This window comes from Schistocerca americana, chromosome 1, assembly GCF_021461395.2.
Source record: "Schistocerca americana isolate TAMUIC-IGC-003095 chromosome 1, iqSchAmer2.1, whole genome shotgun sequence".
NCBI lineage: Eukaryota > Metazoa > Arthropoda > Insecta > Orthoptera > Acrididae > Schistocerca > Schistocerca americana.
This window is the reverse complement of record NC_060119.1, coordinates 1,147,772,598-1,147,892,683: the sequence shown is the minus strand read 5'-3', so window position 1 is coordinate 1,147,892,683 and position 120,086 is coordinate 1,147,772,598. Positions and strand designations below refer to the sequence as shown.

The 120,086-nt window shown below is 41.1% G+C and overlaps 2 protein-coding genes and 1 long non-coding RNA gene across 3 annotated transcripts; 1 reads left to right on the top strand and 2 right to left on the bottom strand.

The window, feature by feature from the left end:
• Nucleotides 1-36,567: 36,567 nt before the first annotated feature.
• LOC124619309 (mitochondrial import inner membrane translocase subunit Tim13) lies at nt 36,568-45,837 on the bottom strand. Its single transcript, XM_047145618.1, has 3 exons — nt 45,600-45,837; nt 45,441-45,509; nt 36,568-36,864 (listed from the first exon to the last, which is right to left on the bottom strand). The coding sequence occupies exons 1-3, from the start codon at nt 45,702-45,704 to the stop codon at nt 36,766-36,768; spliced, it is 273 nt and encodes a 90-aa protein (XP_047001574.1). The 5' UTR covers nt 45,705-45,837; the 3' UTR covers nt 36,568-36,765.
• Nucleotides 45,838-46,126: 289 nt separating this feature from the next.
• LOC124619305 (RWD domain-containing protein 1) lies at nt 46,127-96,248 on the top strand. Its single transcript, XM_047145604.1, has 5 exons — nt 46,127-46,328; nt 47,327-47,532; nt 79,337-79,480; nt 89,360-89,546; nt 96,004-96,248. The coding sequence occupies exons 1-5, from the start codon at nt 46,259-46,261 to the stop codon at nt 96,099-96,101; spliced, it is 705 nt and encodes a 234-aa protein (XP_047001560.1). The 5' UTR covers nt 46,127-46,258; the 3' UTR covers nt 96,102-96,248.
• A 7,945-nt stretch (nt 96,249-104,193) lies between these two features.
• Nucleotides 104,194-108,576, bottom strand: LOC124619316. Its single transcript, XR_006980069.1, has 3 exons — nt 108,438-108,576; nt 104,786-104,974; nt 104,194-104,673 (listed from the first exon to the last, which is right to left on the bottom strand). It is a non-coding gene; the product is annotated as an uncharacterized LOC124619316 (long non-coding RNA).
• Between the last annotated feature and the right edge of the window lie 11,510 nt (nt 108,577-120,086).

Sequence of the window (120,086 nt, the reverse complement as noted above, 5' to 3'; positions counted from 1 at the left end):
AAAGGTCCACTTGGTTACATGAAGTTGACCTTTGCGTCTCTATTTTCTTCACTGATCTCACAGAATTTTTCTAAGCCACTGTCGGTTATCACAGGTAGAGGCCTTCTTTTGAAGCCCAAGATGAACATGTATGGCTTTGAATAGAGGATAATGATGATGATGATGACACTTTCTCAGCAACCTGCTTTTATACAGTAGTTTGAAAAAATGATTAACTCATGTTCCAGGAAATACCACTTTCGTATTAGTTTTGTAACATAGTTGCGAATTTTGGTACCTCTTCTCCCGTAACATAAAATGTTTTTATTCCTGGAACATGAATTTTGCAAATATGCATATAAAAAAAAACATCTTATGGACTTGAAATGTCACTGTCATAAGGATGCTATAAACTTGAAAATGCTCAGTAATATCACTAATTCGATTTCATGCATTTTTGTCCTGAATAGTGGCAAAAAAATTCCATTGTGCAGTTACCAACCTAGCCACACACATTTCATGAGCCCTGCAGAACCCTATTCTCTTGGATGCTGTACTGGGGGTACTGTGGGCAGCACCAACTTGCAACTGGAACGTACGGTGCGATAAGTTCTGGATAAAATCAGGAGTGGACCCTGGAGATATTACTTGTGTAAGGTACCGAGGATGTGGTGTCGTAACCCTTTTGCAGGTCAAAGAAGACGACTATAATGTGTTGATGTTAGGCAGAAGCTGTTCGGATGACAAACTCCAGGTAAACAAGATTAACAGTAGTGGAATGGCATTGGCTAAAACCACCCTCTTATGGAGCTGTAAGACCCTGAGACTTGAGGAGCCAACACAGTGACTGGCTCACTGTGCATTCAAGCAGCTTACAGAAAACATTGGTGATACTAATAGGACAATAACTGTCCACTATGAGAGGGTGCTTACCTTGTTTCAGTACTGGGACAATGATGCTTTCTCGCCAGGGCACAAAGGTGGAGCACACACCACATTGGGTGACCTTTCCCATGTGACCCGCACTTCTGGAACTTTTGAAAATTGGTGGCAGGTCAAACCCAACAATGGGTACAATGTGTTTATTTAATGAAAAGTTTTAGAAACTGCCAGAAGTGGAAACACGAGTCCCAAATCATAAACCAGGTCCAAGCAGATCTACGCCAAGAAAACCATCTGATGGGGAGGCAGAGGGGGAAAGGCATTGTAGAAGTATAAGCATGCAGCATGGAAAGAAAGTAATTCTGCAAAGGCTGGGGCCCCATGGTATCCAAGCACATCCTCAAAAAGGTGTTGAGCCCCCTTCTTAGCTTCTACCAGCATATTAATTGACCAAACAGCTAATTTGTGTATGGTCAGTTCACAGTGCCCAGAAAGCGCAATATTTCTGACCTCCTGCAGGTGCTTTAGACTGAGTCTTGTTTCCCATTCCTTGCCAAGACTGCTTCACTCACAGTTCCGCTTGATAACTTTGTGTCTGGTGTGTGTTTTTATTACCTCTCTATTGACACTGTCCTGGTATTTCTCCAGGTACGTTTGTGCTAAAATGCTGGTGCATTTCTATTCCATTGCATGAGTCTCAGACAGAAGTGCTGTGCAACTGCAGACTTACTAGGGCACAGTAGATAGGATGCTGCTGGTGTTCTTGGCAGCTATCTTTGATGGTTTTTCCAATATACAACTTACCACACTGGCACGGAATCTGGTATACCATGGCCTTCTGTAAACTGAGGTCACCTTTGATCCTCTTCAGTAATGTCCATGTTTCATTGTGTGCATAGAAGACAGTTTTTACTTGGTGCTTTTTCAGGATGTCCTTGCTTTTTCCTAATTGCATGCCAGTGTGTGACTGTATAAAGACTGTGGCTACCTATTTCTTCATAACTTCTTCCGTATCCAAAGGCTGTACTGTAGTTGTAGGGCACAGAGTGCGCCTGACATGCCATTCTGAGTAACACTTTTTTTGGAACACTGTTCTGAGACAGGGGAGAGACACTGCATCTTAGATGAAGTGCGCTATGTGTACCATCATCTCTGGCATTTGCAAAACTGCATACAGTAAATGTAACAAATTTACATCAGGCAGGCTACTAGGAACTTTGACACACATTTTAATACCCAAGTATCAGTCTGCCTTTTGGTGTAAACGTACAAGTATTACTGATTGTATTCATCATCATTTTTAAATTTTATACAGGGCTCCTAAAAGTTAACCTTTGCATACTGTCAAGGAATTTGGGATAAAAAGTTACTACAGGTGACAACTTAATGTATTTAACTGAAAAAGTGGGTTTAATCAGAACTCTTCAACTGATGAGTACCTGTCCTCATTTGTGTATTTCATGTTGTGTTGATCTCAAATCATGAGCATGTCAATTGTGGTGTAGAAGGAGTCGAATACAAATATGTTTATAAAACAATAATTTTTTACATTATATTTTTTAAAATACAACCACACACTAAATAAAGTACATATACCTGATACCTGTAGCTCTCCTTAAATATTAAAAAAATGTAGCAAACTTGTACATTATTGTACTTTAACACAAATGACTAGATAACGTACATGTAATGGCACACTTCTTTGATTATTTATGAAAACAAATAACAGGACTGCAATTCTATGGTTTATAATTTGGAAAACAGCAAAATACATATCCACAGTGTACAGAAGTTCCTTATAAGGTAAATGTAGTTCATCATAAAGAGTATAGGTATTTCACATCCATAAAAGACAACCATCTGATAAGAAATAAGATAATTCATGTATTACAATTCAATAATTTATCACAGACAATTATGGTTTCTGTTGTTGTTGTTGTTGTTGTTGTTGTTGTGGGCTTCAGTCCGGAGACTGCTTTGATGCAGCTCTACATGCTACTCTATTCTGTGCAAGCCTCTTCATCTCCGAGTAACGAGATGTAACCACTACAACCTACATCCTTCTGAAACTGCTTAGTGTATTCATCTCTTGATCTACCTCTACAATTTTTACCCTCCATGATTCCCTCCAATACCAAATAGGTGATCCCCTGATGCCTCAGAACGTGTCCCACCAACCGGTCCCTTCTTTTAGTCAGGTTGTGCCACAATTTCCTCTTCTCCCCAATTCTATTCAGTACCTCCTCATTAGTTACATGATCTATCCATATAATCTTCAGCATTCTTCTGTAGCACCACATTTCGAAAGCTTCTATTCTCTTCTTGTCTAAACTATTTATTGCCCATGTTTCACTTCCATTTATGGCTACACTCCATAAAAATACTTTCAGAAAAAGACTTCTGTGACACTTAAATCTGCACTCGATGTTAACAAATTTATCTTCTTCAGAAACGATTTCCTTGCCATAGCCAGTCTACATTTTATATGCCCTCTACTTAGACCATGATCAGTTATTTTGCTTCCCAAATAGAAAAACTCTTCTACCACTTTGTCTCATTTCTTAATCTAATTCCATCAGCATCACCTGATTTAATTCGACTACTTTCCGTTATCCTCGTTTTGCTTTTGTTGATGTTCATCTTATATTCTCCTTTCAAGACACTGTCCATTCCATTCAACTGCTCTTCTAGATACTTTGCTGTCTGACAGAATTACAATGTCATAGGCAAACCTCAGAGTTCTTATTTCTTCTCCAGGGATTTTAATTCCTACTCCAAATTTTTCTTTTGTTTCCTTTACTGCTTGGTCAATATACAGATTGAATAACGTCGGGGACACGCTACAACCCTGTCGCACTCCGATCTCAATCACTGTTTCCCCTTTCATGCCCCTTGACTCCCATCACTGCCATCCATTTGTTTTCTCTACATATTGTAAATAGCCTTTTGCTCCCTGTATTTGACCCCTATCACCTTCAGAATTTGAAAGAGAGTATTCCAGTCAACATTGTCAAAAGCTTTCTTCAACTCTACAAATGTTAAGAAACATAGGTTTGCTTTTCTTTTATCTGTCTTCTAAGACAAGTCATAGGGTCAGTATTGCCTCGTGTGTTTCAACATTTCTACAGAATCCAAACTGCTCTTCCCCAAGGTCAGCTTCTGCCAGTTTTTCCATTAGTCTGTAAAGAATTCGCGTTAGTATTTTGCAGCCATGACTTATTAAACTGATAGTTCGGGATTGGAATTACTGCATTCTTCTTGAAGTCTGAGGGTATTTTGCCATCTCTTACATCTTGCTCAGCAGATGGAAGAGTTTTGTCATGGCTGGTTCTCCCAAGGCTGTCAGTAGTTGTAATGGAATGTTGTCTATCCCCAGGGCCTTGTATCAGTGCTCTGTCAAACTCTTCATGCAGTATCGTATCTCCCATTTCACTTTCATCTACGTCCTCTTCCATTTCCACAATATTGCCCTCAAGTACATTGCCCTTGTATAGACCCTCTACATACTCCTTCCATCTTTCTGCTTTCCCTTCTTTGCTTAGGTCGCGTTTTCCATTTGAGTTCTTGATATTCATACAAGTGGTTCTCTTTTCTCCAAAGGTCTCTTTAATTTTCCTGTAGGCAGTATCTATCTTCCCCTAGTGATATATCCTCTGCATCCTTACATTTGCCCTCTAGCCATCTGTGCTTAGCCATTTTGCACTTTGTGTTGATCTCTTTTTTTGAGATTTGTATTTGTTTTTGCCTGCGAATTCTCTCAAAAGACAATTTCGTAATACCTAATGTAGTGAAAATATCCAAAGTATGTGGACTTTATATTTTGTTTAAGTCTCCAATGCAAGAGATCATTTTGATTGCATATGTAGGCTTGCACACAATGGTAGATGATTTATGCAGATCAAAAACAACAGTAACACTCAGTGTGTATGCTTGGGGACCTTATTCAACATGTTGAAAAGGCTATTCAGTAGCCATAGAGGGAACAGAGTGCAACCAACTGCAGATTGTGGTGCATGTTGGAACAAATGATGCCTTTTGTCTGGGCTCCCAGGTCATTCATGGCAGACAAGGTTTAGGAGACCAGCCTAGTGCATCGAGTTTCAATGAAGTTCAAGATTTTCTGCACTGTCCCCAGAACTGATATGACCCTTTGGTTCTTAGTCGAGTGGAAGGACTGAACCAGAGACTTTGAAAGCTTTGTGACAAGCTAGGCTGCGACTTCCTGGACTTGCGCCATAGGACTGAGAACTGTAGGGCCCCCCTAAATAGGTCAGATGTGCACTACACATCAGAGGCTGTTACTCAGGAAGCTGAGTGTGTGTGGGATGCTCACAAGGGGTTTTTCAATTAGGAGGCTCACCGTCTTATCCAGATAACGATAGCTGTAGGAAACCCAGAAGTTCAAATGTGTGTGAATTCCTGAGGGACCAAACTGCTGAGGTCATTGGTCCCTAAACTTACACACTATATAAACTAACTTATGCTAAGAACAACACATACACACACATCCATTCCCGAGGGGGGACTCGAACCTCCAGCAGGAGGGGACACGCAATCTGTGACTTTGTGCCTCAAAGTGCCAGAGTTTGAAGCACTCATCAAAAGCAGTGAAGCTCACATAATATTGGGCAAAGAAAGCTGGTTGAAACCTGAAACTGATGTCATGAGATTTTTGGGGAAAACATTGCTTTATATCGAAAGGATAGGCAAATGGGAAATGGAGATCATGTATTTGTCGCAGTAGGCAAGAAAATCATATCAGCCTTGGTAGAAATTGAAGCTGCATGTGAGACTGTTTGGGCAAGACTCAGTAGCAGGGGTGGACATAAAATGATAATTGGATCCTTCTATCACACACCAGATTCATCTCCCGATGTAATCGAAAACTTCAGAGAAAACCTCAGTTCAGTTGTATGTAGGTTCCCCCATATTGTAATCACCGGTGGAGATGTAAATCATCCAATAATTAATTGGGAAAATTACAATTTTGTTACTGGTGGGTATGATCACACCCCCCAAGACACCCTTACCTTCACTGAAAACTACCTCGGAACATATAGTTAGGAACCCCACTCCTGATGGAAAGATATTGGATCTAATGGCAACAAATAGACCTGACTACTTTGAGGATGGTTACATCAAAACCAGTATCAGTAACAATGACATGATTGTGGCAACAATGATTACCAAAGAACAAAGTACAAACTAAAACAGCAGAAAGATATATATGTTAATTAAACTACATAAAAAAATCAGTAATGTCATATCTCAATGAGAAACTTGAAACTTTCAGCACAGGTGAGGAGCATGAAGAGGAACTCTGGTTCAAGTTTAAAAGAATAGTTGACCATGCACTGGATAAGCATCCAGTAGAACAGTTCATAATGGGAGAGAACCTAAATGGTATGCGGTCACTGAAAAGAAACAGAGATTAGTGCGTAACAGGTGTAAGACAAAGTGTATGGCTACAGGTAGATCAAAACAAATTGCAAAACAATTTAGAAAAGATATCTGTACAGTGCAAAAATTGGCAATTGACCCTAAATACTGAAAAGTGCGAGGTCATCCACATGAGTGCTAAATGAAATTCATTAAACTTTGGTTACATGATAAATCATTCAAATCTAAAGGCTGTAAATTCAACTAAATACCTAGGAATTACAATTCAGAAAATGTTGTTGGGAAGGCTAACCAAAGACTGCGTTTTATTGTCAGGACACTTATAAAATGTAGCAGATCTGCTAAGGAGACTGTCTACACTATGCTTGTCCGTCCTCTTTCAGAATAGCTACTGTGTGGTGTGGGATCCTTCCCAGATAGGACTGATGGAATTCAAAGAAGGGCAGCATGTTTGTTATTATAGCGAAATAGGGAAGAGTGTGTCACTGAAATGGTATGGGATTTGGGATGGACATATTTAAAACAAAGGCATTTTTCATTGCAGAGCGACCTGCTCACGAAATTCCAGTCACCAACTTTCTCCTCCGAATGCGAAAATATTTTATTGTCCAACCTACATAGGGAGAAATGATCACCACGGAAAAATAAAGGAAATCAGAGCTTGTACAGAAAGATGTCCGTTCTTGCCATGTGCTACACGAGATTGAAACAATGGAGTGTGGTTTCAGCTGACTGAGACCGCAGATGTGTGTGCAATTTGCCATTGCTTGAGTATGTGTGTGTATGTGTGTCTATTGCTGACAAAAGCCTTAATGGCTGAAAGGTATAATTGTGTGAATCTTTTTGTTGTGCCTATCGTGACCTAGCATCTCTGCTATATGGTGAGTAGCAACTTTCCTTCTCTAATATTGCTACTAACAAACAACAGTACTTACATTTTGACAGTTCCCACCCTCACAGCCTTGTCATTCGAGGCAAATGTATTTATTTGGATGCAGACTCTTTACGGCAATACATCATAACTCTCACTTCCGCCTTCACTGGACATATCTATCCCAACAGCCTGGTTCACAAACAAATCATATCCAATCCTGGTACCGAGCGAGGTGGCGCAGTGGTAGGACACTGGACTCGCATTCGGGAGGACGACGGTTCAATCCCGCGTCCGGCCATCCTGATTTAGGTTTTCCGTGATTTCCCTAGATCACTCCAGGCAAATGCCGGGATGGTTCCTTTGAAAGGGCACGGCCGACTTCCTTCCCCATCCTTCCCTAATCCGAGCTTGTGCTCCGTCTCTAATGACCTCGTTGTCGACGGGACGTTAAACACCAATATCATCCTCCTCCTCCTCCTCCTCCAATCCTGGTACTGCTGATCCCTCCAAAAAGCAACTTTGGAGCACACCATTTGTCACCCAATATTATCCTGGTCTTGAATGTATCAGTCAGCTACTTTGACAAGGCCATGACTTCCTAAAATCGTTCCCTGAAGAGAGATCCGTCTGAGATTCTGCCCACCACACCTAGAATAGCTTCCTGTCGCCCTCCCAGTTCCGCAATATCCTTGTAGACCCTGCACCCATCTCCCTACCTTATGACTTCTACCCTGTGACCATTCCCGCTGCAAGACTTGCCCTATGCACCCTCCTACCGCCACCTATTCCAAACCTGTTAATGGCAAAACCTGTGAAATGACACGTCATATACTAGCTATTACGTAAACACTGTTCGGCCTTTTATATCAGCATGACAACCATCCAATTATCAGTCAGGATGAATGGCCATAGGCAGAGGGTGTATACAGGCAACACCCAATATCCTGTTGTAGAGCATGCTCTACAACGTGACAGTTGTGACCTCGGTGCCTGTTTCACCATATGCTCCATCTGGATTTTTCCTCCAGACAGCAATTGCTCTGAACTCTGCAGGTGGGAACTAGCAATACATGTCCATGGTTCTCGCCACCCACCTGGCCTTGTGTTTCAGCATTTATTTACAGTAACTACTACTTTTTTCACTCCAGTTCAGTTTTCTACATCTTTCGTTTCCTGACTTATCTACTTTTTGCCATCCCCCTCCCGTCTGTTACATACAATGCTCGTAGCTTTTTGCTCTTATTAACTCGGGCACATATTTTAGTAGTAATCTCTGTCTTGCATATTACCTTGTTTTACACCTTTGAGCTCTCAGGTTTTCAAATCTCGTCCAGTACAGTACCCAACATTCAGTCTTTCCTTCTCATACTGTCCAGTAAATCTCCACTGACCCAGGGTTCTGGGTGACTTTTCTGAACTGTACCCCTTTCCCTTAACCTCTTCAGTCCTTTTCCTTCATCCCCTCTTCGTTGCCCTTCAGCTCTTCTGCCAGAAGGAGCCACTTGCTCCGAAAGCTTATAAAAGTTAAATCCTTTGTGTGTGTGTGTGTGTGTGTGTGTGTGTGTGTGTGTGTGTGTTTTTTCCCTGCTGCAGCTTACCATTTCCTGCATTTAGAACCATTCGTCATACAAACTAGAAAATTTAAAAAAACACGTGACCCTTGTTATGAATACCGTTGTTTGTGATATGCACTCTATATAGTACCATCATTATAAAACAGTCATTCCATCTGTTAGATGATAAGTTCATTCACTGTAATTACTACCTACAAATGTAGTATATACAGTATACACAGTTCCGTACAGTAAATGGCACATCTTCAGTAATAAATATAGACTTTGAACAGAAGTCTGTAGCTAAGGTAGAATTTTCAAAATTTTTAGGTGTGTCCATTGATGAGAGGTTAAACTGGAAGCAACACATTGATGGTCTGCTGAAACGTCTGAGTTCAGCTATGTATGCTATTAGGGTTATTGCGACTTTTGGTGATAAGAATCTCAGTAAATTAGCTTACTATGCCTACTTTCATTCACTGCTTTCGTATGGCATCATATTCTGGGGTAATTCATCGTTGAGTAGAAAAGTATTCATTGCTCAAAAACGTGTAATCAGAATAATTGCTGGGGCCCACCCACGGTCATCCTGCAGACATCTATTTAAGGATCTAGGGATCCTCACAGTATATATATTCACTTATGAAATTTGTTGTTAATAATCCAACCCAGTTCAAAAGTAATAGCAGTGTGCCTAGCTATAACACCAGGAGAAAGGATGATCTTCACTATGCAGGGTTAAATCTGACTTTGGCACTGAAAAGGGTAAATTATGCTGCAACAAAAGTCTTTGGTCACCTACCAAACAGCATCAGAAGCCTGACAGATAGCCAACTACATTTAAAACATTTAAAAATAAATTAAAACAATTTGTAGATGACAACTCCTTCTACTCATTGGCTGAATTTTTAGATATAAATTAAGGGAAAAAAACTTAAACATTAGTGTCGTCCAATATTTTGTGTAATGTAATATCTTGTACAGACATCTTTTATTAACCTGACACGTTCCACATCATTACAAAGAGTCGTATTCATGATCTATGGAACAAGTATTAATCTAATCTAATCTGTCTTTTATATAATATTATGCCAAAAACTGTTTACCTTACAAGTCGTCCTCTCAAAACCTACAAATAATTAATTTATTTATTAAACATCGGTTTCATCAAATCTTTGATACAGGATATAGATTATTTTGTAAGTTAATACACGGTACACCACAGCAAAACTGATTCAGTAATAAACAATTTTAACTGTTGTTGTTGTTGTGGTCTTCAGTCCTGAGACTGGTTTGATGCAGCTCTCCATGCTACTCTATCCTGTGCAAGCTTCTTCATCTCCCAGTACCTACTGCAACCTACATCCTTCTGAATCTGCTTAGTGTATTCATATCTTGGTCTCCTTCTACGATTTTTACCCTCCACGGTGCTCTCCCTTGATGCCTCAAAACATGTCCTACCAACCGATCCCTTCTTCTAGTCAAGTTGTGCCACAAACTTCTCTTCTCCCCAATCCTACTCAATACCTCCTCATTAGTTACGTGATCTACCCACCTTATCTTGAGCATTCTTCTGTAGCACCACATTTCGAAAGCTTCTATTCTCTTCTTGTCCAAACTAGTTATCGTCCATGTTTCACTTCCATACATGGCTACACTCCATACAAATACTTTCAGAAATGACTTCCTGACACTTAAATCTATACTTGATGTTAACAAATTTCTCTTCTTGAGAAACGCTTTCCTTTCCATTGCCAGTCTACATTTTATATCCTCCCTACTTCGACCATCATCAGTTATTTTACTCCTTAAATAGCAAAACTGCTTTACTACTTTAAGTGTCTCATTTCCTAATCTAATTCCCTCAGCATCACCCGACTTAATTTGACTACATTCCGTTATCCTCGTTTTGCTTTTGTTGATGTTCACCTTATATCCTCCTTTCAAGACACTGTCCATTCCGTTCAACTGCTCTTCCAAGTCCTTTGCTGTCTCTGACAGAATTATAATGTCATCGGCGAACCTCAAAGTTTTTACTTCTTCATGAATTTTAATACCTACTCCGAATTTTTCTTTTGTTTCCTTTACTGCTTGCTCAGTATACAGATTGAATAACATCGGGGAGAGGCTACAACCCTGTCTCACTCCTTTCCCAATCACTGCTTCCCTTTCATGCCCCTCGACTCTTATAACTGCCATCTGGTTTCTGTACAAATTGTAAATAGCCTTTCGCTCCCTGTATTTTACCCCTGCCACCTTCAGAATTTGAAAGAGAGTATTCCAGTTAACATTGTCAAAAGCTTTCTCTAAGTCTACAAATGCTAGAAACGTAGGTTTGCCTTTTCTTAATCTTTCTTCTAAGATAAGTCGTAAGGTTGGTATTGCCTCAAGTGTTCCCACATTTCTACGGAATCCAAATTGATCTTCCCCGAGGTCCGCTTCTACCAGTTTTTCCATTCGTCTGTAAAGAATTCGCGTTAGTATTTTGCAGCTGTGACTTATTAAACTGATAGTTCGGTAATTTTCACATCTGTCAACACCTGCTTTCTTTGGGATTGGAATTATTATATTCTTCTTGAAGTCTGAGGGTATTTCGCCTGTCTCATACATCGTGCTCACCAGATGGTAGTGTTTTGTCATGACTGGCTCTCCCGAGGCCATCAGTAGTTCTAATGGAATGTTGTCTACTCCCGGGGCCTTGTTTCGACTCAGGTCTTTCAGTGCTCTGTCAAACTCTTCACGCAGTATCTTATCTCCCATTTCGTCTTCATCTACATCCTCTTCCATTTCCATAATATTGTCCTCAAGTACATCGCCCTTGTATAAACCCTCTATATACTCCTTCCACCTTTCTGCCTTCCCTTCTTTGCTTAGAATTGGGTTACCATCTGAGCTCTTGATATTCATAAAAGTGGTTCTCTTCTCTCCAAAGGTCTCTTTAATTTTCCTGTAGGCAGTATCTATCTTACCCCTAGTGAGACAAGCCTCTACATCCTTACATTTGTCCTCTAGCCATCCCTGCTTAGCCATTTTGCACTTCCTGTCGATATCATTTTTGAGGTATTCCTTTTTGCCTGCTTCATTTACTGCATTTTTATATTTTCTCCTTTCATCAATTAAATTCAATATTTCTTCTGTTACCCAAGGATTTCTATTAGCCCTCGTCTTTTTACCTACTTGATCGTCTGCTGCCTTCACTACTTCATCCCTCAGAGCTACCCATTCTTCTTCTACTGTATTTCTTTCCCCCATTCCTGTCAATAGTTCCCTTATGCTCTCCCTGAAACTCTCTACAACCTCTGATACTTTCAGTTTATCCAGGTCCCATCTCCTTAAATTCCCACCTTTTTGCAGTTTATTCAGTTTCAATCTTCAGTTCTTATCCAATAGATTGTGGTCAGAATCCACATCTGCCCCAGGAAATGTCTTACAATTTAAAACCTGGTTCCTAAATCTCTGTCTTACCATTATATAATCTATCTGATACCGTTTAGTATCTCCAGGATTCTTCCAGGTATACAACCTTCTTTTATGATTCTTGAACCAAGTGTTAGCTATGATTAAGTTATGCTCTGTGCAAAATTCTACAAGGTGGCTTCCTCTTTCATTCCTTCCCCCCAATCCATATTCAGCTACTATGTTTCCTTCTCTCCCTTTTCCTACTGACGAATTCCAGTCACCCATGACTATTAAATTTTCATCTCCCTTCACTATTTGAATAATTTCTTTTATTTCATCATACATTTCTTCAATTTCTTCATCATCTGCAGAGCTAGTTGGCATATAAACTTGTACTACTGTAGTAGGCATGGCTTTGTGTCTATCTTGGCCACAATAATGCGTTCACTATGCTGTTTGCAGTAGCTAACCCGCACTCCTATTTTTTTATTCATTATTAAACCTACTTCTGCACTACCCCTATTTGATTTTGTATTTATAACCCTGTAATCACCTGACCAAAAGTCTTGTTCCTCCTGCCACCAAACTTCACTAATTCCCACTATATCTAACTTTAACCTTCCATTTCCCTTTCTGACATTCCACGCTCCGATCCGTAGAACACCAGTTTTCTTTCTCCTGATAACGACGTCCTCCTGAGTAGTCCCCACCCGGAGATCCGAATGGGGGACTATTTTACCTCCGGAATATTTTACCCAAGAGGACGCCATCATCATTTAATCATACAGTAAAGCTGGATGTCCTCGGGAAAAATTACGGCTGTAGTTTCCCCTTGCTTTCAGCCGTTCGCAGTACCAGCACAGCAAGGCCGTTTTGGTTAATGTTACAAGGCCAGATCAGTCAATCATCCAGACTGTTGCCCCTGCAACTAGTGAAAAGGCTGCTGCCCCTCTTCAGGAACCACATGTTTGTCTGGCCTCTCAACAGATACCCCTCCGTTGTGGTTGCACCTACGGTACGGCCATCTGTAGCGCTGAGGCACGCAAGCCTCCCCACCAATGGCAAGGTTCATGGTTAATGGGGGGTTTTAACTGTTAATACATTAAAATAGTACAATCTAAAATACAGTATAATACACAAATAAAAGCAGTTGTAAGTACATTATAGAAAATAAGAAAACTAAATTTATGTCAACAGGTATTCATTTACAATGTTATAGAACATATCTTTCAAATGTGTTTTAGAGCAACTTTGAATTTTTGTATTTTTTAAATTAAGATACAGAGGAATGACAGCAATTGGCTGTGAATGGGTATTGATTTAAAACAATGGAGAAAGTTGAAAATTTGTGCCAGACAGGGATTTGAACCAAGGCCTCCTACGTACTAGGCATATGCGCTGATCACTGCGCCCTCTGAACACAGTGATCTAGCAACTTCCCGGACTACCCTAGCACGCTTCCCGTCAGAACGAAATTCTTAGTTTATCCACTCACTAATAATGTAGTGCCCCTTGCTCATTATCCTCATTACTCATGGCACTTGACCAAGCTTGAACTTTAACAGGAATCGACAAAATACCGTGAGTAATGGGGAATTTGAGTCCGGGTCTGATGGGAGGTGTGCTAGGATAGCCCCTGCAGTTTTGATGACCATTGTGTCCGGATGGCAGAAGACCATGGCTCGAATCCCAGTCCAGCACATATTTTCAACTTTCCCCATTGATTTAAATCAGAGCCCACACACAGCCAATGTCTGCAATTCATTTGTGTCTTAATTGACAGAGGCTGCTAGACCAGCCTGGTGTCTGTTCTTTTGGGCATGTCTCAAGGAACAGACACCACATACACACACTGAAGAGCCAAAGAAACTGGTACACCTGCCTAATATAGTGTGTGGGGTGCTGCATTGTCCTGCTGGAATTGCCCAAGTACATTGGAATGCACAATGGACATGACAGGATGCAGGAGATGAAACAGGATGCTTACATACACGTCATGTGTCAGAGTCGTATCTAGAATTACACTATGCGATCAAAAGTATCTGGACACCTGCCTGAAAATAACTTATAAGTTCGTGACGCCCCCATCAGTAATGCTGGAATTCAATATGGTGTTGGCCCACCCTTAGTCTCCATGACAGCTTCCATTCTCACAGGCATACATTCAGTCAGGTTGTGACATTCGCCTGCTTTATTTCTTCGTTTGTTGTCCTCGGTGTCGACATAGTGCATTGCTACACTGGCTGAAAAATAGTGTTTGGAAGTTCAATACTGACTACTCTAAATGATGTAGCCAACAGGTGCACATTTGTATTTCACAGTTCTTTACTTTCACTGTTCACAACCCCCAAATATTACACAGTTATATGGCCAGTTAACTATTGTTTAACTTTCAGTAAGCATCATTAATAGGTTGCAGACAAACATCCGCATACAGCTACAATAGTTTACTGTTGAACATTCATGAGCAGTAAAAATGGAACCACACATTTCACAGTCTTTCAAATAAATTGGACAGACATTGTCATTTCTTGAACACACTTCCTATTGATGTAAAACTTATTTCACAGTTAAGGTGATGCATTGTTGTTGTTCTAACCAATACAGGTTCCGTGTCTGAAACTCGTACGTGGACCGACTGTCTCGGGACCAAAAATTGGGCCCTTATACATCCTTACAATAATAGGCACGGAAACTACACATTGTTTGATCTTTAATTTACAGAAATTACAGTTAAAACTTAACTCCTTCAATTAACTGCAGACATCAAAAAATTGCATCTTATTAACAGTTTCTTCCACTAAAGGAGTTAGGTCGAATTATTTAAATGATGAAATTAACAGATATCGTTACACAAACAATACTTCTGACAACACTGGTAATTACTCTGGAATTAATTAAGGGCTGGCTTTGCTAACATATTTTCTAATAGAGCCAAATAGATCCTTTAAGAATGCTATTAGTTGTTCCTCCAAATGTTTACAATTAGTACAGAATTTATACTTGTTTATAAGTCAACAATAGAACTTAAGTTACAAAACAGTTACTGATTTCACCCTATAACAAAAGATACAAACTAGAAATAGTCAAAATAAATTAGAAAACCAATTACATACATAAAACTAAGTACAAAATTAGATCTGGTGTTATATTCTTTAAAACTGAGGGCCAATCTTTCTCTTTTATGTAAATGCAGATTATATTCACATATGTTAATGGTAATTAGTCAAAAATTAATTTTAAGGAGGCGGATCGCAAAACAAGAGGGGACGTAAAAAATATCCCAGCTTGCTATGTCACAACGTGTTTGAAGGTTTCTTGGGGAATGGCAGCCCCTTCTTCCAGAGTGCTGCACTACGAGAGGTATCAATGTCAGTTGGTGAGGCCTGGCACGAAGATGGTGTTACACAACATCCCAAACATTTTCTATAGGAGTCAGGTCAGGATTCTGTACAGGCCAGTCCATTACAGGGATGTTATGGTTGTGTAACCACTCCACCACAGGCCATGCATCATGAACTGCTGCTCAATCTTGTTGAAAGATGCAATCGCCATCCCCGAATTGCTCTTCGACAGTGGGAAGCAAGAAGGTGCTTAAAACATCAATGTATGCCTGTGCTGTGATAGTTCAACACAAAACAAGGGGTGCAAGCCCCTCTCCATGAAAAGCACGACTACACCATAACACCACCGCCTCCAAATTTCACCATTGGCACTACACACGCTGGCAGATGACGTTCACCGGGCATTCACCATACCGACACCCTGCCATCAGATCGCCACATTGTGTACCATGATTCGTCACTCCACACAATGTTTTTCCACTGTTCAGTCTTCCAATGTTTACACTCCTTACACAAAGCGAGGCATCATTTGGCATCTACTGACATGATGTGTGGCTTATGAGCAGCTGTTCAACCACGAAATCCAAGTTTTCTCAGCTCCTGCCTAACTGTAATAATACTTGCAGTGGATCCTGAAGCAATTTGTAATTCGTGTGTGATGGTCTGGATAGATGTCTGCCAATTACACATTAAGACCCTCTTCAACTGTCTGCAGTCTCCCTCTGTCAACAGACGAGGTCGGCCTGTACACCTTTGTGCTGCATGTGTCCCTTCACGTTTCCACTTCACTGTCACATCAGAAACAGTAGATCTAGGGATGTTTAGGAATGTGGAAATCTCGCGTACAGACGTATGACACAAGTGACACCCAGTCACCTGACCACATTCGAAGTCCGCGAGTTCTGCAGAGCACCCCATTCTGCTCGCTTACGATGTCTAATGACTACTGAGGTCACTGATATGGAGTACCTGGCAACAGGTGGCAGCACAATGCACCTAATATGAAAAACGTATGTTTCTGGGGGTGTCTGGATGCTTTTGATCACATAGTGTATCACGGGTCCCACATCACTCCAACTGCACACACCCCACACCATTAGAAAGCCTCCTCCAGCTTGAACAGTCCCCTGCTGATATGCAGGGTCCATGGATTCATGAAGTTGTCTCGATACCCGCACACGTCCATCTTCTCGATACAGTGTGGAATGAGATTTGTCCGACTAGGCAACATGTTTCCAGTTATCAACAGTCCAATGTCGGTGTCAACGGGCCCAGGTGAGGTGAAAGGCTTTGTGTCATGCAGTTACCAAAGGTACACGAGTGGACCTTCGGCTCCAAAAGCCCATATCGATGATTGAATGGTTTGCATGCTGACACTTGATGTCCCCAGCATTAAAATCTGCAGCAAGTTGCAGAAAGGTTGCACTGCTTTCACATTGAACGATTCACTTAATTCATTGGTTCTCTTCTTACAGGATCTTTTTTCAGCCACAGTGATGTTGGAGATTTGATGTTTTACCGGTTTCCTGGTATTCATGGCACACTCATGAAATGGTCATATGGCAAAATCCCTACTTCATCGCTACCTCGCAGATGCTGTGTCTCATCTATCATGTGCTGACTATAACACCACATTCAAACTCACTTAAATCTTGATAAACTGTGACTGTAGCAACAGTAACCGATCTAACAACTGTGCCAGACACTTGTCTTTTATGGGCATTGCTGATCGCAACGCCATATTCTGCATATTTACATATCTCTGTATTTGAATACACTTGCCTATACCAATTTCTTTGGTGCTTCAGTGTGCATATTTCTTTTATTGTCTTGAGCTGGTGCAGAAATTTATTGTAAAGTCATGTGCCAGTTCGCAGTGGTCCATTTAGTAAAAATTTAATGTTTGTACAATGCAGTGTCATCTGGGCTAGTTCTCCTCATGCTGTACTCAATACAGTTTGTTTAGTGACCATAACATTGAACTACTCTTATATTATTTGTACTCTGACTTACTCCATTGACTAAATTATAGTTCTGTGTACAGTTTAATCTTTGGATACTATACTCTCCAGTGACCTTCAGTCATATCTCTTATGACTTTTATCTGTAAACTGTCGGCAGTCTTCATGCAACCTGTTATATATTTGATTCTATCTAGTTGTGTGGTTCATGAGGTTAACTAAATTATGTGTATTTGATATACCACTCTGGATCATCGTTGTATTTGGCCTTCTGGTAAGTCGTTTATGAGAAGTATGCATTTTTTAGTCATCTGGCGTACTGCTTTGTATGTACTGACTATGATTTTGATGTACAGAAGTATAATAGATACAAACAACTTTCTGTGGAGGGCAACCACAGCTAAGAGACATTGTGAATAACAAAAACACTCAAGAATAAATAACCATTAAAATTTTCATAAAAATTACAGCAATTAAGTCAAGAATGACAAGGTGTTTCCAAAAGAAGCCACATAGCTGAATGAAGGTGTTTTATTGGTAGAAGGATTTGTGGGTAAAGTACACGAGTTGACAAAGGTCAGAGGTAGGTTGGTGTGTGTGTGTGTGTGTGGGGGGGGGGGGGGGGGGGGGGGAGTGTTTGCGGGAATGTAGGATATATTGCAGGGACAATTCCCACCTGCGCAATTCACAAAAACTGGTGTTGGTACAAAGGATCCAGATGGTGAAGGCTGTGAAGTGTAGATCATTGTGGGGCAAAGTCAGGACATGCGGGGACCAAGCAGCAATCGGTATTGTAATTGTAAACTGTCGAAGCTGCATTGGTAAAGTACCGGAACTTCAAGCGCTGATAGAAAGCACCAAAGCTGAAATCGTTATAGGTACAGAAAGCTGGCTGAAGCCAGAGATAAATTCTGCCGAAATTTTTACAAAGGCACAGACGGTGTTTAGAAAGGATAGATTGCATGCAACTGGTGGTGGCGTGTTTGTCGCTGTTAGTAGTAGTTTATCCTGTAGTGAAGTAGAAGTGGATAGTTCCTGTGAATTATTATGGTTGGAGGTTACAGTCAACAACCGAGCGAGGTTAATAGTTGGCTCCTTTTACCGACCTCCCGACTCAGCAGCATTAGTGGCAGAACAACTGAGAGAAAATTTGGAATACATTTCACATAAATTTTCTCAGCATGTTATAGTCTTAGGTGGAGATTTCAATTTACCAGATATAGACTGGGACACCGAGATGTTTAGGACGGGCGGTAGAGACAGAGCATCGAGTGACATTATACTGAGTGCACTATCCGAAAATTACCTCGAGCAATTAAACAGAGAACCGACTCGTGGAGATAACATCTTGGACCTACTGATAACAAACAGACCTGAACTTTTCGACTTGGTAAGTGCAGAACAGGGAATCAGTGATCATAGGGCCGTTGCAGCATCCCTGAATATGGAAGTTAATAGGAATATAAAAAAAGGGAGGAAGGTTTATCTGTTTAGCAAGAGTAATAGAAGGCAGATTTCAGACTACCTAACAGATCTGTTCCGACACTGACAATGCGTTTTAGACAGGTACGTGGTGAGTAAAACTGTGAGGGACGGGAAAAACCCACCGTGGTTCAACAACAAAGTTAGGAAACTACTGCGAAAGCAAAGAGAGCTTCACTCCAAGTGTAAACGCAGCCAAAACCTCTGAGACAAACAGAAATGAAATGAAATGAAATGTCGTGTGGCTAAGGCCTCCCGTCGGGTAGACCGTTCGCCTGGTGCAGGTCTTTCGATTTGACGCCACTTCGGCGACCTGCGCGTCGGCTAAACGATGTCAAAGTTAGCGTAAGGAGGGCTATGCGTGAAGCGTTCAGTGAATTCGAAAGTAAAATTCTATGTACCGTCTTGACAGAAAATCCTAGGAAGTTCTGGTCTTACGTTAAATCAGTAAGTGGCTCGAAACAGCATATCCAGACACTCCGGGATGATGATGACATTGAAACAGAGGATGACACGCGTAAAGCTGAAATACTAAACACCTTTTTCCAAAGCTGTTTCACAGAGGAAGACCGCACTGCAGTTCCTTCTCTAAATCCTTGCACAAACGAAAGAATGGCTGACATCGAAATAAGTGTCCAAGGAATAGAAAAGCAACTGGAATCACTCAACAGAGGAAAGTCCACTGGACCTGACGGGATACCAATTCGATTCTACACAGAGCACGCGAAAGAACTTGACCCCCTTCTAACAGCCCTGTACCGCAAGTCTCTAGAGGAACGGAAGGTTCCAAATGATTGGAAAAGAGCACAGGTAGTCCCAGTCTTCAAGAAGGGTCGTCGAGCAGATGCGCAAAACTATTGACCTATATCTCTGACGTAGATCTGTTGTAGAATTTTAGAACGTGTTTTTTGCTCGAGTATCATGTCGTTTTTGGAAAGCCAGAGTCTACTCTGTAGGAATCAACACGGATTCCGGAAACAGCAATCGTGTGAGACCCAACTCGCTTTATTTGTTCATGAGACCCAGAAAATATTAGATACAGGCTCCCAGGTAGATGCTATTTTCCTTCATGTCCGGAAGGCATTCGATACAGTTCCGCACTGTCGCCGGATAAACAAAGTAAGAGCCTACGGAATATCAGACCAGCTGTGTGGCTGGATTGAAGAGTTTTTAGCAAACAGAACACAGCATGTTGTTATCAATGGAGAGATGTCTACAGACGTTAAAGTAACCTCTGGCGTGCCACACGGGAGTGTTATGGGACCATTGCTTTTCACAATATATATAAATGACCTAGTAGATAGTGTCGGAAGTTTCATGCGGCTTTTCGTGGATGATGCTGTAGTATACAGAGAAGTTTGCAGCATTAGAAAATTGTAGCGAAATGCAGGAAGATCTGCAACGGATAGGCACTTGGTGCAGATAGCGGCAACTGACCCTTAACATAGACAAATGTAATGTATTGCGAATACATAGAAAGAAGGATCCTTTATTGTATGATTATATGATAGCGGAACAAACACTGGTAGCAGTTACTTCTGTAAAATATCTGGGAGTATGCGTGCGGAACGATTTGAAGGGGAATGATCATATAAAATTAATTATTGGTAAGGCGGGTACCAGGTTGAGATTCCTTGGGAGAGTCCTTAGAAAATGTAGTCCATCAACAAAGGAGGTGGCTTACAAAACACTCGTTCGACCTATACTTGAGTATTGGTCATCAGTGTGGGATCTGTATCAGATCGGGTTGACGGAGGAGATAGAGAAGACCCAAAGAAGAGCAGCGCGTTTCGTCACAGGGTTATTTGGTAACCGTAATAGCGTTACGGAGATCTTTAGCAAACTCATGTGGCAGACTCTGCAGAGAGGCGCTCTGCATCGCGGTGTAGCTTGCTCGCCAGGTTTCTAGAGGGTGCGTTTCTGGATGAGGTATCGAATATATTGCTTCCCCCTACTTATACCTCCCGAGGAGATCACGAATGTAAAATTAGAGAGATTCGAGCGCGCATGGAGGCTTTCAGACAGTCGCTCTTCCAGCGAACCATACGCGACTGGAACGGAAAAGGGAGGTAATGACAGTGGCACGTAAAGTGCCCTCCGCCACACACCGTTGGGTGGCTTGCGGAGTATAAATGTAGATGTAGATGTAGATTGTGCTGGGCAGCATCACATCCAGCAACCGGGTGGTCCAGCTGTCTCTCGGTCACAGTTTGTTGGTGGCCATTCATGCAGACAGACAGCTTGTTGGTTGATGCCCCTAGCCTCAATCTTACTTATTCCTCGTACTTCTTGTTTTCGGTTTAGGGTGCAAAACCAGCTAGGTCCATATGCACCTACGTCAGAACTATAGAACATGAAGACAAAAAAGGAGTTAAAATGACTACATGTTAGTCCCAATCGATGGAAGGAAAGACAGCTAAAAACGGGGACGCGGAGAAAGGTCCACACAATACGCCATAGACAAACGGAGGTCCTGGACCAAAGATTAAATATCCTTCGTCATGCTGCTACAACAGATAAAAAGTAAAACGTGCAACAGCCCGCACATCATTTGCTGAAATGGCCCATAATTCAGATGGCAAACATAAATGAGAACGTAAGTGGTTAAAAAAAAGGGCACTACGTCAGGAAATGATAAACTGTCAGAGGTTGAGGGCAATACGCAATCTACCTAAAGTGATCTCCTTGCAGTGAGAGGGCCGAGAGGAGCTCATTCAAGCCGCTGGGTGAGGTTCATTACTCAGAGCTTGTTCCCGTGAAGGCAAGACTAGTGGTGATGCCAAAGTGACACCACCTGTTCTGTTCAGAACAGAAACCAAAACATTGCATTAAAACAAGCGTTCATTGCATAGTGCTGTGGAATGTCGAAAAAAATGCAAATTGGCGATCATAAAAAGAACAACAACATCAAAAATGCAACAGAAGCGTAATATGTAAGAAATTGTCCACGAAACCTGCCACTGATGATGCCTTGCAGAAAATAAAGGCGAAACGCGTATGGCACTAAAATTGTGTTTTATTCAGTTGCTGTCAGACGGTCCATAAGTAAAAATTATCAATATAGTTGTTTTGCTGTACCTGTATTTCCCCAGAAGATCACACCATATCTAAGCAAACTGTTCATGTAAGCCTAATAGGCATACAGCAATGATTCAGAGTTGCAGAATTCCTGAAGCATCCTTAGCATATAGCAGCATTTACTTAATTTTTTACTCAAAACTTCTAGGTGCTTTTCCCATCTCAAGTGCTCATCCACTCATATACTGAGGAATTTTGTGTATGGAGCTTGTGCAATAACATAGTTCCCTAACTCAGCCTTTACCCTTTTTCTAGCTTTACTTTTAATATTACTGAAATTCATCAATACCGTTTTATCCTTATTTATGATCAAAGCATTATCACTGAACCATTTTCCTGTCTCATTTATTGTCCTACAGACACTCTGCTGTAGATCATCCTCAGTGTATCTTCTTCTTCATCTTGGACAGTTTCCAGCCACTGGCTGGGTCTGTCGGGAACACAAGCCTCTCCATCGTGTTCTGTCTTTCCACCATTCCCCCTCTTCCACCTTCATCCAGTTCTCTCTACTTCTCGTCACACATTCCTTCACTCCCTTCACCCATCTATCTCTTGGTCTTCCTCTGGGCCTCTTCCCCTCCAGTTGCAGATCAAACATCCTCTTTGGAATTCTTCCCTCATCCATTCTCTTCATGTGTCCATACCACTGCAGTCTTGATTTTTCTATCCTGTCCTGTACTGGTTCCTCCTTTAGTCTTTCCCTCACATACACATTTCGCAATCTGTCTCGTCTTGTTACACTCAACCTGCTCCTCTGGAACTTCATTTCACTAGCCTGTATTCTACTTTTGTCGCTTTTGTGCATTACCCATGTCTCACTTCCGTATGCCAATATGGGGACAAATTAGGTTCGGTATATAATTTCCTTCTTTTTTTTTTTTAATCAACTGCTTTTAAAAAGGGAACATGCCTCAGTGTATCCTTTTATAAAAATGCTAGTGTCATCAGCTAACATCACCGTTTCTGCAACTGTCTGATGGTTTGGCAAATCGTTTATTTACACCAATAAAATGCTACTCTATTTACTCTGCATAAATGGGTTACTGGCTAAAGATGGCATGCCATATGCACTAATAACATGGTGCTCAGTAAAATATAATATCTGAGCATTATTTAAGTTAAATTATTGTTATTTATGTTAATTACAAGTTCTCAATACATATCATATTCACTCCGTCTTCAGGCCATGAATGGCCTACCGGGACCATCCGACCATCGTGTCATCCTCAGAGGGAATGAAAAAGTAAATTACACATTGTTGTGGGGCATGTGTCGAACCCGGGACTCCAGATGGCCGCACTGAAGCCAGGACCCATGGTGCCGTATTTCGTCAGGAGGCCGAGCAAGTTAAAGAGTGTCAAGGGGCAGTGCAGTGATACAGCGGTATTAGGTAGCATTTCTTTATTCAGCTAATTCACAGTATTTGATTCGAGTGCAGCGTAATGTTGGCGTGCCGCCTGCAGCGCTGTTCCGTGAGTCCAGCTGACTCAGCAACTCCTGGTATACCTACGCTGCTGCTGCTGTCATCAAGGCTGCTCAGCCGGAAGTCGGCCGCACTCTCCCCAGTCGCTGCCCGCCGATGCGTCGCGTCACCGTGTTGCTGCCCGCGATTCTGGAGACTGCTACAGTCCCTGGTCCTCGCTGCCCTCCGCCCCACTTGGTCTACTCTGTACGAGCACGGGACAGAGGTGGATGTACTGGTCACCTGTGGCCCTTGGGCTGCCACTGCTCCCAGGACAGGACCGGACTCGAACCAGCATCCTCCTGGATGTGGTGCCGCAACTTGCCGCTAGTGGTGCTTACTGGATGGCAAGGACCAATGTCCCTAGCACTGCTGCACCTTCCGCAGCGTACACCTCGCCCAGATCCCGGTATGCCAGGTGGGAAGCGAACGTGACCATAGACTGGAGTGGAACCCAGCCCCTCCTGGATCCGCTGCAGACTGCTGTCACGGCCCTCTTTCAGGCAGAATGTGTGATCTCCAAGTTCCAGGCTGCCATTCTGTCCCGCCCATGTGTTGTGTCCCCGGAGGCAAAATATAGTCTGAACAAGTACATAGAAACAAAGTACAAGTTTATGTAGAATACTTACAACTTTGCTGCCAGACTGGCCCCTGTAAGCGTAGACGAGCACAGGTCCATCCTGACACTCGACTGACCTGGCAAACACTCTGTCTCAAGCTAAAATTGCCCCTCTGTTTATATCGGTTTCTCCCTCACTTCTCACGTAGTGTCAGAAAGAGAGAAACTGTTGTAGGGATAAATTCCCACCCATCAGCCACCAGCTGTCGTCTGTTACCACACTCTGCCAGCGGCCCCAGATTTCGTCGCCCAACCAATCCTTCATTGTATATTGATAAAATTTCCCTTTCCCTCGACTAGGACTGACACTAGCACAGCACACCTCCCTCCTTTCAACAAGATTCGTCCCGAATCGAGATAAAACAGATGTGGTCTGTGGCTGCGTAAACATACCTTGTTCACAAAACTTGCATTCTACAGACTAAAACTAACGAGAACATCAAAACATTAAACATGGTGTATAAGTGGACAAGGAAAAAAAATTCCCGGATTATTCCTGGATATCCCATTTAAAAAATATATTTTTCCCAGGCGAAAATACACCTTTTCCTTGCTAAGTGACAGTAGGTTTTCTGTAGATTTTTCCTTTAGAACTGTAAAACTTATCACTCCTTCGAATGGTTAACGTTTTATACACTAGCGTTGAACGTTCTGGGGGGGGGGGGGGGGGGGGAAGAACGTGGGAGAGAAGTTTTGAAAAGTCCTTTGATTTGCAGCAACATATGCGCTGCATATTTTCGTATTATGAATATATAAATTCGAATTGCACCAAACACAGGAAGTTAGTTTCCGGAGTGTTGGAATTGGGATTGTGATGTTCTTTAGTAAGCCAGTCATATCTCATGCCACGTGATCTCGCCATCTGATGACAGCAGATATTCAGAGCATAGGGCACAGGTTATAGTCAGCCAATACAAAGATCACTCTTACATAGCGCGAACACACAAAGAGGAAAAGTCAATGGTTTACATTAATATACATAGTATAGCTACAAGAAAAGCTAAGCTTTCACATATAACATTCGTCTCCAAGATTAAGATACATCACACAAATGTGCCAGTAAATTTAAAATAATGACAAATGTCTGGTCCTCTGGGCTCGAAATAATGTTAAGTGGCTGGCCCTCAAAGCATTCAGTTTTAAATGCTCTTTGATTATAGAAATTCATCCCACTTTCTCACATGTAACATAATTCATCTTCCATCAAAAGAAATTTACTTTGAAAGTAACGCTTTTCGAAACACCGTTCGCAATACTATCCCGAGACTGTTAGAAACAGACTCGATTTAGCAGTTGCCAGAGAACGCTAGAAAACAGGCACTATTGTGCATGCACAGCTGCAGTGGTGTAGGAAGCCCGCATGTTTGTATGTATAAAGCACTAAGAGAGCTTACATTACGCCATAAAAGAAACAGGGCATCAGAGGATACTCCAAAAGCATTGGAATTTCATGAACGATACTAAAATGGATAATTCGGCTTGAAGTACACATTCGTTTTTTCCAGATTCGCAATGAAGTAGGTCCCATCTGATATCAAGCTTCTCAATGTGGTTTTTGGGATGTAAATTTTCTTGGAGTACCACTACTGTATTATCTCAAATTTGATTCTTTATTATGGCATAATGCCATACATGGCAGATGAAGAAAACATGCACGTGACATTCAGCAAACAGTTGGAACTAGCCAATATTGTGGAACTTCGTTTCAAATAAATTGATTGCCTTAGCGGAAAGATTAATAAAGCCAAATTTCTTTAGCAAACTGACAAAAATAACTTGACCATTCTGCAAGGCGATGAATGCTTGACTGCTAATAATTTGGAAATAAAATAAAATCAGAAAACTGAAACTAATACATTTTTGGCCCCTGTAATTACGTGACTTTATTATAACTCACTTGATAGCTCCCGCCTACAGAAATCCGCTTTGTTTTCATTTGACTTGGGAGCTGTAAACAAAGAGGAAACAGCGAAGTCACTTTACGCAAACACGGGTCACGTGGAGACTAACCTCCCTCCCCACTACAACTCAGACAACTCTGTGCATGCGAGAATCTGGCAGGTAGGTCGTGCGAGAAATTGAGAAAATTTTCTCTTTAGCATCTGGCTGCTTGCCTGCTTACTGACTTTACAACTAACAGCCACCCTTCAAGTAGTGGGAAGCGGGAGAAGGTACTGCTCGTACGTGAGTCAACTGCGCATATGCATGAGCCCGCTGGCAACTGGTCAAACGAACCTAATGTAAACAGTTGTGACGTCACGCTCATAGAAAACAGTTTATTGTTACTAAATATTACACAGTCTGAGCCCTAATGCCTTTGACATTTTTGGTGTTTGCAGACAATTGTGCGTGCGTGGTGTTTTGTTGTGGCGCATTACCTTTGCCACTAAGATTTTATTTTATTTTTTTCCTCTCATTTATATTTTATTGCTGCAGTATCATTCTCCAGTAGTAGGATATGGTGACATTGTTTGCTAGAGAATCAATTCTTACCAGTCAAAATTACAAAAACTTAATGAACGCTAAAACAATGAAAAATTCCCGGGTTTTCCCCGGATCGTATACACCCTGTTAACTCTACACCTATACACTGGTTACCCATGCCGTAGGCAACTGATGTGTTGGCACCTCTTCCACTGGTGCACGTTTCCACATTCTCCACAAAGCTATACTCAAGAAAATTCACCCTGTGGCTGAAATGCTTACTGTCATTGTCCTGTTGCTCCGATGCTGTTGTCACGTTAGAACGTGTTCCAATACTTTATTAACCGTGATAGTTCATCCCTGTGCATTAATAAAGGAATGCAACGTTCCAAAAACTCTGGGTTTAACATGAGTTCAAATATGTCAGATTCTGCACTGGTAATATCTCCAGAATCCCTTCCGGATAATACACCTTTCCCTGTGACAAACTTAACACTGTTCCACCCGTCTGTGATGCTGGAAGACGGAATCCTCCCACACAATCTCACACACTGTACCATTTATAATTATTCCACTCTCCCGCAGTTGCAACCTCCTTATTTTATTCGCTCTCTGATTTGTATAACAAGTGACCATCACCCATATCGGCATAAATACTGAATATAACCAATGCCTCCCTACCTTCTGGAAGTAGGAATGTGTCGATAACAGCTCTTTTTTACAATCAGCCATTCGTAACCTCCAGGAAGAATCCAACTTCGCATGTACTACTATCCAAAAAAACTGGTCGATTAGGGCAAATCATCACTCGTCCCTCCACAGAAAAGGAATGAAACATGCCTGTACCACCCCTTTCCACTACAAGTTACAACAACATCGTACGACATCCTCAAAAATTCCCGATAGTTCACTCTGGCCCTATCGAATTCTCTGAAGAAAAAAAATAAAAAAAAGGTCTCCCCCATACAATGACAAAACTAAAACAACAAACAAGAAAAACGCAACTATTATCAGACACACCAAAATGCGAGAAAGAGAGAGGAAAACGTGTACACGTACGTACACACACAAATTATCCCTTGATACAAAATGTAAAAATGCCATACAATATGATACATACAAAAATTTACTCTCTCCGTGACCGTGACACGTACGGAACGTTATACGTCTGCTGTTGTATTTCCCCCGAGACCACCTCCTTCCGCTTGCTTTGCCTAGCTCCTGCAATCGGGTCACTTCCTTGTACTTGAGGTAATCCCTTCACCATTCCTTTAAAAGGCTTTATTCTACTCACGTGGAAATGGATGTTTTTGTTGGCAGTTGCACTTTAATATTCACAGGTGAAGTCATCTCCACGACCTGGTATGGTCCGTGGTACTTCGTCAATAATTTTTTCGTCTTTCCCTTAGGTGTATGTGGCTTCGTGATAAGTACCGATTGACCTACCCTGTACTGTGGTAAAGGTTCCAACCGCTTATTATGTTCTTCCTGCGTTTCCAAGGCTTTCGTATTGGCCTTCTGTACCCTCTTCCAGACTTCCCGTATTGCCCATGCAAATTTCCTTACTGTGTCCCCTTTAGCTCCCGATTTCGGACATAGAACGTCAAACGGTGTTGGTATCTTTTACCATAGACCACCTCGAATGGTGACATTCCGACCCCCGAATGTATTTTGGTGTTATAACTCGATACCACGTACGGAAGATAAACGTCCCAGTTATCATGGTTTCCATTCACATAATAACTTAGCATTTTCGAAATTGTCCAATGTACTCTCTCCAATTCGCCTACAGATGAAATGGACTGGTCCGTAATTTTTTAATTCTCAATAAACGACCCAACTGTGACATTAAATCGGACATGAAGTTCGTTCCCTGGTCCGTAATTATGGTATCAGGCACCCCAAACTTCAATAACCCGTTATTGACTAAAGCTTGTGCTACCGTACTTGCCTGTTGGTCTGGTATTGCGACCATGGCTAGAAACTGCGAAAGTGATCAATTGTAGTTAAAACGTAAAGATTCCCTGCCAGTGTCTTGTTGTATAGCCCACAAATTTCTAGCCCAATAAACTCGAATGGTTTTGAAGCCTCTGGTAACCGTTGCAATGGAATTCTTGCACGCATAACATCAGCTCGTTGCACACACGGCACACAACTTGCTACGTATTGTTCCACATTCCTTCTCTGAGTGCGCCACCAAAATCATTCTGCTACTCGTCTTCCCGTTGCTCGACGACCATCATGCCCCGAGAGCACATGAGTATGGGCTTGCTTTGACACTTCCTCTCTCGAACTCTTTGGTACCACTACCCGTGGTCTGCACCTGGTAACTCTATACAACTACACATAGTAACATCTCTACCTGCTCACTAAAATTAATTCCTGCGATCACGAATTGAAGTGCTGTCGTACCCAATGACTCCACTTTATCATCTCCCACCCCTCATAACCTATAACGTGGTGCCTCAAGCCTTCTCCTGCTAACCAGGTCTACGCTAATAAGACACACTTGTACCCCGTGTCAACCAGAAACCTTTGTTCCCATCTGTTCACCAAGCCTAATAAGCAGCATTCCGTCTTTGCACCTCTAAGCGCATTACCTGATTTCACTGGGACTGCTCTCTGACGGTTGAAGCAATCCCGTTATCGTTTAGCGCCTGCTGCCGCCGAGGTTTCTCCCTACTTTTACTCCTGCAGTTCGCTGTTCGGCGACCCATTTTCCCACATGAGTAACACCACAACTGACGCTGACATCGCCTCATACTGTGCCCTACTTGGCCACAACCAAAACAATTTCCGCTGCCATGATTCTATGCTTCCCCCTTTGCTTCTTCGCATAATCTACCTCCTCTAAGTATGTGGCACTCCTTAGAGCAGCCGCAAGATCACTGGTATTATCCATTCTCACCTGACGTCACGTCTCTGGCAGTACTCCCCGCAAAAACACATCTAACGCCCTGTTCTCGGCCTCTTGTAACAACACTCTATTAGTCTCCCCCATCCTGTGACAGTTCGAACGTTTGTGCATTCAGTTTTCGAATCCTGCCTGAGAAACCTCCACAGTCTCATTTCTCTTCATAATTAACGCACTTAATTTTTCACGAAAAAACCTGGTACTATTCTGTTTTTGGTACCTCTGGCGTAACCCAGTCTCAAGCTCTGAGAACGTCCCCACATTGTTCAATGTTTTATGGTACAATATGTACGACTTGGCATCCCCTATAAAGCATAACTTCGCCACTGTCAACATTACAACATCCGACCACCCATTGGCCTCATTCATTAAGGAATACCGACACATCCTCCATCGCTTTACCCGAAAAGCGGTTCATCAATGCTGCGATTGCTGGGTCAAACTGTCTATGACACTCCATGACCTGTAATTTACTTTCACCCGACGTCCCTTCCCCTATTCGCAATGCCTCAGATCTCCCTGCTAATTCTTCATATTTTTCGTCACTTATCCTTGCCTCTGACAATACCCGAATTTGCTCTGTTAGAGCTGCTACAGCTTCCGCTGTAGTCACTGCCACAGCCTCCGCTGCTTGCTGTGTTTCCACCATTCATGCTTATGGCTCCACTGTTGCCATTAATTGCACTCTGCTACTCCTTAAACTTAGTTCTTGCGGCAAATTATCGCCCATCTACATTCTGAACAATTGCGCTCCAAATGACCAAATCTCTTACAAATAAAACAATTCTTTGGCACCCACTTTGTACGCAGTAGTCCGTGACCTGACAGGTTACAAAAATTACATCGCTTAGGCGCTATGTTATCATGTCCCCAATTTCCCTTGAATCCAGATAAATCGACAGGCTCCTCCTGCCTCACAAAAGACATCTCTAAAAAATCCATCCTAATTAACAAAAGAATGACACACAAACCATGAATCAAACGTCACTCACCCCTCCACATCACGCTCGTGTGCAGGTGAACAGTCCTGCTTTTCTCCTTATACTGGTATGGACGAACGCCGCCTGAACGACAAGATGTAACAAGAAGGGCACAACCACCCATCACGAACGCAACCAAACACCTCAACTACCCCTCTACACAGGCACACCTCAACAGATGTGGGAGTAGAAATCTGGTACCAGCGTCGTAACAGGCACCACTTGTGACACCTCTGTTGCTGGTTCGGGGGGGGGGGGGGGGGTGTTTCGGTCGAACCCAGCAAGTTCAAGAGCGTCAAGGGGCAGTGCAGAGTGATACAGCGGTACTTGGTAGCATTTCCTTATTAAGCTAATTTACAGTATTCGATGATTGCAGTGCTGCGCAGTGTCGGCGCACCACCCACAGTGCTGTCCCGTGAGTCCAGCCGGCTCAGCAACTCCTGGTATGACGCTGCTGCTGTCACCAAAGCCGCTCAGCTGGAAGTCGGCCATGCTCTCCTGGTCGCTGCCTGCCGATGTGTCGCGTCTTGCGCCACATTGCTGCCAGTGATTCCGAAGACTGCTACAGTCCCTGGTCCTCGCTGCCCTCCACCCCATTTGGCCTGCTCTGTCCGACCACAGGACAAAGGTGGATGTACTGGTCACCCGTATCCATTGGGCTGCCGCTGCTCCCAGGACAGGACCGGACCAGACTCAAACCCGCACCCTCCTGGATGCGGTGCCACAACTTGCCGCTAGTGGTGCTTGCCGGATGGTAACACCTGTCGCCGTCCCTGGTGCTGCTGCGCCTCCCACAGCATACGCCTGGCCTGGACCCCAGTACGCCAGGTGGGAAGCGAATGTGGCTCGCAGACTGGAGTGGAACCAAGACCTTCCTGGACCCGCTGCAGACCACTGGCACTGCCCTCTTTCAGGCAGACTGTGTGATCTCCAAGTTCCAGGCTGCCGTTCCGTCCCACCCCGGTGTTGTGTCCCCGTACGTGGAATATAGCCCGAACAAGTACACAGAAATGAAGTACAAGTTTATGTAGAATACTTATCACATTGCTGCGAGACTGGCCCATCCCGATGCTCGACTGACCTTGCACTCTCTCTGTCTCAAGCTAAAATTGCCCATTTATTTATATTGGTTTCTCCCTCACTTCTGACGTAGTGTCAGAGAGAGACAGAAACTACGGCAGGGATAAATTCCCACCTGTTAGCCACTTACAAATTGCCTTCCTGGCTCTGGCCTAGTGCCCCACCTCATACATCGCAATAACTTCAAGCAATGCTGCAGTTTCCTGCCTCGTTGTTGCTCCACTCAAAACAAATCATGCGTGCAATACCACTTTCGCAGCTCCGTGCCTCTGATTGCCATGTTTACCTTGCCTGACCTGCTGACTGTCGTCTGTTCACACACAGCCAGCAGCCCCAGATTTCATCGGCCAGCCACGTCTTCATTGAATTTTGATAAAATTTCCGTTTACCTCGACTAGGACTGACACTAGCGCAGCAACATTACTGTGGCAACCTATTAACTTGCAGCACTGCACCTCAAAGTAATAGATACATGATACTACTTTTTAACAGACACCAAGTCTCTCAACAACAGTCGTTACATTCTGTCAATCTTTCAATTCCTAAACAATGGAAATCAGCTCCTTAGTCACTGAGCCAGTCAAAAACCACTTTGTGAACATCCTCATAACACAAAAACCCTTCCCCCAGATAATCTTTCAACTTGCCAAAGAGACTACCTGGACATTGTCATCTGTGGTTGATGTCAGTGGCCTCTCTTCCCAATCATCCATGTCTGTGTGGTCTTGGTAAATTTGGTGGCACCATTTAACTACAGTTGGATGTGACACTGCCTTTGGTACATATAACGCAAGAATTTCATGGTGAATCTCTGTGCTATTTAGACTTTTGACCACAAGATTTACACAGAATTCTCTGCAGCAAACCCAGAACATGAACTGTCTTCCAACAATGCACTCTTGTTGCGCTGTGGTCTTTGCGAGGGACAACATGCGTAATGTATTTTCTGAAGTCCCTACGGACTTTCATGCCCAGTGGCATCCAGCACTATGATGGACAACTGAGGCTCATGGAGTCCATCAAATATGAGTGATGATGCCTCTCAGATGGATCCATAACAACTCAAAGACAATGCCTACATCCTTCAGCAGCAAATTCACAAACTGCATGATCAAATGGTTCAAATGGCTCTGAGCATTATGGGCCTTAACTTCCGAGGTCATCAGTCCCCTAGAACTACTTAAACCTTACTAACCTACGGACATCACAAACATCCATGCCCGAGGCAGGATTCGAACCTGCGACCGTAGCGGTTGCACGGTTCCAGACTGAAGCGCCTAGAACTGCACGGCCACACCGGCCAGCAAGGGATCAACAATTTAGTATTGGAGGGCAGCGTGGAGGGTAAAAATTGTAGAGGGAGACCAAGACGTGAATACACTAAACAGATTCAGAAGGATGTAGGTTGCAATACGTATTGGGAGATGATGAAGCTTGCACAGGATAGAGTAGCATGGAGAGCTGGACCGAAGACCACAACAACAACATCTATCTTTATGAGAGATGTTTCACAACTAACCAATAATATGAAATGGGTACATAGATTCCTACTCACCACATAGAGGAGGCACTGAATTGCAGACAGGTACTATGGAAAGACCGGTAAACATTTAAACTTTCAGAAAGAAAGCCTGCCCCCCCCCCCCCCCCCCCCCCCACACACACACACACACACACCTACGGTCTCCAGCCGGTGTGGCCCAACTGTGGACTGTGTCCGACATGAGTAGCCAGGGTTGCCGAAATTATCCCAAATGAAATTCCCTAATTTCCAGATAAGTTTCAGCATTTTTCCCTGACAAATTCTGAGATCTCAAGGGTAAGTAAAGACGTAAGTTGAAGAAGAAGAAGAAGAAGAAGAAGAAGAAGAAGAAGAAGAAAAATGTAGGGACTTCTGTATTTCTAAACATGTGAGCAAAAAATCTTAAGTACTAACATCACCATCTTCTGTAATGAACTGTTTTTGGATGGAGAAAGCAAGCCAAATGGTATATATGTTTCATTAAGACCACTGATATTTTATTTAAATAAAACAAAACACATCTGATGACTAAAATATGCATTTCCTTGTTGTCACAACACACATTTAAAATACCTTCGTTGATTTCAGACAATCTCAGAAAAAAGTAAGCCTCTCGAAAGAAATGTAGAAGGTGGGGGAAGAGTTGTGTAAACCAACACTTTAGGTGACCACTAATAAAATTTTGGTTCTACTATGTTTGTTACTGTTGGTTATTACTCACTGTGTTATGTCAATTATTTTACAGGTATTGCGTGATTTTTCTTTCAAGAAATACACGATTACACGGCTACAAATTGACAGCGACTGCCACAGCTTTCTTCTTCTTCTTATCGCCCATACTTTCTAATATATAATCTACTTTCAAAGTGCCAAAATGTACTAGAATGAATAAAATGTCTATAATATGCTGCACTGTACGACGTACTTGTGGTGAGACAATCTCAATTCCTAAAGTCCATTGCCCGTGACCTCTGGCCTGCCGAGATGCACCACAGTCCTGGGCCCATGGATAAACCACGAAAATCCACAACATTATGCCACACATGAACAGGCCCAGCCTGCGGGCAGATCGATGAAACTGGATCAACAGGCAGGGCCTACACATTAGTGAGAAACGATCAGGTTCAGATTGGCTGGCCCAATCCGTTAGAGGTACCCACACAAATGGCCAGGAGTTTTGGCCCATCAATGAAGTCCACCTGATTGGCCAGCTATTCACACACCATGTTGTGGAAGTGAGACTGCGGTGATCAATTCGTGCAACAAATAACTTGTGCGAATACTCTAAGAATCAATACTAATGAGAACAGGTAGGAACTCCCCGTAAAGATGATTGCTGAGCCACAGACAGGCATATAGAAAAGACAACCACACTCTCACAACTAAATCTTTGGCCATAGCCTTTGTCAGAAAATGAGAACACACACACATTCACTCATACACAACTCACGCACACTTGACTGCCATCTCTGGCCACTGCATCTACAGTTCCTGAGAATCAGATCCAAACAAACCCCTCCTCACATCTCCCTGCCTCTTGTTACCAGCTGCTAGGCTAGGGGCAAGAAGTGGTGGCAGCACTGACTGCAATTAGAGGGGGGGTGGTAAGAAGGGGAAAAGCAGCAGATATGAGGGAGTAGGGAAGCGGCACGTGTACTCAGCTGTGTCCAGCCAGTGACAATGTATGGCATTTCAGTAAAAAACCATTTCATCTACGGAGACAAAAACGAGATTTTTCCAGTTTTTCTTCCCAAGTTTCCCTGACGCGTTTGAAATTCCCTGATTTCCAGAACTTGTGGAACCCTAGCAGAAATCTGGGGTGGGTGGCGGGAGCCCGGAGGTGGCATGGGGTGGGGAGAGGGAGGGAGAACAGGGGAGGACAGGGGCGAGAGGGGGGGGGGGAGGTATGTTACCTGTGAGAGCTTGCTGTAAAGTGGTGGGGACAGGATAGGGCCACTAGGTGCAGACTCGGGAGCTGTTCTGGAGGGAGATGGAGCCATCTTTGTTACATTCTTAATTCACATGATTGTATGTTTCTTTGTTTGCTGATTGACCCCCTTTCCTCCCCATTTTGAACAGGTAAAGGATCATGCTTTTTGAAGAATCTAACTTATTCACATCTGGCATCCTCTAGATGTACGTGCTTTGGTGTAAGGCTGTTGATAAAACACATATAGGTGATATTTTTTTCTCCTGATTATCAGTATCAAAATGGCAATATCAAGTGCCAATATTTTTATTTTATAGTTTTTCACAATTTTCAGTAAATATTTGAAGTTGTTCTTTTGAAACTGCAGTAGAATATAAGTTTTCTGTCACTATGTGAAGGGGTCTTACTACTTGTTGAGCTTTCATAATGTTCAATCTTCATCTCTGAATGGGTGAAGCAAGTATAGGTGGCACTACAGTAGTCCGACTGTACAGGGGTGAGGGGTGAGATGGTGTGAATGGAACACAAGATTTCTGCTGTGAAGAAACAGCACTTCAGTTGCATTGAAGAACAGTCTTCAACGCAACTAATGTGCTATTTCTACACATCAGCATACTTTGAAAACAGTTGCTGAAAATGATGAACAAAAATCTGAGTGACAAGATCGGTCATTGCGATGGGCAGAGATGTGCGAGAGGAAATGCTGACGTAATTAGTGCTACCAACAGAAACTGCAACATTTAGCTCAACCATGCAATTTTGACACAACTGCTAGGTCACTGGTGTTCGCAGAAATGTGAAACAGGGAAGTTGACATTAAGTGTTACACACAAATCCGATAAGTGACAAAACTGAATGAGGGACTCATTGGACACCTTTTATTGTGACACTTACCTGCATTTACCATTGTCAGCAAACTGGTTATCGCCAAGGGTGAATGTGCATATTTTTCTGTTAAATTCTTGATCTAAGGGGGGATAAGCAGACTGCTAGCTTATTGATGTATATTATATCTAATAATAAATTAACTATACAGCTATAAATCCAGCAGTATATTTACAATGTGCAGCCAATATTTTTATAAGCCGGTACATCGATATCTCCCCCCCCCCCCCCTCCATATATCAAGAGTGATAATGATATTTTTTTAAATATTGATATATCGGATTTCTGATATTTTTAAAAATATCATCAGACATACTTTGCAGCTGTAAAATAATTGGTAAATTGCAGGTTTAGATGTTAACCTTCATTCTGTATGCCAGAGTTTTGCATCTCAATGTATTTCATAGATGGAAAAAAATATCTTCCTTCTTGTGGAATCTCATTACATCAAATAATTGTGCAGTGATCCAAGCTCTAAGGTGTATGAATTACTCTACTGCTTTTGAACTTAAACCCACCTTTACATAGTGGTGTTGCTCTTGCACCACCAACAATGTCAGCATTTTCTCATCTTTCATCGATCAACAGAAACCACCTTCATAGCGTGCAGCCATGTTTTTCAACTGTCCTCTACTTTGGTTCATGATCACAGTGTCAACTCCATACGTTTGTAATTTTATTTTTATTCAGTACTACATAATTCTACTAACATTTGCATGGCCAATGACTCATTCCAAATCTAGAGTGAGAGATCTAATCTTCCCACAAACATAAAATCCGAATATCAAAACTTGGTGTGCACTGGGTTGCAATAATTAGTCATTTATTTTATAAACAGCACTAATAACATGTATACAAAGACAATTAAAATTATCTGTGGATCATTTTTAAGCAAAAAAATATTTTATACACACATATGAAATATGTTTCTTTTAAATATGTTGGTTTTGTACATCGATCGTTTTCACCTAAAATTATCTAACATGTTGCTTTATATTTATAGCCTATGCCTTTCTTTCTGTATTCTGCTACCATACACCTTAGACACCAAATTCCATGAGTCCATATAGCGGTCCATACACATGGCAATGCATTTCTGTGGAACAAGAAAGAACAAATTGTAAAATGCCGTACTATGACTACATAGTAGCAAAAGTTAAAAAAAGAGGTGGGGGGAGAGCAGCTGAGTAATTTAATAATTTATATTTTATTTTTGAATCAGCTGATTCAGGACTGTGACTCCTAACAAATGGCAACTTTTCTCTGATGCTAAAATACTTTATGAACAAAGCAAGTACCACGAAATTTTAAGCTACACAAGCTACAGTTATTAGTTAGCAGCACATAAAAAGGTACCACAGTTTACATTAGTAGTGTTCAGGCACGTTCGTAATATCAAAAATATTCTGTATATTCATGGAATAAAATCCTTTTGAGCATTAGGCTGAGTAATTTTGTAAAATCAAACAATAATAAAACAAAGCAGGCCTCCGTGGGTTAACAAATTGGTCATTTTTTCAATTTATTTTTAATCACTTCCACTGTATAAGGTAACCTGATAACCAAAAGGATTTTGTTCAAACTGACAATGGCCCCACAAGCCTAGACGCACTTCATTTATAAACCAACAAATCTCAATCTACTTACCTAGTACACTGCTGAGAAAACCTATGCACTGTGAAAGAGGCAGCCCTGTGCAAAACCTAACAAAGTATGCTTCAGGCCAAATCACAAATTAACAACTTATCTACATCTACATTATGTTATCAAAGCATCCAGACTCCCCCAAAAACATACATTTTTCATATTAGGTGCATTGTGCTGCCACCTACTCCACATCAGCAACCTCAGTAGTCATTAGACACTGAACGAGCAGAATGGGAACTCACGGACTTTGAACGTGGTCAGGTGATTGGGTGTCACTTCTGTCATATGTCTGTACAAGAGATTTCCACACTCCTAACCATCCTCAGGTCCACTGTTTCCAATGTGATAGTGAAGTGGAAACGGGACACGTACAGCACAAAAGCGTACGGGAACTATCACTGCACAGGCGTAGATTGATGTTTTAAATCCTTCTTGTTTCCCACTGTTTAAGAGTAGTTCGGGGATGGCGACTGCATCTTTCAACACAATAGAGCACCTGTTCATAATGCACGGCCTGTGGCGGAGTCGTTACATGACAATAACATCCCTGTAATGGACTGGCCTGCAGAGAGTACTGAGCTGAGTCCCATAGAACACATCTGGAATGTTTTGGAACCCTGACTTCGTGCCAGGCCTCACGACCGACATCAATACCTCTACTCAGTGCAGCACTCCATGAAGAATAGACTGCCATTCCCCAAGAAACCTTCCAGCATGTGATTGAACGTATGCCTGTGAGAGTGGAAGCTGTCATCAAGGCTAAGGGTGGGCCAACACCATACTGAATTCCAGCATTACCGATGGAGGGTGCCACTAACACTTCACACACGACCAGAATTTCTTTGGGGTTTGTGAAATATCATTTGACAATATTCTGCTATGGTAGTTACTTAAGCCACAGTTCCTTGCGCCCTATGCTGAAAGTTTTAGGTTCCTCATTGAGATATGACACTGCTGAGTTTTTATCTAGTTTACTAAACATATATACCCTTCTGCTAGTTTTAGTTGTCCTTTGCACTTTGTTAATTATTGTTGCCACAACCATACTATGGCCACTGATATCAGTTTCGATGTGAACATCCTCAAAGGGGTCAGGTCTACTTATTGCCATTACATATTTTCATTATGAGTGGGGGTTCTTAACATCTGTTCTAGGTAGTTTTCAGAGAAGGCATTTAACAATGTTTCACGGGATGTCTAATCACGCCCACCACTAACAAAACTGCAAATTTCCCAATACTGTAAGATGATTTAAGTCTCCACTGATGATTGGGGAAGTTATGTACAAGTGAACTGAGGTTCTCTCTAAAGTTTCCGGTTATGTCAGGAGATGAGTCTGGTGGGCGATAACAGAAGGATCCAATTATCATTTTACGTTGTTTAAACACATCCCTTTTTACTAATATGCTACAAAATTGCTTATACTGATAAACACTGTAGTGTGGGATCAGCTTTATATATTCTATTGCAAAAATTTTCAGCTGACTGCAAGTACTAGGTCATAGATTTGTACACAATAGTCATTATGTAAGGACAAATATCATTAAAACTAAAAGCTGCACTGAAGTTTCAGCAACAACTCTTAGCTTTTCTTACATGACATACTGAAAGCCATGGATCAAGATAGTCAAACAATGGAAAGTCCAGGTCGGAATATCAACAATATTATGAAAAGGGTAGATGGCTATTCACCGTAAAGGTGACATGCACACATGACTGCTATGTTGGGCAGTCTGGCAAGAGAAGTCATGTGTACGTGATGTGTGCCTGCCTGTGTTTTCCTTCTTCTGAAGAAGGCTTTGGCTGAAAGATTAGTGTGTGCCTGTCTGCGACTCAATGTGTCACGTTTACAGCGTGTAGCGATCTATCCCTTTCAAAACTGTTAATCAAGACAGACAGGTAGATGTGATTTTTCTTGTTTTCTGAAAACCATTTGATTTAGTATTGCTGTTGTAGTTGTGGTCTTCAGTTCAGAGACTGGTTTGTTGCAGCTCTCCATGCTACTCTATCGTGTGCAAGCTTCTTCATCTCTGAGTAACTATTACAACTTACATCCTTCTGATCTGTATAATGTATTCATGCCTTAGTCTTCCTCTACAATTTTTACCTCTGCGCTTCCCTCCAATACTAAAGTGATGATTGATCCTTTGATGCCTCAGAATATGTCCTAGCAACCTATCCCTTCTTCGAGTCAAATTGTGCCACAAATTCCTCTTCTCCCCAATTCTATTCAGTACCTCCACATTAGTTTCATGATCTATCCACCTAATCTTCAGTACTCTTCTGTAGCACCATGTTTCTAAAGCTTCTATTCTCTTCTTGTCTAACCTATGTTGTCCATGTTTCACTTCCATATATGGCTACACTCCATACAAATACTTGCAGAAAAGACTTCCTGGCACTTAAATCTATACTCGATGTTAACAAATTTCTCTTCTTCAGAAACACTTTTCTTGTCATGGCCAGTCTATATTTTATATCCTCTCTACTTCGACCATCATCAGTTATTTTGCTTCACAAATAACAAAACTCTACTACTACTTTAAGTGTCCCATTTACTAATCTAATTCCTTAGCATTATCTGATTTATTTCATCTACATTCCATTATCCTTGTTTCGATTTTATTTGTGTTCATCTTATATCCTCCCTTCAGAATATTGTCCATTCCGTTCAACTGCTCTTCCAAGTCCTTTGCTGTCTTTGACAGAATTACAATGTCATCGACAAACCTGAAAGTTTTTATTTCTCGTCTATGGATTTTAATTCCTACTCCAAATTTTTCTTCTATTTCCTTCACTGCTTGTTCAATATACATATTGAATAACATTGTGGATAGGCTACAACCTTGTCTCACTCCCTTCTCAACCACTGCTTCCCTTTCGTGCCCCTCGACTCTTACAACTGCTGGTTGGTTGGTTGGTTTGGGGAAGGAGACCAGACAGCGTGGTCATCGGTCTCATCGGATTAGGGAAGGATTGGGAAGGAAGTCGGCCGTGCCCTTTCAGAGGAACCATCCCGGCATTTGCCTGGAATGATTTAGGGAAATCACGGAAAACCTAAATCAGGATGGCCGGACGCGGGATTGAACCGTCGTCCTCCCGAATGCGAGTCCAGTGTCTAACCACTGCGCCACCCCGCTCGGTCTTACAACTGCCACCTGGTTTCTGTACAAATACTAAATAGCCTTTCGTGCTCTGTATTTGACCCCTACCACCTTCAGAATTTGAAAGAGAGTATTCCAGTCAACATTGTCAAAAGCTTTCTCTAAGCCTACAAATGCTAGAAATGTAGGTTTGTCTTTCCTTAATCTATCTTCTAAGGTAAGTCATAGGGCCAGTATTGCCTCACGTTTTTCCAACACTTCTATGGAATACAAACTGATCTTCCCCAAGATCAGCTTCTAAAAGTTTTTCGATTCTTGTACAAAGAATTCGTGTTAGTATTAAACTGATAGTTCGGTAATTTTCACACCTGTCAACACTTGTTTTCTTAGGGATTGGAATTATTATATTGTTCTTGAAGTCTGAGGGTATTTCGCCTGTCCCAAACATCTTGCTCACCAAATGGAAGAGTTTTGTAATAGCTGGCTCTCCCAATGCTGGCAGTTGCTCTGACAATGTCGTCAACTCCCGCGGTCATGTTTCTACTTGCGTCTTTCAGTGCTCTGTCACACTATTTACGCAGTACCATATTTCCCATCTCATCTTCATGTACGTGCTCCTCCATTTCAATAATATTGCCCTCAAGTACATCGCCCTTGTATAGACCCTCTATATACTCCTTCCACCTTTCTGCCTTCCCTGCTTTGTTTAGAACTGGTTTTCCTCTGAGCTCTTGATACTCATACAAGTGGCCCTCTTTTCTCCAAAGGTCTCTCTAATTTTCCTGTACGCAGTACCTATCTTATCCCTAGTGATATACGCCTCTACATCCTTACTTTTATCCTCTAGTCATCCCTGCTTAGCCATTTTGCACTTCGTATCGATATCATTTTTTGAGATGTATGTATTCCTTTTTGCCTACTCAATTTACTGCCTTTTTATATTTTCTATATTTCTGCATTATTATATTTCATCAATTAAATTCAATGTCTCTTCTGTTCCCCAAGGATTTCTAATAGCCCTTGTCTTTTTACCTACTTGATCTGCTGCCTTCACTGTTTCATCTCTCGAACCTACCCATTCTTCTTCTATTGTATTTCTTTCCCCTGTATTTGTCAATCGTTCCCTAATGGTCTCTCTGAAACTATCTACGACTTCTGGTTCTTTCAGTTTATCCAGGTTCCATCTCCTTAAATTCCTACCTTTTTTCAGTTTTAATCTACAGTTCATAACCAATAGATTGTGGTCGGAGTCCAAATCTGCCCCTGGAAATGTCTGACCATTTAAAACTTGGTTCCTATATCTCTGTCTTACCATTATATAATCTATACGAAACCTTCCAGTGTCTCCAGGCCTCTACAACCTCCTTTCACGATTCTTAACCCAACTGTTAGCTGTGATTAAGTTATGATTTGTGCAAAAGTCTACCACGCAGTGTCCTCTTTCATTCCTTACCCCCATTTCACATTCACCTACTACTTTTCATTCTCTTCGTTCTACCGAATTCCAGTCCCCCATGACTATCAAATTTTTGTCTCCCTTCACTATCTGAATAATTTCTTTTATCTCATCATACATTTTTCAATCTCTTTGTCATCTGCGGGGCTAGTTGGCATATAAACTTGTACTACTGTGGTAGGCCTGGGCTTCGTGTCTATCTTTGCTACAACAATGCATTCACTATGCTGTTTGTAGTAGCTTACCCATACTCATTTTTTTATTTGTTATTAAACCTATTCCTGCGTTACCCCTACTTGACTTTGTATTTATATCCTGTATTCATCTGACCAGAAGTCTTGTTTTTCCTGCCACCGAACTTCACTAATTCCCACTATATCTAGATTTAACCCATCCATTTCCTTTTCGGGGACTATTTTACCTCCGGAATATTTCGCCCAAGAAGACGACATCATCATTTAACCATACAGTAAAGCTGCATGCCCTCGGGAAAAATTACGCCTGTAGGCCTAATTTCCTCTTGCTTTCAGCCATTCGCAGTACCAGCACAGCAAGTCCATTTAGGTTAATGTTACAAGGCCAGATCAGTCAATCATCCAGACTGTTGCCCCTGCAACTACTGAAAAGGCTGCTGCCCCTCTTCAGGAACCACATGTTTGTCTGGCCTCTCAACAGATACCCCTCCATTGTGGTTGCACCTCCGGTACGGCTATCTGTATCGCTCCGGCACGCAAGCCTCCCTACCAATGGTCCACGAATATGATATCTTGGATGGAGAGGCATCAACAGATGTAGGTTTAACTTCGGGTGTGCCCCAGGAAAGTGTGTTGGGATGCCTGCTACTCATGCTGCATATTAATGACCTTGTGGACAATATTGTGACAATTTTTCGCAGATGACGCAGTTATCTATAATGAAATACAGTCCAAAAGAAGCTGCACAAATATTGCCAGTTCTTAATAATATTCCACAGTGGTGAAAGGCTGGCAACTTGTTTTAAATGTTCAGAAACAGAAAACTGCACTTCACAAAATGGAAAAAAGTTGTCTCCTCTGACCATAATATCTGTGAGTCATAATTAGAATCTGAACTTACAAGTATCTGGGTGCAACACAATAAAATTGGCTCAGTCATCGGTAAAGGAAAAAACATATTTCAAATTACTGGTAGAATACTTGGGAAATAGAGTCAGTCTACAAGGGAAATTGTTTATGTATCACTTGTGTGACCCATCCTACAATATTGCTGAAGTGTATGGGACTCATACCAGACAGGAATCAGGGTATATTGTAACATAGAGAAGGACAGCACACATGATCACAAGCTTTTTTGACCTGCAGCAGTGTGTGTCACAGACATTGAAAGAACTGAACTGGCATATCCTTGAAGACAGAGACAAACTATCACACGAAAGCCTACTTGTAAAGTTTTACGAACCGGTTTTGAATGACGACTCTTAGGAATATACTATAACCCCAGACATACCACACCCACAGGGAGTGTGAGAACAAGGTCTGACTATTAACAGCATGCATAGAGGTTTTTAAACAATCATTCTTCTCCTGCTCCATACATGAATGTCACAGAAAAAATCCCTAATAACTGGTACAATGGGATGTACCTCAGTCAAGAGAAATGTTAGATATGAGTTATCAGCTTTGGCCAGAGACAAATTGTTAATGGGTGCTTTCACATCACCTTTTGGTGCATATATTCACATTTTTATTGTTACCTGGTGAAGCCAACAAACTTGAGAATAAAAACTGGTGATAGTGACACATTGCTACGTAGCTTAGAGCAAGGTATAGGCAAGGCTGGAAGGTAACAATCTGAATGCGAGTTGGTGAGGCCAACTAAGCAGATACTAAAACAAACTGCTTGTGGTGATGGCTGTGGCAACAGACTGATCCGTAGCCTACATCACATTGTAATGGCCACACTGTTTATGGTGTTTCCTGCCTGTTTCCTATGTTACAGATCAAAGTCAATGACTTATCATGCATTCCTCTATATCCAACGTACCCTTACCCTTTGCCAAAAACTTCAATGTTTCACAGAGTAAAGATGTAGATGTAGTTAGGACACTTGACAATGGGGGACTGATGACCTTTGCTGTTTAGTCCCTCTTAAACATCCCAATAACCAACCAACCAACCCACCCTTGATGGTCCACATCCTTGCACACCTTGGAAACATGACAATGAATTTGTTTTGCCATCACATACAGCATGTTCAAAGAACTTACCATCCCATAAATCTCAAATGTTTACACTGTTATAATTCTGCCAACCTATATTAACATGTCACTATACTTCCAGAGCTCAGAGACAAAGGCAAATGGCCTGTAACTAAAACTGTCTTTCACCGGAAATACGGAAGCGTCCGATCCCGCCCGTCTGCTTTGACCCATGACGTCACAAATATGGCGGAAACAAAAACACACACACACACACACACACACACACACACACACACACACACACACACACACACACACGCACACACACACACTCTTTCCACAAGAAGCCTAATGGCACTAACGGGACAAGCGCGGGAAATGGGGTGTTTTGGGTGGGGGGCAAACGAAATATAAACAAATTTAGACGCCTTGCGTAGCTACAACGTGTAAGTGAAGACAGCCATGCATGAATACCCACCCACCTCCCCAGGGGTCGTAACCCCTGCAACCCATAGAAGATAAAGATGCTTCAGTAGCTGATTAGTGTTTTTTGTCTTTTAAAAAAAAAAATCTCACGGATAGAACGAACAGATCAGAAAGATAAATATAATAAACTAAAACAGAAATTGGAGGAAACAGATAATTAAAATAAGTAATATGTGTTTTTAAATTTAAAAAATCTCACGAGATAGAACGACAGATCAGAAAAGTAAATAAAATAAGATAAAACAGAACTGGAGACAGCCACACTCAAACCAAACTCCGCGCCGTCATGACGTCACACACAACACCCTTACGTCACGGGTCAAAGCCGACGCGTGGGATCGGACGCTTCTGTCGACCCATAGGTGGGGCTTACAGTGAACATTATGAAGGCTAAATGGACAAAGATTCATGTTGATAATGTCCTCTACTTTGACTTTGTTTTATAACTCTTCAGTGTACAGATACTAAATAGTAATTATTGAGGAAAAAGATGATGTACACAAACTATATATTCTTTATAGAGGAGGCAAATGTTACGTGCAGAGTTCGTATTAATAGGCTGAGAAAGTTTTATAACTAAGGGTAACAATCGAGACGCGGTTAAGCGCAATAATGCGGTATTATAAATCATTTGTATGTAATGGAGTATCGTCTGTAAACACGTCTTGTGTTGCATCAGAATTTCGAAGTACCTATTTCAGTTTTGAAGTGATCTGGTAAATGAGTATGTAAATATAGCACAAGCAGGCACCATTCTGTAATAAAAAAGACAAAATTTATCACAAAACACATAATGTTACCTGTTCTGAACTGTCTAGCGAGGTACCCGGTTTGTTGATACATTTCTTAAAGCACTTTTCTGTCATTTTCTGAAATAATTAAAGGCGAAATTACTATACTGTCAGAAAAATGTAACGATTGTTATGTAAATACTTTACATCCTCTCTCGCTAAACGTACCGTCAGGAGCTCCTGAGCGTTTGCAACAGCAATTTGCTGTTTCACTTGGTCCATCAATTCATCTTTCTGCGCCCCGGTTAGGGACCCAGTCTGCAAGCTGTCCATTTAAATGTTTTCTTTAGTCTTCAACAGCAAATCCACAGCATTAAGCCGCTCTCCACTTTCACACGGCGTGTGTGAAGATATTGTTGGCCAAAGATGTGTTACCTTGCCTTTCCCCATGCTTCATACCAACAGACGAGGGGCTGTAATTCTTCCTATACGTGGCACCATAAAAAAATGATTGTAATTCTTGATTACTAAGCTCTTTAGATTTCGTTTCATTAGAGTGTGGCATATACTTGTTATTTATGAAAAAAAAACAGTCGTAAAATACAGTCACTGAAAAATTAATGGATTTGATGCATGCCTTCACCTACTAAAGCTTACAGTGCGGATGTGCATCTGGAGTGCTCAGTTTATTTGCTGTTGGTCAAGTTTTGATTCCCTTAGTCTCAGCGCTGTGAGATTGTTCGTGGATTGTTCACCTGTATTTGATGCAAATCGGTGCTTAACCCCAGAGATGATCATGTAACGTCACCCTGCATGAGCGGTATGGTTGTTTGGTGTAGTCGCGAATTTCAATGGATATTTTTATATTGGTCTTGACTTAAAAAACAATGGATTACAAAGAAGAACAGAACAACGAAATAGAAGCCCTGGATTCAATTTACTGTGGTGAACTTGAAAGTAAGCGCGCAAGCTTTCTATTTTTTCAATTTCGAAACGTGATGTTTTTACCAATATAAGTAAGATTACAGTAAACTCCAGTTGTGGTTAACTGTGTAAATGGCACAGAAAATGATTGGTGTAGATATCTTTAAATGTCGAAATCTAAGATTTTATCAAGTGAAAAAGTATCTACTTGATGATCAGCATGTTCAAGAATGACGTTTCTCGTCATATATTTCCCGGTGTATGAAGCTGGAGCTCTTATATTTTGCAAAGTGTAGATTACAGTTGTTATTCTGGAGTAAGATGAAAGTGCTGCAACAAGTACAAGCCTTTTCCAATGTTTTTTTGAAAGCGTTGCAGTTGGTGTTGACACTTCTACCCAATGTAGACTTCTTGGAGGATGAAAGTGTAGTTTGTAGATCACCCTGTGATTCAATACACTGTACTGTCTCAGGGTACAAATCAATTGAGCGGAGAAGTATACGTGCCACTAGAACTTCTAGTTCACATTTCGTGGTTTTAAGCCAAACAAATCCCTATAACAGAAATCCATATTGTAACATCGCAAACATCGGCTGTATGTAACGTAAAGCTCGGGGATATTACCTTGTTTAAAGATATACACCTCTTAACTATATTACGCTGCTGTACAACATTAAAACTCGAGGCGGCTTTGTATTTCTGTAAATGCATGCTTAGCAGGAGTTGTATTTGCAGTTGTGTTTACGTCACTTAATAATTTTCTACTGATTCTTTTATGCTTATTGTGTTACTTTCAGAAATTTTGCAAGTGACACACATTTCATATCCAAACTTACAGTGAGTGAGAGCTGTTTTGGATAAAGATTCTGTACAATCTTGATTTAGTATAGCAATTGACAAGCATTTGAAAGAAGTGAGAAATGATTTTCATTGAAATTTGCTTACAACAATTTTTTTAAGTTTACAGCAGTACAGTGGAATAATTCATTGTTAATCAAGATTGTTTATTTTATTTCCCAACTGTTTTTCAGTTTTAACAACAGAGCCATATCACAGATTTTTAATACCTATAAAGTCTGAAGAATATGAACCAGACACTGAAAATGGAATGTCATGCAAGTTAAAATTTAGTTACACTGACAAATATCCAGATGAACCTCCAGAAGTTGAAGTTACAGAAACCAGTAACCTTGAAGATGTAGATACAGACCTGCTGACACAGCATATATTGAAGGAGGTTGGTAATATTACAGTGATTTGAGTTTTGAAGCCTTGCTTCCAGTATTTTAAGCATTGACTATAATGAGAAGGTCTTTGACAAAATTGCCCAGGAATGCTAATTTTCAAAGTTCTATAATGATAAATTTTTGTGTCTGAAGTTTGGATTATCTGTACTGAAAAATTGGATTCGTGATGCCAACAAACTGTCGTAAATGATTCATTATTCTGCATATTATTATAATACACTGTCAATTTCACAGGATGGCTGCCAGAATGTTAAGCATATTGGATGATGTATGTAGACTCTGTGTACTTACCAGTGCTGAAAAGTATACATTTTAGCACTCTTTTAGACTGTGGTATTACATCTAGCCATCCAAGATATCTACAAAATGAAAATATCTCTTATTCAGATTAAACTGTAGTAGGCTGTTACCTTGTTCCATTGTGTGTCTTTCCTGCTATATGACTATTTTCTTCAGGAGGTTCACAACTCTTTTGCGAGATGTTCTTGGGAAACTTGGTGTCCTGTGCCGTTATGACAGTTCCTCTCTTCCTGTGCCACACTATTGTTCTACTTTGACTTAACCTCCAATGAATGCCCCATTCACCATTGACTAGGCTCTAACTGCAGTTGCTACTTTTGTTTACTCACTTTTGCCTTAAATGAGGAAGGATAGGAACACAACAATCACACTCCAACTGATTTTTTGTTATCGTTCTGCCTATACACCTGTATAATCGTATGATGGCATGTACTGGTGCGAGTTTTTTTGGATAGTAACTCAGTCAAATGCACTGAAGATAGCTGTCTGTAACTGAAATCTGGATATGCAGGACAAATAAAAAAAAAACCATTGGGATTATGACTGGTTGCTGACTTTCCTATCCTTCCTTAATTAATATACAGTCACTGTTTACATTGGTTCCTTATGGAATCAGAGATGGTCAACTTTACCTTTTTGCTACATCTTTAACCCCTTTGAGGTTATTTAGAAGTGACCCCATTACCAGGTTTTACCTCCACATTATTTTCAAAATTTCTCAATTGTGTGGGGAAAGGTTGCCAAACACCCAGTGTGGTAACGACTGTACAGGGATCCCATGGTTGGCGTCCTTGATTTTCCTTCCCCAGGAGTATGTGTGTATCTCGTTTGGGGCACATGGACTCGGGGCAGTGGCCACTGTGCCAAGTGACTGTTGCATAGGCCCTGTGAAGCCCTTGGGGAGAGCTCCAGGTTGAAGTGGATCTCAGTGTGGCGGACCATTTGCAATGCAGAAATTAAAGTTGAACCATGCTGTTGGCTGTATGATCCATAAGTCATTAAGTCTCATTATTTCAGTTGACTTACTTAAATACAAGGTCACAGTTCATAATAATTGATGAAAAGTTGTCAAGTAAAACAGGGTGTTCCCCAAAGAAGTGTTATAAGCCCTCTGTTGTTCCTTATCTATGTAAACGATTTAAAGACAATCTGTGTAGTCCTCTTAGACTGTTTGCAGATAATGCTGTCATTTATTGTCATGTAATTTCATCAGATGAGCAAAGCGAATTGCAAAATGATTTAGACAAGAAGTGGCAATTTACTCTAAATCATGAAAAGTGTGAATTCTTCCACATGAGCACGAAAAAGCATCCGCTAAATTTCAGTTGTATGACAAACACTCAAATCTAAAGGTTGTAACCTCAATGAAATACTTAGGGAGTACAATTACAAATAATTTAAATTGGAATGATCACATAGATAATGTTGTGGGGAAAGCAAACCAAAGACTGTGATTTACTGACAGAACACTTAGAAAATGTTATAGGTTTACTAGAGAGACTGCTTAAACTATGATTGTCTGCCCTACTCTTGAGTACTGCTGTGCAGTGTGGGATCCACATGAGATAGGATTGGTGGAGGACATTGAAAAAGTTCAAAGAAGGGCAGCTTGTTTCGTGTTATCGAGAAATAGGAGAGAGTGTGCCACAAATATGATACACGAATTGGGGTGGCAGTCATTAAATAAAGGTGCAGGACCTTCTCGTGAAATTTCAATCTTGAACTTTCTCCACAGAGTGTGAAAATATTTCATTGGCATCCACATATGTAGGATGATCATTGTAATAAAATAAGAAAAATCAGAACTTGCATGGAAAGATTTAAATGTTCATTTTTCCTGCACACGGTTAGAGTGTGGAACGATAGAGAAGTAGTTTAAAGGTGATTCAATGAACCCTCTGCCAGGTACTAATTTGTGAATTGCTGAGTAATCATGTAGATGTAAATATAAGACACGTCTACATCTATATGACTATGCAATTCACACTTAAGTGTCTGGCAGAGGGTTCATTGAACCATTATCACGCATTTTCTATACTGTTCCACTCTCAAATAGTGCCTGGGAAAATGAACTTTCAAATCTCTCCATGTGCCAATGGCCTAGCTGCAGTGTTAACACCTGTTCCCATCAGATCACTCAAGTTAAGCACTGTCGGGCTGGGCCAGCACTTGGACGGTTGACCATCCGGTCTACCGAGTGCTGTTGGCAAGTGGGGTGCTCTCAGCCCTTGAGGCTGAGGAGCTACTTGATTGAGAAGTAGCAGCTCTGGTCTCGTAAACTGGCATACGGCCGGGAGAGCATTGTGCTAACCACACGCCCCTCCAGATCCGCATCCAGTGACGTCTCTGGGCTGAGGATGACATGGCGGTACCATTGGGCCATAATGGCCTATTCGGGAGGAGTTTAGTTTAGTTTTAAATCTTTCCAAGCAGTAATTTCTGTTATTTTATTGTGATGATTATATCTCTGAATGTAAGTTTGTGTCAACAAAATATTTTCGCATTTGGTGGAGAAAGATGGTGATTGAAATTTCGTGAAAAGCTATCACAATGATGGAGTTCACCTTTATTTTAATGACTGGTGCCCCAACTTGTGTATCATATCCATGGCACTGTCTCCACTGTTTTGTAATAACACAAAATGAACTGCTTTTTTTAAAACTTGTTTGATGTCTTCTGTCAGTCCTATCTGGTTAGGGTCCCATACTGCACAGTAGTACTCTAGTATAGGACAGACGGGTGTAGTGTAGGTAGACTTTCTAGTGGATCTGTTGCATCTTCTGTGTGTTCTGCCAATAAAATGCAGTCTTCGGTTCACCTCCCCCACAACACCATTTCATTTCTCTCACTAGCTGCTAACTGACATGAAAACTGACCTGTCAAGCAAGGAGAGGGAGGGAGGGGGAGAGAGAGAGAGAGAGAGAGAGAGAGAGAGAGAGAGAGAGAGAGATATGCATCAATTCTTTCTGATAGTGATCATTACCTGATTGTTTTCTCATTTCACAATGTCAATCAGCTGGCTGCCTCCTATGTTGCCATTCTTGATCCACACCCCTCCCTACCTTCCCCCTTCTCAAAAGGCAAAACACTAGCAGTGTGTATCACTTAGTATGTTGTGGCAATGCCTGTCTGTGCAGGCTTTACAGCCCGTGGGTGGGGCATGGGGGGCGTGGTAGCTGAAATCCCACTGCTGGAGCCAGTGGCATGGTGCAAAACCTCAGTGCACCTCAGTGGTAAGCTAAATTACCTTGTGCTGTGGCCTGATGTTGTACTGCCTTGGTACCCTACTTCACTAAATGTTGGGCCCAGTGATAATATTCCTGTCAGACCTGATGCTCCTTCTGCACCCATCGCCCCACACCATGGCTCCTACCCCTGTGACCGTCCCTGCTGCAAGACTTGCCCTACGCACCCTCCTACAACCACCTATAATAGCCCTGTAACTGGCAAAACATATACTATCAAAGGGAGAGCCACCTGCAAAACAACATGTCATGTTGTTGTTGTCTTCAGTCCTGAGACTGGTTTGATGCAGCTCTCCATGCTACTCTATCCTGTGCAAGGTTCTTCATCTCCCAGTACCTACTGCAACCGACATCCTTCTGAATCTGCTTAGTGTATTCATCTCTTGGCCTCCCTCTACGATTTTTACCCTCCACGGTGCCCTCCAATACTAAATTGGTGATCCCTTGATGCCTCAGAACATGTCCTACTAACCGATCCCTTCTTCTGGTCAAGTTGTGCCACAAACTTCTCTTCTCCCCAATCCTATTCCATACTTCCTCATTAGTTATGTGATCTACCCACCTAATCTTCAGCATTCTTCTGTAGCATCACATTTCAAAAGCTTCTTTTCTCTTCTTGTCCAAACTATTTATCGTCCATGTTTCACTTCCATACGTGGCTACACTCCATACAAATACTTTCAGAAGAGACTTCCTGACATTTAAATCTATACTCGATGTTAACAAATTTCTCTTCTTCAGAAACGCTTTCCTTGCCATTGCCAGTCTATATTTTATATCCTCTCTACTTCGATCATCATCAGTTATTTTGCTCCCCAAATAGCAAAACTCCTTTACTACTTTAAGTGTCTCATTTCCTAATCTAATTCCCTCAGCATCACCTGACTTAATTCTACCACATTCCATTATCCTTGTTTTGCTTTTGTTGATGTTCATCTTATATCCTCCTCTCAAGACACTGTCCATTCCGTTCAACTGCTCTTCCAAGTCCTTTGCTGTCTCTGACAGAATTACAATGTCATCGGCGAACCTCAAAGTTTTTATTTCTTCTCCATGGATTTTAATACCTACTCTGAACTTCTCTTTTGTTTCCTTTACTGCTTGCTCAATATACAGATTGAATAACATCGGGGAGAGGCTACAACCCTGTCTTACTCCCTTCCCAACCACTGCTTCCCTTTCATGCCCCTCGACTCTTATAACTGCTATCTTGTTTCTGTACAAAATGTAAATAGCCTTTTGCTCCCTGTATTTTACCCCTGCCACCTTTAGAATTTGAAAGAGAGTATTCCAGACAACATTGTCAAAAGCTTTCTCTAAGTCTACAAATGCTAGAAACGTAGGTTTGCCTTTCCTTAATCTTTCTTCTAAGATAAGTCGTAAGGTCAGTATTGCCTCATGTGTTCCAGTATTTCTACGAAATCCAAACTGCTCTTCCCCGAGGTCGGCTTCTACTAGTTTTTCCATTCGTCTGTAAAGAATTCGTGTTAGTATTTTGCAGCTGTGGCTTATTAAACTGATAGTTCAGTAATTTTCACATCTGTCAACACCTGTATTCTTTGGGATTGGAATTATTATATTCCTCTTGAAGTCAGAGGGTATTTCACCTGTTTCATACATCTTCCTCACCAGATGGTAGAGTTTTGTCAGGACTGGCTCTCCCAAGGCCGTCAGTAGTTCCAATGGAATGTTGTCTACTCCCGGGGCCTTGTTTCGACTCAGGTCTTTCAGTGCTCTGTCAAACTCTTCACGCAGTATCGTATCTCCCATTTCATCTTCATCTACATCCTCTTCCATTTCCATAATATTGTCCTCAAGTACATCGCCCATGTATAGATCCTCTATATACTCCTTCCACCTTTCTGCTTTCCCTTCCTTGCTTAGAACTGGGTTTCCATCTGAGCTCTTGATGTTCATACAAGTGGTTCTCTTCTCTCCAAAGGTCTCTTTAATTTTCCTGTAGGCGGTATCTATCTTACCCCTAGTGAGATAAGCCTCTACATCCTTACATTTGTCCTCTAGCCATCCTCCTTAGCCATTTTGCAGTTCCTGTCGATATCATTTTTGAGACGTTTGTATTCCTTTTTGCCTGCTTCATTTATTGCATTTTTATATTTTCTCCTTTCATCAATTAAATTCAATATTTCTTGTGTTACCCAGGGATTTCTACTAGCCCTTGTCTTTTTACCTACTTGGTCCTCTGCTGCCTTCACTACTTCATCCCTCAAAGCTACCCATTCTTCTTCTGCTGTATTTCTTTCCCCCATTCCTGTCAATTGTTCCCTTATGCTCTCCCTGAAACTCTGTACACCCTCTGGTTCTTTCAGTTTATCCAGGTCCCATCTCCTTAAATTCCCACCCTTTTGCAGTTTCTTCAGTTTTAATCTACAGGTCATAACCAATAGATTGTGGTCAGAGTCCACATCTGCCCCAGGAAATGTCTTACAATTTAAAACCTGGTTCCTAAATCTCTGTCTTACCATTATATAATCTATCTGATACCTTTTAGTATCTCCAGGATTCCTCCATGTATACAACCTTCTTTCATGATTCTGAAACCAAGTGTTAGCTATGATTAAGTTGTGCTCTGTGCAAAATTCTACCAGGCAGCTTCCTCTTTCATTTCTTAGCCCCAATCCATATCCACCTACTACGTTTCCTTCTCTCCCTTTTCCTACACTCTAATTCCAGTCACCCATGACTATTAAATTTTCATCTCCCTTCACTATTTGAATAATTTCTTTTATTTCATCATACATTTCTTCAATTTCTTCATCATCTGCAGAGCTAATTGGCATATAAACTTGTACTACTGTAGTAGGTGTGGGCTTCATATCTATCTTGGCCACAATAATGCGTTCACTATGCTGTTTGTAGTAGCTTACCCGCATTCCTATTTTCCTATTCATTATTAAACCTACTCCTGCATTACCCCTATTTGATTTTGTGTTTATAACCGTGTAGTCACCTGACCAGAAGTCTTGTTCCTCCTGCCACCGAACTTCACTAATTCCCACTATATCTAACTTTAACCTATCCATTTCCCTTTTTAAATTTTCTAACCTACCTGCCCGATTAAGGGATCTGACATTCCACACTCCGATCCGTAGAACGCCAGTTTTCTTTCTCCTGATAACGACATCCTCTTGAGTAGTCCCCGCCCGGAGATCCGAATGGGGGGACTATTTTACCTCCGGAATATTTTACCCAAGAGGACGCCATCATCATTTAATCATACAGTAAAGCTGCATGCCCTCGGGAAAAATTACGGCCGTAGTTTCCCCTTGCTTTGAGCCGTTCGCAGTACCAGCACAGCAAGGCCGTTTTGGTTATTGTTACAAGGCCAGATCAGTCAATCATCCAGACTGTTGCCCTTGCAACTACTGAAAAGGCTGCTGCCCCTCTTCAGGAACCATATGTTTGTCTGGCCTCTCAACAGATACCCCTCTGTTGTGGTTGTACCTACGGTACGGCTATCTGTATCGCTGAGGCACGCAAGCCTCCCCACCAACGGCAAGGTCCATGGTTCATGGGGGGGGGGGGGGGACATGTAATATACCAGCTATTATGTAAACGCTGTTCAGCCTTCTACATTGGCATGACTACCCCCAAATTATCAATTAGGATGAGTGGACATAAGCATAGGGCAACTCACAGTATCCCGTTGCAGAGCATGCTCTACAACGTGACATTCGTGACCTCAACACCTGTTTCACCATACGTGCCAACTGGATTCTTCTCCCATGTACCAGTTTCTCAGAACTCTGCATGTGGGAACTAGTGCTACAATGTGTCCTTGGTTCCTGCCACTCATCTGGCTTTAATTTACATTAATTTCTTCCATCTCAGCTTTTTGTCACTGTAACTACTTTTTGTGTCACGCATTTAAATTTCCTACAACTTCCATTGTCTTTCCTGTCTATTTTTCGCCACCCCCTCCCACCTCTGTTAAGTACAATGCACTTAGCTTCTCACTCTTATTAACTCGTGCACAATGTTTTAGTAGTAATCTCTGTCTCGCATATTACCCTATCTTCCACTTTTAAGCTCTCAGGTTTTCAAATTGATCTGATGCAGTCCCTAAAAATCAGACTTCCCTTCTCATCCCATATGGTAAATCTCCCCTGACCTGTGGTTCTGGGTGACTTTCCCAAAATCTACCCCTTTTTCTAGTCTTCTCCAGTCCTTTTCCTTCGTCCTTCTCCTTCAACCCTTCTGCCTGAAGGAGCCACTGGCTCCGAAAGCTTGCCGATCACAACAGTCTTTTATATGAGTGTGTTCTGCCACCGCTTGGTGTGTAGATTTTTCATGTATAAAATTAAAGAAATAAATAGTTAGTAGATAATATATTATTATCAAAGGAAATGTTATTCGCATGGCCTGCTTTAGCTTTTCATATAACAGGCTATAATTATGAAGAATAAATAAATAAAAATGACCAGTATTATTCACTGTAAACACACTTGTTGAAAACAATAACGGGAAGAGCATGTCTGGTAGCTGTGTAATCTCTCCGCTACGGGTGTGGAGGCACTTGCGCACTGCAGTGCGGGGTGCGCAATCATTGGGTAAGCATGCCCGCAGCTGTGGTCACGTGTATTTGATTAGCTGGCACGAGGAGATATGGCAACATGGCACAGGCCCACCTCAATTGCTCGGAAGCCAGGCCGTGGCACTACTGAACGGCTTAATAAGTTGCACAGAGACTCAGTTGTGCTAACCCTAATACTTGGTGTGCTCACCTACCGAATCTATTGGCAGGGAAACTGAACGATACAGAACACGGTTACAGGAGAGTGCCAAAACTGCAGCAGGATGGAGCAGTTTGTCGTAGGGTGTATTGGTGTATCAGATTGGTGTAACTAGTATGGAGGTGGCAGAGGATTGTGGGTTGACGACAGAGTGGTCAAAGGGAAGACTGCCACACAGTCCTAGATTCTTTCATAATCCGTAACTGTTTGGTTACAGTTTTGACACTCCATTATCTGTTCTCTAATGGGGTTGACAATGCGCACCCCGATTAATTACTTGGCTGGTCCTCTCTTAACCCAGGATGGTGTGTGCAGAAAGATGAGTTGCATAATACTAGCAACTCAGTGGCCGTGAACTGGTAGAGCTCACTTGGAAAAAATTCTTTATTCAGTGAGACGCTCGTACAGTGGTTGAAGTTGGCGGCTGTGTGCTGTGCGTTGATCCACAGGCAGCAATGGCTACCTCAGCAAAGCACAAGGTGGTGTGTTTGGCTGCAGCAGTGCTTGGTTGCCGGGCAGGAAAGCTGGTTCAGCAAAGTGACAGCATCAGTATGGGGTGTAGGACTGACATCAGACGTTTGGCAGGGAGTAGGCATGTGTGTGCTGGACAGCCAGCTGTCCTGGCAGACAGCCAAGCACCTAGTTCACTGGCTCTGAAACCAAGACCCCTTGCAGGCATCCAGAGATCGGATGAAGTCATCGTGGAGGTTGCTCTCACTTGGTGGCTCCAGCTCGACCTCAGAATCACCACGTCTTGCAGCAGTTTGTACACCAGCAGTTGGCAGATGAAGTGGCTAGCTGTTAACAAGACTAACTGGCCCACATGGGACCATTGACTGGTACCGAGTATGTCTCAGTGTTGGTAGTAGTCGAAGACAAGATACTGCTGCATTTGATCACCGAGTGTTTATAGTGGCTCTGCCCAGCTCAGTTACGACCGGGCCCAACTTTTGGTCACATCATCAGGCCACAGCACAAGATTATTTAGCTCACCACTGATATGCACTGGGGTGTTGCACCATGCCACCTCAGCAATACTCGGGCTCCAGCTGTAGGATTTCAACTACCTTGTCCCCCCCCCCCCCCCCCTCCATCCCCTCCCCCCTCAGCCACGGGTTGTTAAGTCTGCACAGATGGGTGATGCCACAATAGTTCCATGCTGCTAAGAGCCAGTGATACAATGTCGTCAGACCCCATTATCTTTATGTCCTGAGCATTGTCCTGGTAGCCTCTGCAGTCCGTGGGTCCACTAGTTCATTCCCCGGGATCCCAACACAACTGGGGAACCAGAAGAATACTACTGTCTTTCCACTGTCATGGAGGTCTAAGAGGAGATCTTGAATATACATTAGCTTTAGAGGAGATTGGGAGAGCGACGGAAAGCTATTCTAGGTGTGGTGTGCAAAATTTCAGACAGAATGGACTCATTTCACAGCATGTTTTTTGGGAAGTCATGGCCCTGTCAAAGTAGCTGATCAACACATTCTAGACCAGGATAATACTGAGTCACCAATGGGGTGCTCTGAAGTTGTTTTGTGGAGGGATCAGCAGTACAGGATTGGATGTGATGGCCTGGGAAATCTGCTTTTTAATTAGGATGGTGGTGTAATTACGTGCAGTGAAGGCTGAGGTGAGAATGGTGGTGTATTGCTGTAAAGAATCTGCATCCGAACAAATATGTTTGCCTCAGATGCCAAGGCTGTAAGGAGGAAATGTTTGGCATGGAAAGGATGCCAACTGTTGAATTGTAAGTACTGTTGTTTGTTTGGTTGGTTGGTTTAATGTGGACAGAAGTGTGTATCTGGCCTTCGGTGAGGACGAGATCAACATCAATGAAAGTGGCATGGGATTCGGGATAGGACCATGTGAAATTTAATTGGGAGAAGGTATTCAGAGATTCCAGGAATTTTAGCAGGTCAGCCTCACCATGAGTCCATATGGTAAAGATGTCATCAATGTATCTAAACCAAGCTAGAAGCTGAAGACTTAGGGATCCCAGGAAAGCCCCTTCCAAGCGACCCACGGAAAGGTTGACATAGGAAGGAGCCATCCTGGTTCCCATGGCCGTATTCCTGATCTGTTTGTATGTCTTCCCCTCAAAGGTGAGGTTGTTGTTGGTAAGTAAAAAGTTGACTAAGGTGAGTAGGAAGGCTGTAATAAGTTTGAAATCAGTTGGACGCTGACTGAGGAAATGTTCACCAGCAGACCGACCATGTTCGTGGGGGATGTTGGTATAGATGGAGGTGGCATCAATGGTGACAAGCAAGGTGGAGGTGGGACGGGTACGGATTTCAGACGATCTAGGAAATGGTTGTTGGTATCTTTGATGTAGGAGGGGAGTTGTTGTACTATGGGTTGCAGGTGTTGATCAACTAAGGCAGGTATACGTTTGGTGGGACCTTTGAAGCTAGCAACTATAGGACAGCCGGGTTGACTGGGTTTGTGGATCTTAGGAAGCAGGTAAAAGGTTCGGGGGGGGGGGGGGGGTGGGTTTGGGTGGGTGGGAGTGTTAGTCCTTGTGAGGGGCTTGAGAGGTTTTAAGGAGGGACTGCAGGTCAGTTTGAATCGCAGTGATGGGATCTTGATGGCAGATGCCGTGTGTAGAGGTATCAGGATAGGAAGGGAATGCCACTGTTCAGGTAGTTTAGGAGAAGGTGGGATAGCTTTTTGAGGTGAAGTCTGGCACGTTGTTTGAAGTTGGCTTGGTGGATGGTGCCATTCAAGGAAACAAGAGGGGCAGATAACTGCAGGATTTTATAGGAGAGAAGTCTGGTAGAGTGGAAATTTGCTGATGAGACATATAGGTCACAGATTAGCTGGGTAAGAGGAAGAGATTGCTGTATTTGAAACTGTAAAAGAGCCTGGTGTAGGGTAGGACTGCATCCAGAAATGGGTGCTTTTAATGTTAGGTCTTTTGGAGTAACTCCAAGGGACAAGCAGGTTTCAAGAAACATAATGTGGGACCTTAGTTTTGATAGTGCAGAGGCATATTTTCGAAAGGAACGGATGTAATATGAGATGGGATTCATCACGGCAAGAGAGGACAGTTTGAAGAGTTACAAATCGAGAGAATGGCAAAAAATTACATAAGCAGAGGGTGGAAAGGATAGAAAAGTGGAAGAAATGCAACAAAAAAGTGATACTTAAAACAAAAAAAACAACAACCTACATCTACTATTACAAAACTACAATGAAACTCTTAACCAGTCACCCAGTTACTAACCTCCTACAACCACAAGTGTTAGTCATATAAGACATCAGTGGAATTGGCGGAAGAAAATGAGAAGGTTAGTATGTTCACATCCCAGTGACTCTAAAATGGCTTCATGTATTGCCCAATGACACCACGTAAGAATGAGCGTCTAAAGTTCCCATAAAGTAGCTTTTAATGTAAGCAAGCACTGTTCCTCTGAATGTGCTACAACATATATAATACCTTCGCATAATAAGAAATCTATCTGCTCATGTCTCAGCTAAGGGGAAACCAGTCATCAAAACTGCAGGCGCTTTGCGAGCCCTTAGAACTTTTTTATGCAAAGAGACATCTGTAGCTCTTTGATTGGTTCTAATGGACGGCTGCAAATCCTCAGCCAAGTTATGGGCTGCCTCCTTGCTCAGTCTGTACCTCGCCAAAAAATTGCCCTCAGGTGTTTGTCTTATCCTGCAGATTACATTGCCAAATTGCGTGGTGCTGGATATCATTTAGCCGCCTTTGTCACCCTTGCCTTCTTCTTAACAGTATGATGTGCACTTTCATGATTCTTGGATGACATGCATGCATAACAACACTTATGAACTCACTTTTCACTATGATGCATCCTGGTGATTCTTCAATAAAATCTAATCACTAAATCCAAAACTAAAAATCTTACTGTCATCTCACCATCTCTCGGTACAGTTGATGAACAATAGGCAGGCGGACCATTCGATAACAGGCCTCAGTAGTGTACAGAATAGCAACCTTGGCTACTGAACTGAAAGTGATGTTACTGCCAAGGATAACTTACGGAACAGGACGTTATGGACGATATAGACTTGGGCAGCTGACAGTCACTCATAACCCCCACCTTTAGTGCTACATGGTGAGGAACTGCCTGAAATCCTTGCTGATAATGTGTAGGTGATAAATCAGGCTTTAAATTTTATCTCATTAGAATTTATTTTATACTTGTATCTTAAGCCTTCATTGTTGTGGTTCTGCTGGCTACCGCAAGGGGGCAGAGCTTGTCTCCCACTTTTTTATAAAAATCCTCAAGGGATCTCCCAACTCTTAATACGTTCTTATTAACATCTTGTATGCAGTGTTTTTAAACTGAATGTGGTTTTTTTTTCTGACATACTCAGCTTTGAGGGACTGATGACTATAGTAGTTTGGTTCCTTGAAACGCTGTAATCCATTTAGCCATCTATTGGCTGTTCCTCTTCCATCATCATTTGGTTTTAGCCATCTTCGTTTTGTTTGTCTGGATGTACTGGGAATCACTTTTGACACACATGCAATCCTTGTGTGAGTCCATACCAGTTATGCTGCTGACATCCAGGGAACAACTGCACATTTACTAGTCATTTTATTTGCTTTGAGTCTTTAATGAAGTGTTAACAGTTTTTGTGATCTTTCATCAGAAACCCAGTGACTAAACCTGGGCAAAAGAGGGTGGCACAATTTATAGAGGAAGTAAGATATATATTGCTACACATCTTGCAGATGAATCAAAAGCAAGAACAGACATCATAGAATACAGAAGGAGACATAATTGGTAGACAGCAACAAAGATAAAGGTGTGCAATACTTTGTAGACCTGTTACGCCTTCCATGCTCCCACAATGTCTCGTTCTCCATATAGTAGAATTCAGGCACACACGCAATACAGTTGTCAATTTCTTTAAACCGACAGATGTTTCAATACTCTCCAAAGGGCTCTTTTTTATTTGTTTATTTATTTACATGTCAAGTTCCGTAGGACCAAATTGAGGAGCAAATCTCAAAGGTCATGGAACGTGTCAGTACATGAACTTACAACATAAAAATAATAACAGATAAAAATAAATGTTCCTGAACCTGAAAGAAAATCAGTCCACAAGTTTAAGCAAACGCTATCAGCAATACAATGAGAATCAGCTTAATTTTTCAAGGAACTCCTCGACAGGATAGAAGGAGTGATCCATGAGGAAACTCTTCAGTTTTGATTTGAAAGTGCGTGGATTACTGCTAAGATTTTTGAATTCGAGTGGCAGCTTATTGAAAATGGATGCAGCAGTATACTGCACATCTTTTTGCACAAGAGTTAAGGAAGTCCGATCCAAATGGTGGTTTGATTTCTGCCGAGTATTAACCGCGTGAAAGCTGCTTATTGTTGGAATTAAACTAATATTGGTAACAAGAAACAACAATAAGGAATATACATATTGAGAGGCCAATGTCAAAATACCCAGACTCGTGAACAGAGGTCGACAAGAGGTTCGTGAACTCACACCACTTATTGCCCGAACCGCCCGTTTCTGAGCCAAAAATATCCTTCTAGAATGGAAAGAGTTACCCCAAAACATAATACCATACGACATAAGTGACTGAAAATAAGCAAAGTAGACTAATTTATGTGTCGAAGTATCACTCACTTTCGATACCGTTCGAATAGTGAAAATGGCAGTATTAAGTCTTTGAACAAGATCCTGAACGTGGGCTTTCCACGAAAGCTTACTATCTATCTGTACACCTAGGAATTAGAACTGTTCAGTTTCACTAATCATATGCCCGTTCTGTGAGATTAAAATGTCAGGTTTTGTTGAATTGTGTGTTAGAAACTGTAAAAACTGAGTCTTCTGTTTCCGAAGATTCATAAGACCAACTGCCCAAGATGTGCTGTTGCTGCTGATTACTGTCTCCTCACTTAAAGGATCTCTGCCCCTGTGGACCAACATCTGCTGCCCATTATGTACAACTTCCGCTATTGGGTCTACAGTTTCTGTCCCTTTACAATCTGGTGCTGGTTTGTGTGTGTTGACAGCACCTTTTTTTACGTCAGTATTCCTAAGGCACATGGTCTTGACACAGTGAATGCTGCTTCTACCTAGCCTGACGTACTCAGAAATTGCCATCTCATTTCTAGTAATTCATGTCCTCACCTATAACGGTCACCCATTTAATATGTGAAATATTCTTCTTCTTCTTCTTCTCCTCCTCTCTCTCCCCCCCCCCCCCCCCCTCTCTCTCTCTCTCTCTCTCTCTCTCTCTCTCTCTCTCTCTCTCTCTCTCTCTCTCTCTCTACACTGACCTACTCCCAACACCTTGGCCCATAAGTCATGTTCCTGTGAGTAATTCAGGTATGAGAACTTCCCCATACGTCCATCCATAATGTAGTGTTATAACCTTGTCATTGACATTTGTAATTCCACCAGTGGAGTGGTTAACTGTCAAAACATTTTCGAAGTTTGCTGGAACCACTGAACAGTTAATTTTTGTGTCTGATGTACTGGCATTGTACACCTTGGCGGTAAGAACGGACCAACCCTTTCTGTATCTTTGTGGTACTCAATTTTGGAAGACTGATAATTACATTGTTCGCAGTGATCCAGTTAGAAGCCTCTTCAGCTATTACATTCACTAATGAATGGTATAGTTGACTTTTGGCATTTTATTAGTTGTCTCTTCCCATAAGATACAGCAATAGTTTTTTAAATTCTAGTAAGCTTCTGTGGTAAATCACTAAAGAGAGTACCAAGGATTGAATGTTGGCGCACAAAGCATTTAATGATAACAATTTCAAAGTCTCAAGAGTTAGATAGTAGCGAAAAGACCATGTACCACCTGTTTTGACAACTTTAATTATTATGATACACCTGACTTTGTGTTTTCAGTTACTGGTGCAATACTAATGAGGCTCAGGTTTGTCTGTCCTTGTGAGACCTGAGTTTCTCCTGGCATATACAACTTTCAAATATCTTCCGGGAATTCAGCCAGGTAGCACTTTCAGCAACCGCCGATATTTCGGCGGGAGAAAACACACACACACACACACACACACACACACACACACACACACTGAACACTAGTGCCACCAAAGATGACCAAAGTCAGAGCTATCGATAGTGAGACTATGAATTCGCAGGTAAGGCAGCATTGACTCTGTTCCTCTGTTTCTTGACAGGGAAGAGAGCCGGATTCCAAACAGAGTTTAAACAGAAACCTCCATCCCTGTTAACGGGGTTGCTCGCTAATTTAATCTCAACTGCCTCCCTAATGACACTGTCCCAATAGCTGGACGTGCATGCCAGTATCTCGGTGTTATTATATAACATGGGGTGACCAGTATCCAAGCAATGTTCGGCAATAGCAGATCTATTTGGTTGCTGTAATCGTGTGTGCCGTTTATGCTCAGTACATTTGTCCTCTGCGGTCTTGATAGTTTGACCAATATATGCCATGCCGCAGCTACAAGGAATACGATATACACCCGCCTTACGCAGTCCAAGATCATCCTTAACGGAACTCAAAAGTGCTCTGATTTTAGATGGAGGTCGGAAAACACATTTCACATCGTATTTCCGTAAAATACGACCGATCTTATTGGACGTGTTTCCTACGTAAGGCAAAAAGGCAGTAGACTTAGGTGTTGACTCAGAATTATCATCAATCACCCGATGTACAGTTGGTCGATAGCGCAACGCACGTTCAATCTGTCTATCACTGTAACCATTTTGACGAAATGTAACTTCAAGATGGGACAGCTCAGCTGGCAAAGTCTCAGCGTCAGAAACGACATGTGCTCTGTGTACCAAGGTACGAAGTACCCCTTCACGCTGAGCCGAATGGTGACAACTATTAGCTTGTAAGTACAAGGCGGTGTGAGTACGTTTCCTGTAGACTCCATGTCCCAATGATCCATCATCCTTCCTCCTAACCAACACGTCGAGAAAGGGAAGGCAACCATCCCAGTATTGTTATTTTACCTGCTGCGATGGAGGTGGAAGAGGATGGTTGCCTTCCCTTTCTCGACGTGTTGGTTAGGAGGAAGGATGATGGATCATTGGGACATGCAGTCTACAGGAAACGTACTCACACCGCCTTGTACTTACAAGCTAATAGTTGTCACCATTCGGCTCAGCGTGAAGGGGTACTTCGTACCTTGGTACACAGGGCACATGTCGTTTCTGATGCTGAGACTTTGCCAGCTGAGCTGTCCCATCTTGAAGTTACATTTCGTCAAAATGGTTATAGTGATAGACAGATTGAACGTGCGTTGCGCTATCGACCAACTGTACATCGGGTGATTGATGATAATTCTGAGTCAACACCTAAGTCTACTGCCTTTTTGCCTTACATAGGAAACACGTCCAATAAGATCGGTCGTATTTTACGGAAATACGATGTGAAATGTGTTTTCCGACCTCCATCTAAAATCAGAGCACTTTTGAGTTCCATTAAAGATGATCTTGGACTGTGTAAGGCGGGTGTATATCGTATTCCTTGTAGCTGCGGCATGGCATATATTGGTCGAACTATCAGGACCGCGAAAGACAGATGTACTGAGCATAAACGGCACACACGATTACAGCAGCCAAATAGATCTCCTATTGCCGAACATTGCTTGGATACTGGTCACCCCATGTTATATAATAACACAGAGATATTGGCATGCACGTCCAGCTATTGGGACAGTGTCATTAGGGAGGCAGTTGAGATTAAATTAGCGAGCAACCTCGTTAACAGGGACGGAGGTTTCTGTTTAAACTCTGTTTGGAATCCGGCTCTCTCCCTTGCCAAGAAACAGAGGAACAGAGTCAATGCTGCCTCACCTGCGAATTCATAGTCTCACTATCGATAGCTCTGACTTTGGTCATCTTTGGTGGCACTAGTGTTCAGTGTGTGTGTGTGTGTGTGTGTGTGTGTGTGTGTGTGTGTTATCTTTCCTGCTTCTGTCGGATAACCGAAGTATTAAATTTGCATGTACGCCGTCTGTCCGTTGCAGTTTGCCTTGAAAATGGCGGGGTGTTCTCCCGTCGAAATATAGGCGGTCGCTGAAAGTGTTACCTGGCTGAATTCCCGGAAGTTATTTGAAAGTTGTCTGTCCTTGGTAAATGCAGTAACACTACATCAAGCCGTTTCCCAATCAGTATTGTTTTTTATGTAGAGATTGGATGTAGCCTATCGGCATACCAATTGAAGGACAAAGAGGCTATCCTGTGTTGAGAAGTTGAGCTCTTCTTCAAGAGTCTTTATCTGTTCAGGTTCCATTGTAAGCCTTATAATTAGTGATGGTGGTATTTCTTTCTGATTTTCCTAGTCTCGGTGTGAAGAACCTATTGTGAGTGGAGTAGTGTATACAGCACTTTTAGGCCGGCCGGTGTGGCCGTGCGGTTCTAAGCGCGTCAGTTTGGAACCGCGTGACCGCAGGTTCGAGTCCTGCCTCGGGCATGGATGTGTGTGATGTCCTTAGGTTAGTTAGGTTTAAGCAGTTCTAAGTTCTAGGGGACTGATGACCTCAGCAGTTAAGTCCCATAGTGCTCAGAGCCATTTTGAACAGCACTTTTAGATTAGTCTTGATAAATAAAGTCATCAGTTCCACTGATGTCTACCAAACTGCCGTGACCATCAGCTGTCGGTGCTTTACTATCATTTTGTCTGCATGTTTTAACGCCTGTTTTTGTACCTTTTTTAAGTACAGTTCTCTATTAGTCACAACAATCATTTATGAGTGCAGGTCGATAATGCATCTATAAAGTACTGTAATAAACACAGGTCTTGTCGTATCTACTGAAGTAGTTCATTAAGATACTGAGTGATACACAGATGTTAATTAAAACAGTTCTGCCGGTGGACTATCATGCATTTCACTACATAATGAGCTCTGAGTGGCCACAAACTCTCACAGGTAAATTAGCATGCAGATTGCTGACCTCAAACATTGATACTCTTTCCAAAATACAAGCTGTGAAGTTTCATTGAGATGTTATCTGGGTGGCTACTTGTACGGTGGAATCATGATGGGCTTTTTAACAGTTTGTAACCTGCTCGTGTAATTGTTCCCACTTCTGTAATACCCCCGTTGCCAGGTGACGATGCCATAACTACACTCCTGGAAATGGAAAAAAGAACACATTGACACCGGTGTGTCAGACCCACCATACTTGCTCCGGACACTGCGAGAGGGCTGTACAAGCAATGATCACACGCACGGCACAGCGGACACACCAGGAACCGCGGTGTTGGCCGTCGAATGGCGCTAGCTGCGCAGCATTTGTGCACCGGCGCCGTCAGTGTCAGCCAGTTTGCCGTGGCATACGGAGCTCCATCGCAGTCTTTAACACTGGTAGCATGCCGCGACAGCGTGGACGTGAACCGTATGTGCAGTTGACGGACTTTGAGCGAGGGCGTATAGTGGGCATGCGGGAGGCCGGGTGGACGTACCGCCGAATTGCTCAACACGTGGGGCGTGAGGTCTCCACAGTACATCGATGTTGTCGCCAGTGGTCGGCGGAAGGTGCACATGCCCGTCGACCTGGGACCGGACCGCAGCGACGCACGGATGCACGCCAAGACTGTAGGATCCTACGCAGTGCCGTAGGGGACCGCACCGCCACTTCCCAGCAAATTAGGGACACTGTTGCTCCTGGGGTATCGGCGAGGACCATTCGCAACCGTCTCCATGAAGCTGGGCTACGGTCCCGCACACCGTTAGGCCGTCTTCCGCTCACGCCCCCAACATCGTGCAGCCCGCCTCCAGTGGTGTCGCGACAGGTGTGAATGGAGGGACGAATGGAGACGTGTCGTCTTCAGCGATGAGAGTCGCTTCTGCCTTGGTGCCAATGATGGTCGTATGCGTGTTTGGCGCCGTGCAGGTGAGCGCCACAATCAGGACTGCATACGACCGAGGCACACAGGGCCAACACCCGGCATCATGGTGTGGGGAGCGATCTCCTACACTGGCCGTACACCACTGGTGATCGTCGAGGGGACACTGAATAGTGCACGGTACATCCAAACCGTCATCGAACCTATCGTTCTACCATTCCTAGACCGGCAAGGGAACTTGCTGTTCCAACAGGACAATGCACGTCCGCATGTATCCCGTGCCACCCAACGTGCTCTAGAAGGTGTAAGTCAACTACCCTGGCCAGCAAAATCTCCGGATCTGTCCCCCATTGAGCATGTTTGGGACTGGATGAAGCGTCGTCTCACGCGGTCTGCACGTCCAGCACGAACGCTGATCCAACTGAGGCGCCAGGTGGAAATGGCATGGCAAGCTGTTCCACAGGACTACATCCAGCATCTCTACGATCGTCTCCATGGGAGAATAGCAGCCTGCATTGCTGCGAAAGGTGGATATACACTGTACTAGTGCCGACATTGTGCATGCTCTGTTGCCTGTGTCTATGTGCCTGTGGTTCTGTCAGTGTGATCATGTGATGTATCTGACCCCAGGAATGTGTCAATAAAGTTTCCCCTTCCTGGGACAATGAATTCACGGTGTTCTTATTTCAATTTCCAGGAGTGTATATACTGTTTACACTCTATGTTATGGAAGTCGTTGCATAATTAGATCATTATGTAGCGATTTCATTTTAGATTTTCATACTATTCTTTGCCCCCCTACCCCAGTAATATAAAATAGCTGTATAATTGTATTGCCAGTTACCATGATGTACTGTCATCAGCAACCCTCAGTTTCTGAATTGAGTCTGAAAGTGACTCTCTTAAACAAGAACCTTTCCTCTCAAGAACATAAGTATTCAGTATCCTTGTGTACACATCAATTATCTCTTCTGATTATTGAGCAAATTTAATTAAAATCTGGCCAAAACCTAAGAAATTCAGTATAAAACTATCAGATCATTGAGTACTTCACTGTCTTATGGAAAATCCAATGTTATGGGCACTGACATTTCTGAGAAGGAAGAAAGAGACTTCGCTCAGCCTAGTGAACTGACACTTTACAGCCAATTGGCTAGGTTTTAATATAGAGTTGGTATTCAAGAATGAGTGGGTCACATTATAAGTGTGATCCAACATGCTACGAATATGGGTTTATGTAGACAAAAAATTGGTTAATAATTAAGGAGAGTAGGAAAATGTAACAGCAGGAGTTTCTGAATTATCTTCATCATTCTACATCAGCCACAGAATTGTGCATGTTGATCAGGAGGCTCTTTGGTAAAGGCAGCTCAACATTTAATTCCAGCTTACGGGGGGATTTCGATGAAAAACACACGCTGTTTAACAGATGCACGAAATCCTCAATTTTGAAGACACTGCAATGAGACTTTGTATTTTGCTTTACATGAAACTAACACATTTATCATTAAATTTCTGAGATTATATATACTTAACTTTTTTATAGAATTTAAAAATTTTATTTTCAAAAAATAGTTTATGTACCCTTTTCTCAGAAACTATTCAAGAGATTTCTACCAAAGTTTCTCTGTTTAATCTCTTTGTATATAGTAAACTTCTCTGTTGAGTTTTTTTGAATACAGTGTATCAAAAAAGAGAATTTTAATAAATTTTTAATTATAATTTGTTAAATATGTTAAAAAATTGAAGCAAAATTCCAAGCACTTTACACCAATCTCAGCTTATATTCAGAATTTCAAAATTCACTCTCGAGATAATATTTATTGGGTGTATTGAAATAAGTGTGCGTAATTTCACAATTCTAGTCTTTATAGATTCTGACAGAAAGGTACATAAACTTTAAAAAACACAACTTTCAGGATATGCAATTTGAAGTTTAATCTAACATTTTTTTCTCATATCGCATCTTCCAAAGGCCCCAGATTTGTACTTAATCCTCTTTCCCTTCTACGTTTCTCTTCTGGTTTCTTGTTTTCTGCCTTTTTTTCTTTACCAGATCTTCAACTGACTTTCCAGCTGTGGAGAGGCACTGTAAATCTATTTTCTCAAGATGTCTTGAGCGAAATTTCCTATCTTAAAGCCCATCCTCTCTAATCCCTTCATCCTCCATATGTCCCCCTAATTAAACACAAGAACTACATCATAAGGCACAATTCTGACAACTGCAGCAGTTTCAGGGCATTGTTTCCATATGATTGACTTAGGGACTCATTTGGATTCTGAGTATTCTCATGAACACATGTGTTTATAAGTTCAGCCCTTTTTGCACAGAGCAAAAACTTTGGCTCTATGGACAGTAATCGGACAACTGCCCACTTACTAACATTGAACCTTTCAAGGGCACAAGTACGAGGGTAATCCCAAAAGTAAGGTCTCCTATTTTTTTATAAGTACAGAGCTCTGTTTGTGTGGCAATTGGTCACACTGTTATGAAGAATGCTTCACGCGCTGTGTGTAAACACGTGCACGTCGCGCTGAGGCTCTGTCTTGGCTTGGCAGCCGTTGAGAATGGAGCTCCCATTGGATGTTAGTGCCAAGTGTGAATTGCACGCAGTTATTCAGGTTTTGAACGCAAAGGGCACTGCACCAATTGAAATCCGATTGACGGAAGTGTATGATGAGTCGTGCATGGATGACAAAGATGTTCCTAAGTGGTGTAGAGAGTTTGCAGCTGGTCGGACCGAAATTCACGATGAACAAAGGAGCGGGAGACCATCAATTTCTGAGGAGACAGTGATGAAGGTTGAGCAAAGTATGTGTGAAGATCGGCGGATCACCCTGGATGATCTCTGCACGTTGGTTCCTGAGGTTCCCGAAGCACCGCTCACAGAATTTTAATGGAAACATTGAACTACCAGAAGGTGTGCGCAAGATGGGTGCCACGCATGCTGACTGAGGACCACATGCGGCAACGAGTTGATGCTTCCCGTGCATTTCTTCACCGCCTTGCAGCCGAACAAGACAACTTTCTGGTCACAATTGTCAAAGGTGACAAAACCTGGGCATACCACTTTACACCTGAGACCAAGCAACAATCACGCCAGAGGCGGCATCCTTCTATGCAACATGGCAGCGAGCTGGTATGACATGGGCATACAAAAACTGCCACAGCATCTACAAAAATGCATCGACAGAAATGGTGATTATGTCGAAAAATAGCTAAATGTTCAAGCTGTAAAATGATGTAAACCATTGTAGAAATAAACAGGTCTATGTACTTACAAAAAATAGGAGACCTTACTTTTGGAATTACCCTCGTATGTGCATTCTATCTACAGAACAGAGGAGCTTGTCATGAGGTGCATAGTATTGTCAGGAGCCCTATTACAGCGTTGTTAAGCTCCAAAGTACCTGAGAGTAACACTTAACAGAACTCATACATTCAAGAGCCATTGTAATAATAATAATAATAATAATAATAATAATAATAATATATAGAATACAAAGACACAAATACAGACATCAGACCATTCTTGCATAGACCACCAAATAACCCACAAGTCAATACAACAATAACAACTATCAACACAATCATACACAACAAAATAAATGAAAATACAACTATGGAAGAGTTACAACTACTGGTTTATATAGGAGCGCTCACTACACTAAAGATACACACTAGGCAGAGATTAGAACAAACCAACATACAGAAGAAACCCACAAAACCAGCATGGCAACACAGGCTACAGATCAGAATAGAAAAACTGAGAAAAGAGATCGGACAGCTAACACAGTTTATAAGAAATGAAATATCAGGCAAAAAACGAAAAAGGTTAGGTAAAATCTCACAACAAGAAGCGATAGAGCAATTAGATGAAAAGAAGCAGAAATCACAAGCATTGGCCAAATGACTTAGAAGATACAAAAAAGTGAAAATCGAAGGAAACAAAACCAAACATTCAACACAAACCAAAAGTAATTTTATCAGACAATAGATAACACACACATTAACATAGACAACCCACCAAATATAACAGACATGGAACACTTCTGGAGCAACATATGGTCAAACCCAGTACAACATAACAGACATGCACGGTTGATACAAGCAGAAACTGACTCACCAAGATGATACCACAAATGCCTGAAGTGATAATTTTGCAACATGAAGTCACCCGAGCAATTAATTCTACGCACAATTGGAAAGCCCCTGAAAATGATAAAATAGCAAATTTCTGGCTAAAGTAGTTCACCTCAACACATTCACATCTAACTAAATTATTTAACAATTACATTGCAGACCCATACACATTCCCTGATACACTTACACATGGAATAACTTATCTGAAACCTAAAGATCCAGCAGACACAGGAAACCCAGCAAAATATCGCCCCATAACATGCCTACCAACAATATACAAAATATTAACTTCAGTCATTACACAGAAATTAATGACACATACAACACAGAACAAAATTATAAATGGAGAACAAAAAGGCTGCTGCAAAGGAGCACGAGGATGTAAAGAGCAACTGATAATAGATACAGAGGTGACATATCAAGCTAAAACTAAACAAAGGTCGCTGCACTACGCATACATTGATTACCAAAAAGCTTTTGATAGTGTACCCCACTCATAGTTACTACAGATATTGGAAATATACAAAGTAGATCCTAAATTAATACAGTTCCTAAACATAGTAATGAAAAATCAGAAAACCACACTTAATATCCAAACAAATTCAAATAATCACATCACAGCCAATACAGATTAAGCGTGGAATATACCAAGGAGACTCATTAAGTCCTTTCTGGTTCTGCCTTGCTCTGAACCCACTTTCCAACATGCTAAGTAATACAAACTATGGATATATATTTAAAAACAAAGATGATGTGACTTACCATACGAAAGCGCTGGCAGGTCAATAGAAACACAGACACATACATACACACAAAATTCAAGCTTTCGCAACAAACTGTTGCCTCATCAGGAAAGAGGGAAGGAGAGGGAAAGATGAAAGGAAGTGGGTTTTAAGGGAGAGGGTAAGGAGTCATTCCAATCCCGGGAGCGGAAAGACTTACCTTAGGGGGAAAAAAGGACGGGTATACACTCGTGCGCGCGCGCGCGCACACACACACACACACACACACACACACACACACACACACACACACACACATCCATCCACACATATACAGACTATGGATATAATATTGCTGGAACATACCCACACAAAATAACACATTTGCTATACATGGATGATCTAAAACTACTGGCAGCAACAAATCAACAACTCAACCAATTACTAAAGATAACAGAAGTATTCAGCAATGATATATAAATATGGCTTTTGGAACAGACAAATGTAAGAAAAATAGCATAGTCAAGGGAAAACACACTAAACAGGAAGATTGCATATTGGATAACCACAGCGACTGCATAGAAGCCATGGAAAAAAGATGCCTATAAATATCTAGGATACAGACAAAAAATAGGAATAGATAATACAAATATTAAAGAACTAAAAGAAAAATATAGACAAAGACTAACAAAAATACTGAAAACAGAATTGACAGCAAGAAACAAGACAAAAGCTATAAATACTTATGCTATACCAATATTGACCTACTCGTTTGGAGTAGTGAAATGGAGTAACACAGACCTAGAAGCACTCAATACACTTACACGATCACAATGCCACAAATACAGAATACATCACATACATTCAGCAACAGAAAGATTCACATTAAGCAGAAAGGAAGGAGGAAGGGGATTTATCGACATAAAAAACCTACATTATGGACAGGTTGACAATTTAAGAAAATTCTTTCTAGAACGAGCAGAAACTAGCAAAATACACAAAGCAATCGCTCATATAAATACATCGCCAACACCATAGCAATTTCATAACCACTTCTACAACCCTATAGATCACATAACATCAACAGATATGAAGAAAGTAAATTGGAAAAAGAAAACACTACATGGCAAGCACCCGTATCATCTAACACAGCCACATATCGATCAAGATGCATCCAACACATGGCTAAGAAAAGGCAATATATACAGTGAGATGGAAGGATTCATGATTGCAATACAGGATCAAACAATAAACACCAGATATTACAGCAGGCATATTATTAAAGATCCCAATACCACAACAGATAAATGCAGACTTTGCAAACAACAAATAGAAACAGTAGATCACATCACAAGCGAATGTACAATACTAGTAAATACAGAATACCCCAGAAGACATGACAATGTAGCAAAAATAATACATCAACAACTTGCCATACAACATAAACTAATAAAACAACACATTCCCACATACAAGTATGCACCACAAAATGTGCTGGAGAATGATGAATACAAATTATACTGGAACAGAACCATTATAACAGACAAAACAACACCACATAACAAACCTGACATCATACTCACCAATAAAAAGAAGAAATTAACACAACTAATCGAAATATCCATACCCAATACAACAAATATACAGAAGAAAACAGGAGAAAAAATTGAAAAATACATCCAACTGGCTGAGGAAGTCAACGACATGTGGCATCAGGATAAAGTTGACATTATACCAATTATACTATCAACTACAGGAGTTACGACACAATATCCACCAGTACATCAACGCAATACAGCTACATCCAAACGTATATATACAACTACAGAAATCTGTAATTATTGATACATGTTCAATTACCTGAAAGTTCCTAAATGCAATGTAACATATACCGTACAGTTAAAAGGAAGTCACGCTTGATCAAGATCCGCGTCACTTTCCATTTTTAACCAGACACAATGTCTGAGAAAGGAAAGAAATAATAATAATAATAATAATAACAACAACAACCAACAACAACAACAACAACATGAAAATCTCAACGAGAAACAATCTGATCCGCAAATGGGACTCCCATCCTTCAACAATCCCTGCATCATCAATGACACTGTGATTTTCTGGTGTGGAATGTGGATCTAAAGTCTGGTAAAGATCATTACGGACAGACAGACACAGCCTCAGTGAAACAGATAGGCTGATTACAGGTTGCCCATTCCCACAGTCCAGCTTCATTTCCTAGCCAGAATAGTGTCATCCTCCTTAACACAAATAAGTAGTTGCTGGTAAGGAGAGACTTGGGTAGAACAGCTTTTATCAAATTACATGGACACACTCTCCTCTGCAACAGCAGACATTCAGGGAGAACTTTCTACACTCATCTAAGAAAGTTTACTGTACTTCATGAGAAGCCAAGGCTGGGGCAGTCAGAATGAGAGAACACTTCATCTCCACAGGTGGATGACAGCAGCTGGTATTGGTATGGTTGGTATGGAAGTTGCCAGAAAGATTGCAACCCAGAATGTGAAACTCCAAGGGAAGTATGAAGGAATGGTACTTCAAGGTTGAGATGTACACTGTGGTGATAAAAGTCATGGGATAACAATATGCACTATGGCAATAGTACTGTGTACACAAGCTATAAAGGGGCAGTGCATTGGAGGAGCTGTCATTTGTACTCCCATGATTCGTGTGAATAGGTTTCGGATGTGATTATGGTCACACAACAGGAATTAACAGACTTTGAAAGCAGAATGGTATTTGGAGCTGGATGCATATGACATTACATTTTGGAAGTTGTTTGGGAATTCAGCATTTGCAAATAGAGTTGTCGGTGCTAACAGGCAAGCATCACTGCATGAAGTTACCACAGAAATCAGTGTGGAATATACGACAAACATTTCAGTTAAGTTTGTGCCGCGAATTTTGGAATTATGGGCTATGGCAGCAGACAACTGACACAAGTGCTTTTGCTAACGACACATATCACTTGCAGCGCCTCTACTGGGCTCATGATCATTTCAGTTGGAAACTGGAAAACCATGGTCTGGTCAGATGAGTCCTGATTTCAGTTGATAAGAGGAGATGGTATGGTTAGAGTGTGGCACAGACCCCACGAAGTCATGCACCCAAGTTATCAGCAAGGCGTTGTGCAAGCTGTTGGTGGCTCCCTAATGGTGTGGGCTGTTTTAGCATGGAATGGACTGGGTCCTCTGGTTCAACTGAACTGATCATTGACCAGAAATAGTTATGTTCGGCTATGGTCATCATGTTCCCAAACAACGATGGAATTTTTATGGGTGACAATGTGCCATGTCAGTGGGCCACAGTTGTTCGCGATCGGTTTGAAGAACATTCTGGACAATTTGAGCAAATGACTTGGTCATGCATTTCGCCCAACATTAATTCCACTGAAAGTTTATTGGACACGATTGAGAGGTCAGTTCATGCACAAAATCCTGCGCTGGCACACTTTCACAATTGTGGATAGCTATAGAAGCAGCATTGCACAATATTTCTGCAAGGAACTTCCAGTGGCTTATTGAGACCATTCCATGTGAAGTTTCTGCACTGCACCAGGCAAAAGGACGTCCGGGGTGATATTAGGAGGAATCCCATGATTTTTGTCACCACATTGTATACATGTGAATGTGGACAAGAGCAAATCACAAGCCACATACTTCTGTGGTATCTGTGCCCAACATTTTCCATAGAGGACAATATCATTCATGGAGTTTGCAAAGTTCTTGGCACATGTGATATGGAGATAAGAGTTCACCATATATTTTATAGTTTCTGTTTCCTAATTTGATTGTAAGTCTTTGTATTTGTGTGTTCCTAACATGAGAATAAATTAGAGCACCCCTTCTAAAACCACAGGAGGATAGTATGTTTTTTTATGAATGCGTGTTGTCTGTCCCTCCAAAAGAACAGACACCACGCAGATCCCATAGCTGTGAAACACTGTTTGTAAATGGAAGGGAGTCACTTCTGTCAACTGCAGCGGGACATTAAGCGGAATCAGAGGTGATGAGTGAAAATGTGTACCAGACAAGGATTCGAACCCGCCATCTCCTGCTTACTAGACAGGGCGGTAACCACTGCGCCATCCGGGATACAGTGTCATCGTAGCTGAATGGACTATCTCGATATGCCACATGGCCGATCCGGGTAGGTGGCGTACGATGAGAGTGTGGATTGCCTGTGGGGCGTACCGAGATAGTCCGTGCGCTTGCGATAACACTGTGTCCCAGATGGTGCAGAGGTTGCCGCACCTGCCTAGTAAGCAGGAGAGCCCAGTTCAAATTCCGGTCCGGCACACATTTTCACTCATCGTCGCTGATTCCACTTAATGTTCCACTGCAGTTGACAGCAGTGATCCCCATTCCATTTACAAATAGTTAACATAGTGTCGACCAAATAAGTGCCATAGGAAGGATCCTTGATTGATGGTGAATTGCACATACTGTGGGTGCTAGAGTCAGAGAGGAAGCAACTCATAAGCTGCTCCCTGTGGGTTCAGAAAATATTGTTCTAACTTGTGTAACCTGACCCATTTGGAGGCACATTCACAGGAAGCTATCTTAAACGGGTCAACGAGACATGGTACTATGTGGAGTTAATATCAAAACTGAGACTTGGGAGGTATGTTTTATTGAAAGTTTCCTTTACACAGTGGTCATTCTGCTACTGGGTTAGAGGCACTGTCTCAGGCAGTGCTATACAATAGAATGGTGTGTGTGTCCCCCAAGTGAGCTCCTTCAGAAACTTCAGGAGTCGGTACAAAGACAGATTTTATGTTGTTAACAGAGAGAACAATATGCTTCCATTTTAACTGTTAAGTGAGTTTGTATCTTTTAAAGGATGGTTACAACACTTGCATAATCACAAAGAAAGGTCATTAAAGTCTCTAACAAAATTTAATATATCTCAGTGGAAAGGTCTGGGGTGTAGCCAGGTCCTTGTGACACCCACTTATCATTCCAAATACATTGAACCTGTCTACAACTACTATGCAGAGCATTGGTCTCGCCCTGTCTAGGGCAGGGTGCACGATTTATGGGCTAGCCAGAGTGTCATTGTACCGAAAGTTGTTGGACTTAGTACACCAAGTGCAGATTACACTGGGAATGGAGGCTTGTATGACAAGCTGTACTTCTAGCCTCTAACAGTAACAAGTAAGTGAACAAGCACTTAATTTCTGACAGTGGTTTCTGACCATGCAACACAATATTAAAACTAAACTGACCGAAGAGTGTCCCTGTATCCATCATTGTTGCTCATCCACTAGCAGGCCAACTATTTTTGAATTACCCCCAAGTCACAAAGGCATTAGGGACTTTTGTAAAATTACTCACAGTTGAGGATAGTGTAGGTTCTCTTGTAGCTTTGCTACCTGTACGCAGTTGCTTTGACTGATAGGGACTCTGAATAATTTTTAATTTCTGTTGTACAACAAGTACAGGAAATTTTATCTGCCCTCATTTTAGTGGAGCACAGAACATTGCAATGATTTACACAGTTCGTTCCAAGTGAATGAACTTAGTTGGCTGTTATGTTTGCAGCCTGAGGATTCACTGACCATCAAAATTCAGAACATTTGACAAAATTCAGCATATTTGATGTCAAATTCTATGCAGTAATCATGTCTTTCAAACAGGTGAAACATGCCTGTACAAAGATTTTCATAAACTACTGCAATGCATACAGTGCTCTTCAGTGTTTACATATAATGTGTGCAGCAGAGAATTGTGTCTGTGACATTTAGGCATCTCTCTGTAGAACTATAGTAAAGAGAAATCACTGCTGGCTCTTGGGGCACATGTGACTCTGCAGCAATGAGATCGAACAGGTAGATGCAGCAGTCAAATTGGCTCTTTGAGAAGAGAGAGTGTGTGATCAAAAAGTCAGTATAAATTAGAAAACTGAATAAATCACGGAATAATGTAGATAGAGAGGTACAAATTGACACACATGCTTGGAATGACATGGGGTTTTATAGAACCAAAAAGATACAAAAGTTCAAAAAATGTCCGACAGATGGCACTTCATCTGATCAGAATAGCAATAATTAGCATAACAAAGTAAGACAAAGCAAAGATGATCTTTACAGGAAATGCTCAATATGTCCACCATCATTCCTCAACAATAGCTGTAGTCGAGGAATAATGTTGTGAACAGCACTGTAAAGCATGCCCGGAGCTATGGTGAGGCATTGGTGTCGGATGTTGTCTTTCAGCATCCCTAGAGATGTCGGTTGATCACGATACACTTGCGACTTCAGGTAACCCCAAAGCTAATAATGGCACAGACTGAGGTCAAGGGACCTGGGAGGCCAAGCATGACGAAAGTGGCAGCTGAGCACACGATCATCACCAAACGACGTGCGCAAGAGATCTGTCGGACATTTTGTGAACTTCGTGTTTTTTTGGTCTAATAAAACCCCATGTCATTCCAAGCATGTGTGTCAATTTTTACCTCTCTATCTACATTATTCCGTGGTTTATTCAATTTTCAAATTTATACTGACTTTTTGATCACCTGATTTTTTTTTTATATATATATATATATATATATATATATATATATATATATATATATATATATATATATATCATCCCTTTGTGGTCTGTAATGTTGTAGGGTACGTGGCTTTCATTGCTGTAAATATTCACTTTTTGGACAAGAATTTTTCTCTGTCCCAAAATAATTGTGGATTCTGTTAAGTAATGTATTGTATTTTGTTCATTATTGATGTATATACTGTTCACACACTGATCTTTCTACAGAATTACTGACTGCCTCCTAGCTCCACTACTATACCTTGTCACAGCACAGCTGGCAATTAAATAACTTGTAGTACAAAATGATTCATTAGTGTATTTTATGATATGTAACTTATAATCTTATATATGTAGTCTACCTGATATTATGTTTACAAGAAAACAAAAGATTTGTCATTTAACCAATATTTAATATTAAACTTTCTTACAAATTTCATTTTTATAATTAAATTTGAGGACTGTCTGATCCATGATGGAACCTTTCATTTACACTCCATGAAAATATTGAAGTATTAAAAATGACAATATGATGTTTCAAGTTACTCCAAAATAATTATAACAACTTAAAAAAATCTTCGAACAGTATTTTCCAAAATGAATCTTCTTTCACATTGTTCAACAAGAATCAATATTACAACATAGCTGTCATTTCTTTAATAATATGTAATTTTGATTCTGCAAATAATTTGATAATGCAATTGTATGAGGATACACTCTACATGGTGAACTGTCATCTCCAGTTATTCTATTATTTGTTTGCCATTCACTGTTCTCAATGTTCAGTCGAAAAGGATCCTAATTTGAATTGATTATGTTGTGAAGAATGAAAACAAGGAAAATGACACACATTTATGACCTGTGTGGCATCCCAAGATTCCTAAACTTTGAGTAAAATTTGCATTATCATCATTTTGATGTTTACTGCCTACAGCCGCAATATAAACAGTAGCTGTGTGTGTGTGTGTGTGTGTGTGTGTGTGTGTGTGTGTGTGTGTGTTTGTGCGTGTGTGAGAGAGTGAGGAGGAGGACTTTTTTGTTTGATAGCTAAAAGTTTAGCAGTCTTTTCATTGTGTGTCCACAACTCAGTGCCTCCTCTATGTGGTGAGTAGCAGTCTTTTCTTTTCCTATTGCTGTTATTCCATACTGAAGATTCCATCGATTAGTGGTGGTGGTGGTGGTGGTGGTGGTGGTTATTTGCCGAGCCAGTTTTACTAATGTTTTTGCTTTGCTCTAGTCTACGAAAATTTTCATTCTTATAGCTGTAACCTCTTTTTTTTTTTTAGGCTGAAGACAATTTAGGAACTGTCATGATATTTACCTTAGTTTCATCAGCTCAGGAATGGCTAAACATGCGGTGGGATGAAGTCCGGAATGCCAGAGAAGAGGCTGAAAGGAGAAAAGAAATAGAGGCAGAAGAAGCCGAAAGGGTAAGCAATTTTTATTACTTGTGACTGTAAAACAAAAGCTTCAGAATTCAATGCAGCAAGGTGGAAGTGGCAGAATTACAGTATTTGTAGTTTCAGTTTTGAAGCTCTTAGCAGAAAGTTAACAGCTAACATGACAATTTTGTTGGCACTGGTGCCTAGTAATACACACAATTGAAATGGAGAGATCTATACACGAATGTGTGCTACACAAGAGACTTAAAGCATTGGTTGGTCCTGAGTGTTGCTGATCCAATTGCTGCCTACAGCTCTTGGACCTACATCTGTGCACACTCTCCCTTGATATGTCCCATATGGGCTAAATAAGACTCAGGGCAGATGAACTAGGATACACAGCAGTACCCTCATATCCAAGGCATAACTTTAACAAAGTTCAGGGGCAATGGGATAAAGCATTGTAATGATGAAGGTACAGGTTGCCTGCAGGACATTGTGAATAAATTGGTTGACATATCAATAAGTTTCCACATTGTTTGGTGATGGAAATCAGTGGCAGTTATATCGGGCAACCCCCCCCCCCCCCCCCAGTTTGAAAATACCTCCACATTTGCCTGGAGCATGTTATGTTAAGTGGTTGTCCCCCCCCCCCCCCCATGTTGACAAGTGGTTGTTCTCCTCCCCCCCCCCCCCCTCCCCCAATTAGTACTTCCAGAATGTTACCAGCCTGGACCTACATGTTTAAGTTAGTGTCCTTGTTCCCACAGTTTGGTTAGCTTCTGGATCCCACAGTGTAGTGTGGGGTGCTCATAGATGTTATTCAGCTCTGAATTTGTGAGTGATTTGCTGCTCTGTGATCTGTCTATGTATGATTAAAGGCTATGATAGCCAACAGTGACCCCATTGTTAACACACACCTGAAAATGATGGCAGTTCTCCAAATCAAGGTATGCATGGTACTCCCATGATACAGCAGCATATGAGAAGACTCTGTCCTGCACTACCTGGGTGATGGAGAAACAGTGTTTGTCAGGCACACATGATTAAAGGTGCTGATATAGTGGCCTTTGCAGAAGATTAGTCGCACTTGTAACATGACCCTATTTACCCAGTAGTTGCACCTCTGTCGAATCTGGCTGAAAAGTAATTAGTGAAAGTGGGCTACACATCAGGTTTACAGTCCAAAACACTTTAATTGCACTTTGATATTAAGTAACATACTGTTTATGGGCAGATCAAGTCTCATTTACTGTAATTTATGCACAGATATAGGGTAAGCCACATACTACACACTATTGATGTCCTGTAACGATTGTTCGAATGCAGTAGTTTTAACACCAAAGTGACCCAAAAGTTTACATGTGGCAAGTACGTCATTAAGACAATCCCTAATTATATTGTCCTTGAAGTGTAACAGCCATATCAATCAATAAAAAAAAAAAAAAGATGATGTGCACGGTAAGTTTAATTTAGAAATAACACAGTTCACAGTCCAATAATACTGTCACAGTTGGTAGAATGCATTATTGAAAAATTAACACAGCTCATAAAATTAGGAGTTCACAGTCAATCACTGAAAAACAGTCACTGTGTAAACTCTTGAACACAGAATTTGGATTCTATTTGGCACTTTTTATGTCTTATGATTTGTGCTAATTTGTCTGTGTACATTACGCAGTAATTTCAGGTACAGATCATGCTCATATCATAAATCTCCGCAGACTGACTGAAATGGCTCCCAGCAGCCTCTCTGTTATACGATTATGATAATTAGCAATAAATTCAGCTATTGTTCTTTGCTCCCCCATGAACCATGGACTTTGCCGTCGGTGGGGTGGCTTGTGTGCCTCAATGATACAGATAGCCGTACCTTAGGTACAACCACGGTGGAAGGTTATCTGTTGATAGGCCAGACAAACATGTGGTTCCTAAAAAGGGGCAACAGCCTTTTCAGTAGTTGCGGGGGCAACACTCTGGATAAATGATTGATTTGACCTTGTGACATCAATCAAAACAGCCTTACTGTGCAGGTACTGTGAATGGCTGAAAGCAGGGAAAAATTCAGCCGTAATTTTTTCCCGAAGATGTGCAGCTCTACTGTTAAATGATGATGGCACTTTCTTGGGTAAAATATAGTGAACGCATTGTCGTAGCCAAGGTAGACATGAAGCCCATGCCTACCACAGTTGTAAAGTTTACATGCCGACTAGCTCCACAGATGATGAAGAGATAGAAGAAATGTATGATGAGATAAAAGAAATTGTTGAGATAGTTAAAGGAGGCAGAAATTTAATCGTGATGGGGGACTGGAATTCGATAGTAGGAAAAGGAAGAGAAGAAAAAATACGTGAATATGGACTGGAGGAAAGGATTGAAAGAGGAAGCCACCTGGTAGAATTTTGCAGAAATTTTGGAACCAGTTTGTAACTTGTAACACATATCTAGACGCAGATGTGAACTCTGACCACAATTTATTGGTTGTAAATTGAAGAAATTGCAAAGAGATAAGAATTTAAGGAGATGGGACCTAGTTAAGTTGAATGAACCAGGGATTGCTGAGAGCTTCAGAGGGAGCATTGGGCAATGGTTGACTAGAACAGGGGAAGGGAATACCATAGAAGAGGAATGGGTAGCTTTAAGAGGTGAAATAATGAGGGCAACAGAGGATCAAATAGGTGAAAAGTCAAGGCCTAGTTCTAGACTTAGAACTACTTAAATCTAACTAACCTAAGGTTATCACACACATACACGCCTGAGGCAGGATTTGAACCTGCGTCCGTAGCAGTAGCGCGGTTGCAGACTGAAGCACCTAGAACCACTCGGCCACAGCGGCTGGCCGCAGACAAAAGGAAAGCAATATTATAGCAAGGAAAGTGTACATAAATGGAGATTGGGGGGGGGGGGGGGGGGACAATACTGTGAGAAGGATTTGACAAAGCTCTGAAAGATCTACGTCGAAACAAAGCCCTGGGACCAGACAATATTCCATCAGAACTATTGATAGCCATGGAAGAGCCAGCCATGACAAAACTCTTCCCTCTGGTGTGCTAGATGTATGAGACAGGCAAATACCCCCAGACTTCAAGAAGAATATAGTAATTCCAATTCCAAAGAAAGCAGTTGCAGACAGGTGCGAAAATTACCGAACTGTCAGTGTAATAAGTCATGGTTGCAAAATACTAACACGAATTCTCTGCAGAAGAATGGAAAAACTGGTAGAAGCAGACCTCAGGAGAGATCAGTTTGGATTCAGGAGAAATGTAGGAATATGCGAGGCAATAATGACCCTATGACTTCTCGTAGAAAATAGGTTGAGGAAAGGCAAACCTACATTTATAGCGTTTAGAAAGCTTTTGGCTATGTTTATTGGAATACTCTCTTTCAAAGTCTGAAGGTAGCAAGGGTAACATACAGCTTGTGCAGAAACCAGACAGTTGTCATAATAGTCCAGGGGCATGAAAGGTAGGCAGTGGTCGAGAAGGGAGAGAGATCAGTTTGTAGCTTATCCCTGATGTTATTCAATATGCACACTGAACAAGCAGTAAAGGAAACCAAAGTAAAATTTGGAGTAGGAATTAAAGTCCAGGGGTAGAAATAAAAACTTTGAGATTTGCCAATGACATTGTAAATCTGTCAGAGACAGCAAATAACTTGGAAGAGCCGTTGAATGGAATGGACACTGTCTTCAAAGGAGGATCAACAACAGCTAAATAAGGATAAAGGAATGTAGTTGATGCTAAGGAAATTAAATTAGGAAACGAGACACTTAAAGTAATAGACGAGTTTTGCTATTTTGGCAGCAAAATAACTAATGATGGATGAAGTAGAAAGGATGTAAAATGTAGACTGGGAATGGCACGAAGAGCATTTCTGAAGAAGAGAAAGTTGTTAACACTGAATGTAGATTTAAGTGTTGGGAAGTCTTTTCTGGAGGTATTTATCTGGAGCGTAGCCATGTGTGGAAGTGAAACATGGACGATAAACTGTTTAGACGAGAAGAGAATAGAAGCTTTTGAAATGTGATGCTACAGAAGAATGCTGAATATCAGATGGGTCAATCATGTAACTAATGAGGAAGGTGCTGAATACAATTGGGGAGACAAGAAATTTGTGGCACAATTTGACCAAAAGAAGAGATTGATAGGACACATTCTGAGACATCAAGGGATCACCAATGTAGTACTGGAGGGAAATGTGGGACGTAAAAATCGTAAAGGGAGCCCAAGAGATGAATACACTAAGCAGATTCAGAAAGATGTAGCTTGCAGTAGTTATTTGGAGATGAAGAGGCTCGCACAGGATGTATTAGCATGGAGAGCTGCATCAAACCAATCATCGGGCTGAAAATCACAACTACTACTTTGCTGTCTTTTTACAAATTACAAGTAAAGGTTTCTCTTTTGAACAGCTGAGTAGAAGAATAAGATTTGTTTGACTGAGGACCTTTAGATAAATCAAAAATTGCTACTGGATATATGGGATTCTACTTTAATAACGACATTGTAGATAAGAATGCTGTTTACTCTGAAACTAAATGAGTTCAAGATTTGCTAACATATTTCCAGCGTGAACTGTCTAGATTCTTATTTATATATACTTTTCATCTACTTTATCTGAAAGTGAGTAATTGAATGTATGTTTACATATGAAAAATAACAAAGCTTGAAATTACTGCTATTTTGCTATTAGCACAGTTCCCAGGTAATCTATTTGTACTTACAAGTCCCAATTAACTAAAAGACTGTAATGGATAATAAAGTCAAGTTGGCCAAGCCATGAGTTAATATTTGAGATTTTTGGTATTATGCACATGCCATAAAAGTAACAGTATTGAAACTATTTGCCAGATTTTTTTTTTGGGGGGGGGGGGGATGAGAAAAACATACGTTTGAAAAAATCCGCCTGGTTTGACGCACACTGATAGCCAGTACTAGGTGTGATGATGTCCCAATCATCTGACATGTTGAATTATTCCATAGTAATAATAATAATAATAATAATAATAATAATGGTAATGTGAGATCCAGTGCTCTTGCCTGTCCTGGTCTGTTGTTTCACCTTGTACTTGGTTGTCACATGCATAGTTTTCTTTGCTTTGATAGTCGCTAGAGAGAGAGAGAGAGAGAGAGAGAGAGAGAGACAGAGAGAGAGAGAGAGCTTCGACAACAAAGCCAAGCAAGGCTTTGCATTTAGGGGATGGTGGGCTAGAGGCCCATACGGCCATTGGGCAAATGCCTGGCAATTCTTTGTTTTTGAAAATGATACATCCAGTTTCCTTGTACTAATCCTTATGCTTGGTCTTTAATGACTCATTGTTAATGGGATGTGAAACCCTAATATTTCTTTCATCACACAATGGTCTTAGATACATAATATGTATAGACACCAGTATTGCTAAGTCTTAAATTTTATAACTTCAGTTTCAGGTGGACTGTAATATTTTACGCAGGTTAACTTTGTATAATTCTCACTCCTAATTTTATTCTTTAAAAGTACAGTTTTCACTACAATTGAAGTCATGGTATGGTTACATGTTTATAAAATTTTACTTGTGTGTTAGTCATATACTGATTCAAAATTTGTTTTTGCACATTTGTGGAAAGCTACCAAATTTCCTTTTCAATTGTCCATGGCAATTGCTTATGGTGTCACATTCAAATTATTTTAGTACAGTACTTCTCTAAGATAACATAGTCCATTTTGGATCATTATAATATTTTTATGTAGATTACAGACAGTTCTGTTTTTGCTTATGATAAACCTCAATTACAGTGTATTACGAGCATACTGATTGGGTGAATAGCTGTATGTAGGCCTTTTACTTACACACACACACACACACACACACACACACAGAGAGAGAGAGAGAGAGAGAGAGAGAGAGAGAGAGAGAGAGAGAGAGAGAGAGTGTGCTAGTGCGCGTCCTCCTCGTGGACTTAATATATTTTTGAGCCACATTAAGACATCACTTGTCTTTATTTTAGTCCTTCTGCATATTAATGTTTCTGATTCTTTGTTGACATATTTAGTTTATTGTTGGCTCTCATAAAAATTAATTTTGAACACATTGTTATAGTTGACAGTGCCTTGCTTGCTAATGTTGTAACCTAGAAAGAGGGGATGGGTAGAAATGTACCTTGTGGTATGAGAACTGTTAGGCATGTATTGTACATGCCAGTCATTATTTTGGCTTATATCTTGTGTTATTTACCAAAAAAGTCTGCATAGTAATACAGTTGTAAGCTAACAGAAAAGTTCACATCTCTAGTTCAAGAAATGCTGCAGTTCAGTAAAATATTGCAAGATAGTAGTAATTGCAAAAATTAATCATCTTTCAAGTATGTCAATGGTATGGAAAGTTCTGATAGAATGTAAATAATTTTGGAGGAAAGGTAGCAACTTATTTCCTTTAATACCAGACTATTTTCATATATATCTGGTCTTTATCAGGACAACATGGCACTGCATTTGGGAAACAATCTAATAATATTACTTGAGAAGTATGATGAATGGAAATAATTTATAATGTTTATTGCCCACATGGTTGAAATACCACATCTTTTCCCATTGCAGAATAGTTAATAATTGCTGTTGTGAGGTTACCAAGTACACTTTTATTGGAAATGATCTGAGGCATCGGTCAAGGAAGTCAGTTATTACGTAGTTATTGAATATTGTCATTTTGCTGAAAAAAACTAAGAAAACTATAAAATTATGATACAGAATTACTGGCCAGTACTTATAGTTCTATAGTTTCCACAGATGAATTTTCTTATTGATACCAAAACCATCCAAGTTCTTTTCATTGTGAGACCAAGAATGCTGCAGGGAGAGAATAGATTGATATATGTGTGTATATTTGAGACTGCAGATGAACTGTTATTGGAGGCACCCCAATAGCCGACTGGTGTGGCCTAGCGGTTATAGGCGCTTCAGTCTGGAACCGTGCGACTGCTACGGTCGCAGGTTCGAATCCTGCCTTGGACGTGGATGTGTGTGATGTTCTTAGGTTAGTTAGGTTTAAGAAGTTCTAAGTTCTAGGGGACTGATGACCTCAGATTGATTTATTGATTTTTATTGGTCCAGTTTTATCATATAGCACAAATTGCACAATTGATATTGGACAGGTCAAAGATAAGTTACAATAATTCATAGTATTAGCAATTAAAATTAGGTACCTATTACGATTAATTTTGTTACTTATTTAGAAATTCTCTGACAGAATAGAAACAGTGCTTTATTAGAAATGCCTTTAGTTTAGCTTTAAATATTGGATGAGTAGTATTTTTTATTTCCTCTGGTATCTTATTGTGTAGTATTACACCAATGTTAATTGTGCTCCTCTGATAGGCGGTTGTTCTGTTATATTTTTGATGTATATTTGATTCCCTTCTGGTACTATAGTTGAGTACATTTTTGTTCTGTAGCAGTTTGCCTGTTTTCAGGAGGTAGTCCCTAGTGAAGAAGATAGTTTCATAAATGAATAAACTTGGAACATTTAGAACACCAAGCTCAGTAAAATGGGATTTACAGGACTCCATCTTTTTAAGGCCATAAATTATTCTTAAATCTCTTTTTTGCATTCTAAAAACCTTTGCACTGTGAGTTGAGTATCCCCAGAAAATGATCCCATATCGGATTAGTGAGTGGAACTGTGCATAGTATGCCTGCAGTACTGTTTTGCTTGTTGTAGCCTTTAAAATTCTTAGGCCATAGCACACAGATGATAGTTTTCTACACAAGTTATTTATATGTGTGTCCCACTTTGAGTCTTGCTGAACCCTAAGACCCAAGAATTTTGTGACACTGACATTTTCTAGGGGATCATTTTTTAATTGGGCCTGAATAGACATTTGATTAGTTGGAGGAATTAATGAAAATAGACACACACAGTTTTTTCAGTATTTATAACGAGTTTGTTTTTTGTGAGCCACTCAGAAAGTCTTTTCATAGAACTTTCTGCTGTGGACCGCAAAGTTTCTGGACTGGATCCAGTGAGCAATATGCTGGTGTCATCGGCAAACAGGATAGTTTTTGTGGGACTCATATATTCAACTAAATCAAGAGGAGTAGTGGACCTAAGATTGAGTCCTGTGGTACGCCATATTTTGTTGGTAATTCCCTAGAAAGAAAGGAGTTGTTTCTTGTTTTATTCATTCTGTTGAATTCATACTGAAGTGATACTTTCTGCCTGCGGTTTTTTAGGTATGAACACAACCAGCTATGTGCTACACCTCTTACTCCTCGTCTTTCTAATTTTTCGAGCAGAATGTTATGGTCCAGGACGTCGAAGGCTTTTGATAGATCTAGAAAAATACCTGCATCTAATTTATGTTGATCAAGGGATTTTAAAATGCTGTCTAAGAATTCGATAATTGCTGTCTGTGTAGATTTAGATTTTCTAAAACCATGTTGTTGTACTGTAAGAGGTGCATATTTATTTATGAAACTTAAAAGCCTGTCATAGAAGAGTTTCCTAGAATTTTGAGAAGGAACTTAACTGTGACATGGGTCGGTAGTTTGATATTTTTTCAGAGGAACCTTTTTTTAGCAGTGGTGAAACTTTTGCTATGTTAAAAATATCTGGAAATACACCAGTTTTTAAAGAGATGTTGAAAATTTTTGCCAAGGGGTTTGCTATGTGATGAGCACATGCTTTTAATGTGAAATCAAATACTTCATCAAGACCACTTGACATTTTATTGCTTAAAGATTTAATTTTACTTATAATTTCATTGGGGTTTGTTTCGTACACATACATAGAAGCAGTCAAGATCACTGACTTGCTGGAGAAACTTGGGACTGATCCTTGACAGTGTACTAGAATGAGGTCTTCAGCTAGTGAGGTGAAGTATTCATTGAATTTTTCTACAACTGAATTTGGGTCTGCGACTTTTGAGCCTTCTAGTGTTAATGATACATTCTTTTTCTTTGGCACTGAACTAGAAGTTTCTTTCTTTATAACTCTCCACGTGGATCTCATTTTGTTAGATGAGTTTCTTATCAAATTGTCATTCCACATAATTTTTGCCTCTTTGACTACTCTGCCATAGATTCTTTTGTAGGCTTTTGAATAATCTACGAATTCTGGGTTGCTCCATATTTCTTACAAGAGTACTGCAGAAATCTGTTTCTCTCACTGGAAATTTTTATGCCTTTAGTTACCCATTGCTTATTATTGTTAGGTTTTACTATTTTTACTACTTTTGGAAATGCTACATTAAAATGGTGAAGAAAGATGCTCTGAAAACTCATGTACATGCTATCAACATTTTTCTGAGTAGCGATGCTTTCCCAGTTTTCCTTCGCCAGTAAGAGATTAAAAATTCTAATGTTATCTTCAGAAAAGGTTCTTTTTGCAACTACTTTTCCAGACCTGCTACTGCTTGTTGGCATTTATATACACAGCAGCCGTGCCTCATGATCACTATAACCCATGCTCAATACTCTGCTTGTGAATCTGTAAGTTGTTTGTGAGATGTGGGGATCATATTGAATGTGTTGGTCATATTTATCAAAGCATCTCTGGTGCTGTTAAGTCCCATAGTGCTCAGAGCCATTTGAGCGCCCCAAGAAAATAAGTTTTGAATAGAAAAAACCTTGAAATGCAGCAGGTGCTTTGCAATATGTATAGTTTCGCATTTTTTCATTTCCTAGAAATTTAGTTTGAAATAAAGTAATATCACTGAACAGTGCATTCTAGTTTCTTCGAAATGTCTCTTTTGATTTTATTTTTTGTTTATTTGCTTGAACAAGTCTGTTGGTGCAAATGAGCTCTAATCAGTAGACTTGTTCATCTGTATATGTTTGTACTTTCACTATTTCCTGTACATTTTTGTTGTCTATCTTTATTCAGCATGAAATTTTAATAGCAAAGTTGCTTACAAACGTCAAAATGCATCACAATTACTCCATTTATTGCAGAAAAGGTTCGAGGGCACCAGAGTTACTGTTGAAACATTTCTGGCGTGGAAGGCTGCATTTGATGCTGAATTTAATTTGAAGAAGAAGCCAGAAAAAGAGGAGAAAGATAGCAAAAAGATGACTGGAAGGGAACTGTTCCTTTCAGATAAAAGTCTTTATGAATCAGATCTCAAATTTCTTGAGGATGGTATGTAGGCCTATTCATTTAGTACTTTTTTAATTCTAATTTGGAAATTGGTACGACTTTGAATGTGGTGATATGGTGGAAACATCTTGTTATGAATCTTTCTGGTCATTCCTGGATGATTCTTTCTGCAAGGCAAATGATGATCCATTTTCCTGTCATTGTGAAAAACTGACAGACCAAAAGGATGCATAACATACATCTTTTTATAACAAGATATACACTCTAAATTAAAGACTGACAATATTGTGTTATAACTGAAGTGTATAAACATATTTATTGGAGTTGGAGTTAAGTAGTGCAATAGTTAAGGTCCTGGATTTGTATTCTGGAAGAATGGGATTCAAATTCCTATCTGACCATCAAGATTTAGTTTTACGACTGTTTCCCTAAGTTACTTAAGACTAATGCCAGAATGTTTAATTGAAAAGTACATGGTCAGTTGATTTTTACATCCTAGTCCTATCTATATTTGTGCTCTGTCTCTAAAGGTGCGTCCACACTATTCGTGCTCACCAGGCTTGTGCTCGTCAGACTCGTCTGTCAGGAGACTCATCTGACTTGTCCAATTTGCGCTGTGCTGTCTCTTGGTCCACACTATCGCATTTGCTTGCCAGGCTTTGACACGTGGGGATCTGTTCTGTACTCGCAGTCGTGACTAGTGCCAGATTCCCTGGTTATAACAAGTGCCAATTTCTTTGTGAAGCGTCTGTTGCCTCATGGACAAGATAGAAGAAGTAGTAACATAGACCCAAGAAAACAAAGATGATGGATGACCAGTTTTCAGAAGCAGAAAAAGATATAGTGGGAGTGAATTTGATGGATGACTTGGATGTTGAAAACATACATATGACAACATTTTGCCTTATGTATGCATCTGATTTTGAATATTTGATAAATTTGGTTGGACTGAAGATAGCAAAGACGGACAGCAAATTACAGAAAGCTGTACTAGTTACTGAGCAGTTGGCATTTGTGCTCGGATACCGACAACTGATGATTCCTACTTCAGCCTCATTTTTATTTAGAATCTCCAAGCAAGCGATATCAAATATTGTTCCTGAAGTAGGTGCAGCTCTTATTGGTTTCACTTTTTTGGATTTTATTTTTTAATGGGAGTTTGTGGAAACCCAACAACACAGAATATTGTTCGTAAATATTTATGAATGTGTGAATGTAGTAATTAAATTGTTGGTCCACTCCAATTTAAAAGAAAAACCAATGTCCACGACTCAGCAAAATGAAAAAACCAAGATAAAACTGGACAAGTGCAGCAAGCTGACTGATCTAGGCTTGTCACCATCCACTCCACTTGCGCAAATTGCTGTGCATCCCTTTGATGTACTGACAACAGGTGAAGCTAGACAAGCAGTAGGTTTGGGTGGCTTCCAAGCCCATCTCACGGTGAGTTCTCGGAGCCTACCTCTGTTCACAGTACTCGTAGGCTCACGAGTCTTATAAGCACACGAGTAGTGTGGACGCACCTCAAAGATCATTATTGCTGGGATGTTAAAAAATGCTAACTTTTCCTACATGGCTTTCTGAAGTACGAATCAAGCAGACTCTGCCCAGTCTCTGTGCTTGTGATGTTGTGAAGGTACATATTAAAGTTCTGAATCATTTCATGATGATCTGGATAACCAAGTTAGTTCTTTGACCAGATTCAATGTGTTGAACATAAACAGCACATTTTCTGGTATAGAGCAATTGACAGATGTTCCTGAATAATGCTATAAGGTTGCTGTTATATAATACTCCATTACCAACCCCTGCCCCCTTTTCCAGTTCTTTAAAGAATGGAATTCCCATGTATAAAACAGCTTCAGAAGTCTGATTACAAATGAGTTAAAGTGTTAAATATTTGATATTAAGCATGTAAAATCTTTATGGTTTAAGATGCGAAACCCTAATTATGTTGGTTTTATTAGTTTCGAATTTTTCACCCATAGGCAAATGAATGTAGTCTTGGTAATTTGCGTGCCATTAGTTACAATGTCTAACTTTCAAACTGGACTTTTTGTGGTAAAGGTTTAATGTAAGACTATACCTTTTAATGAGTAGATTATTACAGCATTTTAAATTCGGTAAATAATTATATCAAATACTGTAAATTAAATTTTTGTTGGCCAAGAAAGCCTTTGCATAGGCAACTTGCAGTTGGGATTGGGTGACAGTAGCTGAACATTAATATAGAGATTAATATCATAAAATTGAACATTAAAAAAAGGTGAGAAGCATATAAAATGAGACCATGTGGGTGAAAGTTCATCATCTTTGTGGTCTTTGGTATACAAAATGTGTTTTTATTGGAATTATTCACACAAATATGAGCTATATTGCAGGGAATAAGGTAGAAATGGGAGGGGGCAGGGAGGGGGGGAGACATGAGAATGTTCTGACTATTGGAACTGCTGAAGAGACCTTGAGATACTACTTGTGAAACTGCTTGGAAGGATAATTGTGAAAACAGGAGGCAGTAATGGAATTAGCTGCGTATTTTACATAGTGTGTCAGAATTTGAACAGCAAAGACTGTAGAGAAGGGAGAATATCACTCCAAAAGATGTCAATTGGTTATTTATTGGGTGGCTTAATGCATGATGGATGCCAATTAACCATAAGTTGTGAATAGCTGATTTTAGATAACATTTCTGTACTAGGCGTGAAGAGGCGGCAGCAGCTGCCATGGTCATCTTTGGCAAAATGCAGCACATAGCGAATATGTGTAAAGTCAAGAGGGAACAGGTTCCCTTAAAAATAGATATATATCCTTCTGATATCTTTGTGAGTGAAAGGGAAAACGAAAAATAATACTGAAGTAAAGGCCAGTGCTTCTTTAAGTAAGAGAAGTGGATGGAATTTTGCTGCCACAAATCAGAGTCTAATGGAAATTCATCAGCTTACCCCCTTGGTAATGTGTGCATACACGAACACATTCAGACGCAGATAAAATTTAAAATTGTACACGTGGCTTTTTCAACCCCAGGACACCATGTGTGTCAGTCTAAAATCATACACTCTCGGCTACATTCACCACTAAACGAAAACTGATGCTATTTTAATGGATGTAAAAGTTAACTTGTCTGCTTTTTGAGGATGATATCTCCTGAGTGAAGGCCAACCAGGGTGAATGGCTTTAGGATGAGATATTGGGCATCACTATTCAGTTCGGTCTCCAGTGCTCATCCTGTCAAACTTTTTTTCCGGTTTTTGTAATCCAAAAAACTGCCTGCGGCTTAGAATCGAGTGCAAAGCAAGCGGAGGCTCTGAAAAATGTTGGTAGGTGCCGCCACAATAACTTCTGCCGTCGAATATATGTAGCGCTACACAGGCATGCTTTGTAGGCACAAAGATTAATACTGGCGCCAAAATCCTCTGCGTCAGTAAAAAAAAAAAAAAAATTTCTCCGCCCCGAGTTTCAACCACTGCATTTTCATACATTATCCAACGAAGTAAATACCAATTCCGTATTTTTCATCTTCGAATGTAGCAGAATTTCAATGTACTACGAAAATCCGACTGGCAAGACTGTTTGGGATGTTTGCCAATATGGCCAACTCTACGTTTTGAATTTTTTCCTACCTGTGAGAAGACATGGTTGCTAATAGGAACCTGATGAAATGTGAATCACATACAGTATTCTCTTCACCACAAGAATAATACGAATATAAACATTTTGCCATGTACTCTTTCATGTTTGCTGCTATCTCATTTAAATTTTGTCTGCCTAATAAACTACGAAACTAGAGTGAGACAACAGCAAACGCGGAAGAATATACGTATCGTGTCATGTTTATATTCGTATTATTCTTATGCCTAATAGGGGTACAGTCAGAAATGAAGCACAGCAACTGACTAGACTTTTAAATCTAAGATGACTCTAATTTCTGTGCAGAATTTGATGTACTAAAGAAGCGGGAGAAAAATTTTCGCCTAACTCTCGTTCAGAACATGTTCTATCATACGCAGTCTATTATTTGGTTCTTGTTGATCATTATCAAAGAAAGCAGCAGTGTAAGTAACAACAAATAGCAGTCTCTTGCCACTGTTTCGCTAATGAGACGATTCCTCTCTCTCTCTCTCTCTCTCTCTCTCTCTCTCTCTCTCTCTCTCTCTCTCTCCGCACAAAAGCAAGCCATGCCGCGAGCGGCGACAAGCCGTAAACACGCACTATCAGAATGCGACAAACAATGCACGACACTGTACAGTAATGCATTTTCAGCTTAGAGTGACGTAAACACCTATAACAAAGAAAAACGGCAGTTATCAGATCAAAGCAAAATAAGCAATTGATTCAAACCAGACGAAGCACGTGAAAAATGAAGGGTACCCGTATAAATACAGATGGAGCGCCTGACTCCTAGCAATGGCTACCTGGTAAAGCTTAACTGCTAAGCTTATGAATCGCACCAAACTACTGTAGGTGTATCATCATTTATTCAACCTAAATTGTGTCTCATATTACAATGCACCAACTTTGTTTCGATTTGGAGGTGTGGCCTAAAACTTTTCTCTCTCCTTGAATTTCGAGTCTCAAATTTCAGGTGCGGCTTACGTTCGAGTGCGGCTTAGATTCGAGTAAATACGGTAATATAGTTAACTGTTACAATGTTCCAAGTGAGGTGTTTTTGAGCTGTCCAGGCACAACATCTGGCCTGCCCTGACAGTTTGGAAAGTAATGAAGCATGGAGACTTTCCCTGGGTCTGTCTCTAAGAGCATTGCCTGCAAAAGATGAGGTTCTACGTTCAAGCCTGGTTCAGCGATTAAGAAGTTTCAAAACAGTGCACTTTGCTTGCAGTATGAAAGATTCATTCTCTGTAGTTATTGTTATTGGGACAATGTACATACATCTGTTTCTAAAGGCCTTCTCAGATCACAGAAGACTGAATTATCATCAAGGTGATATCTGGGTAGTACATCTAACATCATGCATTAGAATGGTTTAAAGCACATGTTTACTACTTGCAGTTTTGACAATCGTTCACTCTTTTATTGACGTTTGACTGTAATAGTGTCCAACTTCCTAGTAGCTATTTGAGGCAGTCGTGGACAAATTGCACATATTTTATATCTCTGCCCTCAAATTTTCTCCAGATCAGTGGGATGATATTTAAGGGCCACATCCCTTTTTTGTGGACGTCTTTGGACACCTTAAGCCTGGTAAAAATGCCACCAGCAGGCTGACTTACGGGAAGCACACCACTAATCACTTCTGTATTGTTGGACGAGAAAATAAGAGTAGACATACTGTGCAAAATTCTTTCTTCACTATGGGAAGCAGAAGACAGTTCCATGTAAGTACCTCTGACAAAAGGACACAAGAGATTAGCACGAGCACAGGAACACTGCCATTGAAATGTCAGCTTGTCATGTTACTTCATTGTATATGTTGCACAGGCTGATGGCAGGGTACAGTAGAGGCTGGTGGTGGTTTCCTACCATGAAGAATGTTTGTATGGGACACAATGTGACTTGCGTTATGTCCACCATTGTTTCTAACAGTTACTATATGAGAACATCCTAACAGATCATGATTTTAATAGCTTTATTGCTCTCTTTTGCTGTTAGTTTCAGATTTAATGCTTGTAAAACAAATTCACCACACTGAGAAATAAAATGCACATTGAAAACAAATCACAGCAGTTACTCATTGACTGCATTTGTCAAGTGCAACTGGCTGTTTTGTCGGACACCTGACAGCAAGTGGCATGACAATTGTGAACAGAACTGTAGCTGTTACTAAAGTCATTCTCTGATTGGTTATTAATATGGTAGTTACCTGTAAACAGTTCACTGTCAACTAATTTATTTTTAGAATCCAAGTGTGACAGAGGCAGCTAGAAACAATTTGTATTGGTGGAGCAGTTCATGTATGTCAGAACACAATGGTATCCAGAAGCCTAGTGCAGCACCTTACAGAGCAAGAAATGCACATTTGAGTTGCTGAGTGTTCTGCGGAGTATCGAACAATGGCTTTGTTAATATATTCACCTTGTGAACTGTAGTCAAGTTATTGCAGAGAGTCCAGTTATAAAGTTTCATGGTTGTCAGAAATACTTGCATTTTGGACATTTTCGTAGTTCTTCATATTAGTTAAAAGAACATGTGGACTATGTTACACAAATTGGGTGACGCAGCTTTTCTGTACAGAATATAGTTTACAGTTTTCGTTGAAATATGAGTGGCGAACTTTTATTTATGGTTGTAATTCTATGTTGGTAACCGGATGTAAAAAAACTTCCAGGGAATGGATTTAATTGCAGTCGTCCAATTTGACTTATTAGTTTTTGAATTATCACTGTCCATTTTGTATAATGTGTGTGGATGCTCATATTTATTTTCTTCTTTGCATTGTGTTGCTATATAAAACAACGAGGATAGTCTTTTTCTGTAAGGAATTTCACCACATCCTTCATCATAAGGCAAAAAATTTTAATTATATTTATTTCTTTTTGTATAGGTGGTGATACCATTAAAGTCGATGAGTCCCTCTTCCAAGATATGGATGAGCTTGACCTTGATGCTGAAGATGAACTGGATGAAGAAGATAGTTCATGAGATTAAAATTATAAAACTTTTGTATTCCTCCATGTGTAAGGCAGCAGAAGACCTAAGCACATTTGTGAGATATGAGAAAGTTGCCATAAGTGAATACTGTACATATGAAGTGAGAAAAAATACATGCATTGTTTTTGATTGTTTTTATTATGCATTTTAAGATGTAGAAAATTTCCTTACTTCTTCTGGAACACTTAGCAACTAATGTGAACTTATTTAAGATAATGTACAGTGAACATTTTGGGCAATATTAATCAAACGTGGATCATTTTTGGGTTCAGCTATTTTAATTTCTGTTGCTGAATATTGTCTGAACAGGCATCCAGGAATGCATGAAACCCATAGTGGTAGATCCATTTTGTAGTCTTCTGAAGTGTTTCTCAGTAAGGAAGTAGAAAAGCTAATGAACTAATCTGAAAACATATTAACACCAATCACTGAATTATGCCAAACGGAGGTAAGTCGAGAGTAACCAGAAGTATTTTCAGTGCTAAGTATGCATTCGAGTTTTCTTCTTCCCCTCCCTATCCATGTTGTTACTCCTCTCTCTACATTTAATACAATGGCAGCAGCCTGAGAACTGAAAACTGTAAAATGGGCTATGCTGTTCAGATGAAACTACTGTTTCATTGACTGACCTTAATTTATTCATCACAATGGGATTAATGCACTGAACTTATAAGTAATTTTTTTTTTTTTACACCCCAAATGTCTGAAGTAACTGAAAAACACAAAGTTACTGACATAATTTTCAATAAAATTAAACTGAAAAAAATGAAGTAAACATATTTTGTTATGTTATAGAAAAGAACTAGTTACTCAGATTCCAGATGACAGCATAAGTAATTGTTCTGTTAGTCACTAAAGAAGGACAACAGGAGGTACGGCATCATAATTACTGAGATGCATGAAAAACTGCTGCATCATGCATGACGTTTAAATTTATTACTTCTTTGTACTAACACTATTAGCACATATTTTTCAGATGGTATCCACATATACTGCTGAATCTACCTACACAAATATATCATTGTACAACTCACAGTTAAAGAGATATGATGTATGATGTCATAAGCACTGGGATATGTAGCAAAATTCTGCATCATGCATGGAGTTTGAATACATTTATTCTCTACTATTAAGGCGCTCCTACAGCAGAGTCATCTTAAGGAAATCCCTGACAACTGGCAGTGCTTTTGACAGGTTTCATCTGTGAAGAGCAACCTGCTGTATAGAGATGTTTACAAAATCACATTGTGGATATGTAAAGCACCTGTGCCCAGAGTACAGAAACTGTCCGGGATCATGTTCCTAATTTGGATACTGTACTTATACATTTACAATATTAGGAAAAGGATTTATGACTAACTGTAAATATGACCCACCGAGTTGCAGATGGGTACCATGAAAAGACTGTTACACATTAATTTTTGGTTTAGCCTTCTTCGGCAAAGAAAACACACACACACATGTATTTACACAAGCAAGCACACAACAGCTTCCACTGGCAACTCTGAGTGGAATGCGACTGTTATGTGAATAGCAATCTAGAGTGGGGTGGAGGAAGGGGATGAATAGCAGGGTACAGGTGGGGGGAGAGAAGAGTACTGTCTGGCAAGGTGTGCAGGGAGTAGAGACTGCCAGGTGCAGGATTTGGAAGAGGGGGGGGGGGCAGAGAGTGGAAAAGGAGAGGAGCAAGGAAGGAGAAAGGATGGGCAGGTAGTCTGTCGGAGGGCAGTGCACAAAGAGGGTGAAGGAATGTGAAAAGGGAGGAGGTGATATGGCTTGGGGCAGAAACTGAGGGAGGAGGGTGTGGGGACAATAGGTTGAGGCTGGGATAATTTCAGGAGCGGAGATTGTGTTTTAAGGATAAGTCCCACCTGTGCATTTCAGAAAAGCTAGTGGAGGAGGGGAGGATCCCAATGCCACCTAGATCCTCCGCTCCACCACCACCTATAGTAATTTACTGGCCCCATGGCCACCGGTTTCCGTCCACTCGTCCTATCACCTCCTCCTCTCTCACATTTCTTCAACCTCTTTGTGTGCTGCCCTTTGCCAGTGTACCCACCTGTCCTTTCCCCCTCCCTGCTCCTCTCCTCTTCTACATCGATTCCCCCCCCCCTCCCATGGGATGCTGCTCTTGGCAGTCTTATTACCTGTGCGCCATACCAGTCGGTGATCCCCCCCCCCCCCCCCCCCCAATACTCTAATCATTTCATTGTGCCTGCCTGCAACTCAATGGGCCATCTTTATAGTGAGTAGCAATCTTTCCTTTTCCGAATATTGTTGATATTCCGACCTAGAGTTTCCATTGTTTGTAGTTACACGTTTGTATGTTATGTGTATTTCTTTCTACGACTGTTTCATGATTTAAAAGATGTTTTTTATTTCATTTTTTGGTTTTGTTTCTAATAGAAAATTGTCAAAATGAATACCCAGAACATGCCGTGTTTGTCGGCTAGTATCATATACAAGGTTTGTTCAAAAAATTCCTGGACTCTGTACCCAAAATTTTTCTATCGCTTACCTTTTACTTCTTGCGCATGTCTCCTTTGAAATATTTTGTTCCACAATTGATACACTTCTCCCAACGCTGTCTTCACTTCTGGAAGCAGTCTTGGTACGCCTCTTGCTAGATCACGTGAAGCGCTGTCTGTAATTTTCTTGTATGTCGTGTAGTGTTGCAAATCTTTGTGCTTTCAATGGGTATTCAGCTTTGGAAGTAAAAAAAAAAAATAATCTGCTGGGCCACATCTGTTGAGAACAGAGGATGGAGCAGCACAGTGATATAATTTTTTTGTGCAACAGTCACGCACCAATAGGGATGAATGTGCAGGTGGTTTATCGTGACACGAGCAATTAATAGTCTCGCCACATTTCAGACAATTTCCTTCTCAATGTTTCTTGTAGGTGTCGCAACACATCCCGACAGTACCATAAATTAAGAGTTTGTCACTGTGCCACCAATTCATGATGAACTAATCCTTCAAAGTCACAGCAGCATGGCTTTGAGATTGGACCTGACCTGATGAGCTTTCTTTTGGTCTTGGAGAACCTTTCCTGACCTAATGTGAAGATTGAACCTTGGTCTCAACATCGTAACTGTAGAGCCATGTCTCCTCACCAGTTATGATTCTCTTAAGGAATATCTGGTTCTCATTTGCGCATTCCAAAAGATCTTCACATATTGCGAGGTGGAGGTCTTCATGATCTTGACTCATGAGCCGTGGGATAAACTTGGCGGGCAACACAAGGCATTCCAAGACATCAGGATTTCATGACGTGATCCACCTGAAATGTTTCATTCTTCTGCAATCTCTTGGACAGTCGGTCTTTGATTGGCATGCACAATTTCACACACACACACACACACACACACACACACACACACACACACACACACACACACACACAGCAATTTATGAGATCCTGTAATAGCAAAAGAAACTGAACATTACAGTTCACAGAACTTTTCAACTTAAAAGAAATGTTGGCAGTAGTAATCCTCAAATTTGAGTTCATTAGAGAACTAGCTCAGCTTGAGGAAGATGGAGGACAAAATTTGCAGTGACATCATTGATTCTAAATCCCCTGGAACGATTTAGGGAAATCTAAATCTGAATAATTGGGTAGGCATTTTAATCTGGATCATGATATTAAGTATCTTAAACATTACTTCACAATTTGTAGCCAGCAATCGTCATCTCCTTCAGTGGTGTGACCTACCTTTTAATCCAAGATTTACTTATTCTGGTGACTCAATTGTAATTAGTAGTGATAATGTGTATGAATCTACAAACAACAGATTTCAGGTTTTTAACTAAGCCCCAACAACAGAGTGAATTTCTATGATCATTCTGATTTGCTTTAGCTAACTTTGTTAAAAGTTGAATCTCATTTGGTCTTCCAATGTGTGGCACAATGCACTAATTATAATACAATTGGATACATAAAAATATCTACCGTCCACGAACCCAGCATGAGAAAACACGTACGAAGGTTAAAGAAAATTGTAAGCTTTCATAGCCAGTGGTTCCTTCTGGCAGAAGGGTTGAAGGTGAAGGAAGAGGTATGAAGGAAAAAGTTGGCGAGGTTTACGAAATGGAGATAGTTCGGAAATCTTGCCCAACCACAGGTCAGTGGAGACTTATTGTATGGGATGAGAAGAGCAGCACATGTTTCTTTAACCTTTCTATGCCTGCTGCTGCTTGTTGAGTAGATTTTTTTAAAATGCAATTGTATTATATTTTTAAAAATTGATTATTTTTGTCGATGTACAATGCACTAATCAGTAACACTAAATTTCTTTAAAGTATCACTTACTGAAGAAACACAAATAACTTTCCACAAAAATCATACAGGAGGACCTACTGTGTGTTTATTTTGTTACTATGCACTTTAATCAACAGATTAACAAATACAACATTACAAATGCAAACTGCTCTCAGTATTGATCTTTTACGATTGACAGTGAACGAAACATTTTGTATTCCTGTCGTTAAAACAAGATTTGCTGATTTTTGGCTTATATTCAGAGTATGAGAACATCATCTGAAAGACCCTTCAATACTACTACTGGAATATTTTTACATATAGTCACCACTGTGGAGGAAAAAAAAAAATTGGATAAGGGCAAGTAGGACTCACACACCAAGGGTTCGGTACAAACTTAGTTATGTAAATAAATAATATATTTGTTTGTATGGCCTTCTTCTGCAGCAACTGTTAAAATCAGTTATCCATCTTTAGCTGACTGCAATTTGTTTAAGGAGAACTGCCCCAGATGCGTTTTGCTTTTATTTACAAAGCACCTTCCGTGTTTATTCTGCAAATTGGATACATATGTTTGCATATGTTTGGTTGTTTTAGGTTAAAAACAGTGTTTTGTGTATAATGTTGGTGTGCAAGTTACTTGTGGTGTTTCTATACACATTCTGCTTCTTTCCTCCTTGCTAGCAGCGGTTGATGTCAAGACTTCGATTCACATATGTACTTGGCATTTTCGCCATTCTGCAGTATATCTTGCATTGCATTATTTGCACTTCATTTCTGTAAACTGTTCCTCACTCTGGACTGTAACAGTGTTTATATCTGTTTGGTTTCATTCACATTGTGAGTGTTACCAACCCGTGACACTACCCTCCCTTTTTTCTGAGTCAGAGTAAATTAGTGAATTTGTTTTGCATGTAAGGTAGAGATATGAGAGGAAATTGAGAGGTTGATTACAATTTTTTTTTGGGGTGGGGGGGGGGGGGGGAGGGGGGGGGTAAGGATGGGCCTGTATGGTGATTCTACGACAGAATCTTGGAGGAGATGGTAGTGGTAAGTGGATCCTGTGGTTATAACTGTATATTTAATGTTATATTAACTGGTCAATCAATTTAAAGAGTGTGTGGTTTGCCAAGATGGTCTGATCATTTATACATACATCAAGCCAGGAGGACATTTGACACCAGATATAAAAGAACATGTAAGAGCACACAATTACAGAACCAATCATTGAACTGTGTAGAACACCCACACCAACACAAATGTAAAATTACAACCAGAGATCCAGATATGGAAATCATACGGATAAACAACAAAAAAACACCTTACAAGGAAACTACCACATCAAAAAACCCATAACAGAAAAGAAACATTCCATAAATCATTAGACCAGCTTGGCAAACAACACACTCTTTAAACTGACTGACCACTTAATACAACATAAAATATACACATATAACCACAGGCTCCAGCTCTCATTACCATTTCCTTCTAGATCCTCTCCTATGATCACCATCCAGGCCCATCCTCCCCCCCCCCCCTCCCAAAGGAAAAAAAAAAAAAAAAAAACTGCCATCAACCTCACCATCTCCTCTCACATCTCTACCAAACACGCAAGACAATTTCGCTAATTTACACTAACTCACACAAAATGGAAGGCAGCTTCACACGTTGGCAATAGTTTCAACATGGGTGAGAACAAAAGAACAGACATTAAACATTGTTACTATGCAGAGTGATAAACAGTTTACAAAAGTGAAGTGCAAATTACTGCAGCACAAGAAATGCCGCAGAATGGCAAAAACTGCCAACTGCATATGTGAACTGAAGTCTTCCAACATCAACTGCTGTTAGCAAGGAAGGAAGAAGCAGAATATGTAAAGAAAAACAAGTAACTTCTACACTAACTTTATAAACAAAATGCTATTTTTAACCTAAAATAACCAAACATATACAAATGTATGCATCCAATTTGCAGTATAATCATGGAAGATGCTTTATAAATAATTAAAAGCAAAATTCATCTGATGTAATTCTCTTTAAGTAAATTGCACTCAGCGCAAGACAGACACCTAACAGTAACTGATGTGTATACATAGTTCATCCATCTCACAAATCGAGAATTTCAGCGATTTTTGTCAGTTATTGATATTGATACTGGCAGGTTATCAAAGGTGTAAATGGCTGTGTCTTTTGACTGCTCTGACTTAGATGCCAAAATTTTATAGGTTGCCAAAGGGCCATAGACTTTCGTATGTGACATAAATTTCAACTTGAATATATATATATATATATATATTTTTTTTTTGCGTGGTATAATGACAAAGTAACAGTTCTTACTATAAAATGTTGCTTCTTGGCAAATTTCATAATTCTAGGTAAACAGGAAGTACCCTACTGGTTTTTAAGAGAGTGTTTGCAAATATTGGGCTAGGTGACATAAGTGGCCATATCTTTTGGCTGCACTGCTTTAGAAGTTAGTTTTTTATGCTGTCAAGAGAGCATAGTCCTTAGTAGGTGACATAAATTTCAATCTGATAAGTTTGCCCGTTCCTGATTAAAGGGGTTTTGACAGACACACGGACAACAAAGTGATCCTATAATGTTTCGTTTTTACCGTTTGAGGTATGGAACCTGTTAAAGGCATAGTTTCATACTGCTCAACATTTTGAGAGTAAATTTCAGGTTTAGCAAACAAAACTGTGCAACAGTGATTATACTCTTACCCGGAATCTACGAATATTTGTCTTTACATATTATCAATTTACATATCAAGCAGAATCTTCTAAAAATGTCAGTAATAATAATAAAAAAGAAAATAGTTTACTTTTTATTTGCTTGTACATCCACATATCTAGTATTTTGGGCCAGTGAATGTGTAAAGTCGGTATGCACTTAAATTTTTGTAACTGCAGTTGAGTCATTCAACGTCAAGTGACGCAATCTGCAAGATGCTCTCAGCATGACCCCTTCAATTTTGTTGAAATCTGTACATGATGTTCCTAAAGGATGTGCATAAACTTCTGCTAAGGCTCAGCTTCATTTGTAACTTAGTGTATTCGTATGTACTAGAGCTGTTTCCACAAGGGCTACTTTCTTTGGATTGGAAACACATGTAAGATAAGCTTTCTGACCTAATAGAGCTATGATTCCATAATTTGCAATCCTAGCACGTTTTTGCACAGAATAAGGAAATATCCTAAATCCAGTTAAGGGAGCAAAGCCCACGGCCCAATGTCTCTTCAAATATGCTGCAAAAACTTTGTCACAAAAAGTTTTCCCCATATTTTAACGAGGGATAAGTAGTGAGTAAAAGGCATTGGAAACACAGTCATTTGTCAGTAAATTGTCTTGTCTACCTATCGTTTTGGTGTCACATCAGTTAAGGGGGCTGGTCCACGAATATTAGAGGAAACGTTGAAAAACTCGTTTGTTTTCTAACCATTGTAACTCAAAGAATAAGATTTGTAAGCCCATATAATGCTTACCATCTTTTGGGAACATTTTTATGTATGAACTACAGCTTTAGCTCTCACACTTTTTTTAAATTGTATTTCTTTGTTGCTAATTATTTATGTACATTATAGGTACACATTACTCAAAATACAAAGAAAGTAGGTTTATTTTTTTCCTGTAAGTTCTTCACACTATTACCTTTAAAAACAGATTACTGAAAAGATGGTACTGTTATAAATTGTGGTACAAAAAAAATTTAAGTATGATTGTTAAAAATTTTGGAAATACATTCAGGGCTTTTCTTCAAAAAAGTATTTTATTTCCAAAGTTAAGTCAAAAGAGTAATCTTACTTTTTAGTTAAGCGTGTTTTAAGACATTATACAAAATTTCAGCTCTCTACCTTTAATAGTTTTTAGTCAAAGTGTACCAGAACATGAAATAATTTAACTTTTGGGAAATTGATGTTAAAGTTAAAACTTGCTTTTTCTATTAAACTTGCATGGCACTAATGCATTCCAGGTCTATATTCATTTTGTTTTCTGTGTTGTTCTTCCTCCTTTCTCCTTTCCACACCAATACTTCTTCGTTCTTTGGTGGCTTCCAACACTGATTTTTCTGCTTCGAAGAGTCTCTTTCAGTCAATGGCTATTAGAACACTATCCATATTTAGTCCACCAGGCACTCCCATCAGTACCACAACATTAAGTCTTGACACTGCACTGTCATTGAAACATGGAACAGCATCTAGCACATCTACCTGTTTTCAAAGCATTTAGTCCTACTAGAAGAGTTTTTGGCATCTGTTCCCATTCGCTATTGTTGAAACTTTCATTTGGATTTTGAGTCCTACCAAGTAAACATTTCGCTATTAATCTTGTGTCACTAAGATCCCTATATATAGGTTTTATAACATTCATCACAGCAAATGGCAAAGAATGATTATGGTTGTAGGTCTCACCTTGAGTAACAGCCCCCTGGTAACCACACCATAAATCACTGCCAGGTGGGCAGAGTGCATGATATGGGTTGTCATTTGTGGATGATTTATGAAAGAAGGTAGCCCATACTGTCTTTTTGACCATTTTTGTTTAGTCTTATGGCTTGTCCATAATAATTCAATAAGAAACTCATGCATACAGTTACTTGGCTGTAAACAAAATATTTGTGCCAAAGCAACAGCAAACAATGACTAACTCTCTGTATACACAAAGGCTAAGCAACTGTGAAGCTTTTGCAAATTAGCCAACTTAAGGGACTAAACAGTCATACAACAAAATTTTATCTTTAGTAGAGCTAATTGTGTGCCATGGGGACATCATGGTGCAAGCAGCCACTTTTAAATTTCTCTAATTTTGATACTTTCTGTGGTCTACTTTCCTGGAAGGAAACTTTTTCTTCTTAAGAAAACTACAAATAATTATTTAAGGCAAATTAAAAAAATTGATTTTTTGATAGTTGCTCATGTACAAGTCCCATTAAGGTGAAAGGATTCGGTTTACAATTGGAAAAAAACAAACAAACAAACAAAAAAACCTAATGGTGAGTGTGAATCTGCTGCACCTATGGTCACAAACCACTTTGTAAAACCCAGTCTAAAAATAATGCTTATGATCAATGTAAATGCACCCTTTCAGCGGTGTTAAGATTTATGAAATCAGAGGTGTCAATTAAAGTATAGAGATGCTTGAAGATAAGAACATTTGTTACTTTTGGATACTTTGAGGCTCATAAAAATATGGAATACACGTGTGTCTTTCTGATAGGCAGACAGACAATTCACTGAAAAATGATTATGTTTCCAGCATCATTTACTCACTACCTATTCCTTGTTACGAGATGGAGATTTGTTGTAAGTTTGAAGAGATTGTGCGGCTATTACTTTCTGACCTCTTTTTATGTTATTTCTCTATTCTATCCAAAAGTTATGTTAGGTGTCCGAACAGAAGAATTGTAGCTATATTACGTCAGGAAACTTGAAGATCTTTCCCATGAGCCGGCCGGAGTGGCCGTGCGGTTCTAGGCGCTTCAGTCTGGAACCACGCGACCGCTATGGTCGCAGGCTCGAATCCTGCCTTGGCCATGGATGTGTATGATGTCCTTAGGTTAGTTAGGTTTAATTAGTTCTAAGTTCTAGGCGACTGATGACCTCAGAAGTTAAGTCGCATAGTACTCAGAGCCATTTGAATCTTTCCCATGCATTTCCATTTCTGAGTAAATCAGCCTCTGTGAAAGCGGCAGCAGTATACACACAGAGATACAGATGGAATTAAACTTGGCAACTGTTCACGTGGGTCCCTGTGGTAAATACTGAAGAATTTTCAACAAATTGAAGGTGGGAGAGTTGGGGACCTCATGGTCACTTGACCCATTTTCCTCTGTCCAACTTGTATGTCGAAGATGTAACTGTATAGTATGGGTGACAAAAGCAGTGAATCTTGGGGGAGGGAGGGGGGGAAGAGGACGAGGAGGGGGAGAGAGAGAGAGAGAGAGAGAGAGAGAGAGAGAGAGAGAGAGAGAGAGAGAGAGAGAGATATGCTGCCAGCACAAGATGGTAATCTTGGATAGAATGTTCAGTTACTTCCAGATACGGATCATCTATACTCTGCATATCAATTAAAGTGCATGACAGAGGGTATGTCCGATTGTACCAGTTTTACGCTCTCTTCCTGTTCCATCCACGTTTGGTAACCAGGAAGAATGACTCTTTAAATGCCTCTGTGTGTGCTATAAGTAATCTAATCTTGTCCTCAAGATTCCTATGTGAGTGTGAATCAGGGGGAGGGGGGGGGGGGTTAGTATGCTCCTAGAGTCATCATCTGAAGGTGGTTCTTGAAACTTTGTAAGTATAGTTGACATGTATCTTCAAGAGTCTACTAGTACAGTTTTTTTCAGCACACCTGTGACACTCTCCCATGGATCAAACACATATGTGACCATTCATGCAGCTCTTCGCTGTACAGGTGCAGTATCCCGTGTTAGCCCTATTTGTGATGGGTCCCAACAGCAGTGCGTTATATCTACATTTCAGATGATATTCTCAAAAATATGGAATCTAATTCAAGAAATGAAGGTAAAAATCAAATAATTAGGAATAATATACTCTTACTTCTCCTTTTGGCAACCAAATACCATTCTCAAGTATTTCCTGTCACAGAGATTCTGATAACAGTAATAATTAACCAACTAGTACATCATGATCATAAATGTTGCAATGTTTCAAGCAAGTGATTCCTTAGAGGAATAGGTCATTGTATTTTTCTTATTAATCATTTTGTGCAATTTAATTTTTATGACCAATGAATACACCCATAAAAAGTCTGTTGGAAGTGTGTGGAAACTGACTTAGCAAAACATAAGTAAGCACCAGGAAGAAAGGCCAACAAAACTATCAACATAGGTCCAACATACATACATAGATACATTAATAACTCCTTGTTCCATGGATCATGAGTATGACATTTCGTAATGATGTGGAACAAGTCACTATAATATAAGTTTTCTTTACACAAAATAAACGGGTCTAATTAACCTTTTTTTACAGCTACTACTTCATATCTAAGAATTCATTTATTGAGTAGGAGTTGTCATTCAGAAATTCTTTTAATTTGCTTTCAAATGTTGGTTGCCTATCTGTCAGACTTTTAATACTATTTGGCAAATGACCAAAGCTCTTTGTGGCAGCATAATTCACCCCTTTCTGTGCCAAAGTGAGATTTAATTCAGAATAGTGAATATCATCCTTTCTTCTAGTGTTGTAGCTATGCACCTCACTGTTATTTTTGAATTGGGATAGGTTATTAATGACAAATTTCATAAGTGAATATATGTATTGTGAAGGTACTGTGACTATCCTGAGTTCCTTAAATAAATGTCCGCAAGGTGATCTTGGGTGGGCTCCTGGTATTATTCTGATTACATGCTTTGTGCAAGGAATATTTTCTCTCTTAATGACGAACTGCCCCAAAATATGATTAAAAATCCTAGTTTTATACGTGCAGGTATCAGTTCCTGATTATTTCATAAGAACCCGGTTACCCAAGGTCCACAAAGAGTGTTATGAAGGATAATGGGGAAATTTTGAAGGAGATTAAATCACAATTTCTGTGGAATGCCCAGAAATTTTACCGACCAATCAGATATGTCACTTGAAATAATGCGCCGCAACAATTTCAGTAGCAGAATAGTTGCTTGAAATGAAAAATGACTAATGTACAGGGAACTGTACACTGTCAATTTACCATGAATGCCACAGTGAAAAAAATCTATACACATGAAAGCCATCATACTTTGAAACAGCATGTAAAAGATATATTCTGCAACATTACTCATGGATATGTACCGTTAATTAACGTCATGCATATGAAGACCGTATCTACGTAAGTGATGGAGAAAATTATAAGATAAAAACACAGATCATATGTAAATATTAAATAGCCTCACTTCTTGGGTAAGTGAAAATGAAATATAGCTTGTGTGCCTACACTAGTGTCAAAACGTAACGAGTAGCAAGTCACGTGAAAAACGAGATGGCAAAACCTACAACAATTAGTGCCAATTTTCATTTTTTCGTGCCTTATACCTACTCGAATTCAACAAACACATAAGCGTACCCAATAGACATAATTAATCCATAACTGCCGTACAAGAATCGCAATGAAATATACGACGTCCACCAGCCAAACCTACTTCAAAACTATCATTCCCAATCGCCTGCTTTTCAACAACGAAAAACATTACTTCGCTCACACTTCCAACAGCTTACTCTTGGTGTCATAGATGTAGCTTTCACGCGCAGGCGTGACAATATTAAATTAAACTGTGCCTAGTATAATCACGAAATTCAGATTAAAACCTAATTTTTCTGTAACATAATTTTCAAAATGTTTGATCTCGTCCTGTATACAGAAATTTATATTTTATTTGTGCTCTTAAATCCAGCATAACAATTTAACAAATGAATAATCAGATTTCCAAAGATTACATGCCTAAGCTTGGCGCAATGTATACTGTGACAAGCTTCCCCCCACTTCCAGCAGTTCGCGTATAGTTCGAACACTCGCCTGCACGCGGTGCGAGGATAGCCAGAATCAATACGCGTTCTGCTTGAGAAGCAAGCTTTAATAAACGAATTCCTCATGTTTCGAAATAATTTGTGACTAATATAGCTGCGCGTGTAAAGCGTGAAAAATCTAAGGGCCAAGTTCTTACTTAAACTATCTCCGGAGTGCTGCGCGCAAGACATTGCACTGATAAAGTGCAACGGCAACGGCGCGGAATACGGAATGCGGATTCTGTGTTTATAATGCGTAACTTCTGTAACAAAGAGCAAATGTGTCCTAAAGCAAATAAAATAATGCTAATGTGACAGATAACTTTTTCGTATGCCGAAAGTTATCGGAAAAAATGTTTGTTCCTCGAACTGGTCATGAGCCTAACAATTTCGAAATGTGACGTTTATAATTACGGCCGCACTAGCTTTCTATATCTAAATCTTTCTGTAAAAAAAACGCGCTTACCATCTCGCGCACCTCAGCTGTCTGTAATCTACTAGAAGAGGAAAAATTTGCTATGCACTTGCATTTCGAACGGAATACAAATGCCAAATGTGACTGTGCCATCCTGTCTCTCACATGGATGGGAAAAGTACCCGACGAACTACCAGAGGTAAGTAAATGCGGCAGCTGTAGTCGAGTCCGCAGACCAAATGTTAATACTTGAGAAGAGATCCTGTGAAGGTGTATGTTAAAATTCATTAACATTACAATGAGATTGTCGTGCTGTCAGTTGCATGCTAATTTACATGCGGCTTTGTTCTTTAACGTTAGTTGAAATGAAGTTTCATAACGACGAACCGATTTCCTGTAAAAAAAAAAATAAAATAAAATAAAAAAAATGCTATGCTAATCACGTACATTCAATAGACTTTAAGATTAGAATAGTTGTCAATACATCGCCTCAAGCAAATCATAATATTCACGGTAATCTTACTACCCATATACTAGAGATACAGCGATCCGTTAAATCGTACGTTTCTCAAAATGTGTTTCGCGTCTCATTAAATTACTCGGTGATCTGATCGCGTGACGATGTAATTTCGTAAGAAAAGTTTAGCTCGTGCTTCATAAAAACCGATGAGACAGTAAACATCAGAAGGCACAAACGATATTATTAAAATAATACAAAACACACCAGCTAAACGCGGAACTGGTACTCGTTTACATAGAGTGCATATCAATAGCGTCGTACGACATATGAGGCGTAGCTCTTCTACACAAGCTTATTTCTCACAGACATATAAAATGACGCATGGGATGTTCCATTTCATTAATTAGAATGCCTGCTTTGAACTACAATTACACAATAATCTGTACACAAATTATATGTGACACTAAAAATTTCAACGCATCAACAGAGTGCCAACAAGGAAGAAGCTATTCATTTGCAATATTTAATTGTATTACGACAGTAGCTTGACTACACTTCGCTAATTTAAAGCATATATTAATTAGTGATATGTGAATTTGACGCCTCTTTATCTGATAAAGCTGACTGATTTTTCTCTCGAAATGAGAGCTACAGTAGAGGGGAACTTTTTGATGGCAGTATACTTATGCAGTGTTATAAATATGGCCTCGCGTGACATTGCCCTTTTTATATGTAGGAAATAATTTCTCATATAAGATATTTTCTTGTTGAAGGTTAGAATGCGTAGCTCTTCATTTGAACGCTGCCACAACGATACAGAGTACATGATAATTCTGTGAATAACATAGCGAAGCAGCGAACCGCCGTATTTTTATTGTATCCCTTCGTTCTTTTCTTTTCGCATGGCAAACGTTCTTCGTTGACAATAAACAAATACTACGAGAGAGGTATAGAATTATAATGACACTTAGCCGGCCGATATGGCCGAGCGGTTCTAGGCGCTTCAGTCTGGAACCGCGCGACCGCTATGGTTGCAGGTTCGAATCGTGCCTCGGGCATGGATGTGTGTGATGTCCTTAGGTTAGTGAGGTTTAAGTAGTTCTACGTTCTAGCAACTGATGACCTCAGATGGCTAATGGTTCAAATGGCTCTGAGCACTATGGGACTCAACTGCTGAGGTCATTAGTCCCCTAGAACTTAGAACTAGTTAAACCTAACTAACCTAAGGACACCACAAACATCCATGCCCGAGGCAGGATTCGAACCTGCGACCGTAGCGGTCTTGCGGTTCCAGACTGCAGCGCCTTTAACCGCACGGCCACTTCGGCCGGCTACCTCAGATGTTAAGTCCCATAGTGCTCAGAGCCATTTGAACCATTTTTAATGACACTATTTCTTCTAACCGAGGAAATCTCCTCATAGAAGCCACGACGCAACATGTGAGGTGAATGGAGAATGCTTTCCGCATTCTGTACTTTATCGTAGCGCAAAGATATTGCCCTCGCCAGGGACAAAACAAGACGAGATAAAAGTAGAAAGAAATTCAGCTCGCCCCTGCAACAATCATTTTCGTTTCACTATGCCGAGCAGTGCAGTGATCTGACTGAATCGTATTCGGAAGGACTGGGCCTCAAATCTTCCTTCGAAAATCCTGCTTTGGGTTTCTTGTGGCTCCGTCGAATCTCTCCAGGCAAGTAGGCCCCCGACGGGTTCTTCCTCGAATGGGCACACAGTCGAAAAACAAGGAAATAAAAAAACGTAACATTCAGGACAATTTCATTCATCATGGCCCAATAAAGGCGAACTAATGGCCTACGACAGGAAACTTGCTCTCTCACCCGTGCTCAACCGTCTGCAGAATTCGTAGAATCAGAGTTCAATAATTAGGGCGTTTTTATGCTTCCACAGCCGTACTGGAGAATGAAAGAATTGAGAATAATAGTGGTACTACGCGCTCTTCATCAGATCACCATAACACAATTTAAAGAAAAATAATGTAGGTTGTTACTTGTAAAGGAAGGAGGAACTCTACACAAACGACCGTCACGTCGTCATGACATAGTTTTATTTGCCCCTAAACCTGCGTCTGTTAAAGGCTATGCAACTTAATTTTACGGGATCTGCCAGCGAGAAAGACGCTTTGAATGATTTTGGGTTGCTCAGTAAAGCAAGAGGAAACCAGCAGCAAGTACATAAAATAGGGACAGTGCAGTTACAGTAATCCACGTGCCTCCCGACAAGGTGCGCTTGAAACATGACATCTAATACCGCACGAAAACCACTTCGAAAATTCTAGGAATACATTTTCTGCATAGAATCTATGACTGTTCTTCAGGATCCTCCGTATCACTACGGTACAGCCGTGTAGATGAAGTTAGACGCCGGCCGCGGTGGTCTCGCGGTTCTAGGCGCGCAGTCCGGAACCGCGCGACTGCTACGGTCGCAGTTTCGAATCCTGCCTCGGGCATGGATGTGTGTGATGTCCTTAGGTTAGTTAGGTTTAAGTAGTTCTAAGTTCTATGGGACTGATGACCACAGCTGTTAAGTCCCATAGTGCTCAGAGCCATTTGAACCATTTTTTTTTTAAGTTAGACGAACAGTAAAATGCGCAAAGGTAAATAAAGAAAACCTGGCTAATAGGTTGCATGAGGAAGCAATTCGATAACGGATGTGTGATAACTGGTGCATTGCCGCGATGAAACAAAAGTTTCTTTTTAGCTAAATGCGGCCGTTTTTGCTTGATTTCATCACAAACGCTGCATTCAGTTCGCTTAATCCTCCCTATTGAATGCATTTCATTTTTGAAGATAATCGCCTGGAACCGCGTGACCGCTACGGTCGCAGGTTCGAATCCTGCCTCGGGCATGGATGTGTGTGCTGTCCTTAGGTTAGTTAGGTTTAAGTAGTTCTAACTTCTAGGGGACTGATGACCTCAGATGTTAAGTCCCATAGATCTCAGAGTCATTTGAACCATTTTGATAAAATAAGGGAAATCAGAGTTCTTACGGAAAGATATAGGTGTTCGTTCTTTCCGCGCTCTATACGAGATTGGAATAATAGAGAACTGTGAAGGTGGTTCGATGAACCCTCTGCCAGGCACTTAAATGTGATTCGCAGAGTATCCATGTAGATATAGATGAATCGCACGAGTGATTTTTAAGCAGTTTCCTTTGAAGACTGATTGCACTTCCCCAGGATTCTACCACAAAACGGAAGTCTACCACCTGCTTCACCCCCTCAACTGAACCTATGTGATAATTCCATTTCATATCCCTACAAAGACTTACAAATGGTTCAAATGGCTTTGAGCACTATGGGACTTAACATCTATGGTCATCAGTCCCCTAGAACTTAGAACTACTTAAACCTAACTAACCTAACGACAGCACACACATCCATGCCCGAGGCAGGATTCGAACCTGCGACCGCAGCAGTCGCGCGGCTCCGAACTGAGCGCCTAGAACCGCTAGACCACCGCGGCCGGCTTACACTTAGGTATGTGTATGAGTTGGTTAATTCTATTCATTAATATTACAGTCACGGGATACTATGTTTCTTCGTTTTGTGAAGCGGACAATTTTACATTTCTGAACATTTCAAGTAAGTCGCCAATCTTTGTACCACTTTGAAATCTTATCCAAGATCTGACTGAGTATTTATGCAACTTCTTTCAGACAGTACTTCATTATAGATAACTGCGTCATCTGCAAAAGCCTGATTTTACTATTATTAATGTCTGCAAGGTCATTAATATACAACATGAACAACCAGGGTCCCAACACACTTCCGTGGGACACACCTGTAGTTACTTCTACGTCTGACGATGACTCTCCGTCTGAGATAACATGCTGTGTCCTCCCTACAAAAAAGTCCTTAATCCAGTCACAAATTTCACTTGATACCGCATATGACCGAACTTTGGCAATACGCGTAGGTGTGGTACTGACTCAAATGCTTTTCGGAAATCAAGAAATACTGCATCGACCTGACTGCCTCGATGCAAAGCTTTCAGTATGCCATGTAAGAAAAGTGCAAGGTTGGGTTTCACGTTATCGATGTTTTCTATCCATGCTGGTTGGCATTGAGGATGTCATTCTGTCCAAGATACCTCATTGCGTTTGAACTTAGAATTTGTTCCAAGATTCTACAACAAATCGATGTCAAGGATACTGGACTATAGTTTTATGGATTACTTCTACCATCCTTCTTGTAGAAAGGTGTGATTCTTGCTTTTCTCCAAGATCTGGGCACGGTTTTTTGTTCGAGAGATCTACGATAGATTATACACTCCTGGAAATTGAAATAAGAACACCGTGAATTCATTGTCCCAGGAAGGGGAAACTTTATTGACACATTCCTGGGGTCAGATGCATCACATGATCACACTGACAGAACCACAGGCACATAGACACAGGCAACAGAGCATGCACAATGTCGGCACTAGTACAGTGTATATCCACCTTTCGCAGCAATGCAGGCTGCTATTCTCCCATGGACACGATCGTAGAGATGCTGGATGTAGTCCTGTGGAACGGCTTGCCATGCCATTTCCACCTGGCGCCTCAGTTGGACCAGCGTTCGTGCTGGACGTGCAGACCGCGTGAGACGACGCTTCATCCAGTCCCAAACATGCTAAATGGGGGACAGATCCGGAGATCTTGCTGGCCAGGGTAGTTGACTTACACCTTCTAGAGCACGTTGGGTGGCACGGGATACATGCGGACGTGCATTGTCCTGTTGGAACAGCAAGTTCCCTTGCCGGTCTAGGAATGGTAGAACGATGGGTTCGATGACGGTTTGGATGTACCGTGCACTATTCAGTGTCCCCTCGACGATCACCAGTGGTGTACGGCCAGTGTAGGAGATCGCTCCCCACACCATGATGCCGGGTGTTGGCCCTGTGTGCCTCGGTCGTATGCAGTCCTGATTGTGGCGCTCACCTGCACGGCGCCAAACACGCATACGACCATCATTGGCACCAAGGCAGAAGCGACTCTCATCGCTGAAGACGACACGTCTCCATTCGTCCCTCCATTCACGCCTGTCGCGACACCACTGGAGGCGGGCTGCACGATGTTGGGGCGTGAGCGGAAGACGGCCTAACGGTGTGCGGGACCGTAGCCCAGCTTCATGGAGACGGTTGCGAATGGTCCTCACCGATACCCCAGGAGCAACAGTGTCCCTAATTTGCTGGGAAGTGGCGGTGCGGTCCCCTACGGCACTGCGTAGGATCCTACGGTCTTGGCGTGCATCCGTGCGTCGCTGCGGTCCGGTCCCAGGTCGACGGGCACGTGCACCTTCCGCCGACCACTGGCGACAACATCGATGTACTGTGGAGACCTCACGCCCCACGTGTTGAGCAATTCGGCGGTACGTCCACCCGGCCTCCCGCATGCCCACTATACGCCCTCGCTCAAAGTCCGTCAACTGCACATACGGTTCACGTCCACGCTGTCGCGGCATGCTACCAGTGTTAAAGACTGCGATGGAGCTCCGTATGCCACGGCAAACTGGCTGACACTGACGGCGGCGGTGCACAAATGCTGCGCAGCTAGCGCCATTCGACGGCCAACACCGCGGTTCCTGGTGTGTCCGCTGTGCCGTGCGTGTGATCATTGCTTGTACAGCCCTCTCGCAGTGTCCGGAGCAAGTATGGTGGGTCTGACACACCGGTGTCAATGTGTTCTTTTTTCCATTTCCAGGAGTGTAGTTGGAATAGGGGCTAATTCAGCTGCAAATTCAGTATAAAATCTCTTAGGGATTCCTTCGGGCCCTGGAGCTTTGTTTTGTTTTAACGATTTCAGCTCTTTCTCAATACCACTGACAATAATACTTATTTCATTAATCTTTTCAGTGGTACGAGGTTAAACTCGGGCAAGTCTGTTGCGTTTTCCTTTGTAAAGGAACTTTTGAAAATGATATTAAGCATTTCAGCTTTTGCTTTGCTGCTCTCAATATCAGTTCCTATCTCATTCACTAGGGACTGGACACTAACTTTGGCAGGGGTGGCGGCAGGAAGGGCATCCGCCCCCCCCTCGCCCCCCCTACAGCTTAACCTTGCCAATTCCGATTAACCATGCCGACCGTGCGTCATTGCGGGAACAAGGCACAAGCAAACGAAAGAAAGAAAGCAAAGAATATCTGCTAGAGTAACTAAATCACAAACACCAATTTATTACAGATTGATCGTAGATTACGCAAAGGACAATGGTAGTTTACTGAAGTTCTCAAAAAGGCACGTTTATTTGCGCTGATATGCAACGAAATTCAATGGTAATGTTTTCTTTGGCAGAACTGAGAACTACAAACGCTGATTTGCTATGAAATAAATTATGTATCCAAAAAGTCGTACCGGTAACGTACGAAAATATAGTTTTGTAAGCTTCCGAAATTCTCAAAAATAACTTATTTCTGACGTAATTGTACAATGAAATTAGAGAACGATTATTTTGTGCGGGGATTCAGCGTGAACAAGGTTTGAAATTACGTGTTAAGTTTGTTGGAAGTCGCTAAGTGCTCTCATTCTCAAATAATGAGTCAGTATAGCGTGGGTAATTTGCGCGTCATGAGCAGCTCTACCTCAAGAGTCTTACGCGGTTTATAACTTTGATACTGGAGTTATTGCGCTAAACACTGAATAGCATTTTAAATTCGGTTAATAATTATATGAACTACAGAAATTCAAACTGTTGCCCCTAGGAAACGTTAGATAGGCAACCTGCAGCTGGAATTTTGCACCGTGCACCGTTTTAGACGTTTAACAATACAGATCTCCCACACGGTATGGGCCATGCGTCTTGCACCAATCATTATCCACGGTCAAAGCTGGTTAACTAGCGACGTCCCGCCTCTTTCACCACACAGCTGTCTGGGACAGACACCTCAGGTATCGTCTCTACACTTGCGCCTTGCGCTGCATCTGGTGGTAACATTGTGGGTCGTACAAGGGTGTGAACGATAACTGTTTACGAGGCCTGTTAAAAAATCCGGAACTTTGTTCACAATACAGGGTGTCCACAATGAGACTCCAACATTTGAACTCATACAATGTGAGGGGAAACACAATTTATTGACGAACAAATACAGGGAAATCATACAGCAGCTCATCAAGGTTTCATACACAGGTGGACGGTTCAGTACACTTGAACATGGGCGCCACGGGTAGCGCGAAGAATATCAAGTCCATAATCGATTTCGTGCCATGTGTTGCGGAGCATCTGTTCTGTGACAGAGTTGATGACAATCCTTATGCGCTGTTTCAGGTCTTGCAGGTCCTTTACTGGTGTAGCGTATACCCGGTCTTTCACATAACCCCACAAGAAAAAATCGAGAGGGGTTATGTCGGGCGAACGTGGCGGCCAAGGAATTGGACCTCCACGGCCAATCCATCGTTGCGGGAATGTGTCATTTAAAAATTTTCGGACATCAAGGCTCCAATGGGGTGGTGCACCGTCCTGTTGAAACATCACATTTGGCTGCAGGTCTGTTATCTGTGGCACGGCAAATTGTTCCAACGTGCCCAGGTAGATGGCTCCATCCACAGTCGGTTCCTGAAAGAAAAACGGCCCAACAATGCGATTTATCATCAAACCACACCACACATTAACTTTCGGACTGTCGCGCATGTGTTCCCTAGGTGCATGTGGATTTTCGGACCTCCAGATGCGCACATTGTGACGATTGACAGCCCCTGACACGTGAAAGGTTGCCTCGTCAGTAAACATCACGTGTGATAAAAATGTCTCGTCCGCGGCAATGCGATCTAACGTGACATATGCAAATTCTTCTCGCTTTGGTCGATCATCAGGCTTGATTTCTTGCACAACCTGCACTTTATAAGCGTACAAACGTAATCGCTGATGAAGCACTTTGTGCACTGTTGAACTTTTCATACGAAGTTCTCGTGCTGCCTGTCGCACTGACTTCTGTGGACTTTGTTCGAATGACCGCCGCACTTGTTCCACACGATGTTCGCTGATTCCAGGTTTACCACCACCATGCCCTTTCGCAACACTGCCAGTAGCCAAAAACCGATCACACCACTTCTTTATAGTCTTGAACGACGGGGGAGCTTTGTTGTAAACTCGACGAAAGTTTCTTTGCACTTGGGTCGCCGATTTTGTCTCTGCATACCACCAGACCACTTGTGCACGCTCCTTCATATCCTCCATTTTGCGAAAACAATTGATTGCGGTTGCACTACGGCCACTTGGCGTATCAAATTTGCACACCACAAACTTGTTGAGTCGCTCTGTCTGCCCCTTCAGGATTCACAGGTCCACCATCTGAAATGAAAAAGATATAGGGTATTAAAATGTTGGAGTCTCATTGTGGACACCCTGTATTTTTCTACACTTACCTTTTACTTATTGTGCATGGTCTGGTTCGAAATACTCTCCTCCACAATTGATTCACCGCTCCCAGCGCTGTTTCCACCTCCGGAAGCAGTCTTGGTACGTCTCTTGCTGGATCGCGCGAAGCGGCGTCTGCGAATTTTATTTTATCTCGTTTATCGTCGCAAATCTTAAACCTTTCGACGGGTTTTTCAACTTTGGAAATAAAAAAAAAAAGCCCGCAGGGGCCAGGTCTGGAGAGTACGGAAGATGAGGTAGCACAGTGATTCCGTTTTTTGTGCATTAGTCACGCACCAACAGGGATGGATGTGCGGGAGCGTTGTCGTGATGGAAGAGCCATGAACTGTCTCGCCACATTTCAGGCCGTTTCTTTCTCACATTTTCTCGCAGGCACTACAACACGTTCCGATAGTGCTATCGATTAAGAGTTTGTCCCTGTGTCCCGAATTCATCATTAAGTAAACTTTCAAAGTCAGAGAAAACTATCAGCATGGCTTTGAGATTTGATCTGACATGACGTGCTTTCCTTGGACTTAGAGAACCTTTCCCGACCCACTGTGAAAACTGGACCGTGGTCTCAACACTAAAACCATAGACCGTTTCTCATCATCAATTGCAGTTTTCTTTAGGAACGTCTCGTTCTCATTTTTGCGATCCAAAAGCTCTTCACAGATTGCGAGGCGGAATTCTTTCTGGTCTTGACCCCATGACCCGATGGACGAACGGAGGCAACACGATGCATTACAAGATACTGTGTCAGGATTTCATAACATGATCCAACTGAAAAGTTACATTCCTCTGCAATCTCTCGGACAGTCAGTCTTCGATTGGCACACCACCGTTTCCGTTGACGTTCCTGACACGAACGTCGTCGGTAGACGTCAAAGGTCGTCCTGAACGAAGGTCATCTTTAACTTCCGTCCGGACATTTTTAAACCGTGTGAACCATTCTTAATACCGAATACAGCTTAAACACTCGTCACCGTAGACCCCCTACATTATTTGATAGCCGGCCGCTGTGGCCGAGCTGTTCAATGTGCTTCAGTCCGAAACCGAGCGACTGCTACGGCCGCAGGTTCGAATCCTGCCTCGGGCATGGATGTGTGTGATGTCCTTAGGTTAGTTACGTTTAAGTAGTTCTAGGGGACTGATGACCTCAGATGTTAAGAGCCATAGTGCTCAAAGCCATTTGAACCATTATTTGATGTGTGTCTGTGAAAGTTTTCCTGAGTTTCACGCAAAATTTAATGCAGACGCGTTGGTTCTCTAACTCTGCTATCTCGGAATTTTTTTGAACAAACCCCGTACAATGTACTGCTGTGTTGTATGAGAAGTCAACGCGAACAATTTGATATAGGACACTTGCTGTTTATCAAGCCGGGGAAATAACCTCAAAATGTATTAACTGATACGTCCGACAGAACAGACACCACTGAAATACATATTTTTCAGTACATTTCTGTAAGAGCGCGACGGCTCCTTGACGTTTGTTTCAGTGCAGATGCACTAATATCGCCCGATCTCCAACTGGTATGACTAATTTGCGATTTGGGGGTTAATGGACGAGGGATAATGCGTGGCAGCGTGCGATAAGTAGGAAATTTGGGTTGATCACGGACCGTGTCAGGATGGCCGAAGCGGACCGGGCAACACGCTCATGAGAAGCAGTAAATTCGTGTTCGAGTCACTGTCCGGCATAAATTTTCAACTTTCGTCATTGCATCACCGCAGTGCCCTGAGCGGCTGGAAGTCACGAATTCCCAGCCCCCCCCCCCCCCTTCCCTCTCTTTCCCCATTCTCTGTTTCCATAAACCTCGAACAGGCCTGCAGAAGGCGCCTAGGTAGGGTTGCCGTACGTCGCGGATTTCGCGGACAGTCCGCGATTTTATGCTCGAAGACGGGTGTCCTGGACGAAGAGGAAAATGTCCGCGAAAAAAGTGGCTAGTAAGTAAAAAAAAGTTTTTTTTACGCAAGTTTTGC

Bases quoted from the DNA above. Each gene is read 5' to 3' on its own strand.
- LOC124619309 (XM_047145618.1), bottom strand. From the start codon at position 45,704: ATGGACAGCTTGCAGACTGGGTCCCTAACCGGGGCGCAGAAAGATGAA. The intron at 45,510-45,599 runs GTACGTTTAGCG...TAATTATTTCAG, and splicing joins ACGCTCAGGAGCTCCTGACG to AAAATGACAGAAAAGTGCTT. The intron at 36,865-45,440 runs GTAACATTATGT...CTTGTTCCACAG, and splicing joins CGCTAGACAGTTCAGAACAG to AAATGCATTGCCATGTGTAT.
- LOC124619305 (XM_047145604.1), top strand. From the start codon at position 46,259: ATGGATTACAAAGAAGAACAGAACAACGAAATAGAAGCCCTGGATTCA. The intron at 79,481-89,359 runs GTAAGCAATTTT...CATTTATTGCAG, and splicing joins AGGCAGAAGAAGCCGAAAGG to AAAAGGTTCGAGGGCACCAG. The intron at 89,547-96,003 runs GTATGTAGGCCT...CTTTTTGTATAG, and splicing joins TCTCAAATTTCTTGAGGATG to GTGGTGATACCATTAAAGTC.